General features: G+C 43.6%; 1 protein-coding gene across 1 annotated transcript; it reads left to right on the top strand.

The window, feature by feature from the left end:
• Positions 1-37345: 37345 nt before the first annotated feature.
• LOC126198908 (myrosinase 1-like) lies at positions 37346-122499 on the top strand. The gene is made up of 11 exons (XM_049935535.1): positions 37346-37517; positions 63991-64124; positions 77279-77413; positions 81204-81326; positions 81396-81579; positions 92141-92235; positions 92481-92628; positions 97621-97739; positions 114560-114694; positions 114781-114887; positions 122274-122499. Exons 1-11 carry the CDS (start codon positions 37382-37384, stop codon positions 122392-122394), a joined length of 1437 nt encoding a protein of 478 aa, XP_049791492.1. The 5' UTR covers positions 37346-37381; the 3' UTR covers positions 122395-122499.
• The last annotated feature ends 21680 nt before the right edge of the window (positions 122500-144179 follow it).

Here is a 144179-nt window from a genome sequence, read left to right as displayed (position 1 = left end):
TAAGAATATCGTCAACATAAGAAGTAATATTGTCACGAAGATAAACAGGTAAGATTTCGTTTAAACTACGAATGAATGCTGCTGAAGATACAGTAAGTCCAAACGGTAATTTCCGAAACTGGTAACAGTTACCAAAGGCTAAAAAGGCAGTATATTTTCTACAATCAGGGTGGAGTTCTATTTGCCAAAAACTTGTGCGCATATCAGTCGTGGATAAAACTTTAATTCCTTGGAAATGTTGAAGAAGTTCATCTAAATTTTGTGGACGGTCAGTTTCAGGAATGATGATATTATTTATCTGTCTGGAATCCAGAACCAAACAAATTGACCCATCCTTTTTAAGAACGACGTGTAATGGGCTGGTATAAGGGCTGACTGCTGGCTTAATAATGCCTTGATCTAACATGTATTGAAGTTCACTCTTAACCTTGTCTCTGTAAGCCAAAGGAATAGCGTACGTTTCCCCCCGAAATGGTGTGTGTTCTTTTACTTTAAATAAATATTGTAAGCCTTGTATAGTTCCTGTGTGATGATAAATACTGTAGCATGTGAAGTCAAAATTTGGTGCAGTTCTTCTCTTGCAACGTCATCTGGCACTTCAGCTTTCTTAACCTTTTCATTAATTAATTCTTCGCTATTAATTATATCATCCATCGCGTCTCTGTATCTATTGTCGTTGTCATGAATGAACACATTGTCGTCATAATGCTCAACGAAAACATCAGAAGTAAGAAACCTTGAACATTTTGTATCTGATTCAGATCTTGTTAAACACTCGAAAAATTTCAAACATTTCGGCATTCCGGCAACAGTCAAATTCAAACTTCCTTCTTTAAAGTTCAAAATTGCCTTATGTGTGTTAAGAAATTCCATACCTAATATAATTTGTGTACTGAGTAATGGAACAATAATAAAATTAGCAGAAAATTCGTATCCTTGACAAATGAAATTTAGGTTGGTCTGTTGTTTGACTTCCACTCTTTTTCCAGAAATAGCTCCTCGAATTGTAGTTTTAGAAATAGGTAACACAGGACAAGCAATAGTTCTTACACATATACGAAAAACTGATTCACTAATGACGTTCAATGGGCTCCCAGAATCTAAAACGGCAGTGAACTTATTCTTACCCACACATACTTCAATAACAGGATTTAAAAATGCGTCTACATTATTTTCCTTTTCGTCTAGCAAAATGTCTCTCATGTCTTCCAGGCGTACGTAGTGTAAAGTCGTAGTGTCATTACTTTCTGAACCGTCTATATTGCTGCCAGAAGCCGAAGCTACAAGTCATTGTCGATTGCTTGCGTCACGTCTTTGAATGTTCACGTCATTTCGCGGATCAATTTCTACTATTTCCACTTGTCTCTCTGAATTTCTGTCACGCGGAGGATGCCAATTAGGTCCTTCCTGTCTGTTAGATGCAAATTCTTGGTTGTGTCTGTTATTAAAATTTCTATTTTCCTGTTTGTCTGCATGACTACTTCTTGTGTAATTTCGACTGTCACTTCTGAAATTATTGTTGTATCTACTACCCTGGTTATTTCTGTAGTAAGAATTTCTATTATTGTATGAATAATTTCTGTCTTGATGATACCGATTACTGTTTCCGTATGATTGATCATTCCGGTAGGAATTACCGTTATTATAATTGTCTGTGTAATTTCTGTTAGAACGTCTGTTATTGTCATAAGGCTGATATCTATTGTCCTGTCTGTTACGTCTGTCATTCTCAAAGTTACCCATATAACGCCCGTTCCGATCACTATCCCTTTTCTCTGAAAATCGATTGTAATTACTGTTACTGAAAAAATTACAAGAAGTCCCGTCGTCGTTGTCATACTCAAGTTCTTGTAGCAAAGTCTTAAAAGTCTCAATGTCGTCTTTACATCTTCCAGCTAAAGCAATTTGTCTTATGGATTGTGGCAGCTTAGTTAAACAAATGCGAATTAATTCAGTCGGGCTATAAGGGTTGGACAGGAACTGATTCTTTCGAATCATTTCTTCAAAGTATTCTGCCGGCGTGCGGAACTCAGACTGTTTAAAATTACGCTGCATAATAAGACTACGTTTAACTCTGTCTTGCGTGTTTTCGGACCAATATGCCGATAGAAATGCATGATAAAAATCATTCAGATTATTACAATCTCTAATGAGTGCGCGCATCCGCGTCGCCGGTTCGTTTTCTAAATATCCACACATAAATTCCAGTTTGTGACTTAGTGGCCAATTTGGTGGAAGTGCGTACATAAATTGATCTAACCATGAACATGGATGTACGTCATTCTTAGAATTGCGAAAGATCTTAAATTTCCGAACAGTCAAAAAGTGTTTGAGAAGTTTTCGCCTCGTGGCGACAAAGACCTACCGCGTCTGTCCCAGTCCCAATGTCTATTATTGTCAATTTCGCGCGCTGGCGCTCTCTTGTTGCATCCCGTAAATGAAACAAATTACTTTCTTCAAACCCCTCTGCTATCTGTGATTCTAAATTTCTTTTGCTGTCTTTTCCTACGATTTCGCCTTCAATTTGTTTGACTTGCTTTTGTAATGCCTCAAATTCCCTTTTAACGCGTTCATTAAATTTTCCCTGATTTTCAACATGCTTATTTATGTTCTGGTACTCTTCGGTTTCTGCAAATGGTAATGGAGCTGTATCATCCGAATCTCTGTCCCAATTTAAACTAAGACTTGTCAATTTATCTGAAATCTCCTCAACTCTTTCCGATAAATCACCTATTTGTTCTTTCTGTTTATTTACGTCTTCTGTAAGTGTCGCGACTCGGGTTTCAGTATTGACACATTTGGTAGTTAACTGTTCATATTGTTGTGTTAGATAATTTATTCTGTCATTTGGTACGGATTCCTCGATTCTCTCAAATATTTCCTCCTTATCGTGTGCACGTTGTAAATTTAACTCTGAAAATTTTTGTACTATCACGCGATCTCTTTCTTCCTGTTCTCTATCCTGTTCCTTTTGTCTAATTTCTATCGAAATTAATCTATTATTGTGAGCATTCAAAATCGGTTGTACCTCTTCTCTGATTTCTTTCTTTAATTCATCTTTCATATTTTTGAAACATGTCCCTCCCTATTCGTGAGTCTAACCGTGTTTCCATTGTTACCATCTCAGTTCTAGTTGTTCCCATTTGTGAGTCCAACCGTGTTTCCATTGTTCCCATATCAGTTTTAATTTCAGATCGTAACTGTGATCCCACATTTAATATAGCACTCATCAACCGCTCCATAGTAACTGGTTCGAAATTCTTTTCGCCCCTAACATTTCCCGCAAAACCAGTTTCCTTCGTCATAGCTGTAAAGCTATCTGTGTTCGATACTATTGCAGAATCTTCTGTCGTTAATCTCGTATTCTAAAATTTTTTGATTGTGAAAGGTTTTGAAATGGTTCCGGACTATTTTCCCTGCTTATTAAATTATTTTCTACTTCATTATTCATCATACTGTTCTACTGTGTTGGCGAATTCGCCATGTCAACAATTTCGTCATTCTGACTATCCATCATTTTTGCCTTTTTCATCGATCGCGTAATCATTTACAAAACATACAAACTCGTCACTATACGAAAATTACACAAAATGACACTTTATCACCAACAATATCATTCACACGAAATGCTTCCCTCAAACACGATTAACGAACAATTGAAATCTTCATAATTGCACAAAATTGTCAGACCTGTATACAAGACATCAAAAATTAAATTCTGCCAAAATACCATTAAAAGAATGACAATTACCAAATCTACACATGCAATATAAACTACAATTACTAAACTACAAATTACTACAACAATACTACTGTCTGCTATTTTTACAATCAGAAGAATTCCAAGGGACGATCCGAAGCAGCGGTCGCCACGTGCATGGGGGCTTAATTATAAAAAAAAGAATGCAAATAATTTTAATTTTCAGTCGCTGTCTGTCCGATTACGAAGTCTCGTAAACGGTTGGCCCTGACTAGTATTTGTACGCAATCTGACTGCATAGAACAACAACAAAGAATGAAATGAAATTTCCGTTAACACAATTAATTAATTAAGTCCCCAGCAGCTATAAAACGAACGAAACAACAAGCACAAGTGTAGCTGTTCTGTGTGTGGAAGTGTGATTCAACGTACACATCTGGCATGGTTCTTCCTCAATAAGACAAGATATTTTGAACACCATTTATACTGAAGTAATTAAAAAAATAGAACTACTATAATTGCGTAAGGAAACCAGAATTACACTCTAATACAAGAACACAAGCCAGATGCTTTGTTGACTGAACCTGTGATGAAGGATTATTTTAGACATTGAAATAATGAAAAAAAAGGAATTTTTTTACCTTCATATATATTGACGAAAAGCACTCTGATCATTACAATATCTCCATTCGAACAACATCTGCTGTCTAGCCCATCAAACAACTGCATAAAACATGGAACAAGCACTCCCTACTACAACATCTCAACACCGACTCTCTACCACCACATCTCAACAAGCACTCTCTACTACAACTTCTCGACAAGAACTGCCTACTACGACTTCTCGATAAGCACTGCCAGTGGAGGCGGCGGAATAATACTCTCTGGCGCGATCTCTGGCGCGATCTCTGGCGCTGTGGCTCAGTGTAGCCACCTTTCAATGCAAAACGAGGATAATGGAATGTAGTCGAATGAAATCGGGCGATGCTGCGGGAATTAGATTAGGAAATGAGACGCTTCAAGTAGTAAATGAGTTTTGCTATTTGGGGAGCAAAATAACTGATGGTGGTCGAAGTAGAGAGAATATAAAATGTAGACTGGCAATGGCAAGCAAAGCGTTTCTGAAGAAGAGAAATTTGTTCACATCGAGTATAGGTTTAAGTGTCAGGAAGTCGTTTCTGAAAGTATTTGTCAGGAGTGTAGGCATGTATTGAAGTGAAACGTGGACGATAAATAGTTTAGACAAGAAGAGAATAGAAGCTTTCGAAATGTGGCGCTACAGAAGAATGCTGAAGATTAGATGGGTAGATCACATAACTAATGAGGAGGTATTGAATAGAACTGGAAAGGAGAGAAATTTGTGGCACAACTTAACTAGAAGAAGGGATCGGTTGGTAGGGCATATTCTGAGGCATCAAGGGATCACCAATTTAGTATTGGAGGGCAGCGTGGAGGGTAAAAATCGTAGAGGGAGACCAAGAGATGAATACACTAAACAAATTCAGAAGGATGTAGGTTGCAGTAGGTACTGGGAGATGAAGAAGCTTGCATTGGATAGAGTAGCATGGAGAGCTGCATCAAACCAGTCTCTGGACTGAAGACCACAACAACAAACAACTTCTTTTCTGACTTCATAGTTTTAACAAGTTCTTTCCCGTTGTCGGATTTGACAAATTTAGCAAATTCAGTACGTTTCATGTGGTAGTTAAAAATCACAAATAGTTCGGCTTTCACCATTTCCGCCTTCAGTCTGTTACTTTCGTAGCTCCAGATATTTAGGATCATACTGAAAATCCGCTCTACAAACGCACTGGACGTTGGCACTACTAGCGTGAGTTGGACAACTTTCAGCAAATTGTGTGCTTTGTATCTCTTAAAAAATGACATCCTTTTGTTTGAAATGTTTGAGTCTGGTAAGCCCTTAATGAATGGCAAGACGTCATTCAGTGTACATTCCAGAAAATAGTTCATTACCATTTATATTTATGTTGAAATTCTCTATAAGTTTCATTATGTTCTGCATTTTAAGGGGCCCTTCAAGAATTGACTAGAAGCCAATCTTTACTGAAGTCAAACCATTTTTCTAGATATTCCAGAATCCAAGTATAGACTTGCTGAGTTTCTCTGAGAAATTTTGCTTGTTCATATTGCCCACATTTTTTTCAGCTATTGTAATACCTTGAATCTGAACAAATTCTTTCTTCATTTATTAATGATTTCTGTTCGCAACTCCAGGAATACTGAATATATTTCAGTTATCTGCATATAATCACTTTCCAGGTGTTTTATGGCTGTATTAAATAAATGCATAATTTCTTCTTCTTTCTTCTTTTGCTTGTGCCTTCGTCCCACGGTTTTGCAGCGTCGGCATGGTTAGGGCAGGATTTGGCAAGGTTAATTTAAGGGGTGGCCGGATGACCTTCCTGTCACCATCCCGTACCCCCTGGGACCGAATTAGTGTACCCCAGCTGTCTGCATCACGTGTAATCCATGGAATAGTGCGAATATGGTCAGATGTCTGCGAGTCGTGTAACTGGGGCGGGATGTGGGGACCAGCCGAATATTCACCTAGTGGGATTTGGAAAACCGCCTAAAAGCCACAGACAGGCCGGCCGGCACACCAGCCTTCGTTGTTAATCCGCCGGGCGGATTCATCTGGGGCCGGCACACCTACTCGAGTTCAGGAAGTAGTGCATTAGCGCTCTTGGCTAACCTGGTGGGTAAATAAATGCATGATATTGTGGACAAATTAAATGTAAATCTCTGGGAGTGTTACTTCAACGTCCACTTCACTGTCGTTCTCATGGGCTATGAATGTCCAAATAAGTTTGGCGCATTATCCTCACTCTGGCTTCGAATTGCCAGTCCTGGAGCAATCTATCTACACCAGAAAAAAAGAGTCAAAAAGCGTGTGGGAACATGCCAGAGTAGTGTGGAGTATTCTGACTGCAGGAACTCAAAAACGTTCTTCATTTCAGTCACCTTCTCTGCCCTTGAAGAAAACTCATTAAATAAACATCGTATGACAGTAGTTTTAGTCCACATTTCGCAGTATTGTACAGTATTTGCACGTGACAATGTCCTGCAATAAGATGTGGTGCTTCACACATTTTTTCAATGGGACTGGTTTTGCCCGTAATTGACGGAACAGTTGTCTGCACCATAAGCAACTAGCTGTGATTCTGAAAGACCAGTCTTAATGATGCTCTCTTTAAGCTTCTTGGCCATAGAGTTGATGATTCGCCAGTATCTCCGTAACAGTCTGTAACAGCTGAAGTCGTTCTCATTTCTTGGTCTAAGTGCCGGATAGTAACTGGAAATAATTTCATATATCCTTTATATGAAGCATCACATGCAATCGAGAATGGAGCTGTACCAACTTTTTCCAGATTTACTGCAGAGAATGTGGAGCCAATAGATTCTCTACTATAGCTTCAGCTTTAGTCCGTCTACGCGAAAAATGGACGATGATTTCGAATCTTAAAACAAAAAGTGAGATAAGAGAGCATTTCCACAGTATTGTGAAAGGTAACTGTGATGATGTTTGACTACATGATATGTTAATATTAGTTCCGTTGCTGACGCTTTCTTTTCCTGTCTCGTTCCCGCCGGTACGAAATACCTTTGACAGTGGAGTTTCTTAACACATCCTGCACATTATCGATAGCAGTCTTGGTAGAGGCATGATGCTTTACTGCATTATATTTCACTGCTAAGTTGCACTGCATGTTTTACAATATCCAGTATATTAATCTTGTTTCGAAAGACACCCCGAAAAGTCTGTTTCTTGTAGCTACTTGTCATTGACACTCACGGCGCTGTTTTTTGTCCTGTTGCATTTGACAAGCTCACTTTAATACGATGTTGTGTACGTACACTTATCACTCAGTCACTACACTGCCGTTCTTAAACACTTCAATTTTAAACCGAACGCATGTCGTGTGCGGTTTACCCAATACCGCCATGACAAAAAACTTCGCTACTTGATGTGCAACAATGGATATACTTTGCGCTTTCATTTATTCGAAAGCGGTTGTCCTTTCAGAATTGTATTTGTCCTGTGAAGACGCGCCAGGCCTCAGTGCCACACACACACACACACACACACACACACACAGACGGCGCTCTACCGCATTCCAACCCTGTCCTTCGTGCATACAGCAGCCATGTTCTGGAAAATGCGGAAGGACATGTTCACACCAATCAGTACACGTGAGCACATAAAACAAAGATCCCTCTTCGACAGGCCCAGTTGAGGAGACTTTTGGGACATTGAGGTGCCCTGGCTCCCCTCCAGTTCACTGTTGCTGAGGTGGTCCGCACTTCCTTGATATCCCGGTGCAGACCGCGGATGGCACAACGAACGTCTTTGTGGTCGTACTTGGAAGTTTTCTCTTCGTGGTACCAGTCGAGACGCAGGTGGTCGCCGGCAACCTGTGCATCGACGACGTGGGCAACGTCGCCTTTCACCACCACGATGTCCGGCCTCTGGATTCCTCGAGGTGTCCGGAAATGGGGCTCAATGAAGGTGTTGAATCCCTTCTGCACCATCCCCCACATGATGTACTTGACGACAGCGTCAGGTCTCTTCACGCGGGAGCCATGGGTCCTGCTGCAGCTCTGACAACGTGGTTGGCGGTCTCCGCAGCGTTGCATCCTGCTCTGCATCTCTTCTCCACTTCCTGGCCACGACTACAGTGGGCCTTGGATAGTAGGGCATTAATCTGTGCGCGTATGCAGTTGATGTAGTCGTGACTGGAAAGGAATCGGTAGGTGTCGGCGACCCACTGATGCTGGCCAGATGTTGCAGCCGAAGACAATAGCGCCACACCATCGTACCATACAAGGAGTCGCGCCGCCCACATGTCTGCTACCTTCCTCATCGTCATCAGCACGCGTCCCTCCCACAGAAGCTGTTTCTCTAGGGCGCCAATCTCCTGCTGCAGTTCTCCCCAGCCTTCATCGTCCGCTGGTGGTAGCATCTGCTGCAGTGTCCGGGAGTGGCTTCATCGTAAGATGGGACTACCCATCTTTCAGATGGAATGCCAAGGAGCGCATGTGAGATGGTGGCATGGAAGTAGCTGACTGGGGTGTCTGCCGAGAGTTGAAGCCAGCTCTACACTGCAGCTCGCACACAGTTGTCGGTGGCCTTTAGAAGAGCCAGGCGTGTGCGACTAAGTGCGAGGCAGTGGTAGAGGCCTGGGAGAATGACACTGGAGAGTGCATAAAGCCAGTGCTGCGGCTTCAATGGCCCTCCGCAGACGATGTCGAGCTGCTTCTGGAGGTGGCACCTCAAGTTGCACCACCGTGCCGATGAAAACTGCAGGCTGAGGAGCCGGAATGTCTCCCCCACACGCATTGCTGGCATGGTGGTGTTGCTGGCTTTGAAGGTTGTTCTGTCGTCCACCTTCACCTTCTTTTCACGGCCGGACGCCACGAGCGTGAGTGACCGATACTTAACACCCTTTACCTGCAATCGCAGATGGCCCACGGTTGTGACTGCCGAGGCGATGAATATCTGCAATCCTCCCGGCGTCGAGGCAAACAGCGAGACGTCGTCTGGGAAGGCCGCCTCGTTGGTCTGGCGCCTGAGGACATGGGCGCCGATATGAGGGAAAGTTGGCGAAGGACGAGGTCGAGGGCATAACTGAAGAGGAGGGGAGAGAGAGAGTCGCTGCGCGACCTTACTATCGCTGACGGGCCTGCTATCACCGTCTGCCTGTCATCATAGTAGCGCAGGATGTAGCGAAGGAATTCATCCGATAAACCATGAGCTCTTATCACAGGGTCTAGAGCTTCATAGTCAAGGGAGTCGAATGCCTCCGACACATCTAGCGACGTCACGTAGACAGACCGTCAGGAAACAGTCGAGTCGGCAAGCATCAGGTCGAGGAGGAAGGTATTTTCCAGTATAATATCCCGAGGGATGAATGCCTGCTGACGATTGCTATTGCTCTGAGTATGACGTCCTACGAATGTTTTGTATTATATGTGATGTTTTGTATTGTATGTGATTCTGAATGAGAGAAGATTTAATAACAGTATTAAGTATTTTTATTGAAGTGAAGTGGAGCCAAGTTGGAAGGACTTTCCTTCGTATTTTGTATCATCTGGAGAGGCACTGGTGTTCCCTGGAGTCGGCTGCCTGCATCTACAATTGAAATGTAGGAGAGGAAGTCCAGGGTCATATTTTTGCAAGATTAACAAGAAAGAGAAGATTTCAGAAGACAACAAATATAAATAAAATATATATTGTGATGGACGTAGAAAACAAGAAGTGACACAAGGTAAAGTGACTGAAGAATAGCACAATTTCGTACACACAGAATATTTAATAATAATGCAATTGTACTATCCTTTAATTTTTCCATTTTAATTATATATATATCCATTTTTTATTATTATACTACAACAGTAGCCTAATATTTCACTTAATTTCATAACAATCTCAGTTTGGAATTATACTGCACTTCAGTTTGGTCTAATATAGTCCTTTTTATGTTAAGAATCAACATTCTTAGTTCATATTACAATTAATTTCCACTTAACAATCCTTTTATTTTCTTAGTTGTACTTTGTGGCCATATTCAGATCCACCCAATTGTTGTATAATCGAATAAGAGGCGTTTAATTACGAAATTTCAGATATACATTGATAAAAACGGGTAGCCATGAATGGACTTTTACGGTAAATAATTCATCCTTTTTTTTCACGATGGTGTTATAGGTATTTAAGGGATAACAGTTATACACCGCAAGATAGGCTTTCTGAGAAATTCTGACATTCAGTTTCCCTTCATTTGAAACATTGGGTTTCCTTCAATTCGATACAAAAGTTAACTGTCCATTGATGGTGATCATTTTGGACGTAATGGAATGGGAGATCAGTTTACCTGATGAGGGTTTTATTGCTGATTTAGAATAATGGCCCGGATGGCAGACATATATGTGCTCATTTTATCTTTTTTTTAAAGTCTGTCCCACCTCACACAGGTAACACCAATTGTAAGTATCTACAGCTGGACGAATTGTCTGGCTTAACAGTAACAGACTGTATACACCAAGTTAACTCGTGAATCAATCTATCATTCAGTGAAGACCGTATCAAAATCCCTGCAATAGGTACTGAGATTAGCTTCACATACTGACAGAAAAAAGGAGCGGGAGACTTTAATTCGTCACAGTTCAGATAATTTGCGCTGGCTGAAAATGACTTACAAGTTCGTGGCGCCCTCCGTCGGTAATGCTGGAATTCAATATGGTGTTGGCCCACCCTTAGCTCTGATGGCAGCTTCCACTCTCGCAGGCATACGTTCAATCAGGTGCTGGAAGGTTTCTTGGGGAATGGCAGCCCATTCTTCACGGAGCGATGCACTAAGGCGAGGTATCGATGTCGGTCGGTGAGGCCTGGCACGAAGTCGGCGTTCAAAAACATCCCAAAGGTGTTCTGTAGGATTAAGATCAGGACTCTAGGCAGGCCAGTCCATAACAGGGATGTATTGTCGTGTAACCACTCTGCCACAGGCCGTGCATTATCAAAAGGTGTTCAAAGATGCAATCGCCACCCACGAATTGCTCTACAAAAGGGGGAAGCAAGAAAGTGCTTAAAACATCAGTGTAGGCCTGTGTTGTGATAGTACTACGCAAAAGAACAAGGGGTGCAAGCCCCCTTCATGAAAAACAAGAACACACCATAACACCACCGTCTCCGAATTTTACTGTTGACTCTACACACGCTGGCAGATGACGTTCACCTGGCATTCGCCATACCCACACCCTTCCATCGGATCACAACATTGTGTACCGTAATTCGTCAATCCACACAACGTTGTTCCACTGTTCAGTCGTCCAATGTTTACGCTCCTTACATCAAGCGAGGCGTCGTTTGGCATTTACCAGCATGATGTGTGGCTTATGAGCAGCCGCTCGACCATGAAATTCAAGTTTTCTCACCTCCCGCCTAACTGTCATATTACTTGCAGTGAATCCTGATGCAGTTTGGAATTCCTGTGTGATGGTCTGGGTAGATGTCTGCCTATTACATATTACGATTCTCTTCAACTGCCGGCTGTCTGTCAGTCAACAGACGAGGTCGGCCTGTAAGCTTTTGTGCTGTACGTGTTCCTTCATGTTTTCACTTCACTATCATATCGGAAACAGTGGACCTAGGGATGTTTAGGAGTGTGGAAATCTCGTGTACAGACGTATGACACAAATGACACTCAGTCGCCTGACCACGTTCGAAGTCCGTGAGTTCCGCGGAGCCCCCCATTCTACTCTCTCACGATGTCTAATGACTACTGAGGTCTATGATGTGGAGTATCTGGCAGCAGGTGGCAGCACAATGCACCTAATATGAAAAACCTATGTTTTGGGGGGTGTCCGGATACTTTTGATCACATAGTGTATAAACATAAACCTTCCTCGTGAATCACTCTATCCGTTAATGAAAATTGTATCAAAATTCAGTACAGTAATTCCTTAGATCAGCCTTCATGTACAGACAGAAAAACGTGATGGAGGACTTCGATTTATAATATGTACAGATTTTGGTCGAGCTTCACTGATCTCTGGAGTAGCGGCGACTGTTTACTGCTTTTCTCGTCAGGTACCGCCTTGTCTGTAGCTGACCAGCTTGTAGTACCCATCGTTCCCACGAGATGTCACTCCAGGTGCCAATTAAATAGGGAACAATAACAATACTTATATTACACACTCGTCATTATTATAATTATAAATTATATACCAAACCTTGCACGTGAATCAGTCGAACTATTAATGAAAAATAGAATGAAAATTTCACTCTGCAGCGGAGTGTGCACTGATATGAAACTTCCTGGCGCACTAAAACTGTGTGCCGGACCAAGACTCGAACTCGGGACCTTTGCCTTTCGTGGGCAAGTGCTCTACCAATTGAGCTACCCCAGCAGCACTCACGACCCGCCCTCCGCCAGGAAGTTTCGTATCAGGCACACTCCGCTGCAGAGAGAAAATTTCATACTGGAAACTTACCCCGGGCTGTGGCAAAGCCATGTCCCCTCAATATCCTTTCTTCCAGGAGTGCTTGTTCTGCAAGGTTCGCAGGAGAGGTTCTGTGAAGTTTGGAAGGTAGGAGACGAGGTATTGGCGGAATTAAAGCTGTGGGGAGGGGTATTGAGTCGTGCTTGGGTAACTCAGTAGGTAGAGCACTTGCCCGGCTAAAGGCAAAGTGCCCGAGTTAGAGTCTCGGTGCGGCACACAGATTTAATCTGCTAGGAAGTTTCAATGAAAAATATGTCAAAATCCGAACAGCAGTTCCTGAGATTAGCCTTCAGATACACACAAAAAAGCTGGCAGGGGACTTTAATTTATATACGGTCCAGTCACGTTACAGTGACCATCGCGTATGTTCGACGTCAACGTGCTATAACCACTCACAGACGGCAGGTGGCAGCTCTAGCAGTGGGTGGTATGTAAAGCATGTCAGAGGGACACAGAAAACAGTGCAGCTGTCGTAATGCGGAAATGGAGCGATTTATCTGACATCGAAAACGGCGTAATAACTGGCTTTTGGGGTAAGGGTAGAAGGATTTACGAAATAGCTAGTCTTGTAAACTATTCGCTTGCCGCCGTGGTTAAAGGATACCGTGCATGGCAAAATGGTGCTATCCAAAAGCTGCGGGTAGACGACTGTGGTGCACCACAGGCGACAGCTGACATGCGTGAATGACGGCTGTGGAGACGTGTACAGGCGAATGGACGTGCAACTGTTGCGCAGCTGACTGCCCAAATGAGCCAAGGGGCTGCCAACTGTGTCTCCTTCTCCTCAACAGCTGTTCAGCGAACGTGGTTTATGCCGCCATGCTGACAGCTGTTCATCGGCGACAAAGACTGCAATTTGCACACCAGGACCGCTGCTGGACGTCCACTGAGTGGCGACAGGTGGCCTTTTCAGATGAACCACGTTTTATGCTTCTTCAGACAGAAAGCAAACACCATGCAATAATCGTTGGAAGGGTCGAGGCAGGAAAAGGAGCGTTATGTTCTGCGGAATGTTTTGGTCGCATTCTCTGCGTGGTCTCGTCATTCTGAAAGGCACAATGGATCAACACAAGTATGAATCTATCCTTAGGCACCATGACCGTGCAGATTGGTTTACCTCTAGACCAGGGATTCCCAACCTTTTCAGCAGGTGGACCCCTTCTTCAGTCGAAAATCCATGTCGGACCCCTAATCAGTCAAGAGCACAGTAACTTTAAATTTCAGAGCGAAACCCATGGGAACTGAAAGCTTCTTAATGCAAGTTCCACGTTCCCAATGACCCCCCCCCCCTCGAAGTATCAATAGTCTTTGGTTTAGAGATGAATGAAAACAATTTGAAGGTCAAAAATCGACTTATGAAATAGGTAGTGCACTGACAAAGCATGTTTAACATTTAATGATGCCTGGGGCCGCATACGTGCCAGCGAGCGCTGTGATTGGTCGACAAAGCTCGCTCCGCGCATGCGTAAAAGGTTTCAGCGCATCTACCGCCGTGAGCCGACGCACAAACGACCCCCGTATTGTTGCGAAACAGTCGATCAGAGAAGCCGCATTCTCCGGCACTAAGCTGTGTATGCGTTCTCACTTAGGAACCGCAAAGGCTGCTTGGGAATACGACCTGAAGTAAAATTACACATGTTTTTCACACGAAAAAAAAAATAGTGATGAATTTGATTTTCACATTTTTATTCAATAATTTTACTCATTATTTTGCACGATTTGGTGAAGGGTGGCCGCGGACCCCCTAGAAAGAGCCGGCGGACCCCTAAGGGGTCCGCGGACCACACGTTGGGAAGCCCTGCTCTAGACGATGGTATGTAGCAGGAGGACAGTCTAATGTGTCACACTGCTCGCAGTGTACGTGGGTAATTCGAAGTACACCGGGATGAGTTCGCCGTAGTCTCCTGGCCGCCAAACTCTGCGGATTTAAAATCCAGTTGAGAATCTGTGCGACCATCTCAGTAGGACTGTTCACGCAATGGATCTTCAACCGAGGAATCCAGGCGCACTGGAGTTGGCATGGCTCCACATCCCTGCCGGTACCTTCCAGAACATCATTGACACTTTTCCGGCACGTTTCGCATCGGTCCGTGCTGCAAAAGGTGATTATTGAGTCTTTTGAAAATCAAATGGTTCAAATAGCTCTGAGCAGTATGGGGCTTAACTTCTTGGGTCATCAGTCCCCTAGAACTTAGAACTAGTTAAACCTAACTAACCTAAGGACATCACACACATCCATGCCCGAGGCAGGATTCGAACCTGCGACCGTAGCGGGCGCGCGGCTCCATACTGTAGCGCCTAGAACCGCTCGGCCACTCCGGCCGGCGAGTCTTTTGACAAGTGGTCACATTAACGCCACTGGACAATGAAATATGTTGCACCGATATAGCGGATTCTTTGTGTTTAACTATGTGAATGTGTGTATGTGTGTGTGCATGTGTCTGTGTGTGTGCATGTGTCTGTCTGTGTTTGTGTGTGCGCGTGTGTGTGTATGTTGCGTCTGAGTGTGCGTTGTGTTTTGACCTGTTTTGTGAAAGTGACGTTGATATTTTGTGATCCGAATATATTACTTATTTTGTAGGAGAGTTTACCAACGAGTGGTATGCAAGAACTGGGCTTCTTTCCGAAGTTATGAGCACCAGCTGCTTTTTTTTTTTTTTAATTGAAACTGTCTACAAGTGTGTCAGCATATGAATGAAAAGATGCTAGTGGCTCTGGTAATGCCCCCCCTCCCCCCCCCCCCCCCCATCAAGAAAAGTTCTGTTCACAGAATTGTAGACTTCAGTTGACGCCTCATTGACAAATTCTCTGCTCTTAAGAAGAGAGAGATAGATTCTTTTGCACAAAGCTTCAGCAAAAGATAATTGTATTTCCTTATAATATTTATTTTGCTACTAATTTTTACGCAATTTGTGTTTGTTACTTCCAACTTTGTAGTCCATCTAGCACTGAAGATGTTCCAGGAAGCGCCACTGGTTGGACAAAGACAGTGAGGTACTACCCTCACGAAACCACTATGTGTAAAGCATTTAATGTCCATGATCAGGTTCACTGTCACTTCACTTTCCTTTTCCATCCTAAAGAATATGATAAATGTAATTTTTGTGGCAAACAATTGCAAAAACCTATGGATTACTTACCTCTGCGTATGGACTATTATTTAAAATCTTTTCTATTATACACTAGGCCATATTAAGACTAGAATAAAAAGGATAATTCCGTAATGATACACGGTTTAAAAAGGGCAACGCCTAATGTAGTCTCTGTTTGAGTGAATATGTGTTCAATCGAGCTTTAAATTCGCTACGCTTCTGATTAGTTTAGGCTCTATCTCAGATAAAACAACTGAAGTTAATCTTTAGCTTTTGAAAGTGAGCACTTTACTCGTAAGCACTTTGTTACGCTTATCTGTGATTCGTCACAACTGTATCTCATCTATTGGGCGTCAGAGGTAGATATCAGCTGGAAATACCTCGTTCTTGATAAGAACATTCACGCTTCCACACTTGAGGTGGTACTAGGATTGTCGCGTTCCATTACGTCTGTTCATGGCTTTCACATCAAAACGAAAAATAGAAAAATTGTCAATCAGATTCAAAACTCATACTTTGGTGTGTTCTTCTTCGCACCTGTACATACACTCCTGGAAATTGAAATAAGAACACCGTGAATTCATTGTCCCAGGAAGGGGAAACTTTATTGACACATTCCTGGGGTCAGATACATCACATGATCACACTGACAGAACCACAGGCACATAGACACAGGCAACAGAGCATGCACAATGTCGGCACTAGTACAGTGTATATCCACCTTTCGCAGCAATGCAGGCTGCTATTCTCCCATGGAGACGATCGTAGAGATGCTGGATGTAGTCCTGTGGAACGGCTTGCCATGCCATTTCCACCTGGCGCCTCAGTTGGACCAGCGTTCGTGCTGGACGTGCAGACCGCGTGAGACGACGCTTCATCCAGTCCCAAACATGCTCAATGGGGGACAGATCCGGAAATCTTGCTGGCCAGGGTAGTTAACTTACACCTTCTAGAGCACGTTGGTGGCACGGGATACATGCGGACGTGCATTGTCCTGTTGGAACAGCAAGTTCCCTTGCCGGTCTAGGAATGGTAGAACGATGGGTTCGATGACGGTTTGGATGTACCGTGCACTATTCAGTGTCCCCTCGACGATCACCAGTGGTGTACGGCCAGTGTAGGAGATCGCTCCCCACACCATGATGCCGGGTGTTGGCCCTCTGTGCCTCGGTCGTATGCAGTCCTGATTGTGGCGCTCACCTGCACGGCGCCAAACACGCATACGACCATCATTGGCACCAAGGCAGAAGCGACTCTCATCGCTGAAGACGACACGTCTCCATTCGTCCCTCCATTCACGCCTGTCGCGACACCACTGGAGGCGGGCTGCACGATGTTGGGGCGTGAGCGTAAGACGGCCTAACGGTGTGCGGGACCGTAGCCCAGCTTCATGGAGACGGTTGCGAATGGTCCTCGCCGATACCCCAGGAGCAACAGTGTCCCTAATTTGCTGGGAAGTGGCGGTGCGGTCCCCTACGGCACTGCGTAGGATCCTACGGTCTTGGCGTGCATCCGTGCGTCGCTGCGGTCCGGTCCCAGGTCGACGGGCACGTGCACCTTCCGCCGACCACTGGCGACAACATCGATGTACTGTGGAGACCTCACGCCCCACGTGTTGAGCAATTCGGCGGTACGTCCACCCGGCCTCCCGCATGCCCACTATACGCCCTCGCTCAAAGTCCGTCAACTGCACATACGGTTCACGTCCACGCTGTCGCGGCATGCTACCAGTGTTAAAGACTGCGATGGAGCTCCGTATGCCACGGCAAACTGGCTGACACTGACGGCGGCGGTGCACAAATGCTGCGCAGCTAGCGCCATTCGACGGCCAACACCGCGGTTCCTGGTGTGTCCGCTGTGCCGTGCGTGTGATCATTGCTTGTACAGCCCTCTCGCAGTGTCCGGAGCAAGTATGGTGGGTCTGACACACCGGTGTCAATGTGTTCTTTTTTCCATTTCCAGGAGTGTATAATTGACTTGACCTTTATTACTACACTCATGTTCAGGAAAAACAGAAAACCTTCAACGACTGGAGATAGGCGTTCACATTTACAGAATATGTTCATAATTATGTTCCACAGAAATGATAAACTTATGTCACCTCGGTTCAGCATGTGTCCTGCTGCCTAGTAGGCAAATGGCTCACCATGGGCCCTGATAATTTGTTCCACGCATAATTTGTTCCACGCTCGTACAAGGCACGAATAGGGTCTGTGGTAAAGCCATTCACGCTGCATTCGCCTCGTTCCAAAGTTCATCTGTGGTTCCCAGCACTGCGCCGGTCGATTCACCATACCCCACACATTTTCGATAGGTGGAAAGTCTGTTGATACGGCGGGGCAGGGCAAAAGGCTGACATCCTGTGACACCAAGAAGGCACGTGTTCGTGCAGCAACATGTGGTCGCGCATTGTCTTGCTGAAAAATGGCGTCTGGTGTGCTGTGCATAAAGGATATGGCTTCGGGTTGCAGGATGTCATTCACGTAGGTCATACTGGTCACAATACCCTGGACACGCACCAATTGTGATTTATGGTTGTACCCAATAGCACCCCGTACCCTAAGGCCTCGAGTTGGCACTGTATGTCTTGTGTGAATGCAGTCACTGTGATGCCACTCCCCCTGTCTGCGGCGAACCAAAAGGTAGCTATCATTTCCAAACAAGCAGAACGTGGATTCGTCCTAAAACACTATCTGATACCATTACTGTCCCAGTGACGTCGTTCCATGCACCATTACCGTCTAGCACGTTTCTGCACTTTCGTCAAAGGTAGACTGAGAAGTGGACGACGCGCACGTAACCCATGCCGTAATAAATGGCGACGGATTGTCACCCTTAGTAGTGTACGATGTGTTACACTGTTCCTCTGTTGCGCCAGAGCCAAGGAGGACGCATATCTGTTCTGCAATGCCACTCGGATGAGGTGTCGATCTTCTCGGGGGGGGGGGGGGGGGGGTCTGGGTGATGCCACCTGACCCATCTCGTCGTGTTCTACGACCGGCCGTGAACCATTCTGTACACACCTGTTGCGCTGCCGAAACACTTCCTCCCAGACCAACAATTTCCCGGATGGATGCATCAAATTCTCTCATGTCAATAATGTACCCTCTTTCAAACTAACTGAGTTGATGGTTCGAATGGCTCTGAGCACTATGGGACTCAACTTCTGAGGTCATAAGTCCCCTAGAACTTAGAACTACTTGAACCTAACCAACCTAAGAACATCACACACATCCATGCCCGAGGCAGGATTCGACCCTGCGACCGTAGCGGTCTCGCGGTTCCAGACTGTAGCGCCTAGAACCGCATGGCACTTGATGGTTCGGTTCGTGCATATGTCTGCGAGGCATGCTGCATATCTGCTCGAGTCACACTGATTCATTTCCTTCGGTTTATAGCGACAACGAGAGCCGCATGCACATTTTACTGGTAGGTGGTGTTGTGGCGCAATATCGATGTTGACCTTGAACCCGCTGGTCGACATGGTTCAAATGCTAATCATTTCTGCAGAACATACGAATGTACGTGTCCTGTGAATTTAAACGTCCTGTCTCTAGTCGTTCAAGGTGTTCTGTTTTTTCTGAACATGAGCGTATTTGTAACTTCCTCATTCTTGACTTCCTTCACGGTTTTAGGCACACGCCAATATACGAGGGCGGTTCAGAAAGTAACCTCCGATTGGTCACAGTGCGGGTTGTGGGGGGAGTAGAGACGCCATCTGTGCGTTCTCGCACTCAACAGGTCAGTCGGCATCAAGCCGTGGTCTAGTGACCGTCGTACCTGCGCTAGTTTAGTTTTTGTGGCAGTTTGAAATGTGTGCTGCAATAGAAAACCCCGCCAAATGTGAAGTGCGTGCTGTCATAAGGTTTTTTACAGCCAAAGGATATTCTGCAGCAGCTATTCATCGTGAGCTTTGTGCCGTGTACGGACCAAGAGTTATGAGTGAAGGAGTTGTCCGTGAATGGGTACGTTTATTTAAAAGTGGACGAGAAAACGTTCATGATGAAGAGAGGAGTGGTAGACCATCATTGGTGACTGACGAACTCGTTCAGACAGTTGATGCAAAAGTTCGTGAAAATCGACGTTTCTCAATGTCGGAGTTGTCTACTGGTTTTCCACAGATTTCTAAGACTCTCTTGTACGAGATAGTGACAGCAAGATTGGGTTACCGTAAGTTCTGTGCACGATGGGTGCCCAAAATTCTTACCGACCACCACAAAACTTAAAGAATGGCCTCTGCATTAGACTTTCTGTCACGTTATGAGGACGAAGGAGAACCATTGTTAAACAGAATCGTGACCGGTGACGAAACCTGGATTAAGTACGTGAACCCTGAGACAAAAGAACAATCAAAGATGTGGGCACATTCAAATTCGCCTACCAAACCAAGAAAAGCCTCGCAAGATTTTTCTGCCAGAAAACTGATGGCAACGGTGTTTTGGGATGCCAAAGGGGTGTTGTTGGTTGAATTCATGGAACGTGGTACGACCATTAATCAAGACGTGTACTGTGAAACAATAAAAAAGTTACGACGGGCTATACAGAACAAACGCCGTGGTATGCTGACTTCCGGTATCGTTTTTTTGCACGATAACGCCCGTCCTCACTCTGCTCGCAGAACAACGGCCCTTCTTGAGTCCTTACAGCCCAGACTTGGCGCCAAGTGATTATCACCTCTTCATGCATTTGAAGAAATGGCTCGGGTCACAGCGGTTTGATGACGACGAAGAGCTCAAAGATGCGGTCACAGGCTGGCTCCAGGCACAAGCGGGTGATTTTTATGCAGAAGGAATTTCAAAGCTTGTGAAGAGATACGATAAGTGCCTCAATCGCTATGGAGACTATGTAGAAAAATAGTGCAAAGATGTAGTTGTAAGATGTATATATTAAAATATTTTTATTTAATTTGGTGTATTTTTTTAAATCAACCGGAGGTTACTTTCTGAACGGCCCTCGTATACCAGACAGGTTCCTCTCAGAGCAAGCTGATAAAATAGTTCCATATTTAGCAATTATGTACAACCACTCGCTCACAGAAAGATCCGTACCTAAAGACTGCAAAATTGCTCAAGTCACACCAATACCCAAAAAGGGAAGTAGGAGTAATCCGCTGAATTACAGGCCTAAATCACTAACGTCGATCTGCAGTAGGGTTTTGGAACATATACTGTATCCGAACGTTATGAAGTACCTCGAAGAAAATGATTTATTGACATATATTCAGCACGGATTCAGAAAATATCGTTCTTATGAAACACAACTAGCTCTTTATACTCATGAAGTAATAAGTGCTATCGACAGGGCATGTCAAATTGATTCCATATTTTTAGATTTCCAGAAGGATTTCAACACTGTTCCTCACAAGCGTCTTCTAACCAAACTGCATGCCTACGGAGTATCGCCTCAGTTGTGGGACTGAATTCGTGATTTCCTGTCAGAAAGGTCACAGTTCGTAGTAATAGACGGAAAGCATCGAGTAACGACATAGGAGACAATCTGAGTAGCCGTCTTAGATTGTTTGCAGGTGATGCTGTAATTTACCGTCTTGTAAAGTCATCAGATGATCGAAACGACTTGCAAAATGATTTAGATAAGATATCTGTGTGGTGCGAAAAGTGGCAATTGACCCTGAATAAGGAAAAGTGCGAAGTTATTCACATGAGTACTAAAAGAAACCAGCTAAATTTCGATAACGCGATAAGTCACACAAATCTGGGGCTGTAAATTCAACTAAACACTTAGGGATTACAATTACAGATAACCTAAATTGAAACGATCACATAGATAATATTGTGGGTAGAGCAAACCAAAGACTGCGATTCATTGGCAGTACACTTGGAAGGTGCAACAGGTCTTCCAAAGAGACTGCTTACACTACGCTTGTCCGCCCTATTCTGGAGTAGTGCTGTGCGGAGTGGGATCCGCATCAGGTGGGACTGACGGATGACATCGAAAAAGTACAAAGAAGGGCAGCTCGTTTTGTATTATCGCGAAATAGGGGAGATAGTGCCACAGACATGATACGGGAATTGGAATGGCAATCATTAAAACAAAGGCATTTTTCGTTGCGACGGGATCTTCTCATGAAATTTCAATCACCAGTTCTCTCCTCCGATTGCGAAAACTTTATGTTGGCACCCACCTACGTAGGGAGAAATGATCATCACGACAAAATAAGAGAAATCAGGGCTCGCACAGAAAAATTTAAGTGCTCGTTTTTCCCGTGTGCCGTTCGAGAGTGGAACGGTAGAGAGGCAGCATGAAGGTGGTTCGTTGAACCCTCTGCCAGGCACTTTATTGTGAATAGCAGAGTAATCACGTAGATGTAGATGAAGTATCGGTCGAACATACCTTTGTAAGCGCGAAGTTACTTTTATGCCTGAAGATTTCTCTCCATTAAGAATGGTGTGCTGTGTTCTGTTTGCTAGGAACACTTCAGCGGGTGGTTAAAGTACCTGAGGATTCTTCCAACGAATATCAGTCTGCGATTAAGCGAGAGAAGTGGCACAGTGGTCACCACACTGGACTGGTATCCGGGAGGACGACGGTTCAACCCGCGTGCGACCATCTTGCTTAAGAGAGGTTTTCCGTGATTATCCTAAATCGCTTCAGGTAATGCCGGAATGGTTCATTTGAAACGGCACGGCTGACATCCTTCCCCATCCTTCCCTAATCCGATGGACCGATGACCTCACAGTTTGGTCCCCTCCCCCAAATTAACCAACCAATCAACCAACTTGCCATTAGTCTCATGTGATCGTTCCACTTTAAATCACTCCGTATGCGTAGTTCCAAATATTTAATTGATGTGACTACTTCCACTGATTGGTTGGCAGCCGTGTAATCATAAAGTAATGGAACTTTCCATCTGTTTATGCAATACGTTACATTTATACACGTTGACGATCAACTGACAATTTCTGCACCCAGAGTTAACCCTCTTGGGGTCTTCCTGGATTTTGCTACACTTTTGTAGCGATATTACTTCTCTGTACACAACAGCATCGTCCCCAAGAGCGTCATGGAACTCCGAAATCTATCCACGGGATCAGTTATGCCTATTATGAAAAGAATGGTCCCGTAACACTCCCTCGGGGTACGCCTGTAGTTACTTTAATGTCCTAAGATTTCTCTCCATTAAGAGCGAAATGCTGTGTTCGGTTGGCTAGGAACATTCCAGTCCAATCTCTGATACGCCCCGTATGCTCGTTTTTCTATTTTTTTTTTTCGTAGAGCGACAGTGTGGAACTGTATTGAACGCCTTCAGGAAGTCGAGGAACACGGTACCTACCTGAACACCTGTATCTACTGCCCCCTGGGTCTCATGGACGAGCAGATTGAACTGGATTAAACACGATCGCTGTTCGCGCAGTCTATGTTGATTCCTACAGATGAGATATCAAGGAATAATATTAAAGTTGAGCAATGTAATGATTGGCACTTAATGTGTGTAGTACCACAGTTAATATAATTTGTGCGAAATTCCCAATATTAATGCAAACGTTATCGTTTTAACATTCCAGCAGGGAAAAGAGTAACAAATTTGGTTTGAAATACTTTGTGCGCGACCGCCTCTGTAGCCGAATGGCAATTCCCGCTTCGTGAATCGGGCGAGTAGGTTTTCTTAGTTCCGCCAGCTGCGGGGCGAAGTTTTGATAAATCCACGTGGCATGTGCAGCCCGGCTCTTCAGAGGTAAACGACTGCTTGGTGGACAAGATTAAGATTTTTACAGATCAGGTGCATACTGCATACTTTGATTCCGAATTATAAATATTTTTTGTTAAATGTCTTGGCCCGCTTCAGGTTGACAGGATACTACACACATAAAAAAAAGTTTTGCGTCACCCCGGTTCCCAGAACTCCTGAAGATAGACCTCGTAGATATTTCAACACAGGCACAGTCCCTTTGAATGTTCAGAGATGCCACTAAACCCGCCCAAAGCCGTAAAGAACCATGCACGAGGAGCGCCTGTTAGACGGAGCGGGTCCGACAGCCGATCAGTTCCAGTCATTCCACCAGTAAGGAGGTACACAGCTCGTGTTGTCTGTAGTTCAGCCATACCTAAACGGTCAATACCGCGGTTCGATCGCGTCCGCATTGTTACTATGTGCCAGGAAGGTTCTCAACAAGGGAAGTGTCCAGGCGTCTCGGAGTGAACCAAAGAGATGCTGTTCGGGCATGGAGGAGATACAGAGAGACAGGAATTGTCGATGACACGCCTCTCTCAGGCCGCCCAAGGGCTACTACTGCAGTGGATGTCCGCTACCTAAGGATTATGGTTCGGAGGAACCCTGACAGCAACGCTACCATGATGAATAATGCTATTCGTGCAGCCACAGGACGTCGTGTTACGACACAAATTGTACGCAATAGGGTGCATGATGCACAACTTCACTCCAGACGTCCATGGCGAGGTCCATATTTGCAACCACGACACCATGTAGTGCGGTACAGATTGGCCCAGCAACATGCCGAATGGATCGCTAAGGATTAGCATCACGTTGTCTTCAATTATGAGTGTCGCATGTGCCTTCAACCAGACAATCGTTGCAGACGTGTTTGGAGGCAACCCGCTCAGGCTGAACGCCTTAGACACACTGTCCAGCGAGTGAAGCAAGGTCGAGGTTCCTGCTGTTTTGGGGTGGCATTATGTGTGGCCGACGTACGCCGCTGGTGGTCATGGAAGGCGCTGTAATGTCTGTACGATACGTGAATGCCACCCTCCGACCGATAGTGCAATCATATCGGCAGCATATTGGCGAGGCATTCTTCTTCATAGACGACAATTCGCGCCCCCATCGTGCACATCTTGTGAATGACTTCCTTCAGGATAACGACATCGCTCGACTATAGTGGCGAGCATGTTCTCCAGAAATGAACCCTATCGAACATGCCTGGGGTAGATTGAAAAGGGCTGTTTATAGAAAACGTGACCCACCAACCACTCTGAGGGATCTACGCCGAATCGCCGTAGAGGAGTGGGACAATCTGGGCCAACAGTGCCTAGATGAACTTGTGGGTAGTATGCCACGACGAATATAGGCATGCATCAATGCAAGAAGACGTGCTACTGGGTATTAGAGATACCGGTGTGTACAGCAATCTGAACCACCACCTCTGAAGGTCTCGCAGTATGGTGATACAACATGGAAAGTGTGATTTTCAGGAGCAATAAAAATGGCGGAAATGATGTTTATGTTGATCTCTGTTCTAATTTTCTGTACAGGTCCCGGAACACTCAGAACAGAGGCGATGCAAAGCTTTTTTTATGTGTGTATTATGACACTGTTCTCATGTTCCCTTTACTCATCGTGATGGTTCGACTAGCATGGTTCTTTTGGCGAATGCAGTAGTTGCCTATACAAATATTTGGATTCTTGATCTTCCTCCCGACGTAGCTGACAGTTTTCTGACTTTCATTTTGCTCCCTTGTGTGGATAAATGACATATTTAAAGAGTACGATAGTGTACCCAGTACATTTTACAAGTCTATAGTGGTGTTCGGTCAGCAGACATGGTGATTAAAAAATATTCTATCTCACTTGCAAGTATGTCGTTATCAGGTTAATATTACTTATGCCGGCCGGGAAGGAACCTGCTTCATTTGTATTCTGAGAGATCAACCTCCGTATCAATTGTCCGTCGTGTGGTCGTATTAAAACCTACTTACAAACAGCGTAAAAATTTGACTTTAGTGGATCGTCTTCCAGGGGATTCCATAGCTGAGCCAAACCCGCTTACTGAGGGTCGAAGTGGGTCTTTCAGGAGTAATGCTCATGATTTTCCCCCGCTGCCCATCCGTAGGGCCATGAACCCCGTACTTCCGCGGTGCCACCCCGTTTATTCAAAACAAGCGTCGCAGAAAGCAGGACGACGAAGTAGTTGATGAGCCTTTTCCTTTGGCTCGCCCTTTGTATAGCACTCCAGCGAAGAACCATCTCCTCCGGAACGTTTGGTCACGAGGACGCTGCGGGTGCTTCTGTAGCAGATCAGATGATACTGACGAGTCACCTGGCGATTCTCCCGTCATCGAGGCCACCCCGTCGGCGCCGCCTGTTAACAAATCTGTTGCAGGCTCCCACTTGTCTCCTCTGGCTCTATCGGATACCTTTTCTGCTGTCTCAAATGGTTCAAATGGCTCTGAGCACTACGGGACTTAACATCAATGGTCATCAGTCCCCTAGAACTTAGAACTACTTAAACCTAACTAACCTAAGGACATCGCACAACACCCAGTCATCACGAGGCACAGAAATCTGTTGTCTCATCTTCCCAAATTACTTTTGCGCCTTCTGTCGCGGCCTCCACGTCACAAGCTCTTGATGAGCATAACTTGATGAATTCCCAGGGGAGGGACGACCCTGCCGTTGCTATACAAATCTCCATACGCGAGTCCCTGTCAGTCGACGAGTGGGTGCGGAGGTCTCTCCTTATCTCTCTGGAACGGATTTTCTGCTTGACTCACCCAAACAACCGCATGATGTAGTGACAGTTCCGAGGAGCCACAGTAAACAACGTATTCACCTTGAGAGAGTCGCATCTGGGAAGAAGAAAAAACAGTTGGAAGACGGGGCAGACGCTGACACTTCTTCTCCCTCTGTTTTGTCCATTGATTCCGCCATGGATACTGGAATGTAGCTCTGTTAGATGATGGTTTCGTAATTTTGAAGTTTTTGTTCCAGTTCAATTGTCTGTGCAAGAATATACTTTTCTCACTTTGAATGTTAACAGGACTGGTTCTGAACTCCGGTTCACCGCTTTGAGACAGTTTATATATGAATCTGGTGCAGACCTGTTTTTACAGAAAGTGTTATTTGACTAGTTTTCAATCCCTGGGTTGGTTCAAATGGTTCAAATGGCTCTGAGCACTATGGGACTTAACATCTTAGGTCATCAGTCCACTAGAACTTAGATCTACTTAACTCTAACTAACCTAAGGACATCACACACATCCATGTCCGAGGCAGGATTCGAACCTGCGACCGTAGCGGTCGCATGGTTCCAGACTGAAGCGCCTAGAACTGCTCGGCCACGCCGGCCGGCTCCCTGGGTTGTCGACCTTTTTTAATGCGGCTTCCGAACTTTCTTCAGACAATGCTTGTTTCATAGGGAAGGTATTCCATTACGAGATTTCGAAGTTCTCGATGATGGAAGGGGTATAGGATGCACCTTTTGTGATCTCACTTTGCTTCTTCTCTATGCCCCTTCTGGCTCTGGTCGTTCTATGGAACGTTTCTACAAAGAGGAAGTAATTTACCCACTTCGTAAATACCCTCCGAATATTTTACTGGGTGATGATTTAAATTGTTTCCAGCCGGCAGTTTTAGTACAGAACTCGATGACATGGTGCGCTCCTTGCGCTTACGTGACGCATGGGTTTGTCGGTATCCTGCACTTGTCCGATACAGTTATTTTAATGTCACCTCTAGTAGTCGACATTATCGCGTTTACCTTTCTGATTCCTTGTGCGGGTAGCTTTCGGACGTTGACGTGAAACTCGCCTGTTTTAGTGATCATTGTACCGTAGCTCTCACGTTTAATTATGTGCAGCAGCCGTTCCGTTCTTCCTTTTACAAGATTGACTGACTTCACTATACCATCTTATCCGTATGCGGGCATGTAGGAGACGCCTACTTCGACCTACCACTAGGAATGAAAATTCACAGCGATCTTGTGATTATCAACCAGTCAGCATCTTACCCACTATATCAAAAAGCCCTGGAAAATATCGCATTTTTCATGACCAAATTATTGAATTCTTACGCGAATCCAGCTTCAGCTTACATGACATATACCAGTCCGACTTTCGTTAACACCATAACACGAACACATTACTAACCAATGTAACCGATGATCTGTTGTTGACAACCGTAAAGTGAGTATTGACTCTACTAGACTTCAGAGACGTGTTTAATATCGTCAGTTTAGACGAACCGCTGATAAAAATATGACAGCTAAAGTTTTTAGATAGTTCCTGAGGTGGTTCGAAACCTACCTGAGAAACACACACCAGTATGTTGTTTGTAGCATTGAAAAGCTGTCTTGGAAGCATATTCCCTCAGGGGTGCCACAGAGGTCAATAGTGGGCCCATTCATGATCACATGAGCGAAAAAGACATAAAATCGGTAAAATTAGGAACCGATGGAAAGTAAGTATACCGTAAATTCGAGAAACCACGACAAATTCGGGAGAATTGAGGGGAACGAGAGGATACTTATATGTCTGCTTGGTGCAGAAAAATTGTTGCACATGGAAACGAAATTGTGACAGCAAGAGAAATACGACAAAAAGTCAACATGCAACCACTGGGAACCAAGGAACCAGTAATTTTTCATGGACAGCGAAGGGAAGAGTGGAACAGATTGTTTATCGTTGATGACCACCAATTTTAGAGTAATAAATTTAAATATTAAGTTATTGGCAACTACCTTATAGATTTTTATAAAGTGGTCGAACATGTGACTACGATAAACTTTATGTCCTCCTTAGCTGAAGAGCATTGTATTGCCAGCTTGCGGCTGCAATACGCAACTACCGAATCGATCACATGTTTGACCATGTGCAAGACAGTTTAAGTGTTTTAAACTCTAACAAACAGTATTTACAAATTGTTTCTCTGTACTCTCTACCAGTCACAATCATGCGGTCTCGGCTAACAAATACAGAACAGTTGTTCCATTGTTCGTAACACCATTCTGCAGTATTCGTACTGAGGTAATAGGAATGCACGCAAGTTGACTGCTGTCTTGGATGTTTCCCTGGAAAAGAGAACCGATCTCCTCTAAACTGACATGGATCTGCGTTAAAGGTCGATAGCAAGTAGATGGAGTAATCTGCTGAGAGGGGTTGTAAAGATTTGGGGTTTAATGGTAGACTGATACTGCATTCAAGATAGATAGAGATGTTGTGGTACGTCATTTATCGCACATTTAACCATTTTTTCCTTTGTTCTCTCGGGGTATATCAGTTGTGTAGTATCATCCGCGTTCGATTCGTATACAACTGCATGTTCTGTTCGTGACTTAGAGCGTTATTTACCTGCAGTCCTTAACAGGAACTCCTCCCCCTACCCCGGCTATACCACAGTCAGCAGAGGACTTCCAGTGCATGTGTGATGCATTATGTTCACCAAACCAACGGAAAATCTATTTCGCACCCTCCTCTAGACGAACGAAGATTAAGCGAAGTACTTCATTTTCCTGTCACATCTTGGACATAAACTGCGTCTTCAGTTTCATAACTGCAGCGGTTTTAAGTCAGTGACAAAGGTGTTTGAGGTACTGCAATCCCTGTGTATACATTTGCTTGACAGATGATGTCTGTGAAAGCGACTGTGTTCTGTTCCCGGAGTTAATGCAACACGGCGTGTAATTTCAAATGTCAAACACTGCTGCTATACACGTGAGTATTTTCTCATAAGATGTCGTTGTTTTATGCACCTTTCCTTTGCCAACGATCATTTTATAGGACTGACGCAAACGTAGGGTGATTTCTGAATCGTAATTGGATGTGGACAGTGAGCGCTATACACCTCCGGAAAGCTATACAGTACATATCACAAGGAATCTATGTTCTTTTTCCTTTGGTGTAGAAGGTAGTGGTTTTATCATCTTAGAGTTTCTCGCCGTAGTGAGTAGGATAGAAAGCTTGCAGGATTAATGCATGTCAAGTGTTGGAAATATATTTCCTGCATTGGAGTATTAAAAACATTGCATTCCACACGACTAATATATCGGAAACTACACTGCTTTAACATTATAGCATGTTTAAGTACAGAACCATGTAGCCTTAGGAGTGTGTGTTTATGTTCTACAATCATTTTTCTCTTTCCAGTATCTTCTTGGTATGGAATCCAAACACTACAACAATACTACAGAATTGATAACACAAGTGATTTACGCAAAATGTTTCAAGCTCTTACATCTGGAGCTCCATCATGCGTAAACCTTTCGTTTCTTCTTATTTTTAACTGTCTGTTATACCGCCACAATACTCTCAGATGTATCAGGCTCATATCTACTATACACCAAAAAGGAGTGCTAACCTTCTCAGCATGCATGCATGTAGAGAGATCGTGTGTAATTGGATGGGTGACGTAAGATTGGTACGGAACAGTCTTCGCAATATGGCAGTAACAGTACTGGAATGAGAATACTGGTGTATATCACTTGCATCAGTCGGTTGTGCCAGTTTGGAAAACGTGTTATGCTCTTTCCAAAAGTAAAATATCGAACTGTATGTTTACGTGGAACTCAGTTCGTTCAGTTCCTACACAAGACGTTGAATGTAACGTGTATAGTGCCCTCCTAATTCTGGTCAGTTCCAAATTAAATCGGAGACAATGTTGCAGGGTGGGTTGGTTAAAGACAGAGGAACTGTTACAAGATGCATATAGAGACAATTTAGAGGTTTGCTCAGGATCCACGAATGCGAGAATACTTTGTGACTCCTATCCACATAAGGAAAGATGGGTAACCATAATGAAATCTCACCGAATTTTCGGTAAAGGACAGTAGCTTTTGCATCTCCTCTCCGCTATTTCCTACACTAAGAATCAATATTTGTGTCATGTGATGTAGGCGGTGTAACAGTGTTCGTGATCCGTCCACATGCATATAAACCTCACACAGAAACGGAGGGGGTGGTTTAGCAATGATACAGAAACTGAGAATCATGCTGCAATGTCACTGGCTGATAGCATAATGAGACTGACTTGATGAGACATTTTGTTGACTTGACAGGTCGTCGAGAATGGTGGTTTGGAACTCAAGTAATTGGGTAAAATGTGTTTCAATTACTGAAAACGTGGTAAAATTGCGAAATTTGATGGGAAAACACGTAAAATTGAGGTACATACGTAAAAAATGTGAATTATTGAGGGTACTTACATGCTCACCTGAGTGTATGAAAATCAGTCCATTTCTCCACTGGCATTATTTACAACTGGTTCATAATATCCGTGCTCTGTGCGTATAAGTCTCTCAGGATACACATTTGATTATGCATTTGATTATGCGTTTGATTATGCATTTGATTACGCATTTGATTATACATTTTAAGCCATAAAAATGAAAGACAGAGTGGTCAAAGATTTGGAGTTATGATGACCACCACGTAGGACACCAAAACAGTGATCATATACCTGATTGTTCAAATGGTTCAAATGGCTCTGAGCACTATGCGACTTAACTTCTGAGGTCATCAGTCGCCTAGAACTTAGAACTAATTAAACCTAACTAACCTAAGGACATCACACACATCCATGCCCGAGGCAGGATTCGAACCTGCAACCGTAGCGGTCGCTCGGCTCCAGACTGTAGCGCCTAGAACCGCACGGCCACTCCGGCCGGCACCTGATTGTATTATGCATTGCCAATATGAGTAATCAATGCTCTTGGTCTCTTTGAAAATGTATCACTGAGACATCTGATACAACATCACTGTGGGAGATGGGTTTAAATGTAGAGGTCGTCATCTTTTGAGAGCTATTTGGAAACACTCCACAACACAGCAAACTCTCCCATACGTTGCGATGTCTTCCACATTTTAGTCGGTAAGAAACGCCTCTGTCTTTTACTTCAACCATCCTGTATGTTGTGGGAGCAGCTTACCTTACCCCATGCGATGTCCAGCTTTCTGTGAGAGCCAACGGAACGAAACATGTTAATGTCAGTTTAGCAGCTGACATGTACCTCAAAGTCGTAGTAGAAAAAACAAAATGTATGATGGTATACAAAGATTTAGTCATGCACTGCTTGGATGTGTTATAGTGAAAAAAAGTATTAAACCACTTATGAAACAACAACACAGGAATCCTCCATTGTGACTGATAGTCTGTGGGATTTGGTCTTCCCCCAGTACAGGTGACAAAACTTTACACAGGTCTGTGGAAGCGACTCTGATCACTTACTACCTGCTCCAGTGGACCGGTACATGTATGTTCAATGGGATCACCACATAAGCTTTGAATCAACACGTGGACAGTATTTGTTTTTGATATATCAGAAGAGAGAGTCACAGTTAAGTCTTATCAAGTTCCCTACAAGGTGAAATTAGTGAAGTTTTTATGGTTTGTAGTTTTACTCTGTTGGTTGTTATAAAAATAAAGATGAGACAGAGAGAGAGAGAGAGAGAGAGAGAGAGAGAGAGAGAGAGAGAGAGAGAGAGAGACTGAGCAAACACTGTACTGTCAATGAAGACTCTGACATCATTGCACTGTAGTAATCATAAGAATATGATAAAGGAGATTAGGATATGAACAGGGAGATATTTGTAGACATTCAGTATCCATGAACTGTAGGTGTTATGCTTCTGAATTTCTTTGTGATGTCTGCATTTACTCTGAATGGTTGTGGATTTCCTTCTGTGCATTAGTGTGCTATTTTTCTCATTGTGATAGCTCCCTACCTGTCAGCCTTCTAACTAATGAAACAGTACTATCGAAACATGATGAGGTTTCAAGAGAATTATCAGAGGTCTGCGACTTGGTGGCGGGACATCTCTTACTCATCGAAATCAGGTGGATTCAAATACTATATACCGCAAACTGGAAGATTCGTGAGAATATAGTAGGTAAGTTATACTCTGACGAAAAAAGAGTTAATAGGTGAGCTCTATACCACTTCTAAGTGTTGTGGGCAACCGTATTACAACCTCTGATGTATGGCTCGTGTCCTGACTGCAATGAGACAATTAGGGGCTAATACGAAGATTTTTCCTGAGAGGCAATCAGCAGCAGAATTTCTGTCATTTGTTTTCTCGATAAATAAGACAAGATTCTTCCATGAGTTTTGTGTGCCTGTAAATGGATGGAGAGACGTCCATGTAGACTCAGTTTACATTTATAACTATGTGCTTACTTTGCAAGCCATCGTATGGTGTGTGGCGGAGGGTACCCTGTAATTTCCTTCTCTATTCCACTTGCAAAGAGAGCGGGGGAAAAAGACTTCTATATGCCTCCATATGAGCTCTAATTTCTGGTATCTTATCTTAGTGGTCCTTACGCGAAATGTACGTTATCAGCAGTAGAAACGTTCTGCAGTCAGCTTCAAATGTCAGTTCCCAGTTACCACCACACAAAATGACTCTCATGATCAATTTAATTAATTCTTCAGTCAATTTGATATCAATTATGTGCCGCTGGGTGGGTGAAAGCGAGGGCGTGAGTATCACAGATATGATTCGAGAGTTGGAGCGGTAAACAGGCGTTTTTTCGTTGCAACAAAATCTTTTAACGAAATTTCAATTTCCCACCAACACAGGGAGAGATGACCATAGCAATAAAATTGCTATATTACCGAATATATAAAATGACACATAGTATAAACTTGATATCTACAATTCCTCTGTGCTGCTACCCTAAGGGAATTCATGGGTGACTTTTGAGAGAGTTCGAAAGCGAGGGGGCATCGTATGGCAGAGGTAGAGCATGCTCTTAACACTTCATTATAATCCAAACAGGAATTTAATATTATATTCTTATGGTGCTGGATGTAGCAGACATTAAGCTGATAAGAAGAGATATTTTTTGACATCTTGGGTTGTCGGGTGTTCTGCCGGATTCCCTAGGGAACACCTAGAACCACAGCGGACGGAAAAGGGAGCAGCAACGCTCCAGCAGGTCGCAGGGAATGGGCGCGGACCACAGAGGAAGCGCCTGCAGCCGTTGGTGGAGGGGGAAGGCTATAGGCATAAATACTGGACCAGGTCCACTCGAGGAGCAGTCTCAAGTCGCACCTGATGAAGGTTACGAGCTACGTGACCGAAATATCGTGCAAGTACGACACTGATATGCAGCAGAACACCCGACAACCCAAGATGTCATTAGATCGCCGGCAAAGCCTGAAGAGTTACAGAGTTATTTTTTACCTGATGAAAGAATACTTAGAGGAAATATAACCTTATGTCATACTGTTGTATAGGATTGTCACAACAAGTACCAACACTTAAGTAATATGTAAACGTCTGTATGCTTCGATTTCTTCTTTCTTCGAAAATAACTCACATAGAAGGGAAGAATCTACATTTTGCCTGAAAACTTTGAGGTGTATGGACAACAACATCCCTGAAACTTCCTGGCAGATTAAAACCGCATGCCGCACTGAGACTGGAACTTGTGACCTTTGCCTTTTGCAGGCAAGTGCTCTATTGACTGAACTACCCGAGCATGACTCACGACCTGTCCTCGCAGCTGTACTTTCGCCAGTACCTCGTCTCCTACCTTCAAAACTTCACAGAAGCTCTCCTGCAAAACTTGCAGAACTAGCAGTCTTGGAAAAAAGAATATTGCGAAGACATGGTGTAGCCACAGCCTGGGGGATGTTTCCAGAATGAAATTTTCACTCTGCGGTGGAGCGTGTGCTGATATGAAAGTCAAATTCAGGACCTTCATATCAGCGCACACTCCGCTGCAGAGTGAACACTTCCTTCTGGAAACATAACTCAGGCTGAGGCTAAGACATGTCCCTGCAATATCCTTTCTTCCAGGAGTGATGGTTCTGCAGTTTCGCAAGAGAGCTTCTGTGAAGTTTGGAACGTGGGGTACAAGTCCTGGTGGAAGTAAAGCTGCGAGGACTGGTGTTTGGGTAGCTCAGTAGGTAGAGCACTTGTCAACGAAAGGAAAAGTTCCCGATTTTGAGTCTCGGCCCAGCAAGCAGTTTTAATCTGCCAGAAAGTTTCATATCAGTGCACACTCCACTGCAGAGCGAAAATTCCATTTTGGGAGCAACATCCCTGTTTCAGACTGTATAAAGTGGATTTTTTAAAATAGGGAAGTCTACATTAGGGGTGGAATTGCAATTAAAATGATACATCCAGGCTTCACCCGTTTGTGTCACAGCATCTATGGCCAGCAGCCGACTGGAAGCAATGGCTTAGCAGCCACTTGAAAGGAAGTGGAGATGGTTTCCCAGGTATCAAATATCAATGGACGCCATCTTCTGCTCCACAGTCACTGGACTGTCCAAGTGGTGACACTTAAGGCAGTCTCTGGGTTGCTGAATAGCAAACTACTGCTCGGTATGTGTTTGGTTGACTTCATGATAGCATGGGTTACAGGCAACGCACTGAGGAGGGTGCTTGTGTTCTCAAACATCCCTACATACAAGACTACCAATGTATTATTAATATTATTATTATGTAGCATTCTGCCTAGTGGCTGGTCCATGTCTTCACAGGGAGAATTTCTGATTCCACTGTTCCCTGTCTTCAGCTTCTTCCTTCAGTCTGTTGTATCTCCTTCCATCTTTCATGTCGTCCAGATGTTGAATTCTTATTCTTCCTCGTCCTGCGTTTCCTCTGAGTTTCCCTTCGAGGACATCATGTATGAGTCCCTCGTGTCTAAGTACAATTCCAATCCAGTTGGACTTTCTCTGAAGAACTGTACGCAGAATACTTCTCTTCTCTCCTACTCTTCGCAGTACATCGTCATTTTTTATGCGATCTGTCCACTTGATCTTTTCTATTCTCCTCCAGCACCACATTTCAAAGCTCTCTAAGTATTTTTTCTCCTTCTTTCTCATGGTCCATGTCTCTGCTCCATACAGTGCAATGCTCCAAATGTAGCACTTTATCAGTTTTTTCCTCAATGCCAAACTCACTTTGCTGGTAAGCAGAGTTCTCTTCTTGTTGAAAGCAGCTTTGGCCATGGCGATTCTTGCTCGAATTTCGTTGGTGCAATGGCATCCTTTGTGATGAAACTTCCCAGTCTGATATCGCATGTGGTAAAGATCGTTGCAAGAATACTAAATAGACGGTTGGAAAACAAAATTGAAGAAGTGATGGGAGAAGACCAGTTTGGCTTCAGGAAAGGAAAAGGGACCAGAGACGCCGTTGGCATGATGAGGATATTGCCAGAGAGAGTTTTGGCCGTTAACGAAGAAGTTTGCGCTTGTTTTATAGACTGGCAGAAGGCCTTCGACAGAGTCAATTGGAATATATTGATGAACATCCTTAAGGAAATAGGAATCAACTGGAGAGATCGGAGACTAATAAGGAACTTGTACCTCGGACAAAGGGTAAAGGTACGAGTGAACTATGGAGAAACGAACAATGTGGAAATAGGAAGGGGAGTGAGACAAGGATGTTGTCTGTCGCCAAGTCTCTTCAACCTGTATGGAGAAATGCTGGCGAGAGAAGCGCTGAAAGGATGCGGAAACTTCAAAGTAGGAGGACGTCTCATCAACACCATCAAGTATGCAGACGACCTGGTAGTGTTCGCCAAAAATCAGAGACAGCTGCAACACATGATGAACAATTTGGTGGAAACGGGAAGAAAATACGACATGGAAATCAACATTGAAAAATCAAAAGTGATGCGCATATCAAAACGTGAGAAACACTTGAAGATAACTGTTGACAATTGGGAACCAATGTATGGTGAGTGTTTTTGAAATTTAATTAGCTGATTTGCCTTCTTCTGTCTATACATGTGAGGACTGATCATGTCACTCTTTGTGGTGTGATCACCAGTCAGTAGTTCCCACCAATGTCGCTTGGAGCGCTGTTATCCGTCGCTAGTTGTCTGTGGGCCTGGGCACAAGGCCTCCAGACACTATGGGAAGCAGATGTGTTGTCGTGACTGTTACAATAAAGTGCAGTATGGGAGTTATTTTTTTAGCACTGTGCATCTGCTTGGAGTTGTTAGCACATGCATGTTTTATAGAGTCTATCTGCAGTATACGTGATGGTGGTTTTTTTTTTTAAGATTTGTGGAATCATTAGGTCTTTATTAGCGATGTTTTTTATGATATGCTACACCCGCCACCAATATGTAGCACTGTAACCAGAGTAGTACACCATATCTGATGTTTGTATCAGCAGAACGCTAGTGCTTCCTACCACATCTTATCTGTCTTTATTACCACGCAAAGGGATGCTGTAACCTGACACTTCGTTCATGGATTAGCATGACTTCTAGTGTGTGCATCAAAACTCGTGTGCGGGTCTCTCTCCCGGCCTGTTGAGATATGTGAGGCGAATGACGTGGCTGCGCTTCCCAGTTTAACATGAATTGTGAAACAGTGTGTATAAAGGGAAAAAATTTACTGTTGTATAGTTCGCTACAGCATACCCGGTATTACTTCTGTTTCCTATAATTGTATCCGACCAGAACATCAGATTGGAATCTGCTAGACAATAAATCATCGATCTATTGGCGTATCGGACATTCCACAGGCACATACGTTATCGATTAAGAGATAGCGCCAATCAAAAGGTGCCAAAGTCATGGATAACGACATTCACCTATTCGCTGATATCTCATAAGAACAGAGACCGCGACGTGTTTCTCAAGATCCTCGTCTACGAAATCTATTGTGTTTTTGACATGAAAGACAGTAATGCTAATGGAAAATCATCATATACAGTGTAATCTCCTTCTCCTTTCATTGTCCTAGCAACTATACGCAATGTCACGAAAATGTTCATTACGTAAATCTAATCAAAATCTTTCATTAATTGGAGTGCTGGCAGATTACGAGAAGTAAACACCACGTTATCTTCCTGAAGCACGAATTCAGTGCGACGGCCATCGGTCCCACCTGAGTTCGCAACTGCTTCCCTGACAATGTTGGTGCATGTGCTCTTCGCAGCCGTTTTAGCTGTGGGTTCTGCACAGACTCCAGCTAACACGTTTCCGGATGGATTTCTTTTCGGTTGCGCAACAGCTGCCTACCAGGTAGAAGGGGCATGGAACGAGGATGGTAAGTTAATATTAACGGAACATGTCCACACACTACTACTAACATAGGGGTGGATGAAGACTAACGTGAGAAGTACAATCTCAGCAACTGACTGAATAGGTCCTTAAACACTCTTTTGCATTGTGATCATTGGTAGGTGAGAACGAATGTGAAACCCATACAGACTGCAACTGACAGTATTTGCTTGAATTTTAATTTTATTTGCTATTGGCTCTGAGCACTATGGGACTCAACTGCTGAGGTCATTAGTCCCCTAGAACTTAGAACTAGTTAAACCGAACTAACCTAAGGACATCACAAACATCCATGCCCGAGGCAGGATTCGAACCTGCGACCGTAGCGGTCTTGCGGTTCCAGACTGCAGCGCCTTTAACCGCACGGCCACTTCGGCCGGCTTTTATTTGCTATTATTGGCGAGTGTGAGAACACATTTTCAGGCACTGACGGCACATTCCTGATGTTTCATCTTTACTCATTAAGTATAGGCTAATACAAGAACACGATTATAGCAGCTACTTACGTTACTGACTTTTTCCCTTCACTACCACATTCCAAGGAACATATTCGAAACCGCTGACTAAACACGAGGTCTATTCGGAAGGTAAGGTCCGATCGGTCGCAAAATGGAAACCACCGTGAAAATCAAAAATGTTTTATTTGCAACAATTAGCTATCCCTTCCAGCTGCTTCTGTATAAAGTCGCCGCTCCGATTTAAACATTTGCCGCAGCGTTGTACCAACTTTCCAATACCCTCGTCGTAGAAGGAAGTCGCCTGTGCTTCCTGCCAATTCTCTACGCTGGTGTACAGCTCGTTGTCTGTGCCAGAACGTTGTGATCATAACTAGGGGTTGATAGTTCCTGTGAATTATTATGGGTGGAGGTTATACTCAAAACCGAGCTAGGTTAATAATTGGCTCCTTTTACCGACCTCCCGATTCAGCAGCATTAGTGGCAGAACAACTGAAAGAAAATCTGGAATACATTTCACATAAATTTCCTCAGCATGTTATAGTCTTAGGTGGAGATTGCAAAATGGCTCTGAGGACTATGGGACTTAACATCTGATGTCATCAGTCCCCTAGAACTTAGAACTACTTAAACCTAACTAACCTAAGGACATCACATACATCCATGCCCGAGGCAGGATTTGAACCTGCGACAGTGGCGGTCGCGCGGTTCCAGACTGAAGCGCCTAGAACCGCTCGGCCACACCGGCCGGCTGGAGATTTCAATTTACCAGATATAGACTGGGACACTCAGATGTTTAGGATGGGTGGTAGGGACAGAGCATCGACTGGCATTATACTGAGTGCACTATCCGTAAATTACCTCGAGCAATTAAACAGAGAACCGACTCGTGGAGATAACATCTTGGACCTACTGATAACAAACAGACCCGAACTTTTCGACTCTGTAAGCGCAGAACAGGGAATCAGTGATCATAAGGCCGTTGCAGCATCCCTGAATATGGAAGTAAGTAGGAATATAAAGAAAAGGGAGGAAGGTTTATCTGTTTAGCAAGAGTAATAGGAGGGAGATTTCAGACTTCCTAACAGATCAAAACGAAAATTTCTGTTCCGACACTGACAATGTTGAGTGTTTATGGAAAAAGTTCAAGGCAATAGTAAAATGCGTTTTAGACAGGTACGTGCCGAGTAAAACTGTGAGGGACGGGAAAAACCCACCGTGGTTCAACAACAAAGTTAGGAAACTACTGCGAAAGCAAAGAGAGCTTCACTGCAAATTTAAACACAGCCAAAACCTCTCAGACAAACAGAAGCTAAACGATGTCAAAGTTCGCGTAAGGGGGGCTATGCGTGAAGCGTTCAGTGAATTCGAAAGTAAAATTCTATGTACCGACTTGACAGAAAATCCTAGGAAGTTCTGGTCGTACGATAAATCAGTAAGTGGATGGAAACAACATATCCAGACACTCTGGGATGATAATGGCATTGAAACAGAGAATGACAAGCGTAAAGTTGAAATACTAAACACCTTTTTCCAAAGCTGTTTCACAGAGGAAGACCGCACTGTAGTTCCTTCTGTACATCCTCGCACGAACGTAAAAATGACTGACATCGAAATAAGTGTCCAAGGAATAGAAAAGCAACTGGAATCACTCAACAGAGGAAAGTCCACTGGAACTGACGGGATACCAATTGGATTCTACATAGAGTACGCGAAAGAACTCGCCCCCTTCTAACAGCCGTGTACCGCAAGTCTCTAGAGGAACGGAAGGTTCCAAATGATTGGAAAGAGCACAGGTAGTCCCAGTTTTCAAGAAGGGTCGTTGAGCAAATGCGTAAAACTATAGGACTATAGTTGTATAATTTTAGAACATGTTTTTTGCTCGCGTATCATGTCATTTCTGGAAACCCAGAATCTACTCTGTAGGAATCAACATGGATTCCGGAAACAGTGATCGTGTGAGACCCAACTCGCTTTATTTGTTCATGAGACCCAGAAAATATTCGATACAGGCTCCCAGGTAGAAGCCATTTTCCTTGACTTCCGGAAGGCGTTCGATACATTTCCGCACTGTCGCCTGATAAACAAAGGAAGAGCCTACGGAATATCAGACCAGCTGTGTGGCTGGATTGAAGAGTTTTTAGCAAACAGAACGCAGCATGTTGTTCTCAGCGGAGAGACGTCTACAGACGATAAAGTAACCTCAGGCGTGCCACAGGGGAGTGTTATGGGACCATTGATTTTCACAATATATATAAATGACCTAGTAGATAGTGTCGGAAGTTCCATGCGGCTTTTCGCGGATGATGCTGTAGTATACAGAGAAGTTGCAGCATTAGAAAATTGCAGCGAAATGCAGGAAGATCTGCAGCGGATAGGCACTTGGTACGTGGAGTGGCAACTGACCCTGAACATAGACAAATGTAATGTATTGCGAATAGATAGAAAGAAGGATCCTTTACTGTATGATTATATGATAGCGGAACAAACACTGGTAGCAGTTACTTCTGTAAAATATCTGGGAGTATGCGTGCGGAACGATTTGAAGTGGAATGATCATATAAAATTAATTGTTGGTAAGGCGGGTGCCAGGTTGAGATTCATTGGGAGAGTGCTTAGAAAATGTAGTCCATCAACAAAGGAGATGGCTTACAAAACACTCGTTCGACCTATACTTGAGTATTGCTCATGAGTGTGGGATCCGCACCAGGTCGGGTTGACAGAGGAGATAGAGAAGATCCAAAGAAGAGCGGCGCGTTTCGTCACAGGATTATTTGGTAAGGGTGATAGCGTTACGGAGATGTTTAGCAAACTCAAGTGGCAGACTATGCAAGAGAGGCGCTCTGCATCGCGGTGTAGCTTGCTGTCCAGGGCCGGCCGCGTTGGCCTAGCGGTTCTAGGCCCTTCAGTCCGGAACCGCGCCACTGCTACGGTCGCAGGTTCGAATCCTGCCTCGGGCATGGATGTGTGTGATGTCCTTAGGTTAGTTAGGTAGTTCTAAGTTCCAGGGGACTGATGACCTCTGATGTTAAGTCCCATAGTGCTCAGAGCCATTTGAACCATTTTTTGCTGTCCAGGTTTCCAGAGGGTACGTTTCTGGATGAGGTATCGAACATATTGCTTCCCCCTACTTATACCTCCCGAGGAGATCACGAATGTAAAATTAGAGAGATTCGAGCACGCACGGAGGCTTTCAGACAGTCGTTCTTTCCGCGAACCATTCGCGACTGGAACAGGAAAGTAATGTAATGACAGTGGCACATAAAGTGCCCTCCGCCACACACCGTTGGGTGGCTTGCGGAGTATGAATGTAGATGTAGATGTAGATGTAGGGGTTCACGTGAGCAGAGATGAAACTCAGGGAGAGTCAATTGCGGGCTCCATTATGGTTGATCAAACACTTCCCATCGAAAACGCTGCAGGAGCATCTGCATTGCCCCTTCAGAGTGGGGCCGAGAATTGTCATGCAGAAGGAAACTTGAAACCTCTCCTTTGTATGTAAAGAATGACAGTGCTGGAAAAACTCTTACGTTATTTATTTCAAACAGCTGAACAAAACTCAACGTACTCAGCCAGTTTTCTCTTTACTTATTCTGATCATCACTAAACTGACACACAATATTTTAGCGCAACGCAATCTGACTTTCAGTAACCCCTACAAATGAATGGCCCTGACTAACAATAACATATACCTTTCATGAATAGATCAGCGAGAGCCAATACTGCCAGCTTATTAAAAATTTCTAATTACTGAAGGCACTAACTACTGATAGGCATATTTAGCAAATGAAAGATTTTGATAGAGAACAAACAATGTATTTACCTTAATAGCGTTCAAAAGTCAGACATCCAATTAAACAAATTTCCTTTTTCTGACGGACACACGCCCAGATAGTCTGCTCATAGTAACCTCTCAAAACTCTGGCCTCTCTCTCCCCACATCCACCACCGCTGGCGGCGCACCTCCAACTGCCCAACGCTACGCGCTGTTCACATCCATCTGCCCAACATTAGCGAATATTCCAACAATGAGACCAACCAGCCACAGACTGCACACAGCACAGTCAGAGATTTTCACACATAGCGCTACGTGGCGTTACCAACATAAAACCCTAAACAGCCTACTTACATTGTGTTCTTGACGCTCTGTCGCATGTCCATAGACTTGATGTAGGTGCCAGACAATGGAGAAAATTTTGGTATAAGGGGCAGTCAGACGAGAACGAGACAGATAACAAACTAGCTAAACTGTTTATTATTTCGAAAATAATCGCCATAACTGTTGGTACATTTTTCAATTTGAGACAGACGGTCAGTGCCTTCATGGAAAAATGTTTGTGGTTGCCTAAGGTACCACGATTGTACCCAGGTGTGCACCTTCTCCTCCGAAGCAAATCGACGGCCACGAACGTCTTTCTTTAGGGCTCCAAAAATATGAAATAGCTTAGGGAGAAATCGGGTCTGCATGGAGAATCTATAAGGGTTTCCCAGCGAAACTACTGTAGCATAGTCGAAGCAGCCTTAGCAACATGTGGACGCGGCTATAAGAGGCGGCTTTCCGAAAGTACAGCTTTTAAACTTGCGCCTGCACCGGTTGTTTGTCACTCGCTGCGGTCCACTGGAGCCAGCCGGCCGCTGTGGTCGAGCGGTTCTAGGCGCTTCAGTCCGGAACCGCGCTGCTGCTACGGTCGCAAGTAAGTATCCTGCCACGGGCATCGATGTGTGTCATGTCCTTAGGTTAGTTAGGTTTAAGTAGTTCTAAGTCTAGGGGGCTGATGATCTCAGATGTTAAGTCCCATAGTGCTTAGAGCCATTTTGAACCACTAGAGCCACTTAAGGCTCAAGCGCGAAGTGCCCTACTGTGCAGTGGAGTGACAACCATAGCCCTCCTGTTCGCGAGATGCTGAAGACGAGGGAAGAGGAGGGGGAAGTGGTCACTTCTGCCATAAGTGTTTTGAAATCTTATTTGAGAACAGCCATGTAAGTCTATGCTAAAAATACTAGAAAAATACCAACCAATATGAGTACGTAATGTGTCAACCTGACACACACACATACGCTATATTACAGGCATTTTCGTGTTCACATTCTGCAGCTATATACAGGGTGTTACAAAAAGGTACGGCCAAACTTTCAGGAAACATTCCTCACACACAAATAAAGAAAAGATGTTATGTGCACATGTGTCCGGAAACGCTTAATTTCCATGTTAGAGCTCATTTTAGTTTCGTCAGTATGTACTGTACTTCCTCGATTCACCGCCAGTTGGGCCAATTGAAGGAAGGTAATGTTGACTTCGGTGCTTGTGTTGAAATGCGACTCATTGCTCTGCAGTACTAGCATCAAGCACATCAGTACGTAGCATCAACAGGTTAGTGTTCATCACGAACGTGGTTTTGCAGTCAGTGCAATATTTACAAATGCGGAGTTGGCAGATGCCCATTTGATGTATGGATTAGCACAGGGCAATAGCCGTGGCGCGGTACTTTTGTATCGAGACAGATTTCCAGAACGAAGGTGTCCCGACAGGAAGACGTTCGAAGCAATTGATCGGCGTCTTAGGGAGCACGGAACATTCCAGCCTATGACTCACGACCGAGGACACCTGCAATGGACGAGGCAATTCTTCGTGCAGTTGACGATAACCCTAATGTCAGCGTCAGAGAAGTTGCTTCTGTACAAGGTATCGTTGACCACGTCCCTGTATGGAGAGCGCTACGGGAGAACCAGTTGTTTCCGTACAATGTACAGCGTGTGCAGGCACTATCAGCAGCTGATTGGCCTCCATGGGTACACTTCTGCGGATGGTTCATCCAACAATGTGTCAATCCTCATTTCAGTGCAGATGTTCTCTTTACGGATGAGGCTTCATTCCAACGTGATCAAATTGTAAATTTTCACAATCAACATGTGTGGGCTGACAAGAATCCGCACGCAATTGTGCAATCAAATCCCGTCATCAACACAGATTTTCTGTGAACGTTTGGGCAGGCATTGTTGGTGATGTCTTGATTGGGCCCCATGTTCTTCCACCTACGCTCAATGGAGCACGTTATCATGATTTCATACGGGATACTCTACCTGTGCTGCTAGAACTTGTGCCTTTACAAGTACGATACAACACGTGGTTCATGTACGATGGAGCTCCTGCACATTTCAGTCGAAGTGTTCGTGCGCTTCTCAACAACAGATTCGGTGACCGATGGATTGGTAGAGGCGGACCAATTCCATGGCCTCCACGCTCTCCTGACCTCAACCCTCTTGACTTTCATTTATGGGCGCATTTGAAAGCTCTTGTCTACGCAACCCCGGTACCAAATGTAGAGACTCTTCGTGCTCGTATTGTGGACGGCTGTGATACAATACGCCATTCTCCAGAAAGCTCTTGTCTACGCAACCCCGGTACCAAATGTAGAGACTCTTCGTGCTCGTATTGTGGACGGCTGTGATACAATACGCCATTTTCCAGGGCTGCATCAGCGCATCAGGGATTCCATGCGACGGAGTGTGGATGCATGTATCCTCGCTAACGGAGGACATTTTGAACATTTCCTGTAACAAAGTGTTTGAAGTCACGCTGGTACGTTCTGTTGCTGTGTGTTTCCATTCCATGATTAATGTGATTTGAAGAGAAGTAATAAAATGAGCTCTAACATGGAAAGTAAGCGTTTCCGGACACATGTCCACATAACATATTTTCTTTCTTTGTGTGTGAGGAATGTTTCCTGAAAGTTGGGCCGTACCTTTTTGTAACACCCTGTATATGCCTCAAAATCAGAATTAATGAACCTAATGAGATGAAGAACAATTATGAAATGAAGTTAATGATTTTCAATTTACAATTTAATCATGGCAAACACGTTGAAGAATAGTCCATCTGCTGGAAATGTACTTCATTAAAAAAAAAAAAAAACGCGCACAACAGCGATGTTAATAAATAACGAACTGTAGCACTGTGCAATACAGTATTTCACACGATAGCTTATTTAGTGCAGAGTTTGCAAGAAGCTGGTGTTTCGTGAACTATCCATCGGCCCTACGAGTGGTTCCTGGGCTGATAATATAATTTGTTCTTTTCCCTAGCAAGCCAGATCAAGCGCTGCAGGGAGCTCACATGAAACTAGCAAATCATCTTAGTGAACTAACTGTGCGCATACAGAGAACGCCTTCTCTCTTGTAAGAATTGATAGTTGCCGTAATCGCTAGTTTTTGATGAAAGAACCCGTTGCAGTCAGTGTAAAAAGGTTCCCCTCCCAGTTACCAAACGAAATTCATAGATCTGGCAAGACACAATTTATGCAATAAATTAGTTGTTTGAGTGACACAAAAGTGAATTAATACCGAATAGCACAGTGTCGCCACAGATGAAGTCACTGGACAATTAGTATCCGAATGTCGGTCGCTAAAAATATGGTACTACATTAAAGTTCATAGATTGATAATATTTTGAGTACAAAAACAAAAAAGAGGGCAAAACCCACAATTCGAATATTAGGGAAAAGAAAGTCATCTACATTTAGCATCAATATCTGGGGGGGTCCCGGGTTCGATTCCCGGCGGGGTCAGGGATTTTTCCTGCCTCGAGGTGACTGGGTGTTGTTGTGTCGTCTTCATCATCATCATTCATCCCCATTACGGTCGGAGGAAGGCAATGGCAAACCACCTCCACTAGGTCCTTGCCTAGTACGGCGGTGCGGGTCTCCCGCATCGTTCCCCTACGCTCCGTCACGGAGTATGGGACTTCATCATCTACATCATCATTTTCGCGGCTATCTCCGCCCTTTATTAATAACGTGAGTGACAAGCAGAGAGAGGGAATAAGAATGCTCGTGCTGCGCTCTGAACTTGCGCAGTGCTTAGATACTAGAAATCCCCGTGAGTTTAAGCGTTCTAATAAAAAGATCCGTCCCCAAACTATTCCACGCTTCGGTACCAGTCTCTTGCGTTGCATTTCCGTCTTACCACCGTCGGATTGCGTACGTGGCGACCGACGATGCGGCTCTGAGCATTTTTTAGGCGTGAGCAGGACTGCCCCTACAGCGGCGCTGCTTGTAGACTCAGCGCTCCGTCGCAGCAGATGCCGTTCCGAGAGAAAAACTATAAGACACAAAACTCAAATGGCCACGTCACTTGCCGTCCCAGAATGGGCAACCTAAAGTTCATAACACTTTGTGTAAACGTGACGTCATTTTGACGTCACCCATTGTATCGAAGACGGAAAAAAGCTGTCTGTCGACTTCCATCATCGTTCGGTTCACAGCAGAAGGGTCGAACATGACGTTCAAAACAATAACGTTCACCTCAAGGAGAGGGAACTGGGGAATACGCTTTTTCTTTACTGCTGGATACGTTAACGTCGGGAGGACAACGGTTCAATCCCGCGTCCGGCTATCCTGATTTAGTTTTTCCGTCATTTCCCTAAATCGCTCCAGGCAAATGCCGGGATGGCTCCTTCGAAAGGGCTCGGCCGACTTCCCTCCCCGTTCTTCCCTAATCCGATGAGACCGATGACCTCGCTGTCTGGTCTCCTCCCCCAAAGCAACCAACCAACCATTAACCTCGAAGTTACGTCGTTTATAACGGTAATGTGTTCATGTACACTAGACTGTGGATAAGGGATAAACAAAATTTTGTTGGCAAGAATTAACTATGAAACTTACTGATAACGTACTTTTTCTGTTACGGAAAGTAAGACGAATTACTGATTTACAAGACAGAAAGAAAAGCTGAAACCAGCCAGCACTGAATCTAATAATGCGTATATTCAACAGTATTCAACAAGGTATCTCAACAAAATAAGCTTACTTTTAGAAACTGTGAAAAGCAGTTTCACGAGATGGTTTGTAATTAAAAAGGATGGGTAGCCATTCCAGCAGACGAATTAAACCAGTAACTTATTTATGTCCAACGAATAAATGCTGTTTCAAAACAGTAGAACGTTGAGGATCTCTCGGTAACGCGTCGATATTGGTAAAATTCGTTGTAAGAAAATTACGAAAAACGTCTTAATGGTGGCTGAAGACGTGCTTTAATTGAAGACATTTTTGTCTGTCAAGGGAGTGTCCTAATAGAATTAGCTGGTAAATTTTCTTTGATACTTTATAGACGGCTGAGACTAAGTTGCCTTTCAGTTCTTTTGCAAACGTGTCAGGCTTTTCTGGATTTTTTATTCTGAGTGGTAGTTTGTTTTACCAGATGGTCAACTTGTTTTAAATATTTAGTCGCATTTGTACGTTTTATGTTTAATTTATAAGTTATTGACAATAATAGTTCATTCTGAGAGAGAGACTATTATATTTACATAACATCAAATATTACAGAACGTACTTCTATTAACTAAATAAGATGGTCCCAGAACATTTTAGGAACGCGAAAATAAAAAAAAAACTGTTTATATATGACAGGATACGAACGAGCTGCAAAGCTACACTACACTCCGACACTCAACGCTAATGACCATTACACTACGATGAACCAGCGAACTTTTGTTTCCTGTGCTGTAACTTACAACTAATGAAGGCTTTAACGGCCAATACGTCATTATGTGACGTTTAATATAACAAATTATGCCAAAAAAGACGTGTTTTTATAAAATCTTCAATGCTCCATTGTCCTGGAACGGCATATTTACATAACACGATACAAAACTACGGTATCCAAAATAATGTTGCCCAATGAGCCACCATCGAATGTTAACAAAATCTGTAAGACCGTGTGGCGTCAAAGTGGCGTCTTGTGAACTGTAGATCACCCTCCCAGAATAAGAGTGGCCAGACCTCGCCTATCTGTCTTCCCATCTAAACTTAGAGCAGTGCTCACGTCTCTCCCTCGCGGCCAATCCTAGGCCAGCCCCGAAACGCTCTTCTAGTTACAGCAAATTGTAATGAACTTTTGCCTCCCACCAGAATGGTAACTGTGAACCAAGCAGTCAGCAACCGGCCGGCTGGCTCGATTCCTACGCTATGGCGGGCGTTCGCCCTGGTCGTAAGATTTTTGGAAACAGGAACGGGAAATTTTAAATGTGTACGTTCGCACGGAAGGCTCTGAGTCTGTATCCCCCAGAGTATTCGCGAGACATTATTTCGACTACCGAGCGGTGTTCCGCTGCCTTCGAGCAGAATGTTTGCTCTTCAGGTCAGCTGCCACCCACTCCACTCTTGCTCTGGCTAATGGGAATGGCTCGCCCTCGCCCTGCACCTCTGCTCAGGTACACTATTGTGTGGACCGAATTTCGTGGAAACTGGGACCACAGGACCACTTTTGTTTCCCCAATAAGCGGCTTAGCCATGGTCTCTTCGTGTCTGGCGCGGAGGTCGCCTGCCGAAAGGATGTTATGAAGGTCCACCTGTGTCATACCCACGAGAAACGCGAGTTCAGAGGATCCCACATGTAGCTCCAGAAACCGCTCTCACATGCAGAAATGTTAGATAGAAAAAGAATATAGTACTGAAAACATAGAGGAGTTTGTAATCAGGATAAAACTAACTACAGCACACTTCGAATATTAAAATAATTCACGTTTCATGTTATCATTAAAACTGGAATGCAAGACTGAATTTTTTTCACACGATGCGGTTCTAAGTTAATTGGAAAAAATGAGGAAAAGGCCAAGACTAGGTCAACGACTCAAAAGTCTAACGTCTTCTAATTGTTTTTAGTAAAAGTGAATTTCAACACAGATATATAATTTCACAGATTTAGCAGCACTTTTATCAGATAGCGTTTACGTAAGCATACCACTTGCATTGTTCAGGATTACAGTACAGACACACACGATGTTAAAGAATAGGATTGGTTGGTTGCTTGGTTGATTTGGGGGAGGGGACCAAACAGCGAGGTAATCGGTGCCTTCGGATTAGGGAAGGAGGGGAAAGGAAGTCGGTCGTGTCCTTTCAAAGGAACTATCCCAGCCTTTGCCTGAAGCGATATAAGGAAATCACGGAAAACCTGAATCAGGACGACCGGACGCGGGTTTGAGCCGCTGTCCTCCCTAATACGAGTCCATTGTGCTAACCACTGGGCCACATCGCTCGGTCAAAGAATAGAAAACCAATCCAGTATAATTCACAATATAAAACCCCTTAACACAGGTTAGACCGCAACGGCGGCAACCACATTGCAGTACTTTTGCATCCGTCTCAGAACTGTTGCATTGCTCTTGAGTTTTGTGTTGTCTGTTACGGTAACTGTATGTTACAGGATTCTGCAATGTTTAAGAGAAACAAAAGTAATACTCAAATATTCTTGTGCAGTGTGGAGCAGACGACATGCTGTTGATCAAAACATCTATGTAACAAAAAATATTAGCCATCTGAAGATGTGCATGGTAGCCCGAAACCGGTTAAGGTACTAAAATAAAAAATTTAAAAAGTATATGTGGCTGGTTGCGTCATTCAGCAACTGTCATTAACGGCCGCGGAGTTCACAAGATCCAACATGGATATCAAAAGTAATTCGGATTACATATCGAATATATGTGGGATGCTTTGGGACTGGCGACAAAAACAACAAGTAGGAAATGTTTCTGAACTACCTCTGAAATTTTGTCAGGTTTTTGTCGGGTTCACCAACTACATTGCAAATTTCATTTCTACAGAAGGGGATAACATCAACGCGATCAATCCAACGATACTGACTCTGATGCCTGGCGTCCTTAAATGGAGATGGTATTAGGCTTTTAACGTGCTCTCAGCCGTATGACCATACCACCCACTCAACCCCACTTTCATTCCTCCCGCCCACGACTCCCCATCCGGCGGTCAGCTTGCCAACAGCCGAAAATTACATCACAGCAGTACACAATACTCAATTATCGAATCTCTCCCTGACCAAAGAGCGCTGAGTTATAATATTTCGATTAAAGTTCTAATACAACTTTGAAATTAATTTCTGCCTCAAGGCAGGCTGCACAGTGTAATTGGATTTTAGTGAGGGTAAAGCCTCTAGCAAAATGAAGTCCGCAGTTATCGACCTAGAGTCAGAAAGGAAAGGCTATAACATGGAATGTCTGTAGGGAAACACGTCGATACGAAGTCTAAAAGCAGTTAACTGTGTGGCAACAGTTACACTTTCGCGGCGAGATGTATTGCCGTTTAATCACTACACAACTAAATTATATGGGAAGCTCTTACACTAAGGCTTGTTTAAAATGTCTGTAAATGGTGGTCCTGCGGCTACATTTTATATTATGTGGACTGTTTTGGTTGCAAGCTAGGCAACAACCTGAAAAGGAGTTATATGTAGTGCGCTGTTTAGCAAAAGTATCACATGCACCTACAGAAGGTAGTACTAGTCATAACTAGAAGAAATATTACTCTAATTATATGTCTGGGATATGCCCCCCCCCCCCCCCTGTCCTCTCGTTTCCATCTGTCTGTTACGTAGAAGAAGACACTATAGGCAGTGATGCATTTGTTTACCACACATCCTGACGCATCCTTCAGCAGTGAATCATCCAATCTTTCGGATACAGCTAACTTCATTCGGATTGAGTCACATGCGTAGATCATATGCTGCTGTAGAATCTGGACATTGTAGATGGGTTGGGTATACACCATTGCCTCTGAATACCCTCAAAGCTAGAAATCCAAAGTATTCAGGTCTTGTGAACGGGCAGGCCACGCCACTGGATCTCCTCGACCAACTATTCGCCGTGAAACGTTGCGGTGACCTGTTGTCGCACTATGCCACTATACGCAGAAAATGGGGAGATGCCCCGTCGTTCATAGAAAACCGTCGTTGTCTTTCTGCAAGGGCAAGGTACTCTCGTAAGGCTGATAATTCATCTCGCAGAAATCCTATTAATCAGTCTGATAAAATGCATGGCCTATGAGCGTGTCGCAGATTCCTGCCCATACACTGATTCTGAAGCGATCCTTATGTCTCACATCCCTGACTGCTGGGGGATTTGCATGTGTCCACACATGCGTATTGTGGTATTTTACTATGCTGTCTCTTGTGGATCCTGCTTACACCAGCAAAAACTACATATTACTTGTCATAAAGCATCCCCAGAAACATTACCGTTGCCGAGCTACTGACAAAAGAAGGTTGCCAATCAGCGAGAGCGTAGCTGCTGTTTATATTAGTTCAAGGAATATAAGAGGTTTTTTTTCAAGGTTTCATCGGCTGCGAAATGAAAATGAGAGTAAAAATCAAAAATGTTTTATTTGCAACATTTAGCTACACCTACCAGCTACTTCTGTTCATAGTCACCACTTCGACTTGCATCGACATCTACAACTATATCGATACCCCGCAAGCAACAGTATGGTGCGTGACGGAGGCTACCCTGTACCACTGCTAGTAATATTCTTTCCTGTTCCACTCGCAAACAGAGCGAGGGAAAAACGACTGTGTCCATGCCTCCGTATGAGCCCTAATTTCTCATATCTTATCTTCATGGTCCTTACGCACAATGTATGTTGGCAGTAGTAGAATCGTTCGGCAGTCAGCTTCAAATGCCTGTTCCGTAAATTTTCTCAATAGTGTTTCTCGAAAAGAACGTCACCCTCCCTCCAGGGATTCCCATTTGAGTTCCCGAAACATCTCTGTAACACTTACGTGTTGTTAGAACCTGTCGGTAAGAAACCTAGCAGACCGCCTCCGAATTTCTTCGATGTGTTCCTTCAGTCCGACCTGGTACCGATCCCAAACACTCGAGCAGTACTCAAGAACAGGTTGCATCAGAGTCCTATATGTGGTCTCCTTTGCAGGTGAACCACTCTTTCCTAAAATTCTCCCAATAAATCGAAGTCGACTATTCGCCTTTCCTACCACAGTTCTCACATGCTCGTTACATTTCATATCGCTTTGCAAAGTTACGCCCAGATATTTAAACAACTTAACTGTGTCAAGCAGGACACTAGTAATACTTGAAGCGAACATTACAGATTTGATCTTCCTACTCATCCGCATTAATTAACATTTTTCCACATTTAGGACTAGCTGCCATTCATCACACCAACTGGAAATTTAGTCTAAGTCATTATCGAGAGAGGTGGCGCTGTGGTTAGCACACTGGACTCTCATTCGGGAGGACGACGGTTCAATCCCGCGTCCGGCCATCCTGTTTTATGTTTTCCGTTATTTCCCTTAATCGCTCCAGGCAAATGCCGGGATGGTTCCTCTGAAAGGGCACGGCCGACTTCCTTCCCTGATCCGATGAGACCGATGACCTCGCAGTTTGGTCTCTTCCCACAAACAACCCAACCCTGTAAGTCATTTTGTATCTCCCTACAATTCACTCAATTTCGACACCTTACCGTGCACCGTAGCGTCATCAGCAAACAACCGCAGATTGCTGCCCACTCTGTTCGCCAAATGATTTATGTATACAGAGAATAACAGCAGTCCTATCACACTTCCCTGGGGGAGTCCTGACGATACGCTTTTATCTGATTATCTGATGAGCACTCGCAATCGAGGACAACATACTGGATTCTATTATTTACGAAGTCTTCGAGCCACTCACATATCTGTGAACTTATTCTATGTGCTCGTACCTTCGTTAGCAACCTGCAATGGGGCACCGTGCTAAACGCCTTCCGTAAATCTAGAAATATGGCATCTGCCTGTTGCCCTTCATCCATAGGCCGCAGTATACAGGGTGATTCAAAAACAATACCACAACTTTAGGAATTTAAAACTCTGCAACGACAAAAGGCAGAGCTAAGCACTATCTGTCGGCGAATTAAGGGAGCTATAAAGTTTCATTTAGTTGTACATTTTTTCGCTTGAGGCGCTGTTGACTAGGCGTCAGCGTCAGTTGATGTTAAGATGGCGACCGCTCAACAGAAAGCTTTTTGTGTTATTGAGTACGGCAGAAGTGAATCGACGACAGTTGTTCAGCGTGCATTTCGAACGAAGTATGGTGTTAAACCTCCTGATAGGTGGTGTATTAAACGTTGGTATAAACAGTTTACAGAGAATGGGTGTTTGTGCAAAGGGAAAAGTTCTGGACGGCCGAGAACGAGTGATGAAAATGTAGCACGCATCCAGCAAGCATTTGTTCGCAGCCCAGGAAAATCGACTCGCAGAGCTAGCAGAGAGCTGCAAATTCCACAATCAACTGTATGGAGAGTCCTACGAAAAAGGTTAGTTATGAAACCTTATCGTCTGAAATTGGTTCAAGCACTGTCTGCAGCTGATAAGATTAAAAGAATCGATTTCTGTGATTTTATCCTTGCTCAAATGGAAACAGATGAATCTTTCGTTTCAAAGATTGTGTTTAGTGATGAAGCAACTTTCCACACTAACGGGAAAGTCAACCGTCACAATGTCTGTATATGGGGCACTGAGAATCCGCGGGAAACAACTCAGTATGAACGTGACTCGCCTAAGGTGAACGTTTTCTGTGCCATTTCAGCCAATAAAGTTTTTGGTCCCTTTTTCTTCGAAGGTGCTACTGTAACTGGACTACAGTATCTGGAGATGATAGAGAATTGGCTGTTCCCTCAGCTCGAACAAGAAGCACAACAATTCATATTTCAGCAGGATGGAGCGCCACCACATTGGCACTTTTCTGTCCGTAACTACCTGAACGTCAACTACCCGAGGCGATGGATCGGCCGCCAGGCAGCCCGTGACAGAGCACTTCATCACTGGCCTCCAAGAAGCCCTGATCTTACCCCCTGCGATTTTTTCTTATGTGGGTATGTTAAGGATATGGTGTTTCAGCCACCTCTCCCAGCCACCATTGATGATTTGAAACGAGAAATAACAGCAGCTATCCAAACTGTTATGCCTGATATGCTACAGAGAGTGTGAAGCGAGTTGGAGTATCGGGTTGATATTGCTCGAGTGTCTGGAGGGGGCCATATTGAACATCTCTGAACTTGTTTTTGAGTGAAAAAAAACCTTTGTAAATACTCTTTGTAATGATGTATAACAGAAGGTTATATTATGTTTCTTTCATTAAATACACATTTTTAAAGTTGTGGTATTCTTTTTGAATCACCCTGTATAATGTGAAAAACTTTCCAATTTCCCTCGTCATAGTGGGCAGCAGCCACCTGTGCTTTCCGCCAATTCTCTACGCCGGTCTGCAGCTCGTCGTCTGTGCCAAAAATGCTGTCCCCATACCCTGCGGTTGATGTAATAAGAGGGACGAAAATCAGATGGAGCCAAATACAACTGCTGGAGTGTTATTGCAGCAGCTGCAGTGTGAGTTCGAGCATTGTCATGAAGGACAATACCTGTTAATTACATTCGTCTTCGCTTGGTCCGAATTTCCTTCGTAGAAGGTTTTCTCTTATCGTCTGACCCACTCGCTGAACAAGATCGGCAGCTGACGCTCCCTTCCTTCCCTGGCCGCCTACGTCATGAATGTCTGTAAGTCGTGCTTCAAAATTCCAGGACGATTTCCTCACTATGCTGTCAGCGCATGGCAGTTACGTTATGCGGGCTGCAAGAAGTCAGGGAGAACGCCTCAGCACGAAAAAATCTAATGACAGCACACGCTTCAGACTTGATGGGAGGTTCTGTTGTTTCAGGCATCTGTACGCACTCACTTTGCGCTCAGAACTGAAAACTGCCACGTGACGCGATCGACGGACATTCTAGAGACACTGTTCAATACATATCTGTGCGAAGCTTCGTCGAATTCTCGCTGCTGTTTTAATTTCACGACCGACTGGACCTTGAAAAGAAAAAAAAAATTGTCCTCTGTTCTAATCTGAACAGTTAAAGCCAAGCAAACAATAAACACCTATAGGAGGTTGGTTACGTTAGACACGATTTTTCTGTGATGGTCAAAGTGTTAAACTCGACCATTAAATCGACTCCGCTAGAAAACCCGCATTATTACTGATTTGTTAAAATAATAAGCCCCACTCTGGAGATATCACCTTAGTAAGGTCCTCGACGTGTGGTAATGTAAAACGTAATGTTAATAACGAAATCTAATACCAGAAAGAACGAATTTTTGCTGCTGTACGGAGTGCACGAATGACCTTTAATCATAACAAGTAGCTGAGTAACTCTACGCTAAGACTCAGATGAAAAAATAGCACATATATTTTCTCAAACCATACTTCTTACTTTAATTTATTAAGGGTTTTGGAACACATGCTGTGTTCGAATATTATGAAATACTTCAAAGAAAACTATTTGTTGATACATATCCAGCATGGATTAAGAAAATAACATTCTTCTGGAACACTACTGCCTCTATATTCACATGAAATAACGAGTGCTATCGGCACGGGATATCAAGTTGATTCCACATTTGTAGGTTTCCAAAAGGCTTCTCAAATTATTCCCTCAAGTGTCTTCTAGTGTCTGAGTGCGTCTAATCATTTCAGTTGTGCGACTATGTGCGTGATTTTCTTCAAGAAAGGCCACAGTTCGTGGTTACCGACGGTAATTCATGGAATGAATCGCTTGTGAAATCTGGGGTTCCTCTACGAAGTGTCATAGGTCCTCTATCATTTAGACAACATGAGCATCCCTCGTAGATTGCTTGCAGATGATAATGTTGGTTACCATCTAGGCAACTCGTCAGAAGATCAGTACAAATTACAAAATGATTTACATACGATATATGCATGGAATAAAAAGTGGCAGTTGAACATGAACAATAAAAAGTGAGAAGACCTACATGTGAGTACTAAAAAAATCCGTTAAATTTCGGTTGAACGATAAATCAAATAAATTTAAAAATTGTCGGTTCAACTAAATACCTATGGATTAAAACTACGAATAATTTAAACTGGAGCCATCACACAGAAAATGTTGGGGAGAAGGCGAACCAAAGACTGCGTTTTGTTGGCAGAACACTTGCAAGATGCAACAGATCCACTAAAGACACTGGACTGCCTACACTAGGCTTGTCCGTCCTCTTCCGGAGTAGTGCTGCGCTGTGTGCGATCCTTACCAGACAGGACAATGAAAAAGTTCAAAGAAGGACAGCCCTGTTTTGTGTAATCGCAAAATACGGGGGATAGTGTCATGGATACGATATGCGAGTTTGGGCGACAATCATTAAAACAAAGGCGTTTTCCATTGCGGCGAGTTCTTTTTGGGAAATTCAATCACCAACTTTCTCCTCCGAATGTGAAAATATGTTGAATACCACCTACATAGGAGAAAACGATCGTCGTGATAAATAGGAGAAATAAGAGTTCGCGGGGAAAATTTAGGCGCTTGTTTCTCCAGCGCGCTATTCGAGAATGGAAGGTCGAGAAATAGTGTGAAAGAAGTTTTATGAACCCTCTGCCATGTACTTAGGTGTGAATTGCAGAATAGTCATGTAGATGTAGGTGTAGGCGTAATGGTCGAAATTTATTCCTCAAATATCGATACAAAGTTGATCTTGAAAAAAAAATGATAGGCAAATGCTCTCAAAAATATCTGCTATGCAGCGTACTACCGTTGCGCCTTCAAGAGATCTTGCGACTACCCCCTCTCGGTTATTGACCTCGGCGAGCTCGTCGCTGATTGGCAGTCGTTTTGTGGTTGTAGGTTCACAACCGTGCATTTCCGACCTATGGCTACCCGCTACTGGGCAATTTTTCTATATTGGACTTCCCTAGCCTGCTACTACCTTGATTCGATTACGTCGTCTTGCCCGTCTTCTCTCATCTCTTGAAATCCAACAATGAAATTTCCTCAGCCTGTATTCGCCTGGTTACCCGTCGTCTTCATGTGTATTCCATGTTCATTATTTATAATTACATCGTCCTTACCGATCTTTTCCCTGATTAATTTGTTTGTTTCCCTGTCTCTTCTAGTAAATCTCGACTTGAATCTTTTCATCATCTGAGAAACCTACATCACGCTAAACGAAGAGCTGTTGGTAAACATTTTGTTAAAATTAACTCGGAAAATTTCCCAACATTTATGAATATCAGGCAAAGTAGCAATTCGTACTAATTTCTCCTTTTGATAACTTCGAGCAAAGCTTGCAAATGGCTCATTGTGCTATTTTCATTTCTAACTTGTTATTATTAAGTTGTTATTATTGTTGTTGACGCAGCACTCCACGCTATTCTATCATGTGTAAACTTTTGCACTCAGCATAACTAGTGCCACCTACATCCATGTCATCCATTTGAATCCGCTCCTTGCGTTTGAGCCTAGACCTTCCTCTACAATTTTAATGCTCACCCTCACACAAAAACATCACACCTTTCCCCAAACTGACGATTCCTTGATGCTTCAGGATGCGTCCAGTTCACCGATCTCTTCATTTAATCGTATTGTGACATAACTGTCTTTTTTTTCAATTCGCTTCAATACCTCCTCATTAATTATTCTCCCTGTGCATCTAATCCTCAACATTCTTCCATAGCAACACATTTGCAAAGCTTCTACTCTTTTTTTGTCTGGACTGTTTTCTGTGGATATTTAATTTCCGTACGAGGCTACACTCCAGACAAATGGTTTAAGAAAAGACTTACTATCGTCTACATTTGAACTCAGTGTCAACAGATTTTTGTTTTTCATATACGCTTTTCCCGTCTGCCTTTTGTACCTCTCCGCTGTCGAAATAACAAAAGTCATCTACACTTGTAGTATCTCATTTTATAATTCAATTCCCTCCGCATCAACTGTTTTAACTCGTCTACATTCCATCATCCTTATTTTAATTTTGTTGATGTCCATCTTGTAACCGTTTCTGAAGACGCTATCGATTCCATTCAACTACTCTTCCAAATACTTTTTCGCCTCTGAGAGAATTACAAGTCATCGGCAACCTTCAAAGCTTTATTTCTCCTCAACTTGAATTCCCTTTCCAAATTTGTCCTTGATGATTTTCATAGCTTGCTCAACAAGCAGGACAAGGAAGGGCACTAAGTTAAAATTTTGCCAAGTAATGTCTACCTCTATCCTGATAAATGGAAGCGAGTCTTGGACAAGAAAGACAAAAGAAGATTACAGTCAGTTGAAATGGAATTTCTGAGGAAAGCTAAAGAATGTACCCTCAGGTATCAAATAAAAACAACATTATAAGAGAAAAAGTTAATATACACTGTAAGAGAAAAGAAAACGACACACCACGAGGAAATTGTCCGTATAGGACGGAAATCGATAGACGTGATTTACATGTACAGACAAACAAATGATAACAATTTCAGAAAAAAATGGATGATTTAGTCAAATTGAGCAAATCAGTAACGTGTTGGTCCAACTCTGGCCCTTACGCAAGCAGTTATTTGGCTAGGCATTGATTGACAGAGTTTTGAATATCTTCCTGAAGGATATCAAGCCAAATTCTGTCCAACTGCCCGTTACATGGTCAAAATCCCGAGCTAGTTAGAGGACACTGCCCATAATGTTTGCAACTGCTCCTCTTAAGATGTATTGGAAATGTTCATTCATGAAATTCGTGCTCCGACCAACTAGCGGTTGGTACATTACATTAAAATATCTGTTCGGCTGCACTGTGTTCACGCCGAGTGCGTATCAATGATACCGACCAGTTCAAATAATTATGTGCTCCCCGACGTGTACGAGCACAGCCACTCGTAGTTCCACACCAATGGCTATCCTTGTACTCGTACTAATTGTGTCTGTACGGTAATAGTTTATCCCCTAAAGCTTTCAGTTTACCTAAGCTTAATAGTTCGAATCTGTACAATAACTTTCTAACGCGGCAAAGAACATTTATGCATGCTGCGCTCTGTTACTTGATCTATGTCGTCGCGCAAATAAATATTTCATAAACAAACAATATTAAATGGGTTGAAAGAAATGTCACACGGTAAATCCACTTTATGCTGGTTTATTCTATACTATCATTATATTAAGGAAGTAACTTTTCTCTGAGCTGGGTGGAATTAGTTACGTAAGTTTCAGTCAAAGAGTTTCTAACAAGATCCAGATTTCATTTGCTACTTTAACGAAACTTCAGTACTTTCTCACAATTCAATACCATTGTTCACTTCCTATGTTGGTGAATTGCTAACAGTCTATTACTTTTGGGCAGAGTTCAGTCTTCCCTGTATGATAATCAATTTAAGACAAGTTCGGATCTTTTCCTCTCTTGGCTTTACGTAATGATATACTCAAGGTTGCTGATCTACCAATTGCAAGTTTAATGATTCCTAGCAGATGGCAAAATTTCCGAAAATGCACAAAAACAGGCTCTTCGCGCCCACGTACAAGAACACACGTTGAGATACGACCTGGTCCAGCAGGCGCTAGCAGATTAACAATGTAGGATTTTTTCATTCTGTATTACGCAGTGTCCTCAAAGAGTACTCACAAGGAATATTCTTTGAGTTGCCTCGTTCTATTCCGTGAGCTATAAGTACACTACTTTGCGATCTACTATAATTTTAATTTGAAACTAATGGATTCTATTTCTTTTCTTTTCCTTTTCAAAACATTAAGTCACTTTATACTAGATATCTTTTCTATATACTTGCTACTATTGAAGTGACGCTATTTCAGTGGGACTTGATATTTGGATCTTGGCTTTTGGGACTCTTATTGGGCTTTGGGTACTATTTTATATTTTCAATTTTCCGTCCAAAGGAAGCGGCGTTACACGTTCCATACGTTCTCAATTGCGGAGTGATCCGGCGACCTTACTTGCCAAAGGAGGTTTTACACGAAGACAAGCAGTAGAAACTCTTGCGTGTGCCGGCGGTCATTTTCTTGGTGAAATGTTAACCCAGGATGGCTTGCTATGAGAGGTAACAAAATCGTCGACGTACTGCTGTACTGTAAAGCCGTCGGCACACGAACCGTGCATCCGAACGTTGAGCGTTGAGCGTGCCGAATTTCTGACGTCATAGCGTGGAATAGCACGTTCGGGAGTCTTTCCGAACGTGCAGAGCAATATCTGGCATGTCAGACATTCTGAGCGTGCATCTATCTGAGCGTTGACCAATGAGATGGCACAACGCCGCCTACGTGACACGCACGCCGTCTCTCTTCAGTACAGAGTTGTGAGGCGCCATATTAGCATTCATTTCAAGCCTATATGTATATATGCCGTTTCTGAGCACCAGCAAATTGAGAATCACTGGAAAACCCGTTGTTAACTGTGTGATTCGTTCCAATAAAATAATGAGAAACATGATACTCGTGGCAAAAGAATTATTGTAACTTGCGTATTATGAGAGTAGGCTATTTGAAGGCAGCGACACCCTGAAGATCCACCCAAAACGCATTGTTCTTGGTATAATTTGTTATAATTAAATTTCAATTAATAACATATCTACGATTAAGGTTTTCAGCAAGGAGTAACTTACAATGCTTACAAGTACATGTGTGTTGTTGGCTTAACGTAATGGATGGAATCACCGTCTTATAGTGAGTTGTTCATCGGGGCGGTAGTTAGCGTCTTGACACTTCGAAATTTTTTTTCCTAACATTCGCGTTTTTATTAGGTTCTGATACTTTATTATTAGTTTAATATAATTATATACTATAATATTTGAAGTTATGTAAATGTAAGTTTACCTTTTTTTGCGGAGTGACTGTTCGATTGGCTTAATCTTCTAGACAGCTTGCGCTACTTGTATAAAGACATTTTGCTCCTTTTTCTTTTACGCTTCGTAATTCACATGTTGCAAAGATTCTGCTACTGGTTAGGAACAGTGATCAACCCACCACAGGCTAAACCAAGAGCTGTTGGTAAACATTTTGTTAAAATTAACTCGGAAAATTTCCCAACATTTATGAATATCAGGCAAAGTAGCAATTCGTACTAATTTCTCCTTTTGATAACTTCGAGCAAAGCTTGCAAATGGCTCATTGTGCTATTTTCATTTCTAACTTGTTATTATTAAGTTGTTATTATTGTTGTTGACGCAGCACTCCACGCTATTCTATCATGTGTAAACTTTTGCACTCAGCATAACTAGTGCCACCTACATCCATGTCATCCATTTGAATCCGCTCCTTGCGTTTGAGCCTAGACCTTCCTCTACAATTTTAATGCTCACCCTCACACAAAAACATCACACCTTTCCCCAAACTGACGATTCCTTGATGCTTCAGGATGCGTCCAGTTCACCGATCTCTTCATTTAATCGTATTGTGACATAACTGTCTTTTTTTTCAATTCGCTTCAATACCTCCTCATTAATTATTCTCCCTGTGCATCTAATCCTCAACATTCTTCCATAGCAACACATTTGCAAAGCTTCTACTCTTTTTTTGACCTTGGGGTTTTACTAAAACGTGAGAATGATGAAATAATAAACATTATTTATTATTCTTATGCGGAGAAGTATTCCAAATTTGTACCGCACTGTTTGTAATAGAACTTTCATAAGCCTGTATCCTTATAGACTGGACATGGTACTTACCTTTTCGTGGACGATGGAGGAAATGTGCGTTCTAATAGAGCTAACATGGGAATTTTACGCGGGCCCGTTGAGTAACAGTGTGATTTACGAACTAGAAACATCCCTCAACTGCCGCTGGAGTGCGTTGCGATCGCGTATACCACGTCAGGGGCCAACGTACCGTATGCACAAGTCGCATCGTTCCTGAGCGTTCAGCTGCACGTTGAACTTGGCACGCTCAACGTTAACGTTCGACAACACGGTCCGTGTGCAGACGGCTTTAGGGTGCGGAGGATGACATCCGAAGAGGTCCTGCTATGAAAAGAAACGGCACCCCAGACCATCACTCCGCTTCCCGTGCCCGGGTTCCCGGGTTCGATTCCCGGCGGGGTCAGGGATTTTCTCTGCCTCGTGATGACTGGGTGTTGTGTGATTTCCTTAGGTTAGTTAGGTTTAAGTAGTTATAAGTTCTAGGGGACTGATGACCATAGATGTTAAGTCCCATAGTGCTCAGAGCCATTTGAACCATTTTGAACCATCACTCCTGGTTAATGGCTGTGTGGAGGGCGACACTCAGGCCGGTATCCAACCGTTGTTTGGGGCGTCTCCGTACACGTCCTCGGCCTGGAATCTCATTGACTGGAGAAGAACCGTCTTCAGCGATAAGTCCCGCTTCGAACCGAGCCCAGACAACCACCGAGGCGTGTCAGGAGACTCTCCGAATAGTTGTGGGATTCCAGCCTGACTTTCGCCTGCCACACAGCTTGACAACCAACAGTGATGGTGTGGGGTGCCATTTCTTTTCATAACAGGAGCCATTTGGTTGTCATCTGAGACATTATTACAGTATTGCGGCACGTCTACGATAGTCTAAGCTCCGTTTTGTTGCCGTTCATGACAAGCCACCTTAGGCTTACATTTCAACAAGATCATGTCCGCCTGCACATGGCAAGGGTTTCTATTGCTTTTCTTCATGTTTATCAACCTATGCCATGGTCAGTAAGGTCACCGGATCTCTCTCAACAGAGGAAGTATGGAATATGTGGGCAGGGCCCTCCAACTACCTCAGGATTTTGGCGATCTAACGCGCCATCACACAGCATTTGGCACGACATCCCTCAGGAGGACATCGAGCAACTCTGTTAATCGATACCAAGGCGAATAACCGTTTGCTTAAGGGTGAGAGGTGGAACAACGCTTTATTGACTTGCTCAATTTGTGAAGCTCTTTCGCTTGAATAAATCATCCAATTTTTCTGAAACTTTAATCATGTGTTTGTCAGTACATGAACATCACATGTACCGATTTTAATATCATTCGGATAATTTCTCCGTGGTGCGTCGTTTCTTTTTTGGCATAGAGAATATATTGTGTAAATATAGAGCAAGGATGCATAAAATGAAAGCAATATACCAATACAATGGGGGAAGGCAGATTAACTAAACAAGTAATTAATTTTGAACCGAAAGGAAAGAAAGATGTAGAACAATCAAGGAACACGTGACTTCAGTAAAGACAGAACATGAAGTAAGTCCACCCCATGAAGGAAGAAGAAGACTGGATATTCCAGTGTCGACTGCTGATGTAATTTTTGTTTTTATTTCTCCATACTTGCATTTGACCAGAATTTATTGGCCTATAGTTTACACCATAATGCCAGGTCATACTTACATAAAATAAGTTGGTCATGTTAGAGTATTTGTTTGCTTGCACGCACACACACACTGTAGACAGAACACCACATGATTACAGATACACCAACACTGTTTAGTCATTGAAAAATTCGAATGGTGTAGAACACTTTTATGCAGCCGTTGTCAGTGATGTGCTGGTTTTAGATGTAGATATTTACGTCAACACTGAATCTGCACATCGCGTGGAAAAGTCTATGATCCTGTGTTGCTTATCAAGCCTCAAGGTTAATTAATGCAGCATATTCTGTCAAATTCCTTTACTTGATGCTGTAACCTACTTCTTTAATAGCTGATGCATTCCAGCTGAGATGTTCTTCTCATTTTCTTTCTTGTACCTGGAAGATTTGCTGTTTGCGTGAGTATCTTTCTTAAGTAATTGCCCTCTTCGTTTATATTTGTATAGCCTACGTTTTCAAAGACGTTGAATCTGCCACTTGATTTAATCTGGTTTAAATAAATTCTAGTACTCAACATTCAGTTACTTCGTTTCTAACTTGTTATCAATTTTACCCTCTATCTTGCGAGATTATATAGTCACTTGCAATTCGAAAATGTGTTGGCGTCGTCACAATCTGTACAATTTCTTTATTGTTTGGTAAACCTTAGTCAGCTTCATTTTTGCTCCTTTTTTCCTCACCAGATTTCTTTTCTTTTCTTTTTTCTAGTTGAAAAATGTGCTAAGGAGATATAAGTAGTTCTTCTCGGCAAGTTCTACTAAAGTATGATCTCTGTCATTCTGGTATCGCGCAGTGTTTATTTTCTCTTCTGTGACATCATGAAACGACAATAATGGATAACGGCATCTCCTCTGGCAGCAAAAAAGATTTGTTATTAAAAAATAAAATATTACTTTTTTTATTACTTGCACATAGGGAACTTCATATGGACCAGATTGTGTTATAATAGTATTCAAAATTCCTTATTTCACACTGCTAATTTTTTAACACTCCTCTTATCTCGACTAATTTGAAGCAACTTAGCATTTTTTCAGTCTTTCTATCCATGCACTTTACATATCAAAAACTGTCTAGTAATACCATGTCAAATGTGGTTTGTGTCATTTACAGGCAAAGGCGAGAGTATCTGGGACCACATGCTGCACGAACATCCAGAATATGGAAACAATGGAGACAATGGAGATGTGACGTGCGACTCTTATCACAAATACAAGGAGGATGTACAAATGCTGAAAGCCATCAATGTGAGTGAATTAAAATGACGTTATGTGCCTTGTTTTGATGCGAAGTAAGAATCAGCGACAAGGTGATTTGATTTTTCTGGACGAAAGGATACAACAAATCACAACCATTAGCATTACGCGATATGGCATTGGTAAATCGGCTGATTTGTTTTTACTGTAGTACTTGGAGTCCCGTGGTTTACGGACAGTCTGCTTTCCGCAGTGCTGCGGCGAGGACGTCTTGTTTACGTCCCGTCCGCGCGGTCGCGAGTGCCCGTAGTTGTTTACTACTGCGTTGTCGCTAGTTTAGAGTCCATCACTACCGACGCAACATGGCACATTCATATAGACAAACCACCATCGAGATCAGTTTTCAACCCGATCATGCACGACCGCGAGCTTTTGAAGTGGAACGTTTTCTACGTGACGACGTTAAAATTGAACCGCGAGACATCATTGGTATCCATCTCTCTATCACGAGCAGTGTTGTCTACGTCAAGTTAGTAAGTGACGAGGTGTGCAACAAAATCATGCGCGCACATGCGAACCATCTTAAATTCAAACATTCTGATGGCCATATTGGGGCGGTCTCTATCGATCACGCGGGGCTTGGCCTCCGTACGATTCGCGTCTTCGAACTCCCATTCGAAGTACCACCGGACGTAGTCACCGCGGCTTTCCAGCCGTACGGCAGAGTGGTCAGCCATATGGCCGAAAAATGGACCACCTTTACAAAATGGCTCTGAGCACTATGGGACTTAACTGCTGTGGTCATCAGTCCCCAAGAACTCAGAACTACTTAAACCTAACTAACCTAAGGACATCACACACATCCATGCCCGAGGCAGGATTCGAACCTGCGACCGTAGCGGTCACGCGGTTCCAGACGGTAGCGCCTAGAACCGCACGGCCACTCCGGCCGGCGGAACCACCTTTACAACGTACCCCGTTCTTAACGGGGTAAGACAGATCAAAATTGAACTGACCAAACATGTACCGTCATATCTTGTCATCGGCGGATGTAGGGCGATCATTATGTATGACGGGCAGCCACGCACTTGCTCTGGTCGTGGCCAAGAAGGGCACGTCCGGTCGGATTGTCTCCGACGACGGCTTACTCAAATCCCGACAGGTGAATCTATGACTCCAACGGTGACGACCCTTCCTCTCAATTACGCCGAAGTTGCACGGGCAGCAACCCTTTCTGATGCTGAGCACATTAGTCCGATAGCCGCCCCTGATAGCGAGACCATGATGGATTCTGCAGTACAGGATCCGGCCTCTACAACGGCGCCCCCACCTGAAGATAATCATCGACCGACCTTGCAAGAAGGCGTGGATGACAGGATGGACATCGACCCACGGGTTGTGCCGACAGCGGCTTTTCTTCCAGACATGGGAGCAGCTGAAGAAATCCACCCACATTCGGATATTGAAACACACGTCCGTAAACAGCGTTCCCCACGAAAACACAAGAGGCGGCGGCGTGCTCCATCTGACGAGTGTTTGCAGCGATCGTCTGATATGGACTGTGGACACTCCGACGACGGTACCGGCGGTACAGAGGCCGCTGTAACATCAAACTCAACAGATCGCCGTGGTGACGGCTTCAGCCCCTCAGACCCCACAGAACAGCAGGATCACAAGCAGACAGCCGCTGCCGATTCCCAGCTAGTAGAGCCGATGGAGTCAGCGTCGAGTGCCACAGCAGCCACTAACAGCCACCAACAGCCGATGGTATTTCGTGGCGACTGGAAGGACGACTGTGAGGAAAACTCCTTGCCCATCGTGTCGGACTACACGCGGGGGAATTTACCCCACCAGTGTTGATCCTTTCCCGCCATCAGATACAGTGACGAGACAGCCTTACAAGGATATTGATGGCCAACACGGGTGCTATGGATAGACCTCAAACATATCGCGTTGAAACTATAAACATCAACACTATACGGACGCGCGCTAAGTTATCCTGGCTTCAGGATATGTTGAACTCTGCTTTCATCGATATGGCCCTTCTCCAAGAAGTGTACGTCGACGACTTCCCAGACATGTTCGGTTACGATGCTTGCGTCTCTCCAGCTTCCCCTACAGGCAGCGGTGTCGCTGTACTTCTTCGGGAAGGGATAGTGGCGGACGATATGCTGTTTCTGCCTGGGGCAAGAGGAATGGCACTCACAGTACTGGGTGTCCGCCTTATCAATATCTACGCACCTTCCGGGACGGACAAGCGTCGCGAACGTTCACGATTCTTTGCGGAAGACGTCGCCCCGCTCTTCCAAGGCCGCCACGACCATCTGGTGTTTGGAGGCGGTTACAATTGCGTACTGGCGCCCAGAGCTCAACTCCCACGACATAATCCGTGCCCGGAACTCGAGACCTGCAGATGGTGGACACTTGGGAACACCTTCACGGCCACCGACTGGGATTCACACACTTCACGAGTCACTCTTCCAGACGTATCGACCGGATTTATGTGTCCCGCTCTCTCGCCGCTGGAACGCAGGACGCGGAACTGTGGCCTGCAGCCTTCTCGGACCACTCAGATTACATTTGTGCTGTCACTCTGCGGCGGCAACAAGTGTGGAGAAGCCGCAGCCCGTGGAAATTAAACATCGCTCACCTGTCGTACCCGGATTGCCGCCAAGCCGTTGAGGATACGTGGCATTCGTGTGAAAATCGCCTCCGTGCATATCCCACAACGATCCGCTGGTGGTTGGACTGCGCCAAACCGGCACTGAGGAGAACGTTGATAACGTACGGTCGCGACCACGCTGCTTGGCGTAGACATACACTCGACTTATACTTCAGGGTACTGCGCGACTGCGATGCTATGGCGCCGTCTCCGGTACGGCAAACGGCGGTACACCGTGCTAAGGCTCAGATCATCGCTCATATGCGACGCCACCTAGAGGGGGTAGTCATCCGCTCGAGGACGCAGGATCGGATACCGAGCGAACGCCCGTCGATGTTCCACGTCCTTCGTGAACGTAAACGACGCCAACGAGCGCTGATACGCTTCATCGACACGGAGGACTGTCGTCGCCTCACCACGCAACAAGACATAAACACAGCGTTCTACGATCATTATTCCCAACTCTATTCCACTCAGAACCCTGATCCGACAGCACTGGAGGACGTCTCTCAGACGATTTACGGCACCGTCACCCCGGCAATGAAAGCGGCCTTGAAGGAAGAAATTACAGAACAAGAAGTGATCGACGCCATTAGAAAAGGAGCTGTCAACAAGTCTCCGGGTCCTGATGGCCTCCCCTTGGAATTTTACCGGACTTTTCAATATTTATTAGCCTTCCGATGGACGGACATCTGTCGCGAACTACTGTCCCCGGAAGTTCCGCTCCCTGCGGCCCTTGTGGAAGGGATGATTATTCCTATTCACTAACCGTCTGGTGGCTCACGACTGCAGGACTACCGCCCGTTGACGCTATTGAACTGCGACTTTAAGATCTTTTCTCGACTGTTGGCGGCGCGGATACACCAGACCTTACGAAATGTTATTTCACCCGATCAAACGTCATTAGGAGGCGACAATAATATTCAAACAGCACTCAGTGAATATCGTGACTTGATCTCACTGGCGAGGGCATGTCGTCTGAAGGGTGCACTGGCGGCAATCGATTTTAGTCAAGCTTTCGACCGAGTGGACCACGACTATTTGGAAGCGGTCCTCCAACATGTGCGGTACCCACAGCCATTCGCCACTGTCGTCATGCGACTACTCCGTGGCGCGACGTCCAAGGTGATCGTCAACGGCCGACCTACGCAGCCCCTCACCATTTCTCGATCGATACGCCAAGTCTGCCCTCTGTCCACTTTACTTTACGCTGTGGCCATGGAACCACTACTCTGCGGCCTGCGCCAACGACTAACGGGTATGATGTTACGAGGCCAAACTTTCCGATGTGAAGCACACGCTGACGACCTGGTGATTGTCATCCGAACGGCGACGACACCGCTAGCGCACTGAATTGGATAGCGAAATGTAGCATGGCCACTGGTAGTCGTATCAACGTCGCAAAATCGGTGGCGATGAACATCGGGGTCGGATTGTCTGAGAACAGTGTCACCCCCTTACAGCTCAGAGATAGTTTGAAATGTCTCGGCATTGATTTTACAGACGATATACGACGAACCGCTGCTCACAACTTTCGACGGCTTTTACGAAATGTTCGGACTGGAATTGCCAACAACCGCCTACGAGCCCTGGACATCGTCCAAAGGACCCAGTATGTCAGCACACATTTAGCGTCACACATTCTGCACATCGCCCAGATATTACCTATACCGGTGATGTTAGCTCGCCGTATACTTGCGGCTTTTGGGTCCTTCGTGAGTTCAGGAATGCTTTTCAAGATCAAATATGAGACTCTCACCCTTCCCCCGGATCGGGGAGGGCTTGGCCTTTATCACGTTTATGACAGAGCGGTCGCCCTATTTGTGAGCACATTAGTCAAACTATGGCACCGCCGTCCGGACAGTCTGACCAGTTTGTTAATAGAAGAACTAACACCGCCCTCCCTGTTGCCGCCTGTGCCGATACACCACGTCCCCTCCTCGCTCTTCTACATCAGTGTCTTTTACCTCGAACTCAGTTACGTTCGACTTGCCTTACCAGCGACTCAACTGGCGACGGCAAAGACGGTTTATCGGGTCCTGCAACGTGGACGACCAGATAACGTCGTGGAGAGGAAGCACCCGAACGTCAACTGGCGAGTAGTGTGGAGGACAATTCCCCACGTAAAACTGGACACTGACGTCACGGCGATGTGGTATATCACTGTCAACGGTAAGCAGGTGACCAGATCAAGGCTACATGCGATCCACATGGTAGACTCACCCACATGCACGAGCTGTGGCGTTCAAGACAACGATGAACTCCGTCTTAGCTGTGGCGAGTCTGCGGCAGTGTGGCACTTAGTGAGGCAAATGTCAGCGTACTTCCTTCGAGTAACGCCGAAGCATATCGACCCCAAGACTATCTTATTGCCGGATGAGACGTATTACCCACGCACTAAAACTAATGCAATCACGTGGTTTCGTGGATATGCAGTGCATTATTTGTTTCAAGACGGCACTAAGTTCACTTTAGACTTTTGGAACTATTTGCAGGAACGACATTGCAAGATCCCAAAGTATCGATAATATTTTTCCAATTATTTGTGGAGTGCCTTCCACGACCCTCCACGTAGCTGGAACATTACGGGTAAGAGAAGCTAAAATTACAAGACGATGGTAGAACACTACAAGGTACAACGTGGGATCTACCTTGGTCATTACGAGAAGTCATACCTGAATGATACAGCAGATGGAGAGTTTTGTCGTGAACCCTCACACTCTGTAGCAGTATTTGCCCCATTTCCTCTTTTTGTCCCCGGTGCGAAAAGGTCTTTGCAGTTTTTGTTTCGCAACCGGTGCAAGATGTAGCACTGGTTAATGGTGGTATGGATTCCACCCCTCGGTTTTGTTTCATGGTTTCCTTAGGCCCGCACTTTGCTCTCTTTCTTTATGCCTTTTTCTACAACTGTTAGTATGTTTTTAGTTACGTGCGTCCCCAACTCGATGCAACGAGTGCAATTACTAGTTTTCAGTTCCTTACTGTTAAAAAAATAAAAAATAAAACTAAATAAATGAATAAATAAAAACATTCACAATAAAAAAACACGCGGAAGGTCCCCGGTTGGACCCCGGGCGGAAACATTACTAAAAAAAAAAGAAACAAAAAAAAGGGGTAACGTCTTTGACACTTAATCAAAACGTCCTTTGCCAAGGGTTGAAACCCACCACCGCTTAAATTTTGATTGATAATCAGCGTTAGCGGCCAAAGCTCCCTCATTCTGACAACGGCCTTGCCAAAGAGGGCAGAGTAGATGACAGAGGTCCAGGGCACTCTTTTGTCCTTGCGGTAGGAAACAGCCCTAAAGGCGGAAGAATCTGCAATGATCAACAGCAAGAGGATACAGAAGCCGATGGAAACAACTGCAGTAAAGACACATATCATGTATCCACAGGAGATGTGGCCTTTAATTGAAACAGTGTCATGATGCTTTCTCCATTCCCAAAAGATTCGCCGGTCGGTGTGGCCGAGAGGTTCTAGGCGCTTTAGTCTGGAACCGCGCGACCGCTACGGTCGCAGGTTCGAATCCTACCTTGGGAATGTATGTATGTGATGTCCTTAGGCTAGTTAGGTTTAAGTAGTTCTAAGTTCGCAACGCTGCAGTAAAATGCAACGGCAAAAATCTACACAATTCCGGCGACCGGACGCTCAAATGCCTCCCGGCCCACAAGAAGGCAAACGATTCAGAAGCGGAATTACTCCACGAAGATGGTGAGAGTGTGCCACTTCAATATAGAAGGCTACACAAGGACGAAAGGAGAAATCCTTGAAAAAATTGTAACAAGAGAAAGAGTAAGTGTCGTACTCTTGCAGGAGACACACCTGACCAGGATTCACCAATGTGGGATACTCAGGACACGACAAACATGGTATGGCGACCCTGGTGAAAAATGAGCTTCTAGGAAACCTCGAGAACAATGTGGAATCGGTTCCACACGCAATAGGCATTAAACTGGAAGATATGACAATCTACAATGTCTACAAACCACCTTCACAGCAATGGCCTATAGGAATCTTACCGCAGGCTAATCATCCAGCAATCTATGCCGGCGACTTTAATTCCCAGCACACCAGATGGGGATATCAGAGATCCACTCCGGAAGGCGTTGGACTAAGTGACTGGGCTGACAACCGGGACCTACACCTCCTGTTTGATCCCAAGGACAGAGCGTCCTTCAATTCAAAAGTATGGGGCACAAAGACGACACCTGACCTGACCTTTGTCACACGCGGCGCAACGGGCGTACCAATGCAAGCTACAAGAAGAGTCCTCGAAGCTTTCCCACGGAGCCAACACCTCCCGATTATTGTGGAGATCGGCCTTTCCATCCCAATCATAAAGAACCCCCCGATTCCACGGTGGAATCTGAGAAAAGCAGACTGGGGGAAATATAAATTTTTTATTGACAAGACAATAAATCGAATACGACCAAGTCCAGAGAACTACCAAAGGTTTGTAAACCTGATATATAAAGGGGCCCTAAAGGCTATCCGCCGAGGGGCCCGGAGGGAATACATTCCTTGCTGGTCAGAGGAGTGTGAGTCATTGTTAGAGCAGTATGAGAGGAGTGGGGAGGGCGAGACTGCAGAACGACTGATCAGCACTATGAACGAGGAACGTAGGAACAGCTGGAAGATGGCAATGGAGAATCTGGACTTTACCCATTCTAGCAGGAAGAGCTGGGGTCTACTACGGAAACTGGGTGGTGCCACAACACCACGAAGATCGGCCGCGGGTGTGGGCCCATCCGAAATAGCGACTGCCATGAAACAGACCTCCAAAATACGCCTGAAGACTGAGGAGAAGAAAAGGATCTCCAGGAACCTAACCAAGGAATTAGCCAATAATCCAACTAATCTAGATATTGTCAAAGCAGTAGACGTCGAGGAGATTACCCAGGCCCTAACACTAATGAAAACAGGGAAAGCAGCCGGACCCGACGAAATCCTCCCAGAATTTCTGAGGGAGCTGGGACCCATTGGGAGGAAATGGTTGGCCAAGCTCTTCACGGAAAGCATTAAATCATGTGCACTCCCGAAGTTATGGAAAGAAGCTAAGGTAATAGCGGTACTGAAACCAGGGAAGGATGGAGATAATCCGAAGAACTATAGACCGATCTCACTGCTTTGTACCTCTTACAAACTATTTGAGAGAATATTACTGGCCAGACTAGCACCATACATTGAGGCGAACCTCCCGGACTATCAAGCAGGGTTCCGTGTGGGAAGGAACTGCTGTGAACAAGTTTTGTCCCTTACAACATATATAGAGAAAGGCTATCAGAACAAGCTGAAAACGGGCCTGGTATTAATAGATCTTACATCATCCTATGACACTGTCTGGACCGAAGGACTACTGCTCAAGCTTACTCGAATTATCAAATGCAATCAGACGTACACATTACTAAAAAATATGCTGACAGGCAGGAAGATCAAGGTCTATCTCCATGGAAAGAGCAGCAAAAGCATGGTCATAAACAATGGCCTGCCGCAGGGGTCAGCCTTGGCGCCGACCATTTTTAATTTATACATATCTGATATGCCGAGCACCAGGTCGCGTAAATTTGCGTATGCGGATGATCTGGCCATCGTATACCAAAGCAAAAATTTCGAAGATCTTGAAAAAACATTGAATGCGGACCTTGAAGCACTGAACACCTACTACCTTAAGTGGCATTTGCATCCCAACCCCAATTAAACGACCAGTACCATAATGCACCTTAATAACAGAGCTTCAAACAGGAAACTACAGCTTTCCCTGAATGACCGGCATATCAGACATGAAGATAAGCCCAAATATCTGGGAGTAAAATTAGACCGTACACTAACGTTTAGCTCCCATCTGGAAGACACCAAACAGAAATTAAAATCTCGAAATGCCATTATGTCTAAACTGGCCGGAACATCATGGGGGTGCGGAGCTAAGGACGTCAGCATTAGCCCTCGTGTACAGCGTGGCTGAATATTGTTCACCAGTCTGGGCGAAAAGTGCGCATGTAAATAAAGTAGACACCCAGTTGAAAGAGGCGATGAGAATTATCTCAGGCACACTTAGCGCTACCCCATGTGACTGGCTCCCAGTCCTTGCCAACATAGAACCCCCTGATATAAGGCGCTCCATGGCGACCTCAAGAATATATAGGAAGATCGTACACAATCCAGAACTCCCTATACACCAAGACTTATCACCCATCAACAGGCTAAAATCTAGGTCCCCCTTTTGGAAGATTGGCAGGGAATTACAGGACTTCGACCCAAAGCTAGCCTGGGGGGAATCATGGAGCAAAGCGACACACAAGAACCAAAAGCTTATCGATGACCCCAGCAAGAAGATAAATGGTTTTGATCTCCCTCGGAAGCTCTGGGTTGCCTTAAATCGCCTTAGAACAAACGTGAGAAGATGCAAACATCTAATGAATAAGTGGGGACTTGCGGAGAGTCCCGTGTGTGAATGTGGTGAAATCCAGACAATGGACCACCTACTGGTGTGTGAAGTGGTAGGATATAGTGGTGAACTGAAGGACATACATTAATTGCCTGACCTAGCCATAGATTGGCTCAAAACTGTAAGTAGCATTGAGTAGTGTTGTAATTTCCTGGTGGATTGTAATGACACTGTAATATTTGCCTTGTATATGCCTAACGAATAAATAAATAAGTTCTAAGTTCAAGGGGACTGATGACAGATGTTAAGTCCCATAGTGCTCAGAGCCATTTGAACCATTTGAACCAAAAGATTCAGGAATAGTCCCCTTTCGGGTCTGCCAAGGGGACTGCCAAGGAGAGGTGACCATGAGACAAAGACTGAATAACCGACGAAAGGATAACGTTCTACGAGTCGGGGCATGGAATGTCAGAAGCTTGAACGCGGTAGGGAAGCTAGAAAATCTGAAAAGGGAAATGCAAAGGCTCAATCTAAACATAGTAGGTGAAATGGAAAGAAACAAGGATTTCTAGTCAGATGGGAATAAGGTAATATCAACAGCAGCAGAAAATGGTATAACGGAATTAGGAAGGTAATGCTAAGAATGTGTTGCAGTAAACAGTTCAGTGACAGGGTTGTTCTGGTCAGAATCAATAGCAAACCAACACCAACAACGATAGTTAAGGTACACATGCGGACGTCTCAAGCTGAAGATGAAAAGATGGAGAAACTATATGAGGATATTGAAAGGGTAATACAGTACATAAAGGGAGATGAAAATCTAATAGTCATGGGTAACTGGGCTGCAGTTGTAGGGGAAGGAGCAGAAGAAAAGGTTACAGGAGAATGGGGTTAGTAATGAGAGAGGAGAAAGACTAATTGAATTCTGTAACAAATGTCAGCTAGTAACAGCGAATACTCTGTAATAAATTTCAGCTAGTAATAGCGAATACTCTGTTCGAGAATCACAAGAGGAGGAGGTATACTTGGAAAAGCCTGGGTGAGATGGATGGATCTCAGTTAGATTACATCAAGGTCAGACAGAGATTGCGAAATCAGATACTGGATGGTAAGGCGTACCTAGAAGCAGATATCGACTCAGATCACAATGAAGTAGCGATGAAGAACAGGCTGAAGTTGAAGAGATTATTCAGGAAGAATCAATAAGCAAGGAAGTGGGATACAAAAGTAAACGCGGAAAGTTCTCTAAGGCTATAGATGAAGCAATAAAGAATAGCTCGGTAGGCAGGGCAGTTGAAGAGGAATTGACGTCTAAAAAGGGAAATCACAGAAGTTGGAAAGAAAAACGTAGGTACAAAGAAGGTAAATGCGAAGAAACCATGGGTAACAGAAGAAATACTGCAACTGATCGATGAAAGAAGGAAGTTCAAAAATGTTCAGGGAAGTTCAGGAAACAGAAATACAAGTCGCTGAAGAATGAAATAAATAGGAAGTGCAGGGGAGCTAAGACGAAATGTTTGCATGAAAAATGTGAAGAAATCGAAAAATAAATGTTGGTAACGTTAAGAGTGCAACGGGAATTCCACTGTTAAATGCAGAGGAGAGAGCGGCTAGGTGGAAAGAGTAGATTGAAGACCTCTATGAGGGGGAAGATTTGTTTGATGTGATAGAAGAAGAAGCAGGAGACGATTTAGAAGAAATACGGGATTCAGTATTAGAATCAGAACTAAAAGAGCTTTGCAGGACTCAAGATCAAATAAGGCAGAAGGTATAGATAACATTCCATCAGAATTTCAAAAATCATTGAGGGAAGTGGCAACAAGAAGACTATTCGGATTGGTGTGAGGGAATTCTGACGTTGCAGTTGAAAATGGAAGCAAGACTAAAGAAAAATCAGAACACGTTTATAGGATTTGTTGACCTGGAAAATGCGTTCGACGATATAAAATGGTGCAAGACGTTCGAAATGCTGAGAAAAATAGGGATAAGCTATAGGGAGAAACGGGTCATATGCAATATGTACAAGAGCCTAGAGGGAATAACAAGAGTGGACGACCAAGAACGAAGCGCTCGTATTGAAAAGAGTGTAAGACACGGATGTAGTCTTCCCCTCTACTGGTCAATCTGTACATCGAAGAAGCAGGAAATAAAAGAAATGTTCAGGAGCGCAACTAAAATTGAAGGCGAAACGATCTTAATAATAAGAGTCGCTGGTAACGTTGCTACCCTGAGTGAAACTGAAGAAGAATTACATGATATGCTGAACGGAATGAACAATGTATTGAGTACAGAATATGGATTGCCAGTAAAACGAAGGAAGACGGAAGTAATGAGAAATAGTGGAAATCAGAACAGCGCGAACTTAACATCAGGATTGATGTTCACGAAGCAGATGGAGTTAAGGAATTCTGCTACATTGGCAGCAAAATAACCAGTGACGGACGGAGCAAGGAGGACATCATAAGCAGACTGGCACTGACAAGAAGGGCAATCTTGGCTAAGAGAAGTTTACTAGTGTCAAACGTAGCACTAAATTTGAGGAAGAAATTCCTGGGAATGTACGTCTGGAGCACAGCATTGTATGGTAGTGAAACATGGCCTGTGGGAAAACCGGAACAGAGGAGAATCGGAGTATCTGACATGTGATGCTACAGACGAATGTTGAAAATTAGGTGGACTGATAAGGTAAGGAATGAGGAGTTTCTGCGCAGAATCGGCGAGAAAAGGAATATGTAGAAAACACAGACAAGGAGAAAATACGGGATGACAGGCCATCTGTTAAGACATCAGGGAGTGACTTTCGTGGTACTAGAGGGAGCTGTAGAGGGCATAAACTGTAGAGGAAGACAGAGATTGTAATACATCCAGCAAATAATTGAAGACGTAGGTTGCAAATGCTACTTTGAAATGCAGAGGTTGGCACAGGAGAGGAATATGTGGCAGGCTGCATCAACCCAGTCAGAAGGCTGATGACTCACAAAAGATAAAAGATATGGTATCCATTAAATTTCCACGCGAGGACACACAAGTAACACAAAATAATCATTGTATTGTATGTTAACCGGGGGCCCAGAAACGACGGAGAGGCTCCGTCCCCGCCGCAGCCGCAGTGGTCCACAACCGCACGACGACTACTGCAGTCCACTCCTCCGCCGCCCCACCCCTCTTTCAGGGTTATTGTGGGGTTCGGCCTCCGGTGGACCCCCCCCCCCCCCCCCCCAGGGAACGTCTCACACCAGACGAGTGTAACCCCTATGTTTGCGTGGTAGAGTAATGGTGGTGTACGCTTACGTGGAAAACTTGTTTGTCTGCAATTGCCAACATAGTGTAGCTGAAGCGGAATAAGGGGAACCAGCCCGCATTCGCCGAGGCAGATGGAAAACCGCCTAAAAACCATCCACAGACTCGCCGGCTCACTCGGACCTCGACACAAGTCCGCCGGGCGGATTCGTGCCGGGGACCAGGCGCTCCTTCCCAATCCGGAAAGCCGTGCTGGAATGGCTAATAGTCATAATTCGATATGAATCTTTTTAAAGGACTTCACGGTGACCTTAACTATAAAAATCACTTTATTTACAAATCCCTCGATTGCCGTTTCAGTCTCTGGGACCATTTTCAAGTGGAAAAATTTCGCTCTTTATCGTAAAGACTGAAATTACAATCGTAGAAGAATGTTAGGGCGACAATCAAGACCCAAAAAATGTTATGAAAAAGGATTAGTGTGTATTTAATCCGTTCTACTGAAACGATGTCGTCTGCTAGATTGTGGATCAAAAATTTCTCCCTACACTTAGCACTAGCTAGGCGTAATGGAAGCGAACATAATTTTTTTTTTCTATGAACATTGCGATTATTTCCAAATAATTTACGCAACAAATGATTTGTTCTTACACAGTTTTTTATTGTATTTAATTATTATTTTTAACATATTTGAAACTTCTATATGAACTACATTTTAAGCTACCTTTTCTGTACAGCGACACACAACAACATACGCCACCAATAATTAAGTTGATTTTATTAATGCTGAAGTTGAATTTGTATTTTTAAGAAAATGTGGTATTGATCGGTTTGAAGTCTGGAATGTTTAATGTTATGACTGGGGTGTGATGTTTGTATAGCTAATTTTTCCTTAGCTGCGATTTTTTTCTCCCTCAGGCAGACGTGTACCGCTTTTCCATCTCCTGGTCTCGCATTCTGCCCACTGGAGACATCGACGTCATCAATCAACCAGGCATCGACTACTACAACAACCTCATCAATGAGTTGCTGGACAACGGGATCCAGCCTGTGGTAAGGAAGGGTGTCATCACATCAACTCCAATCAGAAGGCGATAAATGTCTCACGCTTCTGTTATTTACTGAAAATGGTCTAGATGAGACGAAGGTACAGCTTGAAATGAAAGTTTAGTCGCGGCAAGTATCCTGCCATATTTTAAATATTTGACGCACCTACTTGGGAAACGGACATGTTGATTCTATGCCACGGGTTGGCCTGAGGATAGTACTGTGTACCGAAAGCGTTAGCCAGTAGGCCAAATACGAGGGTTATTCGGAAAGTAAGGAACGATCGGTCGCGAAAGGGAAACGACAGTGAAAATCCAATGAAGTTTTGCACAGGTGTGTTGGGCAGTGTCTCTAGTGTGCCTGTCGATCGCATTAAGTCGTTCTTTTTAGTTCTGAGCACACAGGGAGCACATAAAGATACCTAGAACAATAGTGTCTCCCGACAAGTACGAGGGTGTGGTGAGAAATTTCGCCTGAATCTATGCAGCCAACATTACATAACCGTCGTGCGTTTTCTTCTTCAAGACAATTCTCAGCCGCATTCTGCAGGGGCTATGAAGATGTTCCTGCATCGTTTTCAATTGCAAACGTGTGATTACCCACAATACAGCCCGTAGTTGTCTCCCTCTGAGTTTCATCTCTGCTCACATGAATCGCTGGCTACGAAGACAATATTTTGGCACAGACAACGAGCTGTAGGCCAGTGTAGAGAATTGGCGGAATGCATTGGCGGCTGCCTTCTATAACGGGGGTATTGGAAAGTTGGTTCAACGCTACGACAAACGTCTAAGTCGGATCGGCGACTATGGAGATAAGTAGCTGGAAGTTGTAGCTAACTGTTGCAAATAAAACAGTTTTGATTTTCACTGTGGTTTCCATTTCGCGACCTGTCGTTCCTTACTTTACGAATAGCACTCATAAATACATTCCGACTATAGACTAAAAGAAATATTATTCTAAAACGAATACCGCACAAGACTAACTTCGGACTCCTGTATCTAGAGAGCACGTAAAATTCACTTTAAAAATAATTTTGTTTGTAACGAGATACAAAACGACACTGTCCGTGGATACTGGGCTTCGCATGAAAGATGTGATAAGCGGTATTTGCTTGGGCTGACTCCAGCTAACATTGCAAAAACGAAATTGCAAATATCTGTGGAAACACCAAAGAAAAAGTGGCTGACAACCCGCAGGAGAGACACTCAGTATACACGCTCTAAGAACAAAAAAGAAAGACCCACAACAAAGGAATTATCCCAATCAGATGGAAATCACGAGATGTGAAGCATATGTACAGATAAAGAAACGATTACAATTGCAGAAAAATTGGGTTATTTATTCAAGAGAAAGAGCTTGACAAATTGAGCAGGTCTCAGTTCAATAAGGTATTGGTCCACCTCATCACTTGCTTTGGTCCTTTGTCCCACTGCCACACGGGGGTCGGCCTTGTTACTATGGAAGTTTCAGAGGGTGGCCGGCTGCCCTTCCTGTGTCGCCACCCCCATCATGCGTGTGGCCCGACTTGGAGTTCTGACGGGCGATCGGTTGTATTGGCCGCATTAAGTGATAGACTCGGATTTAGGCTCTACGGCTACTGGCTGGCAGCCAGGTTTTACGCCTAAGACTGTACGTTATTTCTACACTACTTGGATGTTTCAGCTATGTGATTCAGTTGTCTAAATGAACTAGTTTCATTATACATTCGTTCCTCACTCACCTTTGGTAAATTTAAAAGTAAGGGTGAAAGCATTAAGGGTAGGATGGGAATTCCACCACTAAACGCAGAAGAAAGAGCAGATATGTGGAAAGAGTACATTGAGACGGAGAACTGTTTGATCATGTGATAGAAGGTGAAATTGGAGTCTATATGGAAAAGAAAGGGGATCCAGTATTAGAGTCAGAATTTAAAAGAGCTTTCGAAGACTTCCAAATGTGACAGATAACATGCCGTCGGAATTTCTGAAGTCATTGGGGTTGTGGCAACGAAACGACTGTTCTAGTTGGTGTATAGAATTTGGGACAGGCGACATAGTATCAAACTGTCGGAAAAACATCAGCCACACAATTCCAGAGATAACAACTAATGGACATTCTGCTTAACAGTCATGCATTCAAGTTGCTGCCAAGAATAATATACAGAAGAATGGAAAAGAATGTTGAGGATTCGTTAGATGATGATCGGTTTTGCTTTATGAAAGGTAAAGGCACCAAAGACGTAATTCTGGTATTGCGGTTGATTATGAAAGCAAGAATGAAGAAAAATCAAGACACGTACATAGGATTTGTCGACTTGCAAAAAGCGTAAAGTGCTGCAAGATGCTCGAAATTCTGAGTAGAGAGGTGTAAGCTATCGGGAAAGACGGGTAATATACGAGATGTACAAGAACCAGGAGGGAACAATAAGACTGGAAGTGCTCGGATTAAAAAGGGTAGAGAGGCAATCTATCACCCCTAGTGTGCAATCTATACATCGAAGACGCAATGACGGAACTAAAAGTAGGTTTGAGAGTGGGATTAAAATGCAAAGGATATCAATGATAAGACTCGATGATGACGTTGCTATCTTCAGTGAAGGTCAAGGAGAATTACAGAATCTGTTGAATGGAATGAACAGTCTGATGAGTACAGAATATGCATTGAAAATAAATCGAAGAAAGACGAAAGTAATGAGACTTAGCAGACATGAGAACAGCGAGATGCATAACTTAATATCAAATTTGGCGCTGACAAAGTAGACGAAATTAAGGAATTCGACTACCTTGGAAGCAAAATAAAATATGACGAGCGAAGGAAACAGGACGTAAAAAGTAGACTAGCACAGGCAAAATGGGCATTGCTGGCCAAGAGAAGTATACTAGTATCAAACGTGGGTCTAATGTGAGAAAGAAGCTTCTGGGAATATACGTTTGGAGTACTGCATTGTATGGCAGTGAATTAAGGACTATGAGAAAATCGGAATAGAATAGAATCATTTGAGATGTGGTCTTCAGAAGAATGTTGAAAATTAGGTGGACTGATAAAGTAAGGAATGTGGAGGTTCTCCACAGAACTTCCGAAAAAAGGAACATATCTAAAACACCGAGGGTTAGAGACAAGATGATAGAACATTTGTTACGACGTCAGTGAATAACCTCCGTGGGTCTAGAGGGAGCTGTAGAAGGTAAAAATGATAGAGGAAGACCGAGATTGGAATACATTTAATCAATATTTGAAGACGTAGGTAGCAAGCGCTACTCTGCAATGAAGAGGTTGGTGCAGGAGAGGAATTCGCAACAGACCAATCAGAAGAGTGACGAATAAAATACCTACACAATATATGTGACAGGCTGCTCCTACTGTAAATATGAATGGTACAACGGAACAGCTGTAGTAACTGATTATTTTATGATTTTAGGTTACTGCTCGTAACACAAACAGATGTAATATCATTTGGTTCAGTATAATAGTAGCTAACGTAAGTTTGTTTCGTAATAGTTACTATTGACATTATGTTTTTTGCGAAGGTGACGCTAATGTTACGTTTCCTGTATCTAGGGGCCTGATGAAAATGGCTTGACCACCATAACCACTGAAAATTAAATAAGTGAAAAAACAGACAGACAGCTGACGGTGTTATTCAGAGGTTCATACAGCAGCTGTTAATTGTTTTGAGCTCAGTCGCCACGCAGATTGCTCATAATCAGACACTTGTCAGTTACTGTGGATTTTTGTGGCACAGTGTTACAAGTGCGAGCTGCACAAGCTTGATAAGTGTCATCAGATGCTAACCACAAATATGATTTTTATGGTGCAGGTGACGATGTACCACTGGGATCTACCACAAGCGCTTCAGTACCTCGGTGGCTGGCCCAATGGGCTGATCGCCGACTACTTCGTGGAGTACGCCAGAGTTCTCTTCGACAACTTCGGGGACAGGGTGAGTGAAGGTGGCGATAGCCGCCCAACAAAGCCGCCGCAGCTCGGCTGACGGTGCGCGTTTCCGCAGGTGAAGTGGTGGATAACGTTCAACGAGCCGGGTGTCTTCGTCTCGGGCTACGCTGAGGTGGGCACCGCGGCGCCGTCGCAGCCCGCCCCCGGCATCGGCGACTACCTGGCCATCCACACGCTGCTGAGGGCGCACGGCCGCGTCTACCGCCTGTACGACCAGCAGTACCGGGCCACACAGAACGGTCAGTACCATAGCACAGCCACTGCAACGCCAGGCGCACATAGGGGCGTACGCAAAGCAAAGTGAAGAGCCTTACACACACATCAATTCATCGACCGACCGGCTGACAAGTTATGCGTGTTAAGCCGTCGGCACACGGACCGTGCATCCGAACGTTGAGCGTTGAGCGTGCCGAGTTTCTGACGTCATAGCGTGGAATAGCACGTTCTGGAGTCTTTCCGAACGTGCAGAGCAATATCTGGCATGTCAGATATTCTGAGTGTGCGTCTGAGCGTTGACCAATGAGATGGCACAACGCCGCCTACGTCACACGCACGCCGTCTCCCTTCAGTACAGAGTTGTAAGGCGCCATATTGGCATTCATTTCAAGCCTATATGAATATATGCCGTTTCTGAGCACCAGCAAATTGAGAATCACTGGAAAACCCGTTGTTAACTGTGTGATTCTTTCCAATAAAATAATGAGAAACAAAATATTCGTGGCAAAAGAATTATTGTTGGTTGGTTGGTTGTTTTGGGGAAGGAGACAAGACAGCGAGGTCATCGGTCTCATCGGATTACGGAAGGACGGGGAAGGAAGTCGGCCGTGCCCTTTGAAAGCACCCATCCCGGCATCTGCTTGAAGCGATTTAGGGAAATCACGGAAAACCTAAATCAGGATGGCCAGATGCGTGATTGAAGCGTCGTCCTCCCGAAAAGAATTATTGTAAATTGCGTGTTATGAGAGTAGGCTATTTTAAGGCAACGACACACTGAAGATCCACCCAAAACACATTGTTCTTGGTCAATTTGTTATAATTAAATTTCAATTAGTAACATAGCTATGACTAAGGTTTTCAGCAAGGGGTAGAATAAGATAAACATTATTTCATCATCCCCACATTTTGGTAAAACCCCAAGGTCAGTCCTACTTGTGTGGTGTTGGTTTAGCGTAATGGATAGTGTCACTGTCCTGAGTTGGGGCGGTAGTTCGCGTCTTGCCACTTCCAATATTTTTCCTAACATTCGCGTTTTTATTCGTTTCTGATACTTTATTATTAGTTTAATATAAGTATATACTATAATATTTGATGTTATGTAAATATAGGTTCACCTTTTTTTGAGGGGTGACTTCGTTCGATTGGCTTAATCTTCAGGACAGCTTGCGCTACTTGTATAAAGATATTTTGCTCCTTTTTCTTTTACGCTTCGTAATTCATATGTTGCAAAGATTCTGCTACTGGGTAGGAAAGTAAGACTGACCTTGGGGTTTTACCGAAATGTGGGAATGATGAAATAATGTTTATCTTTGTGGAGTCACCGCCAGACACCACACTTGCTAGGTGGTAGCCTTTAAATCGGCCGCGGTCCGTTAGTATACGTCGGACCCGCGTGTCGCCACTATCAGAGATTGCAGGCCGAGCGCCGCCACACGGCAGGTCTAGAGAGACTTCCTAGCACTCGCCCCAGTTGTACAACCGACTTTGCTAGCGATGGTTCACTGACAAAATACGCTCTCATTTGCCGAGACGATAGTTAGCATAGCCTTCAGCTACGTCATTTGCTACGACCTAGCAAGGCGCCATGTTCAGTTACTATTGATATTGTAAATAATGTACAGACAAGAGCTACGTTCAACATTAATGCATTAAAGTTAAGTATTCCACCAGCTACATCCTTTTTTTCTAGTCTAAATTCCTTGTCCTGTTCCAGACCTCACGCCAGCCTGCGTGAGCTAAAACGCGTGCCTTTCGGCTTCCTCTCGAATTCCTGGGTTGGCTCTCCTGCCAATCCACAACAATCTTATGCGGAGAAGTATTCCAAATTTGTACCGCACTGTTTGTAATGGAACTTTTACAAACCTGCGTTCTTATTGAGAGGACATGGTACTTTCCTTTTCGTGGACGATGGAGGATATGTGCGTTTTAATAGAGCTAAAGTGGGAATTTTACGCGCGCCCGTTGAGTAAACAGTGTGATTTACGAACTAGAAACATCCCTCAACTGCCGCTCGAGTACGTGGCGATCGCGTATACCACGTCAGGGTCCACGTACCGCATGCACAAGTCGCATCGTTCCTGAGCGTTCAGCAGCACGTTGAACTTGGCACGCTCAACGTTAACGTTCGACAGCACGGTCCATGTGCCGACGGCTTTAGGCTTGTTGGCCGACTGACCGGCCGGTTTTTCTTGTCGATCAGTCGGTTGGGCAACGCCCATCGGTCAGAGCCCTGTCGGAAGCCAATGCAGAGGAACGTGCGGCTTTCTCTCGGCCTTATTTTGGCCTTGTTAATTCTAAAACAAATTTCAGTTTTGGTGTCTGTATGATGCTGAGTGGCATCTCATAGAACATTACCTCAATGCATGTAAGATAAACACTTTGCATACAGCGATAGGAACAGGGCGGCGCCATGTGGCCAGGTAGCAGTTCCTGTCCAGGAATTGACTGACATGAATATCAGTACTTCCATGTCATGACAACTGGCCACATGCACCAAGGCCATTCCCATAATCCTGATATCATCTTGTCGTTGCCCTGTGTGTACGCCATTGTGTATGCGACACTACCGCTATCCGCATATGTACATATGGCTATCCCATGACTTTTGTCACCTCAGTCTTATTACAACATCCTCTCAGTTTTCGGGAATTGTCGTTACTCCATACCATAATACTTTTGATAATAATCGTAGGCGTACTGAGTCAAATACTTTTCGGAAATCGCGAAATACTGCTTCTACCTCACTGTCTTGATCCATGGCTTTCAGGATGTCATGTGAGAAAAATGCGATTTGTGTTCCACATTATCTGTGTTTTCTAGATCCATGCTGATTGACATGGAGGAGATCGTTCTGTTCAAGATACCTTATTATGTCTGAGCTCAGAGTAAGTTCTAGGATTCTACAACAAATGGATGTCAAGGATATTTGACGGCAGTTTTGTGTATCACTTCTGCTACTCTCCTTGTACAACAGATCTGACCTGTGCTTTCTTCCAACTACTGGGCACAGTTTTTTCCGAGGGATCTACGACAGGTAGCCCCACTCATACTATGAGTGCACTTTAGCACAAACACCTTGTGCATTTTCCACCTCTGTAACTACTTCAGAATCTTTGTTGGGTGCTACACCTACATTCATGCGTTTAGAACCGGTATGTGTTGACAAATAACAGTACTCCTGCAGGACTTAGCTGAGACTCGAGTTCTGGCAGCTGCTGCCGCTGTGGTACGGCATAATCGAAAAACACCGGATCCAAAACTTCGGGAAGACATGTTATCTAGAGTGACTGTTGTTGCTGTTGTCGGTACTGTTGAGGCGTTAGTGTGTTGTAGGACACTGGAAGTCCTCAGCCAGCACTGGATCAGTGGTTCATTGCTGCTGCTGCGGCTTTTGCATAGTCGAACGACACCAGGTCACGCAGAGATAATGAGGCCAGAGGTTTCAGCCGTTATGTGTGCAATGTCTGTGTGTCCTCGTCTGTAACAATAGTAACAAAGCCCTAAGTATAACGACACTCACACACAATGGTAATAAATGTGGTGTCACCACCAGACACCACACTTGCTAGGTGGTAGCCTTTAAATCGGCCGGGGTCCGTTAGTATACGTCGGACCCGCGTGTCGCCACTATCAGTGATAGCAGACCGAGCGCCGCCACACGGCAGGTCTAGTCTAGAGACTCCCTAGCACTCGCCCCAGTTGTACAGCCGACTTTGCTAGCGATGGTTCACTATCTACATACGTTCTCAATTGCAGAGACAACAGTTTAGCATAGCCTTCAGCTACGTCATTTGCTACGACCTAGCAAGGCGCCATATTCAGTTACTATAATGTATTCTGAACAGATAATATTGTGAATCCTGTACCGTCAAGAGCGACGTTCATCATTAATGCATTAAAGTTAAGTATCAAACTAATTACGTCCGCTTTCTGAATTCTAATTCCTTGTCATGTTCCAGACCTCACGTCAGTATAGTTCTTCCCTCCTCACGCCAGCCTACGTGAGCTAAGACGCGTGCATTTCGGCCTCCTCTCGTAACACGGTATTGGCTCTTCTGCCAACACAACAACAACAACAACAACAACAATAATAATAATAATAATAATTTGAGACTGATTGACAAAATACTGTACTTACTGATAGCCTTCTCCTTTCCACCTGATGGCTGCTGTTGATGGCACTTCTTGCTGGACAGCAATCAAATCACAAAAAAATTGTTCGAAGAGTGTGGAGCTGAACTTGCACGCCATTGACTGAGAGGGGCACAAGGACGCGGAGGGGGGGGGCGGAGAGGGGGAGGGGGAGGGACGCTGGGGTTGGGGATAGATTTGGGGCGGGAGGCTCGGGGTGGGTGTGGCCTTTACAGGGCAAAGACACGATGATGTCAGGATTCTGGGAACAGCCTGGGTGCACGTGGCCGGATGTGATAATAGGAAAGTGCTTATGCATATGTCATTGAATTCCTGGCCAACACACACACACACACACACACACACACACACACATACACACACAAATATCAGAACCTCTGGTGGTTGCCTAGGAAAGCATTTACTGTTGAAGATGGCCGACTATGCTAGAATATAAGCCCACCCGGTTAGCCGTGCGGTCTAATGCACTGCTTTCCGGGCGGGAAGGCGTGCCGATCCCCGGCACGAATGCGCCCGGCGGATTAGTGTCGAGGTCCGCTGTGCCGGCCAGTCTGTGGGTGGTTTTTAAGGCGGTTTTCCATCTGTGCGGGCATGTTCCGCTTATTCCACCTCAGTTACACTATGTCGGCGATTGCTGCGCAAACACTATCTCCACGTACGTGTACACCATCATTACTCTGCCACGCAAACATTTGGGGTTACACTCGTCTGGTGTGAGACGTTCCCGGCGGAGTCCACTGGGGGCCGAACCGCACAATAACCCTGGGTCGGTGTGGGGCGGCGGTGGGGTGAGTGGACTGCTGTATCCTGTTGTGGGGTTATGAATCACTAAGGTCTATGGCGGAGACGAAGCGTCTCTGTCGTTTCTAGGTCCCCAGTTCACTACAATACAATACAATGCTAGAATATTCGTAGCTTCTGAGAACTGTCTGTAGATAGCAGCACACCCAAGTCACTTATTGTAGATGAGTACCTGGACTTCTCGCAAGGAACACAATTTACAACGGACAATCAATCTACATTTTATAAGAAAGCCATGCTTTATCATCGGTCATGATGTGAGGAAAGAACTCCTCTCCATCCCACCTGAATTGTCGATAAAGTCATGCAGAGATGTTTCCAGGCCGTGTTGTGTGCAACTTTCGAAATTTCTAGTACTTGTTTTTCATCCAGTTTAGTCAAATTCAATTTCAGTCCCTTCGACTACATCCTCGTACTTACAGTGAGGCCACGCAGAAAGAAAAGAATGGGAAGCAACGTGATAACACACACGCCACCAATATTACAATTTTCAGACTTTTACCTCAATGAAATCGTGATTTGCAGCTAGGAAATATGGCAGACGGCACCTAACTGCCTTCATTAAAATGATGCACTTCCATCACTGGAACTTCTCAAGTCACCTTCACAGAATGGGCCCGGAAACTCCCAGAATATTTCGTGCGACTCAACTAAAATAGTTGACTTAAATGGTCTATTCCTTTCGTGTGTGTGATGTCGAAACTATCAAGTTCCTCTGTGGAGGACGATGGGAAAAATGGAGCACAAATTTTTCATTAGTATTACCACTATACCTACACCAGAAAATGCAACAATTAATTCAATCAACATGGGTTTTTTAAGAGATTGTAACCTGCATTTATAATCGAATGCCTCTTAGACGGAGAATTTTTGTACTGTTGGTCTACAGTGCAGTAGCTACATATTGTGCAATCGTTATCGTATGAGATCCAGCGTGTAACTAGAAGAATAGGTAAAATTATAATTTCAGATTAAGTTAATGTATTTTTACTGTTCTTCTTTACCTTTCTTCTTCAATAATCTGAAAGAATTATATTTGTTGTCAGTTACTATAATGTATTAAAGTGACTTGTTATACCTGTTATATGTTGTGTATGTCCTTACTCACGTCCTTTAATCATCGGATGTATCATATTTGTAATACTGAACTATCTGCACGATACGTACGCCATATACCAATAAATTAAAAGAAAAAAATTTGCAGCGTTCTGAAGCAGACGTATAAGAGTGACTCAGAGCAGAGCTCCTTCCCATCAGCTCCAGTGACTTTTTGCTACTTGATTTTTCAGTTACTGGGAAAAACTTCTTTTGCTCAAAAGGTCTGCGGGTATCTGTGGTTGTAATGGAACATGTTGTTGTGGTCTTCAGTCCAGAGACTGGTTTGATGCAGCTCTCCATGCTACTCTATCCTGTGCAAGCTTCTTCATCTCCCAGTACCTACGGCAACCTACATCCTTCTGAATCTGTTTAGTGTATTCATCTCTTGGTCTCCCTCTACGATTTTTACCCTCCACACTGCCCTCCAATACTAAATTGGTGATCCCTTGATGCCTCAGAATATGTCCTACCAACCGATCCCTTCTTCTAGTCAAGTTGTGCCACAAATTTATCTTCTCCCCAATTCTACTCAGTACCTCCTCATTAGTTACGTGATCTACCCATCTAATCTTCAGCATCCTTCTGTAGCACCACATTTCGAAAGCTTCTATTCTCTTTTTGTCTAAACTATTTATCGTCCACGTTTCACTTCCATGCATGGCTACATTCCATATAAATACTTTCAGAAATGACTTCCTGACACTTAAATCTATACTCGATGTGAACAAATTTCTCTTCTTCAGAAACGCCTTCCTTGCCATTGCCAGTCTACATTTTATATCTCCTCTACTCCGACCATCCTCAGTTATTTTGCTCCCCAAATAGCAAAACACATTTACTGCTTGTTGTGTACATAGTTCCGCGTAGTCAGCGCGTACACAACTTTCCCCCTAGAGCGCGCCCCGCTAAGCACAACAGCGCAGGCGCAGCGCTCGTCCATCTCCGCACTACGAGATGGCACTGCCTTAGAGACGGACCAAATTATGCTTCCGCCGATCCGCGTATTAATATGTAACGCAGCCAATAAGATTTCTGCTAACGTAGAACCTTTTCTCCTCGCGGATCACACTCGCGCAGTGATAGCTGAACGCGCGAGGTATTATAACGAGTGTACAGACCTCCGATTAGTCAGTCTGCATTTGTCTGCACCAGTCTGCATTAGTCTGTACCAGTCTATAGTCAAGTTTCAGTCAGCACCTAAGAAGATTATCATATTCCTGTACATAGCCATGAAGATAAATGTATAGACACTTTGTCAAGTATCAGAGATATGTGAGAATAAGATTAACGTACCAAGACCAAAGGAACTTCAGATTGTCAATTGTAAGTAGCATCCAGAATCAAGTTATGTAATGTTTATGCTTGTTATTATTTTAATAAATGTGTGTGAAATTTAATCAAGTTCTGTTTAAAGTTGGTCGCCGTCAGTCTGCTACTCTAAGCGTGCAAGTGGCATTTCTATCGTCTGACCTAACGGCAGAAGATAAACACTCCACGAAAAGACCACGAGACATATTGCTGACACTCGCCTACTTCGATAGAGCGACAAGTCAAATAATCTGATGGTGTGTGTACTGAAGGTCTTACAGTATGCACACAACACTACTTAATTCGACTACATTCCATTATCCCTGTTTTGCTTTTGTTGATGTTCATCTTATATCCTCCTTTCAAGACACTGTCCATTCCGTTCAGCTGCTCTTCCAGGTCCTGTGCTGTCTCCGACAGAATTACAATGTCATCGGCGAACCTCAAAGTTTTAATTTCTTCTCAATGGATTTTAATTCCTACTCTTTGAAATTTTTGGACGGGTCGGATTATATATTCGGTCCCTACAAAAAAGGTGGAAATTCTGTGTCCATATTTTTCCACTGCTTTTGGACGAGTCGGATTATGTATTCGGTCCCTACAAAGTAGGTGGAAATTCTGTGTCCATATTTTTCCACTGCTTTCCTATAAACATATTCAGCTGAAATTCCATCCCGATAGGTATCCTCATATTGACATTTTTATGAATAGTTCTTTCTGCAGTTTTTAGTTATAATTTCCTGCTGATGTCTGCATGCGTTACGCGCTTGGTGGAAGGACAAACTCCGTGATTATGAAATAACATTCGAAAAGAGACTCTAGCATTTCCGATTTAATTTAATTTTTGTCGCTTTGAGTTCTAATGCCGTAACCGAGAGTCTGGGGAGTAATTACTGTACCAGTCACAGTCTTTACGCACAGGCCTATGTGTGAAGTACGTGAGACACATTTTTAAATAAGGGCGCCATAATTATTGTCTTATGAGCTCTCGAAACGTGACTATAAATTCCTTAGACACAATTTAGTGACATCTAGATTCACAGGCAATAACAGAGCCACACTAATTGAGAGATTAACTTCCTTACGACCCACCTACATCATAGCATTTTTCTCATGTTTTATGTTCTATAGATAAAATGAACAATTTCATTGTAGTCACTGCTAACGTTCTGCCTGTTTCTGAGCTACGACCTAATAATTTTGATTTTGTTGTAAAGAGATCTTCCCTTGAGAGTGAATTCTGGAAAAAATCTTCAGCTGTGAACTGGACACGACGGGTATTGGACGTGTTAAGCGTGCTTAGCTCTGATTTTGTAGCTATCTGAATTGACAGGATCTCTTCGAAAGCGGAGAACGTACCTGGAAGGACATCATTACATGTCTGTCCCCGGTAGCTGTGTGGTCAGCGCGACGGAATGTCAGTCGTAAGTGCCCGGGTTCGATTCCCGGCTGGGTCGGAGATTTTCTCCGCTAGGGGACTGGGTGTTGTGTTGTGTTGTTCTAATCATCGTAATTTTATCCCCATCGAAGCGCAAGTCGCCGAAGGGGTGTCAAATCGAAGGACTTGCACCCGGCGAATGGTCTAACCAACTGGAGGCCCTAGTCACGCGACATCTACTATATCATTACATTTTGGAATTGCTAACAGTTATTCTGATGGGACCATTTTTTCCCAGAATGCGTGAAATAGTTCCACTAGTTTCCTCCCAAACAAAGCACGTTTGAATGTAGTTGCTACCGCTGATCAAAAACTTCGAATAGCAAAGCTGTACCTCTATGCAAGACCAAAATACACTGTCCAGTCACATTAATGCGACCACATGTCCAAAGCCTGAATAACCAGCTTCTGCAGTGCGGATCGCTGCGAGAAGCGTACGGAGAGCGTCAGTGAGGTTCTGGAAGGTGAAGCCGTGCCCACTCCATTGAGACGGTCAGCTGCTCTACGTTTCTCGGTTGAGAATTCATGGTACGTACAGCCCGAGCGAGGTGATCCCACAGATTCTCGATTGGATTTAAACCCGGGCAGTTTGGCAGCCAGGGGAGCACAGTAAATCGTCCTGGTGCTCTTCGAACCATGCCGTAAACTGCGAGCAGTGTGACACGTTGCATTTTCCTGCTTGTAGATGCCTTTCTGCCGAGGAAAAACGAACTGCCTATAGGGGTGGACATGGTCCCCAAGGACAGATGCATGCCTGCGTTGATCCATTGTGCCTTCCAGAATGAAGAGATCACCAACGCAACGCTACGAAAACATTCCCCAGTCCATAACGCTCCCTACTCCGTCCTGGACCCTTCCGGCGATTGTTGCAGCCTATTTGCTTCCAGACCTTTCACCTACACGCTAACGGCCATCTGTCTGATGGTTCGTAAAATGGGATTCATCTGAAAAGGCCACCTGCCGCACTCAGTGGACGTCCATTTTTCGGTACTGGCGTGCTAATTCCAGGTTCGTCGCCGGTGAAAAGCAGTCAGCATGGATGTATGAATCAGGCGCTTGCTACCGAGGCCCATATGCAGCAACGTTCGCTAAGGGGTGCAGAGACATTGTTGGCAGCAGCTTGGTTCAAAATCGTTAAAATGGTTCTAAGCACTATGGGACTTAACATCTGAGGTCATCAGTCCCCTACAACTTAGAACTACTTAAACCTAATTAACCTAAGGACATCACACACATCCATGCCCGAGGCAGGAGTCGAACCTGCGACCGTAGCAGCAGCGCGGTTCCAGACTTAAGCCCCTAGAACCGCTCGGCCACAGCGGCCGGTAGCTTGGTTCATCTGGACGGTCAGTTGTTCAACGGCTGCACGTCTTTTCAACCGTAAACATTTCAACAGCCGTCGTTTACGCTCATGCTGCACCACAGTTGCACCTACGCCTGTTTTGGATAGCGTCATTTTGCCATGCAAGGTGTTCTTTAAACACGGTGGAATGCAAACAGTTTACAAACTTCGCCGTTTCGGAAATGATTCCACCCCTGGCCCGAAAGCCATTAAGACAGCAGCTGCACTGTTTTCCGCCTCCCCCCAACATTCTTTATACGCCCTCCACTGCCAGTGCTGCCCTCTGTTCACTGTGGGTGGTTATTGTGCGTTGACGTCGAACGCAGGAGTAGTTCACATTAACGTGACTGGACGGTGTATTTTAATAGTAGACTCTTGTTTTCATCCTGGTACAGACATTATGATTGCTGGAGAATGTCGTTAATTTACTCATATTACGTTTCAGGCAGTGTTGGAATCACGCTTAACATTCAGAACATAGAACCAGCTAGTAATTCTACTGAGGACTTAGAGGCAGTCGACAGATACATGCAGTTTGAAGTAAGTATAGTGTGAAGGTTGTTTTACGACCTTTATGCTCTCAACTATTGGTTAGAGTATAGATGGAATCATTAAAAATGGACTCTTATTATTACAGAACCACGTACATATGGCTAAACACAAACAGTTTTCTGCATCTTAGTCAATATCATGCAAATAAAATGGCATCCATACTAAATTATCAATCCCTTAATCATTAAGTTTGGTGGTTGTGACGATAACAAGTAACATTTGCTTTTCTGTAGGATGGAATCTTCGCACATCCGATCTTCAGTGAAGATGGGGATTATCCGGCAGTTGTCCGACAGAGGGTAGACGCCAATAGCGAAGCGGAGGGCAGACCCCGCTCAAGGCTACCAACTTTTACACAGGAAGAGATCGAGTACCTTAGAGGTGAGTACTGTAGCTAACCAACAATTCAACACTGACTCATTATTTCATTACGAAAAACACTTTCGTAGTTTAGTCGTGTACTGACATAATTGCTTTAAAAGTGTTATAAATTAATGGATAAGATCATGAACTACACTACTGGCCATAAAAATTGCTACTCCAAGAAGAAATCCAGATGATAAACGAGTATTCATTGGACAAATATACTATACTAGAACTGACAAGTGATTACATTTTCACGCAGTTTGGGTGCATAGATCCTGAGAAATCAGTACCCAGAACAACCACCTCTGGCCGTAATAACGGCCTTGATACGCCTGGGCATTGAGTCAAACACAGCTTGGATGGCGTGTACAGGTACAGCTACCCATGCAGCTTCAACACGATACCACAGTTCATCAAGAGTAGTGACTGGCGTATTGTGACGAGCCAGTTGCTCGGCCACCATTCACCAGACTTTTCAATTGGTGAGAGATCTGGAGAATGTGCTGGCCAGGGCAGCAGTCGAACATTTTCTGTACCCAGAAAGGCCCGTACAGGACCTGCAACATGCGGTCGTGCATTATCCTGCTGAAATGTGGGGTTTCGATGGGATCGAATGAAGGGTAGAGCCACGGGTCGTAACACATCTGAAATGTAACGTCCACTGTTCAAAGTGTCGTCAATGCGAACAAGAGGTGACCGACACGTGTAACCAATGGCACCCCATACCATCACGCCGGGTGATACGCCAGTATGGCGATGACGAATACACGCTTCACCGCGATGTCGCCAAACACGGATGCGACCATCATGATGCTGTAAACAGAACCTGGATTAATCCGAAAAAATGACGTTTTGCCATTCGTGCACACAGGTTCGTCGTTGAGTACACCAACGCAGGCGCTCCTGTCTGTGGTGCAGCGTCAAGGGTAACCGCAGCCATGGTCTCCGATCTGATATTCAATGCTGTTGCAAACGTCGTCGAACTGTTCGTGCAGCGACTGATAACCATAGGTGTTTAGTCCCATAGTGTTCAGAGCCATCTGTTCGTGCAGATGGTTGTTGTCTTGCAAACGTCCCCATCTGTTGACCCAGGGATCGAGACGTGGCTGCACGATCCGTTACAGCCATGCGGATAAGATGCCTGTCATCTCGACTGCTAGTGATACGAGGCCGTTGGGATCCAGCACGGCGTTCCGTATTACCCTCCTGAACTCACCGATTCCATATTCTGCTAACAGTCATTGGATCTCGACCAACGCGAGCAGCAATGTCGCGATACGATGAACCGCAATCGCGATAGGCTACAATCCGACCTTCATCAAAGTCGGAAACGTGATGGTACGCATTTCTCCTCCTCACACGAGGCATCACAACAACGTTTCACCAGGCAACGCCGGTCAACTGCTGTTTGTGTATGAGAAATCGGTTGGAAACTTTCGTCATGTCAGCACGTTGTAGGTGTCGCCACCGGCGCCAACCTTGTGTGAATGCTCTGAAAAGCTAATCATTTGCATATCACAGCATCTTCTTCCTGTCGGTTAAATTTCGTATCTGTAGCACTTCATCTTCGTGGCGTAGCAATTTTAATGGCCTGTAGTGTATAAACACAAATAAGTCAAGCTGTCTTGATCGTGATTTGTCGACCTATTGTGGGAGGAAGCCCTTTTTTCGATAAGTGTATTGTTTTATCTCAGCTTCGTAGGAGGTACCACGTTTTAACATGGTGTCCATCTAAGGGTATATTGTAGGAAATACTGAGATTCATTCGAAGCATCTTATGGAAATGTAATTCATCCACTGAAGGAGTGGATTACAAAACACTTTTTCGACTGATTGTTGAATATTGCTCAATAGTCTGGGGCCCTAACCAGAGTGGATTAACAGAACAGATAGGGAAGATCGAACGAAGACGGTGAAACGTTAATCCTCTCAAATGGCGCTTGCCGACTGCCCACCTGTGCTAAGAGAACGAAACGGCAGCCGGCCAGTGGTACACGATGTCCCAAGCACCGATCAGTTTCGGGGCCCAGTCCTAACCTCCGCTTTGACGCCCTAACGAAACCGCCTTGGCCACAGTTCGGCCGTTAGACCAGGAAATACATACAGACTCACTGCGGAAGAAAGCCTTACCAAAGAAACGGAAAGGGTACTTCCGCAGTCTTCATTCCTGCCCCATATACAAATCAAGTAAGACATTATACACGCATTACTCTATCGAAAACAGAAACTCTGCGTATCACGTCGTGGAATTAATTCAAGTTCTTAATGAAAATGAAACGCCAGGCTGGCTACAGCCGGACGCTTTTCACTTGAAAGGACAATAAACTGTGACAGATGAAGCAGACTAGCACAGGCAAAAACTGTCTTCCTGGACAACAGAAATCTACTAGTATCAAACATCGTCCTTAATTTGAGAAGAAATTTCTGAGAATGAATGTTTGGAGCGCAGCATTTTATGGTAGTGAAACAATGGACTGTGGGAAACCGAAAAAGAAGAAAACCGAAGCGTCTGAGATGTGGTGCTACAGAAGAATGTTGAAAATTAGGTGGAATGATAGGACACGTGTAAAGACATCATAGAATAGGCACCGTGGTACTAAAGGAAGATGTAAGAGGGTAAAAACTGGAGAGGTAGACAGAAGCTGGAATACACACAACGAATATCTGAGGACGCTGGGTACAATTGCAGCTCTGAGATGGAGAGTTTGGCACAGGAGAGGAATTCGTTGCGGGCCGCATCAACCCAGACAGAACACTGATGACGCAAGAAAAAAAGATTCAACACTTAATTCAAACGCCTTACTCGCTATGTAAGGATAATCAACCGCTTAGACAACCGCTTACTACCATGAAACAAAGGGAAGAAATCCCATGTGCGGCGTCTACCTCGGAATCTTGTAAATTCTACTTTTATGTTTTAATATCGTAGCTTTTTGTGGATTGTGCCAACGTTATCCTGACACTGAACGAAAAAGCGCCTGAGAACACAACTTTTCCTCTTACAGCTTTAGAAGGAGATCCGGGCGCGAAAGGAGACTAGCTCTGCCCCTCCAACAGATAGTGCAACAACCTTTTTATTCGCTAAGATTGGCAGCGAGCCGATATTCAGCACCAAAGTCTCGGTCTTCCATCTTCAGAACTAGGGACCCAATGTATCAAAGAGCATAACAACGAGGACTGTGAGGGAATGACATCATATCAACGGTTTAAGAGGGGCGACGGGATTCGATCCACACCTGGTCACTCTTGTATAAAATGCGCTAATACATAACGCTTAGGGCTAAATAAACAAGGAAAGAAGTACACCGCTTGTGTGCTGCATACGTCTCACAAATATTACATGAAAGTATACGAGGTGCTATCCAAAATTTTCGGGACTGGTGCTGCCATCTGTTGCAAAACCTTACCTTTGGACTAATGGTCACCATCACCCTCGAAGTAGTTCCCATCTGCACATACACAATGGTCCCAGCGCTTCTGCCACTGGTCAAACTTTTTCAGGAAGTCCTGTTCTTTGAGGGTGTTTATCACCGCCAGCGATGCTTCGTAAATCCTCTCTGGAGTGTCGAACCGACGGCCTTTCAACTTGAGTTTCAGTTTTGGGAATAGCGCGAAGTCGCATGGCGCCAAATCTGGCGAGTGCAGTGGGTGAGGTACAACCGCCATGTTGTTTTTTGCCAAAAAGGTCCTGGCGCGTTGTCGTGATGCAGCAGCCAGTTCTCTTGACGCCAAAGTTAGGGCCGTCACCGCCGCACGTTTTCACGGAGCCATCACAAAACGTCACAGCAGTACGCGGAATTCGCTGTTTGGTTGGGTGGGATGAATTCTTTGTGCACAATTCCCTAGGTATCAAAGAAAATGATGATCATGCTCTTCAATTTGCTCTTCACCTATCTCGTTTTTTTGTGTCATGGAGAGTCCAGGCTCTTTGACTGGGACGATTGTTGCTTTGTCTCTGGGTCATAACCGTAAATCCAGCTCTCGTCGCCGGTGATAACCCATGACAAGAAGGTTGGATCATCAGATACGGTCTGACGAAGGTCTGCGCACACTTCAACACGCTGTGCCTTCTGATCGGTAGTCAAGATCCTTGGCACAAATTTTGTGGCGACACAATGCATGCCCAATTCATCAGTCAACATTCGTTCACATGTCCCATAACCAATACCCACTTCATCCGCAAGGTCTTGAATGGTTCGACGTCGATCCACACGAACCAATTGTTGAAGTTTGGCAACAGTGTCTGGCGTTGTGCGGCTAACGGGCCTTCCAGTGTGAGCATCATCTTCGACATCTGTACGGCCGACCCTGAACCGAGCATGCCACTCAAACACACATGTATGGCTCATGCTCTGTCCCCTAAACACTTGTTGAATCATTGCAAGGGTCTCTGTAACATTTTTCCTGAGATTCGCACAGAATTTGATACACACGCGCTGTTCTGTTCGCGGATCCATCATAAAATCGCCACACACCAAACACAGAGTATTATGGAAATAACTGTGGACACGATCAGCCGGCCTGTGTGGCCGAGCGGTTCTAGGCGCTTCAGTCTGGAACCGCGTGACCGCTACGGTCGCAGGTTCGAATCCTGCCTCGGGCATGGATGTGCATGATGTTCTTAGGTTAGTTAGGTTTAAGTAGTTCTAAGTTCTAGGGGACTGATGACCTCAGAAGTTAAGTCCCATAGTGCTCAGAGCCATTTGAACCATTTGACACGCAACACGTCCTCCCAGTTGAATGCCACTCACCACACTCACTCATCAATTATGCAGCTCTCGCCACCTAGCAGTGCAAATATCTACTACTCGTATTTTCCAGATGGCAGCACCAGTCCCGAAAATTTTGGATTCTACCTCGTAATCTCTCGCGTTTCTTGGAGCTACTCTGGTTGTTTATCGTGATCTGCTGTTCGTGCTAAGTACTTAAAATGGTAGGGTAAATGTTCTGTTGCATTGACTCTGGAGAGATAATCTATAAACCTTACGTTCTTTTTTTTTATTTTAGGGTCTGCTGACTTCTTCGGACTGAATCACTACAGGACGTACTATGCAGCGGCCGGAGAGACAGGGCCAGTCCCTTCAAAGAGGCGAGACTCTGGAGCGTACACCACAAGCAGCGACGAGGTTAGTTTACGGGCTGTTTGAGAAGCGTTTGACACAAACAATTCGTCCTCACTGTGATCTTTTTGTTTAAACAGGTTTCAAATTTCTTTTGCCGTGTACGTAATATCTGTGTTTACAAAATGATAAACTGCGATTTAAGAGCATATTGAGTGGGCCTTAATACAAGGCTTGAACAAACGATTTTACCGTAAGAAACTTCCAGGCAGATTAAAACTGTGTGCCGGACCGAGACTCGAACTCGGGACCTTTTCCTTTCGCGGGCAGCGGAGAGCTTTGCGAAGTTTGGAAGGTAGGAGACGAGATACTGGCAGAAATAAAGCTGTGAGGAAGGGGCGCGAGTCGTGCTTGGGTAGCTCAGATGGTAGAACACTTGCCTGCGAAAAGCAAAGGTCCTGAGTTCGAGTCTCAGTCCAGCACACAGTTTTAATCTGTCAGGAAGTTTCATATCAGTGCACACTCCGCTGCGGAGTGAAAATCTCATTCTGGATTTTCCCGTAAGTTTCTTTCCATTGTTATACACGGTTTCCATTTAGAATACAAACTGTTGCGAAACTTTTCTGTGTACATTCGGTCGGCTTGTGTCTGAAAGTTCCTGTAGCGGTTAGTTCTCCTTCTTCGCCAGTCATGCACAGTAATAGATACACTACACCGAGGACTTATCACGGACGGATTATGCAATGTTTTTTAGGGAACTGCCACCAACATCGAAGAGGTGGGCAAATGTTTGTTATAACACCTGAGGTGTTGACGTACACGTGCCTCAAATGCCTTTATCGTTTACGACTTTCACCGATCTGAAATATTCATTCCAGATCTTTGATTCCGTATTTTATAATGCTCAGTTTAGGAGCATCTACCATACATAAAATTTTGACCCTAAATGTGTGAGACACCCTGGGTGTTATTTCATATCTCATCCACTGCACTCCTTTAGACCTCGGCGAAAACTGCATTTACATTATGTCTCGCAACTAATCACAGCGGGATCTTTAATTTATAATGTCATAGTAAACAGTGATTTATCCGATTAACAACCAAACAGTGTGGCAGATCGAATACGTCCATGTTGAATAACAATAAATCTTCCTTCATTTTCTTGTCCACTTCAGCCACACGGCTGCTGAACTAATTACACCCTAGTCTGCGTCTTACTCTAATCCCCTCTGCGTTTAAGACGAGGTTAAAGCTTTATTTGATCCTCCTCTCTCGGCTTATATCACCTGTTTTCTTTCTGTCCAACGGGGGACCAATATCTCTGTCACAGTATAAACTATGTATGCTCTGCCCATCCCTTTCTATTTGTTTTCTTACTTTCATCTCATCTACTCTTCTTACCCTATAATCCTCGCTCTTCGTCTTATCAGTCAGCTTCTTCTCCATAGCAATTCCTTCTGTACTGTTGATATACGATTCTGTTAGAATTCATTAGTCACATTTGAGAAGAACATAATGCGCAAATTTCTTAATACAATGTTAACAAAACTGCCATTTCTCAAACTCCATATAGTCATTACTACGTAAAAATATATTGATATTATGATCATTTTTATAGTAATTATTATTAACATAAATTATTATGTGCCATACAAATTGTAAGGATGTAGGCTGCAGTAGGTACTGGGAGATGAAGAGGCTTGCACAGGATGGAGTAGCATGGAGAGCTGCATCAAAAAAGTCTCAGGACTGAAGACCACAACAACAACATACAAATTGTAATGTTGCCCCACTAAGGATGTCTGCTTAGGTACCAGAGATGCTCTCAAGGACCTAATCTTGTTAATCTTGCTAGATGAAATAAATGCATGCAGATAAATAAATAAACAATTAGTTACGATGCAAAAAGAGACAGCCAGAGTTGCCATTAAATGGATGTTTATTTAGTAGGTGACCGGCCATTCTCAAATGAATCAATGTCTGCCAAGTAAAATGTCCGTCAAAACAGCAGTAAACAAAGTGCTTATATGTACGTACAGTCCCAACTAACGTTCGTTAAAGAACGTTGGTTGGGACCGTACGCATATGTAGGCACTTTCTTTACCGCTACTTTGATTGACCTTTTGCTTGACAAACATTGGCTTGATTGAGAATGGACGTAGCTCGAAGCTGGTCACCGGCTAAATAAACAGCCCGAAACCACCCACCGACTAAATAAACATCCGTTTTAGTTGCAACTCTGGATGTCTCTTTTTGCATCACAATCTAAAAATGAGTTGCTTTCGCACTATACCTAGCAAGCTGGAGCTATGCAAATAATTAATTGAACTGTCAAGATACATTCTAGGAAGAATGTTTTATCTGCCACAACTGGATTTCAAACCATGCTGCGAACGACGAGTGCTGTGTCAGATATAGTGCAAGACGGGTCAGTCACGCTGCGACTTATGTGCAATGACATATCACGACTAAAAAAAAAAAAAAATAAATAAATAAATTTTTTTTGGTGAGCTGGTCCGTTGTTGGGTCACCATTGGAAAATTGTTTTCCAAAAGTTTCAGAGACTCCAGAGTTTCTTGAAGATGAATTTTGTCCCGGTCGACCAGCAACGTCAGTGACCCAAGAAAACGTTAATGCTCTGAGAAAATAGTTGAATGTGATCCTTGTTGTTATATTGAAGGGACTACATTGGATCTACTGCGACACAGACTATTGTGCACGATCATTTAGGCCTAACCAAGAGACGTGAAAGTTGGGTGGCACATTCGCCGACAGAAGTTCAGAACCACACAAGAATGGATTGCTGTCGTCATATGCTTGAAAAATTCGACTAAGAGCGGTCCAAAGACACAATATTGTCACAGGCGATGAAACATGGAAAGACCATTATGAGCAGGATACGAAGAGGCGCTCTTCAGTACGTGCTTTCCGAGTGAAGAACTCCCCGATGAAATTTCGGAGGAGCTCTGAAAAGAAGACGGTGGCGACTTTCTCCACTAAGAGGGGTCATATTTGACCTGTATCCTTGGACACGCGTGGCACAGTCAATGCTGAGTGGTATGCGACTGAATATCTGCCGGAAGTCTTCGGCACACAGAGGTCGCAGAACCCAGAGACGAAGAGTGGGCACCTTCTTCTGCATCACGACAATGTCTCCGCACTCACGAAAGCCATAACAATGAACTTCCCGGAGCAGTAAAAGTACGTTTGTTACTGTATCTACTCTATTCACTTCACCTGGCCCCCTGCGACTTCTTCCTGTTCCAAAAGACGAAGAAAAAAATGATGGGTAATGTTGTTCATCCGATGAAGAGGCTGTCGCGACTAAAACAGTGCTCCAAGTAACTTCCGTACAGAAGCTTGACTCAGGTGTCTTCGAAGGATGGAAACATGAATAAGTGCTCGTCGAAAATATTTTGAAAAATTGTAACAGTTATATTGCAAATGAATTTTTTCTCAATGTCCGAAAGAACAGATACACTCTTAGTATATATGTAGCTAAGGCTCATCGGCCACTTGACCATATTCTTCTTCTGTGCGAATACACAAACAGTGCCCGAACTCTTACGGGAATCGGCAACGCGCCGCGAGTAATGAGTATAATGGGAGGGGGCACTACGAATATAGTGCGGGAAAATACGTTGAGAATGTGGGTTTCGCGGGAGGCGTGCCAGAGACAAATCCCTGTAGGCGCGCTATCCTCTGTGTCCCCGGTGGATGAGATGGATAGAGCGTCTGCCATGTAAGCAGGAGATCCCGGGTTCGAGTCCCGGTCGGGGCACACATTTTCATCTGTCCCCGTTGACGCATGTCAACGCCTGTAAGCAGCTAGTGGTGTTCATTTCATTGTAATTTCATTCTAACGAGCTGCATGGTCACCGATGGTATCTGTTCTTTCGGACATGTCCGAAAGAACAGATACCATCTTAGTATATACTTAGTATATAAAAACCGTTATGTCGTGCTCGGCTCTGATCACCAGTAACGGGGACTGGAATAGTACATCAACTACAGTCTACCAACTGTAGATTGATTGATCTGCTCCATAGGCCTGATGGAAGGCTTCAGCCAGTAGTTTGTTTTTGATTGCAGCCATGTTACCTAGCTAACAGCTGTCTGCTGTGTTCTTGTTTTGTACTTAACTGGTCTCAGAAATATTTATTCTACAAGTGTTGCGGTTAGGATCCTTTTTAAGCACGGCAATACCTAAGACAGTTTCAGTTACAATTGCGAACAACATGTTAGCGATCTTTACGCCTGCGCGTGACTTCCGCTTTCGCGGAGGCATGAAGCACCGTTAAGGTGCCTGCACTGTGGGAGGGATGCATGTATTACACTTCACAAAATGGACATCGATAACATTCAAGAAATCTTCAAAGCAAACCATTAACTTGCACCACGAACACCGAATCATAAATGGCGAGCCACAGTGATCACAGAGGTTCACACCAGTAAGATCGAAGGCGAACTCCTTGGGGGTTACAAACGGTGCACGACGTTCAGCTAGGTATCGGCTCTTAAAGAGTGCATATGGAATCATATTGGTGTAACGGGGTGATGAGAAGTGATGGAATGTGATGGCATGCAACCGAATGCGAAGCAGTCTGTCGTGGAGCTTATCGTGAGAAGAAAAACATCCAGAGGCTGAATTTGTCCAGGGGCTCCAGGTGGTACGAACTGTTTTCGGGAGTGATAGTTTTCTCTAAAGGAGTATCATTTTTATACGCAAACCAGGAATCAAGCAAAAGCAAGTTATTTTGACTCGCTATTGGCCAGAACGAGTGCTCATACCATAGCTATAGTTCTCTTACGCCCATTTTTCCACTCTCGCTTGCTTTGACGTTCATATTCCCTTCTGCCCTTGCAGTATCACCACACGAGACAGAATCGTAGGGGGCATAGCACCTCTAACTTCTCGCAGCGCATTAAATAACTTTCTAGTCAATTTACCATCCAGATTAACAGTCGGCATAATTCTATATGACTGCTGTAAGGCATTGATTTTAGTTAATCTTGATACAACTCTCTTAGTACCTCTGGTTTCCAGGGTTCCTTTCATACGCATTCCCGCTTCAAATCCCGATTGGTCTGAGTTGAAATCAAGTTCCTTACTGGATGATCGAATTAGTTAGTTTATCTCATCTAAAAATTTTCGGGCCGATTCTGAAGTTTTCTGCGCATCGTCAAGTTGACGCTTTGTTTGGAATTTCATTACCTTACGTCTTCCAATTCTGTAGCACTGTTAGAAATTACGCAACCATCCACTGCTTCCCTGGAAATCACTGTAATCCATGTCGCGTGCAATTTGATGTGTATGATAAATAAAAGAAAGATTTAAGCGTGGAATTAAAATTCAAGGCGAAAGGAAATCAATAACAAGATTCGTTGATGACTTTGCTATCCTCAGTGAAAGTGAAGAAGAATTATAGGATCTGCTGAATGAAATGAACTGTCTAATCAGTACAGAATGTGGATTGAGAGTAAATCCAAGATAGACGAAAGTAATGAGAAGTGGTAGAAATAAGAGATGCGAGAAACTTAACATCAGGATTGGTGATCACGAAGGAGATGAAGTTAAGGAATTCTGCTACCTAGGCAGCAAAATAAACCATGACGGACGGAGCAAGGAGGACAAAAAAAGCAGACTAGACCGGTAAAAAGGGCATTCCTGGCCAAGAGAAGTCTATTAGCGTCAAACATAGGACTTAAATTGAGAAAGAAAATTCTAAAAATGTATTTTTGGAGCACAGCATTGTATGGTAGTAAAACAAGGACTGCGGGAGAACCAAAAAAGAAGGGAATCGAAGCGTTTGAGATGAAGAATGTTGAAAATTAGGTGGACCGTTAAGGTAAGAAATGACGAGGTTTTCCAGAGAATCGGCGAGGAAAGGAACAAAAAGAATTTGTGGAAAGCACTGACAAGGAGAAGGTACAGGATGGCAGGGCATCTGTTAAGACATCACGGGATAACTTCCATGGTATTAGAAGAAGCTATAGAGGATAAAAACTGTAGAGGAAAGCAGAGATTGGAATATATCCAGCAAATAATTGTGAACGTAGGACGCAACTGCTATTGTGAGATGAAGAGGTTGGCACGGGAGAGGAAATAAGTGCGCCTTCTTCTCTCTTTAACATACGTACTTTTTCTTATGTACTACACGGTCATATCGCTGTGGACTTATTAGAAGTCATAATTATTTTTTTTACTATGGTGCAGATGATCTTCCTGGCACATAATTTTGGCTCCCAATCCGACATGGATGACGAACTACATGGCTCGATATCTGTTACACCGTTTCACTTGTTAAGCACATATCGTTATTATTTACTCCTCATAAGCACTGTTCGCACAGTAGATATAATACATCATTTGCCATTTCTTTCTCACTGCGAAATTCCTTGGGTTTCTTTCTGACGAAATGTCAACTTCGGTAACTGTTGTTGTAGATGTAATGCAATATAATGCCCTGTTTTGTGTCACCATCACTAGCACTATAGCACTGTTGTGAGTTACTCGTCGACCAAGCAGCGCCCGCATCTCGTGGTCGTGCGGTAGCGTTCTCGCTTCCCACGCCCGGGTTCCCGGGTTCGATTCCCGGCGGGGTCAGGGATTTTCTCTGCCTCGTGATGGCTGGGTGTTGTGTGCTGTCCTTAGGTTAGTTAGGTTTAAGTAGTTCTAAGTTCTAGGGGACTTATGACCACAGCAGTTGAGTCCCATAGTGCTCAGAGCCATTTTTTTTGACTAAGCAGCTCAATTACTCTCTGTAGCCTCTTGCTGTTCTCTCTCTCTCTCACACACACAACGAATACCTCCAAGCGCGCCCCTGTTGCCATCAGTAGCCAATGTCGTGGTTGCATGGTAGACAATATGTGGGGCGCCAAACGCCGCAAACATCATTCGTCTTTTGCGACCTCGCACTGATTGGGTTCTTTGTCAAATCACCAGCAACGATTATCTAACAAGTCGTGAACTCGAATATTACAACATCACGGTCCAGTGTGGGCTTTAACCATCGTATGACTCCGAAACTTGGTAGATATTCTAATGCGTTAATGCGGAACCGATTTACGCTTTCTGGACGAGCAACATGAGGATGCGCCCCATCTTGCAAGAAAACAGTGGTTTCCACACGCTATGCATTTCAAAAGCAAGAGTCACATACCGTACAAGGTCTCTATAGCGTGCAGACATTACGGTACACCTGACAGGTCCTGTTTTGGCCACCAGCTGCAAATGTGGTACTGTGAATGCAAGACAGACTTACAGGAGTATTTCCGTATGTAATGGATGATGAATGGGACTTGGGCAGAAAAGGTCAAACAAATGAGAAAGGCATAATGTTGATGTTATTATTAACTGTCACTTAGACAATTTGTTCAGTATGAGCACCGGAGGCCTCGACGAGATGCTGTATCCGTAAAACGACGTGATAACAGTTGCTTACAGCATTTCCGGTGGAATATAACAAGGGAACCTCCCCATCGCACCCCCCTCAGATTTAGTTATAAGTTAGCACAGTGGATAGGCCTTGAAAAACTGAACACAGATCAATCGAGAAAACAGGAAGAAGTTGTGTGGAACTATGAAAAAAATATGCAAAATATACAAACTGAGTAGTCCATGGGCATGATAGGCAACATTGAGGAGCGTGTGAGCATAGGAGCGCCGTGGTCCCGTGGTTAGAGTGAGCAGCTGCGGAACGAGGGGTGCTTGGTTCAAGTCTTCCCTCGAGTGAAAATTTTAATTTTTTTATTTTCGCGAAGTTGTGATCTGTCCGTTCGTTCACTGACTTCTCTGTTCACTGTAATAAGTTTAGTGTCTGTGTTTTGCTATCGCACCGCAAAACCGTGCGATTAGTAGACGAAAGGACGTGCCTCTCCAATGGGAACCGAAAACATTTGATCGCGAGGTCATAGGTCAACCGATTCCTCCACAGGAAAACACGTCTGATATATTCTATACGACACTGGTGACGGCATGTGCGTCACATGACAGGAATATGTTGTCGACCCACCTAGCTTGCACACTTGGCGAATGGGTAAAAAGATTCTTCTACCTTGCCTGATTTAGGTTTTCTTGTGTATGTGATCATCACTCCCAAAAAGTGATGAAAACATAAGAGTTTGTCAGATAATAATTGTCTGAAAATAAAAAATTAAACTTTTCTCTCGAGGGAAGACTTGAACCAAGGACCTCTCGCTCCGCAGCTGCTCACGCTAACCACGGGACCACGGCGCTCCTGAGCTCAGACTGCCGTTGAAGTTGCCTATCTTGCCATGGACTACTCAGTATGTATATTTTGCTTATTTTTTTCATAGTTCCACACAACTTCTTCCTGTTTTCTCGATTGATCTGTGTTCAGTTTTTCAAGGCCTATCCACTGTGCCAACTTATAACCAAATCTGAGGGGGGTGCGATGGGGAGGTTCCCTTGTAAGAAACCTATTCCTGTATACTGGCCTTTAAATCAGGTAGAAACGGAACGTGTCCCCGGTTAACGCGTTCTTTTAGATATTCCCACAGCCAAAAGTCACTTGGATACAGATCAGGTGTTCTTGCAGGCCACGCATCTGGGAAACCTCTGGAGATAATACATTCGTGGAAGATGTATTAAGCAGATCTTTCTGGACGAGCGACATGAGGTGGCGCCCCATCTTGCATGAAAACAGTGGTTTCCACACAGCTATGCATTTCAAAAGCAAGAGTCACATGCCGTACAAGGTCTCTATAGCGTGCAGACATTACGGTACACCTGACAGGTCCTCTGCACGTATTATGTTCGAAGACGAACGATCCGAGAATAAAAGTGCTTGTGAATTCACACCACACAGTCACATACGTCAAGTGCAATGACTGTTCATGCACAACACATTGTTTAACAGTACCCCAAATTCGGCAGTTTTGCGTATTCACTGCACCCTGTAGTGTACAGTGTGCTTCATCACTCCACTGAATATTGCCGGCCATATCCCATAAGTTGGTCCATACCAGAAACCGCAGAACAAATTCAGAATATTGCTTCGGATTCGTGCTGTTGATCATGGGTCTATGGCGCTACAGTCATGAACTGTGCGGCTGGTCCCGGCGGAGGTTCGAGTCTTCCCTCGGGCATGGGTGTGTGTGTGTTGGTCCTTAGGATAATTTAGGTTAAGTAGTGTGTAAGCTTAGGGACTGATGACCTTAACAGTTAAGTCCCATAAGATTTCACACACATTTGGACATTTTTTTCATGGGGTGAACAATTCTCGTGACACTGCACGAGCACTACCATTGCCTGGGGTGACTGCTGCATGGTCAGTTACAGCAATAGCAATCTCGTCAATAACTTCTATTAGGATAGCACTCCTTCCTCTTCCAGATGCCACACCAAGCTCACCTGTGTTTTCAGATTTCATTATCATCTTCTTTAAGCCATTTAATGACATCGATCCCCTCAACGCAACACTGTAACTGCTGCCGTTTGCATAAAAGAGCGGACGCCTCTCTTCGCAATACCCACATTGTTCACTCACGTTATAGCTTGTCAAACAGTAGCGTGGATGTCATACCGTAATACAGACAGTGTACAGCGTCACAGTTGAACCTGATGGCCGCTCTTTAGTTTGTTTTCTAGTGTAAATCCGTTCCGCATTAATGCATTGGCATATGTACTGTCTTCCGCTGTCATACGATAATTACAGGCTACGAAGGTCCTCCATGAATAGCTGCACTTGAGTTACAAAATGGTTCAAATGACTCTGAGCACTATGGGACTTAACATCTGAGGTCATCAGTCCCCTAGAACTGAGAACTACTTAAACCTAACTAACCTAAGGACATCACGCACATCTATGTCCGAGGCAGGATTCGAACCTGCGACCGTAGCGGTCGCGCGGTTCCAGACTGATGCGACTAGAACCGCTCGGCCACAACGGCCGGCACTTGAGTTACAACCACCCCGGTATTAACTTGTTGTACACTAATTTTTATTTTAGAGATGATTATAGAAGATTATTACAGTCACTACCAGTTTTGACCATGAATTGCACAATGGGAAAGAACAAAAAGTTAACAAGAAAATTTTAAAAGTTTTAAAATGTTTGCCATTTCTAATCGTGACACAAGCTAAAAATCAAAATCTATGCAGCTTATATACGAAAGTAACATGCTGCCTATGTCTTTCGGGTGTAACGCTGTGGAATATAGTTGTGAAAATTCACAATAAACGGTCAGTTCAAAAAGTTTCGAAACTGGATTAATAAAGATAGAGAAAAGTTAAGATGGTGATTTTAATGCTTCAGGTGTTCTACATCGTCTTCCTCCACTTGAGTACAATGCACAGAACGTTCATACAACCACGAAAACTGCCAGAAGAGTCCTTCTTTGGGATGTTGTTCAACTCCTACGTCACAATCACACCTTCTTCGGTCTTGGCGAACTACCAGAGACTCGCTCTGGAATACGTCGTCTTGTGGCAGATTCGTATTCATAACACCAAGTCTTATCGCCCGTGATGATTTTTTCCAGAACAAAATTGTCGACTTTTTTTTTCGCGGAAGGCGTCCATGCGTCATTGTTTTCGTTCGGGAATCAATGTCTGTAGAACAAATTTCCCGCATACATATCTCTCCTTCCAAACATTGATCCTTTGTGATTTGTGGCACAACAACATTGTCACATTACGGCGGCACATCGACTAATTAAACCGAGCGAGGTGGCGCAGTGGTTAGCATACTGGACTCGTATTCGGGGGGATGACGGTTCAACCCCGCGTCCGGCCATCCTGATTTAGGTTTTCCGTGATTTCCCTAAATTGCTTCAGGAAAATGTCGGGATGGTTCCTTTGAAAGGGAACGGCCGACTTCCGTCCCCATCCTTCCCTAATCTGATGGGACCGATGACCTCGCAGTTTGGTCTCCTCCCCAAAACCAACCAACCAAACATCCACTATTTAACACAGCCTGCCCAGAACTGACATTTGTTGTTTACAGCTGTTAGTTCAAGCTGCCACCGTAATTACTGCACTAACTTCGCTAATACGTCCGGAAAAATCAATCTTGGAAAGTTTTGGATGGATGGTCTATGTTGGCATTTCATTTCATTCACCTTATGAAATATGAAGAAGTTGCGTCCCTTTACTAATATCGCGAAATATATTAACTAAAAGATTAAAACAGCGATAAGCCCCAAATCTTTATTTAAAGATTTGCTACCGCCGGTTCCGAATTTATAAAATTGAAGTTCAGATGGTTTTCACATACAAATGCCAAAGTTTCATATCGACAAATATTCGTGGCGTACTGTCGTGGAAAAAGTCGTTATACCGTTGAACGATGGAAGTGTCAGTTGTGAAAATCGCGGTCTATTTAAACTAAAGGTTATCATCTCGAGCACACTTTATAAACTGCACGGAGGTCAGCAGATGTTTATTAAGGTCCGCAAGTGCGGTAGACTTTACAGAAGCAACGTCACTGTATGCATAGCACCAGTATACAGATATTCACTTGCGATGATTTTTATCTTTCAAGAGCTTTATCCGTGTCACACCAGTCACGTCCCTAACAAACTGCAGTACGAGGCTCCAACACAGCACGAGAAAACCTTTTGACGATTGTATACAGGGTGGTCCACTGATAGTGACCGGGCCAAATATCTCACGAAATAAGCATCAAACGAAAAAACTACAAAGAACGAAATTCGTCTAGCTTGAAGGGGGAAACCAGACAGCGCTATGGCCGGCCCGCTAGATGGCACTGCCATAGGTCAAACGGATATCAACTGCTTTTTTTAAAAATAGGAACCCCATTTTTATTACATATTCGTGTAGTACGTAAAGAAATATGAATGTGTTAGTTGGACCACTTTTTCCGCTTTGTGATAGATGGCGCTGTAATAGTCACAAACGTATAAATGCGTGATATCACGAAATATTCCGCCAGTGCGGACGGTATTTGCTTCGTGATACATTACCCGTGTTGAAGTGGACCGTTTACCAATTGCGGAAAAGGTCGATATCGTGTTGATGTATGGCTATTGCGATAAAAATGCCCAACGGGCGTGTGCTATGTATGCTGCTCGGTATCCTGGACGACATCATCCAAGTGTCCGGACCGTTCGCCGGATAGTTACGTTATTTAAGGAAACAGGAAGTGTTCAGCCACATGTGAAACGTCAACAAATGATGATGCCCAAGTAGGTGTTTTAGCTGCTGTCGCGGCTAATCCGCACATCAGTAACAGACAAATTGCACGAGAATCGGGAATCTCAAAATCGTCGGAGTTGAGAATGCTGCATCAACATCGATTGCACACGTACCATATTTCTATGCATCAGGAATTGCATGGCGACGACTTTGAACGTCGTGTACAGTTCTGCCACTGGGCACAAGAGAAATTACGGGACGATGACAAATTTTTTGCACGCGTTCTATTTAGCGACGAAGCGTCATTCACCAACAGCGGTAACGTAAATCAGCTTAATATGCACTATTGGGCAACGGAAAATCCACGATGGCTGCGACAAGTGGAACAGCACCGACCTTGGCGGGTTAATGTATGGTGCGGCATTATGGGAGAAAGTATAATTGGCCCCATTTTATCGATGGCAATCTAAATGGTGCAACGTATGCTGATTTCCTACGTAACGTTCTACCGATGTTACTACAAGATGTTTCACTGCATGACAGAATGGAGACGTACTTCCAACATGATGGATGTCCGGCACATAGCTCGCGTGCGGTTGAAGCGGTTTTGAATAGCATATTTCATAACCGGTGGATTGGACGTCGAAGCACCATATCATGGCCCGCACGTTCACCGGATCTGACGTCCCCGGATTTCTTTCTGTGGGGAAAGGTGAAGGATATTTGCTACCGTGATCCACCGACAACGTCTGACAACATGCGTCAGCGCATTGTCAATGCATATGCGAACATTACGGAAGGCGAACCACTCGCTGTTGAGAGGAATGTCGTTACACGTATTGCCAAATGCACTGAGCTTGACGGACATCATTTTGAGCATTTATTGCATTAATGTGGTATTTACAGGTAATCACGCTGTAACAGCATGTCTTCTCAGAAATGATAAGTTCACAACGGTACATGTATCACATTGGAACAACCGAAATAAAATGTTCAAACGTACCTACGTTCTGTATTTTAATTTAAAAAACCTACCTGTTACCAACTGTTCGTCTAAAATCGTGAGCCATATGCTTGTGACTATTACAGCGCCATCTATCAAAAAGCGCAAAAAGTGGTCCAACTAAAACATTCATATTTTGTTACGTACTACACGAATATGTAATAAAAAATGGGGGTTCCTATTTTAAAAAACGCAGTTGATATCCATTTGATCTATGGCAGCGCCATCTAGCGCGTCAACCATAGCGCCATCTGGTTTCCCCCTTCATGCTAGACAATTTTGGTTCTTTGTAGTTTTTTCGTTTGACGCTTATTTCGTGAGATATTTGGCCTGGTCACGATCAATGGACCACCCTGTATAGGGTAACTGTAGAGATAATGAACGATATACGGTCGCCATATGAAAAGTATCTGTATAGATTACAAGGAGTATCTGTGAAAATCATGAACTGAATCTATTAAAATTCCGCGAACAATAAATGATTTTAATTTACCACACGGAGGCTAAGGCACTCTCATCAAATGAGAGTGTGCGTTCTGTTCTCAGTCAGGTAATCGATCTGTTCACAGGGAATGTAGTTTATATAATTGAAATTTTACTTAACAAGCTATTAAATAAATAGGCTTGGATGAATTGTATAATTCATAATAAGGGGCAATAATAATAAGGGACAAGCGCTGTAGAACGTATCCTGTGAAGCAGATATTGAGATATGTGAGATAAAACATTAATAGTGAAATTTAATTTAAGCTAGATTTAACATTTATTTTACGTAATCAAATTAGAAAAGCGCCACACATTTATATAAAAACATAACAGTGGTTGATCCTGCTTTAAATAACCATGTGAGTTCAGCAAATAATCAGATACATTGCCTGATAGGCTTGTAAATTATTAGGATCTCTTAAAATAGGAATCATTTAATGGTAAAGGAATCACACTCGCACTTCAGATTCATAGTAACACCACACAATAGATAGAAAAGGACCTAGAAGAACTACAACATGCACCACAAACACATCTAGTCGGCGAAAGGTTTGCTCCACAGGCCTAACGCAAAGTACGGGACGTCGAACTGAATGCCCTATAAGCGTAGAATAAGAACAGAAAACCGACTTGCTGAAATCTCGTTCGTTTTTCAGACACATGACCCTAGCCACAAAAAGTCAGACCAAGAAAAAATATAAAAATTCCGAAAAGTCATTTAATGTGTGGGAGGAACTACCCACATAAGTAAATCATAGCGAAGTTATTGCAAGATGAAACAGATTCCGAGACATGAAGGTTCCTCAAAACAACGACGAACACATTGGCTTGAGTAAACGAAGGCATACGCTCTAATGGATGGAAATTACGGACTACCGACGAAACTAACGAAGCAGAAGAAGAAATAATGTAAGAAACACAAACATACGCACTTTCACACTGGGAGGAACGAATTCTAATTGAGACTATGCAGAGTACGCACACCACGGGCCACATTTATGAGTTCTGGTTGAATAAAGTAACTGTACTAGTAAAATCGAACAATTACAAAAAATCATATCACTTTCCATTCCGAATGAAATATTCTGCACCATTATAAAGGTCTGAAGCTAGAAAAAAATGCATTAAAACTTCGTCTAGGCTGAAACTTAAAGAGACTGAGTTACTATACTCACAACTGCAAATTCCTAGGACCGAGAGTACAGCACCCTGACCAAATTGGGGTCCCCACACACAGGTAGTGGAAGTCGTCAGAGAACACCCTTACCGCACCTTAAGCACAATAGCGCTTCGACCACAAGGGAACAAAACCTCTTTGCTACTTTCCATTCTTGTTACCAAAGATGGCTGAGCTGCTCCAGTAGCAGACAAGAAGCTTACCCGCCATCAAACATTACGAAAACTCAATCTACAAGGGGAGTTACAAAGTAAAGGGAGTTTTGCAGTTTTTCGCCGTAGGGCTTGGTCACACTGCTGGCATCCAGAGCTGATGTATTGTCGTCTACAACAATTCTATAGAACGTGTCACTCTTATTCCAGCATTAGTCGTTGTATTGTAGCAACCTGTGAAACATGGCAGCGCCATTGTCGATCTGCACCAAAGAGGAAATGAGGGAAGCGTTTTTGTTTGGTGCTGATCCTGCAGAAATAATTCTTCGAATGCAAGCGCAGTTTATTTCGAAGCAGGGTCTACGAATGGATAGAGCGCTTCAAATAGGGAAGAACTTCTGTATGTGAAGAGGAAAGGTCGGGCATGCCATCGACGTCAACAACTGAGGACAATTTGGAAGTCGTTAAGGGTATGGTGATGGGAAACAGACGAATCATAGTGAACGGAATGGTCAATACTTTACATATCAGTCATAGTTCAGCGTATTCCATCTTGGACGACAGGCTGTATTTTCGGAAAGTGTGTGCAAGGTGGGTACCGAAAGAATTATCAGAGCAGCATAAGGTGCAAAGGCTGGACATCACTCGTAAACATTTGGCCCATTATCATCACGAGGGAGATTGATTTTTACAGCAAGTCATCACTGTAGACGAAACATGGGTGCATTATCACGAACTGGAAAGTAAGGTTGCGAATATGGTTTGGAAGCATCCATCATCATCACAAGTTAAGAAATTTAAACGTCGACCTTCAGCTTGTGGGATTGTGCTAACACTACTCTGGGATATGGAAGGTGTGGTAGCCGTTCATTTCATTTCACCCCAAGAAGTGAAACTGTGAACAGTGAGAACTACTATGACGTGTTGTGAACTAAAGTAGAACCTGCAATCACATCCAAATGTCACGGAAAACTGTATAAAGATATCCTGCAGCAAGGTGACGCTCGGCCACATCCTGCCAAACGGACGGCCGAAACAATACGGGAGTCAAGACACCTGCCGTACAGTCAGATCTGGCTCCAAGCGGTTTCCATATGTTTGGACCATTGTTTGGGCCACTGAAGTAAGAGCCCAGGGGAAGAAGATTTGCAACCGATGCAGAAGTTATTAATGCGGTGCAAAACTGATTACAGGTGCAACCAAAAAACCCTTTTTCTATGGAATAAAAAAACTTGTGAAACATTCTACAGAAGTGTGTTGAAGTGCAGGGAAGTTATGTAGAAGAATAATGTATGTTTCAGTTTTCTATCATTAGAAAAAAATTTCTCTTCTCAAAAGTCCCTTTACTTTTTCAATTACCCTCGTATATACGAATTCTTTCACTCTGTCGTGTAAGATGGTAGGGATGGAAAAGAAGCATGTTGGTACCATACGAGTATAAATACATTGTAATCACTTGTGGGAAAGGTATAGGAAGCACAAATGCGTAATAAATCAACACACGGATATAAAATAGACATAAAATATGCATGAATTCAGAGAATTCATGCGGATTTGGCTGATTTGAGCATACTCAGTTGCCGATTATTTCTGCTGGCATGTTTAATGAATGCACCGGAAGTATAACATGGTAAAGGACATGCGAAATGATGTTAAATTTTATTTAAACATTATGAAGAGGCTAATATGGAGACCCTTCAATAGTTTGTCCAAATCCGAAACTAGTAACTGAACCTTCAACATCTTTAAATAAAGATTTGGGACAAAAGTTGTCGCTGGGTGCCGTTTTGACAACCCGTAGCTATTTTTATAATCTCATCTCTTTTATGACAAATTAATGCTTGGTACTGCGTTGATGTCTTACGACTACTGGGTTTATATTGAATGAAGTTAATCTTTGGCTGAATCGCGTATCTCGTTTAATCAAATAACTCTGCTTTTCTGCAGAACAATCCCGCAGGCTTGCGGAAAATACTGAACTGGATAACTGCAGAGTATCCGGGTTACCCTATCTTCGTGACGGAGAACGGCTATGGCGACTCTGGAGGCCTGAATGACACGGGCAGGGTGGAGTACCTGACTGTAAGTACAAGTCCGCAAGAGGTTGCTGAATGTCACGTGTAGATATTGTTGCTGTTCCGTAACACATTCGTATTACCCTGCTGTAGAACTACCTGAGCGCGCTGCTGGAAGCGATCAACACTGACGGAGTGGAGGTACTCGGCTACACCATGTGGACCCTCATGGACAACATGGAATGGACCAGCGGCTTCTCGTAAGTTGCTTTCGGCTTAATTAAGCTGCTTGATTATGTCTAGAAATCTAGCAGGAGATTGAAATGAAGCAGAAGTAGATGTATTCACTGATCAGGTAAACATTATTGTCTAAGTGAAATGAAAAACTTTTGAACGAGAAAACTGTAAGTGCTGTTTCCGTGGTGGTAACTCTGAAATTTCGATATCACTTCGAAAATGAGTCTCCTGCATGGCATGTTAGTAACGTAAGTTCATTGGCTGGTCGTTAAGTACATTTAGTAATAACATCCAGTATATTATTTCGTTCTTCTCTTGGTGACTGTGACGCTTATTTACCTAAAAGATTTTAACCTTGTCTTAAGGCTTCTATTGTTAAGCAGACATGCCAAACCTGCATTGTTGCACTGCGAATCTGCGCCTATAAATCTGGAGTGAAATTTAAATGTTTGCCATGAAGTAATGACACCAATTACGAAAAATTTAGTTAATATGGTTTTCTATTTACTTTTTTGCAATTATTCAGTTAAATGTTGTATACAGTATCGTAATTGCTTACAATGGCGGTTGGCTTTCTTAAAGTCTCGCTTCCAACCAATGAGAGAGAGATTCATGTTTACATCAACTTCACCTGCCTTCTTATTCTTACTCCTTGGGTGACCAAATGAAACTGAGATGGCAACAAATATATATCCTAAAGAGAGTTTCTAATCTGTAGCCAGAAGTCAAGATGAAGAAATGTAAACGTTACTGTGAGTCTAAACGGATCAGTTTAAGCCACGGCAGGGGGAATTTTTTTTATGACACACAGAACCTCACAGAAAGAGTTATAATTATCATGTTTCTTTCACTCTTTGCATGCATTGTACAATTGACAGTTACTCTCTTTCACACTTCCTAAGTATTACACAATTCCTCACAACTTCGAGTTCTCAGATTCTACAGTAAAATCTTTTTCAAGTAACCTGAATAGTACCAGGTTTGAATTCTCAGACAGTATCTATGCACCCTGAAACGGACCACGTCGTCGATAGCAGTCACTTCCCATCAACCTGTACATGTTCCTAGGCAGGCTCCTTCCATGCAGTGATTGCTGGAGGATCGAGGTGAAGAGCCGACATCCATTCGCCAAACGTGTTCAGTGTGTAACGTCTCTGGCAAAGGTGCTGGTCACGAACGTGTTGTTCCTTATCATTCTACATTCACCGAAAGAAAAAAAAAACGCTCCTAGAACAAGAGGAAGGAGCGAAACGAAACTTCAAGGATTGAGAAGTTTCGTGGATTAATCAAGTTAAATATACAACGAAATTGGCGGTTTGAGCGCACTGCTGGTTACTTATCTGTAAGATGTTGGGATACCTTGGGCCTGGGTACATTCACTGTTTCACGTGAGAAGAGTGTCGTACAACTGTCGTGTCTTCGCCTGAGGTAAGGTGGGCCACAACGTATCTGGCCATCGATATCATGGAAATTGGCATAGGGATTGAATCGATGTCTCAGTGAATTCCACATGTGCTCTAATGCCGACAAATCGTGGAATCTTGCTGCCCAAGGGGGTACCTCAAAATCATACTGGCATTTCATAGAGACACGTGCAATGGGTAGGCAATTTTTGTCCTACTGAAAGATTATACGAGAATATTGTCTTATGACAAGTAACACATGAGGCCGGTCACAAGCGTCTCTGCCTTCAGAGCTTCTGTGCCTTTAGCCCCTACCAGGGGTGATCTGAAGTGCAACTGAAGGCTCCCCCCCAACATAACGTTAGCGGTCCCTCCAAGACATTAACAGAATGTGACATTTTACGTCGTCCCGCCAAAGTCCCAGGCAACAGCCACCGGAAACAGTGGAGAACCGAGATTAATCGCTGAAAATGATGCGTCGGCACTCGACAACAGGCTACGCTTTCCGAGTATGGCACCAGAAGCAGTCATCTGTCCTGTGGTGTGAATGGCAGCCAATATCTGGGACACTGATTCAGCAACCCGGCTCCGACTAGTCTCCAACGAATCGTTCATGATGAGACAGTGTGTTATAATGAGTCCATGACTTGTGTCCAGATCGCAGTCGTAAATGCAAATGAGTTACAATGTGCTTGGCATACAGTAGAACGATACTTCCTTGCTGTGGTCAAACTTGTTCGACCAGAATCTTGACAACGTGCTTGATTGTCCTCCTCCATTCAGTTCAACGTTGTTTGATTGTGACATCTGAATGCCCCACAAGGCTGGATAATCCACGATTCGTTAAGTCAACAGCATGCAGACATTTTTGAACCTGTCAGGTTTTGGTAACATTGTCTCACACGAGCACGCAGCGTTCTCCATTGTTCTTCAGTGTGCTCACCAACGGTCTGACGCAGCACATGCCAATTACATAACTTGTATGGTTTGGTAAAATGGTCACGTGGTGATAACGGTAAAGCACTCTGGTGGTCATCGTAACCGTGAGACGCCACAGCAACTCTAACCATTTACATACCCACTGCATCTACATCAGAATGTTCATCAATATGGGATCCTTACGAGGTACGACTGGTTGGGAGGGGCGGGGGGGGGGGGAGGAGGGGGGAAGGCAGAGGTAGAAAATACAACGAAAAGTGGGGCGCGTGCTTCCATGTGTTTAACTTTTGTTGTCAGTCAGTGACTGAAGGTACTGCATGCGGCTGAGCACTGCCATGCTGAACGGTAGAGTAAGGAATTGTTTGAACGACAGAAAGTATCTTAGGCGATAAAACATTTGTCACGTATCAATTGCTATTGTGACTATTCTCAAATCACAGGAATCGAGTTTGCATAATGGACGCTTGTCCGGTAAGCAGCCCAGTAGTCCTTCAATTCACATCTCAACTCTCAACAAAGACAAATCTGGACGCAGCAGTACAGCTCAAATTTCCAAAACTGAACAGATCTCCACGATCCACTGGAATCTCTATCAGATTCTATTCAGATTTTAGGGTCGGACTAGCCCCTCTTTTAACAACACCTTTTATCACTCTAACTAAAAAGTGTGCCCAGTATTTGGACAAAGCATAGACCACTCCATATACAAGGAAGGTACCAGAAATGATTTACAAAACCATCGTCCAATATCCTTGACGTCCATTTAGCGTTGGATCTTAGATCATATGGCGTATCAAACAAAATGTTTGACTGGAGTGAAGATTTCTTGGTAGGGAGGACACAGCACGTAATTCTGGATGGCGAGTGTATGTGACCTATCGCGACCGCGATATTGCTGTCCCTGTCCGTTGGGATCTCATGACTTTCAAGTGAATAAGGAATAGATGGAGTGAAGAGGACCATACTCAATGCCAGGAGGAATTTCAATAGCCCAACATGTCTATCAGCCGGGAGGACAGACATATTGTTCACTCTGTTGTGCAGCTCGAGCCAGCAAACTGGAGTGAATCAAGTACTGCTTGTCCATGATAACTTGACGATTTTACTGGTGCAGCCAGAAGTGGGGAACATCGACACTAGTTGAAACTTATTCATTTACCTCCGAGTGCTGCCACCGCTACACTGTCCCTAGACGCCAAGTATTAATGCGCAAATTATTACCGATTACGGGGTCAGGACTACGGCAATCAGCCGAAGCTGCCTACCCCTCTCCGCTCCTCTGTCCTCAGCAGTCATAATGTAGGGGTAAGGTTGCCATACTGCAAATCCTGAAAGCCATTGCGCAAATTGTCAGCGTATCGTGGACAAACCGCATCCACACGGACTATGTGACGATGTTAGGAGCACCGTGGACTGTCAGGAAGGCGACCACTGTTGCTGCTTTCCTTGACGCAGCGCCCGACGCCATCACTGGATTCAGGAGTGGCACCACGCCGTCCTTCCAGGCGCGTCGTATTCTGTATACAGTATCACGATGGACTTACTCCTGTGCGGCTGCTCTGAGGAGTAAGATCTTTGCTAGATGCATTAGTTATTTAATCAAATGAATCTATGTTGTTCCAGAGACTGTTTCAAGTCTCGAACATTTATGATGTATTTATGCAGACTGAAGTGACGGATGGCAAATAGAAGTGAGCATATGGTATCGTTGGCCGGGAGGCCCCTGCCAAGTGCAAGTCTTATTTCATTTGACGCCACAATGAGCGACTTGCGCGCCGGTGATGAGGATGAAAAGATGATGAGGACAACACAACACCCAGTCCCCCAGCGGATAAAATATCCAACCTGGCCGGGAATCGAACCCGGGCCCGCTTGCATGAGAGGTGAGCACGTTACCACCCAACTAAGCAGGCGGACGTGACGAATGAAAATTTGTAACAAGGATTAGATGCGAACTTGGACTGCCTCCTCACTAGGCAGATATGCTAACCGCTACGCTACCTGGGCTCAGTTGCTCTGCACAACTGCGTGGACTACTCTAGCATGCCTCCCTCCTCAATCCAAATTGCCATTCATGCCTCAGTCCATTTGGCATTTCCCCAAAATCAAATATCATTGCAGAGTCTCTCCAGCTATTTGGTACAGCACCTAAGCACTGAGCGAAACAGGGGGACCCTGCATGAAACCCAGGCATAGGTGCTTTAATCAAATGAAACTATATGGTGTTTCAAGTCCCAAACATCTATGATGCGTTTATGCAGACTGAAGTGACGAATGAAAATTTGTACTAAGACCAGGATTCGTACATGAAACTCCTAATCACTAGGCAGCTGTGCTAACCACTACGCCACCCTTGTACTTAAGCCTGCGTTTGAGGCAGGATCCCCCCTTTCGTTCGATGCCTAGGTGTTATTCTAGTACAGTTGGACAGTCTCTGCAATGCTGTTTGAGTATAAAGGGAATACCAAATGGGCTGAGGCATGAATTGGAATTGGATTGAGGAGAGAGTGTTCTGGAATAGTCCATGCAGATGTGCAAAGCCTCTGTACCAGGGTGGCGTATTGGCTAGCACGTTTGCCTAGTGAGGAGGAGACCCGGGATCGAATCCTGGCGGTCGTACAAATTTCCATTCGGCGCTTCAGTCTTCATACGTTACGTACTGTAATACAACCAAGCACCTGGCATGAAAGTATTGGGTCCATTAGGTACTCAAAGTGAACACCTCTGGTGCACGGGACTGGTGAGTGCGCCCTTTCTTTGAAGCCTTCGTGACGGTGACGTTCAACAAGATCACAAAAAACTGCATGTTATCTGTGCTGTCTCGATCTGCCTCGGAACAGATGGTGTCGCAAATGATGCTGTGGTCCCCTGAAAACATTTGGTTATCGACTGCCAAGAGTTTGAGACACTACCAATCGCTGGACACTATGATCGATTAACTCTGGCGCAGACTTGAAGCAGCATGGAATGACATAGCCGTATCTCTCATCCAAGCTCTATTCGAGTCGATGACCAGTCGGATTAGAGCCATTGTTCGTGCCAGAGGTGGCAACATTGTGTACTAAATTTCAGACCCAGAATATCCCCAAACGTTCTACAAGTTTAATCATGTATTCTTCCTACTATACTGCATACGCACAATAAGTAAAATTTCATTCTTTTCTATACTTCCTGGTGTTCAGATTTTAATGTCTACCATTGTATTGTCGAATTGTGCGTCCCGCTCTGCAATACTGCTGTTGGAAAGATGTGTCCTGCCAGGACGACATGTTCTCAGACCCTCTGCTTAGAGGTCACTGAAAAGTCAGAGTGGAAGACTGTTGTAGCACGGCGACAGCCTTTACTATTAAGTTATCACTGATGTTTTCCCTTGCAGCGACACAACTATTTTACAATGCACGAGGGGCATTAAATAAGTAATGCGACACATTTTTTTCCCTGAAAGCAGGATGGTATTATTCAGGATTCCAATACGCCATATTGTGCCCCACTCTTTTGGCTACAAAATCATTTTTTGCAACATTATCTCCGTTCAATGTGACGGCCCTGCGCTACCTTACTGGAAAGGCCTATATGCCCGCATGGTACCACTCTAATGGCTGACGTCAAAGCTGCATCAATAACCTCCCCTTCGCCCACGCACTGCTTCCCGCGGGAAGTATCGTTCATTGGGCCAAACAGATGGCAGTCGGAAGGTGCGAGATCTGGGCTGTAGGGTGGATGGTGAAGAACAGTCCAATGAAGATTTGTAAGCTCCTCTCGGGTGCGCAGACCTACGTGAGACTTTGCGTCGTCATGGAGGAGAAGTTCACTTGCATTTTTGTGGTATGTACACGCTGAAGCCGCCTTTTCAATTCCTTGAGGGTACCACAATACACTTCAGAGCTGATCGTTGCACCATGAGGGAGGACATCAAACAGAATAACCTCTTCAAAGTCCGGGAAGACCTCGCCATGACTTCACTGGCTGAGGGCGTGGCTTTGAACTTTTTTCTTTGGAGGAGAGGTGGTGTGGCGCCAATACATGGACTGCCGTTTTGTTTCCGGTTTGAAGCGATGAAGCCATGTACATCACCTGTGACGATGTTCACGTTTAGCCTCGTGATGCGCAAGTAATTCCGCACAGGTGGTTCTTCGTTGCTCTTTATGGTCTTCTGTTAGGCGCGAGGAATCCAGCGGGCTCACAGCTCTGAGTGCCCGAGCTGGTGGACGAGTGTGTCAGCACTACCAACAGAGATGTCAAGTTGAGCAACGATGTGTGTGACTGTGATCCGTCGATCACCGCGAATGAGAGTGTCCGCACGTTCCAACATTGGAGGAATCTCAGCTGTGTGCGGCCAGCTGGCACGCGGGAGATCGGACAGGTTTGTGCGACTTTATTGCGATGATGGCAGACGCTTCGCCCAACCTCAATGCCTTTGTTCAATGCCAGGTCTCCGTAAACATTCTTAAGGTGCTTATAACGTCTGAGATGCTCTGGTTTTTCGCCAAAAGAAACTCATTGACACCGAGCGAGGTGGCGCAGTGGTTAGCACACTGGACTCGCATTCGGGAGGACGACGGTTCAATCCCGCGTCCGTTCATCCTGATTTAAGTTTTCTGTGATTTCCCTAAATCGTTCCAGGCAAATGCCGGGATGGTTCCTCTGAAAGGACACGGCCGACTTCCTTCCCCGTCCTTCCCTAATCCGATGAGACCGATGACGTCGATGTTTGGTCTCTTCCTCCAAAACAACCTCCCAACCCCAACTCATTGACAGCTCTCTGCTTGGTACGCACCTCCGTTACAAACGCCATTTTAAAGGCTATGTATAGCCCACCTCGGATGTCATTAAACTAAAGGGGCTGAAGCGGGAATATTCCACTATGTCCCACAACAAGTTCCGCATTTTCAACCTAAATTGGCCGAATGCTGTTTTGCTTATTGAACGCCCCTCGCATGTAGTGTTGAAAGACTCTGTGGCTTATAGTGTGCTGGAGTTATTTTTGTGGATATTATAGTAGCTGCTTTATTGTGAATAGAACTATAGATGCACTAGATACCGACTTGTGATATTTTTTATTCACAGGATCAAGATGGGATTGTACGAAGTCGACTTCGACAGTGTGAATAAAACCAGAACGCCGAGGCTGTCAGCGTACGCCATGTCAGATATTTTCGGGAGCAAACAGTTGCCAGTCTTGAACTAATAATGGAGTGTGTCGCAGTGCACATAACAGCATAAATAAGACCCGAGTTGTTTATCACTGTATGGTGTATTGAAATAAAAAACTAGATGGCCCGCCTGAAACAAATATCGTTACTGTGTTGTTCAAATGTGTTTCACATTACACGTTCAGTAAACTTACCTGTCACTGTACTCCGTAGTGTACTGAGTAATACGCCAAGCAATCGAACAACGGTTATAGCTTCAGTGGCCGCATATATAGTCAACAATTTCTTGCACGGAAAATTCACTGTTCGGTATTTTTAACTGAGGGGTGTTATTTTTCCTGAACGATGGGGTGCGGCTTAAATGGACAAGGTAACTCAGTTTCGTTAACAATTTAACAATCTCATTATTTGTGACAAAATACGGTTTCTAACACTTCGTTTGCCGGCCGGAGTGGCCGAGCGGTTCTAGGCGCTTCAGTCTGGAACCGCGCGACCGCTACGGTCGCAGGTTCGAATCCTGCCTCGAGCATAGAAGTGTGTGATGTCCTTAGTTTAGTTAGGTTTAAGTAGTTCTAAGTTCTAGGGGACTGATGACCTCAGACGTTAAGTCCCATAGTGCTCAGAGCCATACACTTAATTTAAACCTAAAATTCAACAGTTCTTTTGCGGAATCTTACAGGTCTCATCGTCAACATTTTGAGTGGACAAGGATGTAAGTGAAATGTTATGTGATTTCAGATTTGGACACTTGAACCACTATTTTGCCACACTAAGCTTTGAGAAAAGTGGTGTTCTGTCACGAGAAGTAGACCCTGTCATGAAAATGAGAAATAACATAAACGATGCTGGTGTTAACGGAACTAATTTGTGATCTACAAGTTTCTGTTTAGAAGAAGCTACGATTTTATCAATATCAGTGAGATACTAAATAGTTGATTATTGTCTGTTGGCTTCTGTCTCGCGTTATTCGGTCGACGTTTGTTAGCTGGTGGTAGAATAGGAGGGCGAAACTTTGACGGTGGCAGCCATTCGTACGGGCGAATTATCGGAAAAATCGTCAAACAAACGTCGGTCGAAGAACCCGAGACAGAAGCCAACATACGTCAACAAGTGACCATGAAACCCTCAATAATTTTGTAGATATCAAATATATTAAATAGTTACATGTTATCCTATTCCTGATGCACCTGTATGGAACTAATATTTTTCAGCCGTTGGGATTTTATCTTTGTTGCTGATACCTGTTCTCTCAGTGTACTTCCTTCCTTTCTTCTTCATTGCTCCTTCGGATGTTCTATTCTGACGTCTCAATGATACTTCGAGATCCTGTTGTCTTGATGAGTCCATTAACTTTAGTACTTTCGAATCTTTTGCGCTCTTTTTCAAACAGAAATTATAGACTTCCAGGCTCACTAGCGGATGAATATGGTATGGGTGAGGCTGCAGATAATTCTGCCTCCTGGATGTGGAACTCTATCCTCTTTTCTTTGGTACAGTCCCAGGGTCCCGTAGCACATTAATAGATCTTTCAGTTAAGAAGTTAATCCTCGATTTTTCAGTGCCAGGCTCACAATATTGCTGAAGTTTCTGTTCTCTCTGACTTCGATTTGAAGTGACAGACACACTATGGGCTTCTGGGATGATACTACTAACGGACTTCAGAAACAAAGTTACATATTATTACGGCTAGGCAAGTAGCTGTTATTAAATGCAGCACATGGCACCATTATCTGAGACAGACACCTAGTAACAAGAACAAGAATTTTGTGCGCAGTTCGCGCCCGCGCTGTTAATTTTTAGCGAAGACCTCAGGATAAAATCAAAACGAAGGTTTGGTATTAACATCTAGTTTAATTCTCAATCTCTTTAAATACAGTGGTTACACACACTAATGAAATAGTTACAGCACAGATAAATCAAAAGTTTGGACTGTCGCTGGGCGCTGTATGCCCGATGGGCCAGCTGCGTAATCGCTTTGTACCGTTTTTCATTTCCTTTTCTATGCTGCCGCAGCTCTCGCATTCGTTCGCAACTCGAATATTCATGTTTTCTGGTTTCCTTTTGACGCGAGCTTTCCTTTCATTTTTTGTAATTTTCAGTTTACACCGATTTACACTTATATTCAGACGAATATTTATACCGTTTCATTTTTGCTCCTAGTAGTGTTTCTCAAGCTCTTTACAAAGACGTCCTAGCTAAACTTGTTCCCACGGTACACCAGTTTTTAGCACGGAGGTGTAATAAGGCGAGTTGTCATGACGTCACATACTTGATGACGACGTCCGCCATGTCAGTTCCCCGAAATATTAGCTTCTAGTGGACGTGCTTTGATTAAAAAAAAAAAAAAAAAACAGCTTTCGTCATTTATGGCTGTATTAATCATTCTGATTATAGCATAAGGTGAAAACGAATCACATTTCATTCGTAAGTCAAGTCGCTCAAGCGATATTTTCTTTTATATAGACGAATTTTGGTTGCGCTGTTTACTTTTACTGTAGTCGTTTTATTTCTGTCATATGACTTTAGATTTCCTACGATTCCAATTCGAAAAGCTCTAAGGTGAACGCTATGAAAAGGAAACCGATCAAACGTAGCAAAATATGTTATCAGCATTTTTGGGGAGGAGGACATAGACCGAACAACAGTTTCGTCTGTCCGTATTAAGGAAAATGCTGAATTACGAAAGCAGCCTTTTCACATCACATACTTATCTCCATCGTTATTCGACAGGTGTAACAGGAAGGGAGTTACATTAACGAGGCGAGATGCGCCGTATTACTGGATCAAATATGCATTTACGACCGGAAAAAGTCTGAAAATGCCCTCCTGACGCTGAGTTATTCACGTAAGCATTTTAACGTTTTCTGTACAAAACAGTTATTGCGTGAACACGACAGAAATTAAGAACAAGAAGCAATCTGCTAACGTTTTGTGGCATCTATAATTGGTTGCGCCGGAGTCAAAGCAACTTACAGCGTTAATCCGTAGCGCCATCTCTCCTTATTACATCTCCACGAACTTTACACAAAGCTAAATCGTAAGAATCACGCGCATGCGCCTATGCTGGTACGATGACGTCACAAGCGAAGCAAATACTGCACGACAGACACGTACAGATTGCAGATCCGCCTCCAGCAGCTAATACGACTCCGGAGGACACCTCTGCTCCTGACGAAGAAATCCGTGACCAACATGACATTTATATACACGATTGATCGTGGAATAGATTCCGTTGCCAACATCATGGAGGAACACAGTCTATCTCTAATGAGGTCCTGCCAGTAATACCAACCTTCGAATCCCAATCAGATGATGCAAAAGACGGAACTGGTCACTGCCAGTCAGGGACCCATCCCGAAAGGACAATGTACCGATCAACGCTTTCAGGTTGTGAAACCAAAACTAAGTGGACTCATGCAAAAAAAAAAAAAAAAAAAAAACAATTCCGATTCCAACATCTAACAAGTTCGGCCACCTGCAGGCGGAGAATGACATAACGTCAGAGCAAACTAAAATCAATGCCCAGTAAACAATCACCCCGAACACGACGAAGCCAAATGAACGAATACCTATGGTATCTCCTATCACGATTCAGTACACCGGGATATACCTAAAAATCAGTACTGAACTCAAAAAGCGCATCGAGGGACCGATCAAGGCAAACATTAAAGGAGACTCGGTCAAATACCACTCTGATACTATGGACGATCAAAGGATTGATTTAAAATACTTTCAAATGAACAAAATCCCCTTTTACATGCGTCAGACTCCCACTGATTGTGTTAATATACAGTGCGGCGCGCGAAAAACCAGCCCTGAATACAAACTGCTAGCCGCACGAATTGTAGCTTGCCACTATCAAATACAACAACAAATAGATAAACAAGTAATAATATATGATAAAGACGTAACAAACAAGCTAATGCAAAAGTATATATCAACTGAACTGATGATGTATCTTACATTACATTAGGCGCTGAAAATGACCTTGTGCTTCGGTGAAAATAACTTTCTTGTGCTTCAATGCACTTTTGCGCGCGCTCTAGCACGTTAATACGCATATACTTTGCGTAACTCTGCCGCATCAATTCTAAAAATTTCATTACGAATATTGACTTTCAAGTCTTCTAACGTTATCGAGTTATTTACGTACACTTTTCCCTTTAGACTGCACCACAGATAAGTCACAAGGGCGGCCACAATCCTTTGCTGACAATCCTTTCTTCTGTGAATCTTCCATAAATTCATGTGATTGATTCGCGTGAATGTGACAGGTTGCCCCACACCACACACTGCTTTTTCCACCGTGGAGAGGTTATTCACTAATCTTGTAGGTATTGTTCGTTGACCAGTATCTGATGTTCTCCCACAAACAGTACATGCCCTGTCAGATGGAACTACGCTTTATCACACATGAAATATAGCAGCGGATGCAACATTCCAATCTCAATGGTTTGACATAGCCACGTACAGAAATTCACGCCTTTTGCTTTATCGTTTTCCTTCACTTATTGGACACATGTCATGTTGCAGGGCTTCATCCCTATATGTTGTAAAACACAAGATCTACATGAAACGTTCACTTGTTGCGACGATTTACGTGTCCACTTCTTTGGACTCTGGACCATTCGTGCTCGATTATCCGCGATCACAACAAGTGTACGAACGGACGGGGCTCGATTTTTTTTTTCCAGCTAACCCTGCAGTACGCCACTTTTGTCACCAAATCCCGCATACTACTCTTTACTGGTATGGAAACTTCTTTGGAATAATGTTCCGCGTTTCCTTAAATGATTCTTTCTTGAAGAGAATACATCTCGCTGAGATATTGACTTTCCACGTTTTAACCAAGTCGCAACGGCTTTCGTACTGATATAACAAAATGGATGACGACTGGCGGGCGACAATGAGTAGTCTAGTACTCGTGGCCGGTTTATCGTGCGCCACGGTGTATAATAAAATAGTTACCGGCAGAAATCCCGGAACAAGACGTGGGGCGCGAATACAACAGCTAGGATTTTCACGAGTCAACGTGTCCAATTCAAAACTGCAGATGAGAAAAGAAACAAACTAATACTACGACTTGGGCACTGCGTGTCACTACCGCCTGGGCCATAAAGTGAATCGATGTACGACATAAACCACATATGCGACACAAAGATGACTGTGGAGACGTATCGTAACGAAGAGGGTCCTCAGCAGTGAAAACGCTGTCAAAAATTCTTTTACATGGCAAAATATTGCACGCTCTTGGCAAGCTGTGACAGATGTCCAGGACATCACGTCTCTCAAAACTGTCCACTACTCTGTGGTCAGTACTAGAAATGTGCAAATTGCGATCAAGCACATCCTGCCTCACGGAGGCACTGTAACGCATTCCAGAAAACCCTACACACATATAATGCCCAACAGACAATCCGAAATCGAGGGACTTGGACGCAGCCTGTTCCCAAGCGTCGATTATCAACAGCCAGCTGCAATTTCTGTCTTTGAACAGACCAACAACATCTGCAGCTCAACAAAATACCCCAGACTCAAACGACAGAGGCTGGCCGACGACAAATAAGCAACAAAACGCGTCGATCCTCACCAAACATCGCACTCGGCCTTCGACTATTCTGAAACTGTGAAGGTCATTTGTGGCTTAAACTCATTCGTTACCTCTTTGAGGTAAAGAAACGTATGGGTGACTATTTCATCAAATATGATCGTCCTGTTTGAGGGTGTAATGCCATTCTGTTGCCCTCACAGTGGCCTGTAGGCCTCTTCGAAAAGACAGCCTTCCATTTTGTATCTGGAACTCAAGTGGCATCTGAAGTAAGCAGACCGAATTAAATGACGTTTTAACTAGACGTACGAGGCCTATTGGGAAAGTAAGGTCCGATTTGGCGCGAAATGGAAACCACTGCGAAAATCCGATGGAATTCTGCACAAATGTCTTGGGCAGTGTCTTTAATGTGCCTGTCGATCGCTTCACGTCGCTCTTTTCAGTTCAGAGCGCAAAGTGATCACGTAGAAATGCCTAAATCAACAGTGTCTCCCGCCAAGTATGTGGATCCAGTGAGAGATTTCGCCTGAAGCTATGCTGCCCACGTAACATAATGTCATGCGTTTCTTTCTCCAAGACAGCTCTCAGCCGCATTCTACAGGGGCAATGGAGATGCTCCTACAACGTTTCCGATGGGAAGTGTTTGATCGCCCACAATACTGCCCTTAATTGGCTCCCTCTGACGCTCATCTCTGCTCACATGAACCCCTGGCTACGAAGACAACATTTTGGCACAAACAACGAAAGGCAGACCTGCGTAGAGAATTGTCAGAAAGCGTAGGCGGCTGACTTCTGTGACGAGGGTACTGGAAATGTTGTACAACGGTGGTTCGAAAAGTTCTCGGAATCACCACCAGAGGTCAGCGCTAGCACGAGTTGTTCACGTGATATTCATTGGACTGTTGCATGTAAACAAGTGTCATGTCAATGCTTTTGGAAGAGATCTGTGGCAGTGACGTAGCTCTGTCGTTGTTCCTGCGTAGTGATTTGCGAAGATGGATAAACTCGAGGTTCGAGCAGTGATTAAGTACGTCGTAAAGGCAGTAATGAAAGCAAAGGACATTCATGCCGATTTCCGGAATACACTAGGGGACTATGCACCTTCATATTCAACTGTTGCACAGTGGACAAATGAATTTAAATTTGGTCGGGGGAGCTTAGATGATGATCCTCGCAGAGGTCGGCCAAGATGTGTCACTAATCCAGAAATCATTGCAAAAGTGCACAAAATGGTCATGGAGGATCGCCGATTGAAAGTGCGTGAAATTGCTCACGCTTGCCAGATGTCATCTGAAGGGCATATTACATTTTAACTGAAGGATTAGAAATGAAAAAATTATCTGCTAGATGGGTGCCGCGACTCTTGACACTTGATCAAAAACGCGTGAGAATGAACATATTGGAACAATGTTTGGCCCGTTTTAGGAGAAATGAACAAGATTTTTTGCGCCGGTTTGAAACCGTGGATGAATCATGGGCGCAATACTATACCCCTGAGACAAAACAACAGGCAGAACAGTATAAACATGCTGATTCTCCGCCACCAAAGAAAGCAAAGACTATTCCTTCGGCGGGAAAAGTCATGGCATCAGTTGTCTGGGATGCGAAGGGGATTCTGTTCGCACATTATCTCCCCACTGGGCAAACAATCACTGGAGAATATTATGCTAACTTACTGGACAAATTGCAACAAAAGAGGCCAGGTTTAGCAAGGAAGAAAGTCATCTGCCATCAAGACGATGCGCGCCCCCAGACATGTGCCGTCGCCATAGCAAAACTACACGAACTGAGGTATGAATTGTTGCCACACCCGCCTTATTCACCTACTTCAGACTTCTATCTCTTTCCAAAACTGAAAAATTATCTTGGTGGAGGAAGATTCACTTCAAACGAAGAATTGATAGCTGGAGTTGAAACTATTTTGCAGGCCATTAGGAAACCCATTTTCGAGATGGGACCAAGGCACTGGAACATCGTTGGAGCAAGTGCATTAATCTACAAGGAGACTATACTGAAAAACAAAAAAACTTTCAGTGATGTAAGTACTTTTTTCCTAATTTGTTCCGAGAACTTTTCAAACCACCCTCGTACAACGCTACGACAAATGTCAAGTCGGGGCGGCGACTTTTTAGAGAGGTAGATGGAATTTGTGGCTAGCTGCTGCGAATAAAAAATTTCTGATTTTCACTGTGATTTCCATTTCGTGACTGATCGGACCTTACTTTACGAACAGCCCTCGTAAGTTGATGTTCTCCTCGGTTCAAAAACGCACTTCACGACAGACGCCAATACTTTTAAGTTACGAAACACGGTCGGTTATCGAACAGAACCCATAAAATATAAATGGTGGCGGAACGGCTCTCTACATAAATCAGCACGTTACCCACTGCCACGAGACGCTACATCCTATTGCAAGTCTCCAAGCCACCACCACCACAACAATGGAAACGGCTCGTGGCAAAATAACGTCAATAGCGGCATACCTCGGCCTTTCAGTTCTGTGGAAGAGGCCGACGCATGTTCCATGGAGCTCGCGAAGGAACACGTCACATGAGGTCAGCCTCCCTGCACTGTGTAATATCCCCCTTCCTTCCTGATTCCATCTAGTGTCCACATTAAATAATGTCCAGTCCAAGTAATTAATAAGTAAACTCTTTTATGAAGATTGTGAGGAGTGAAGGTTACAATAAACTTTCAAGTTTACTTAGCTTGTCATGTTGAGATGGCTCCAATTCTTCTTGTCTAGGAGTCTGATTCTTGAAGCTGAAGATCTCACATCAGGTCCTCACGGATGTTTGAACTAAATAATTTGAAGATTGTTGTTGCAGCATTTTCTACGTAAATATATTTTCTCACATTTTAGTATATCATACAGAATTTTCAATTTTCACATTAACAAATCCGAAATTACATTTTTCTCATAAAAATACGTCCGATCACATCAGAGGCAAGCTTACGACTCCCACACACTGCGGAAATACGTAACAATATTACAAAGGGTTTACAATTTTTCTTAACAAATGAATTTCTACTAGTTCCGTTACATTATTACTTTCGATTATTGTTTTATAAATGAATCCAGAAAGAAACATAGTAAACAGTACAGGATTGCGCAATTAATAATAGAAATTTTAAGTGTGCCAATATTTCGTAATTTCAAATGTTTCTAAAAAAATAGTTTTATCTGTACATTCAGAACTAGTACTTATGGGTTATAGCATCGAAACTAAAAAATTTTATAAAGTAATTCCTTTTCATAAATTTTAGCTTGAAGTATAACATAGTGTGTATAAAACTATATGAAAGTTTTCAGAAAGGCAACGAAGATAATACTGACCTGTCCAAGATTCGAATATTGATATCGACAACTACTGTTGAGGAAAAGTAATCCTATGAGGAAAAGTAATCCTAAAGGAGCGTGTCCCGTGACAAACTCGAAGAGCGGTTTCAAATAATTGCTGTCGGGCCAGCCAACCCTACACACATAGCGGTGAACAGCAACCATTTACCAGGTGTCTTAGACATCGTCCTTACGAAGGACCTTAGAATTTATCCATAGCTTACGACAGTGAATGATCCAACTTCGGATCGCAACCATATTATGAGAATGACAACTAGTGCGATTGGATCCACAGCACTCGCCCAAGAAAACAGTAACAAACTGCAATCAGCACATTTCGTTTCTAAATAGTAATGTAAGGCGACTATCGAGTTAAACACCATGGACCAGATAGATGAAGCCATCGCAGCCCTACCTGGGAAAATCTAGAATGCCTTCACATTGTAATCCGTCACACAACGATTCGAAACCGAGACCATGATGATTTCTCACCGCTTCTGAAGGATTTAAACCCCTCAAAAATAGAGCCCGAAAGTGGTGGCAACTTTTCGAAACGCCGCTGATAAACGTGAAATCCGGAGGCTCAGCGGAGAACTTCATAGACGCGCCATAGAACGGCATTTTGAACGGTGGGAGGACTGTATGGAGTAATTCCTCCTCCAGATCAAGGAAGACTGGAATCTTATACGGAATTTAAGGGAACCCAAGTCTCCATACACAGCCCTGCAGCGTCCAGGAGGAATAATTCACGCTGGCCGGGGTGGCCGAGCGGTTCTAGGCGCTACAGTCTGGAACCGCGCGACCGCTACGGTCGCAGGTTCGAATCCTGCCTCGGGCAAGGATGTGTGTGATGTCCTTAGGTTAGTTAGGTTTAAGTAGTTCTAAATTCTAGGGGACTGATGACCTCAGATGTTAAGTCCCATAGTGCTCAGAGCCATTTGAACCATTTTTGAATAATTCACGATCGGCTCCACAACGATGAACTTTTTGCCGAAACAACGAGGTTCTGTACACCCTCGAGCTTCCACAAATTCACGGCTGCGAAGCGGCCGAAAGCGGAGTCCGAGAACGGGCAAAGGAGATAAGATTGGTTCAAATGGCTCTGATCACTATGGGACTTAACTGTTGAGGTCATCAGTCCCCTAGAACTTAGAACTACTTAAACCTAACTAACCTAAGGACATCACACACAGCCATGCCCGAGGCAGGATTCGAACCTGCGACCGCAGTGTTCGCGCGGTTCCAGACTGTAGCGCCTAGAACCGCTCGGCCACCCCGGCCGGCAAAGGAGATAAGAGACATGATTAGGCAAGTACATTGTTAACCACAAGAAAATAATTCTAAATTTAGACCTGAAACTAGCCCAGGGCCAAATAAACAACTCAAACGTCTTCCCAAGGAATCAATAGTCCTACTCACACGGATATTCAACAGCTGCATACTATGAGATTTTCTTCCGACCGCCTGGAAGACATCAAGAATTGTTCCTATCCCACAACCCGACAAGGATTCATGGCTACCTCAAAACCAAAGACTCTTACTCTTTTACCGCCATTGCCTAAAGTTTTCGAGGAGGTCATCCTTCTGAGAATAGGCAACCTCTCGATGTAGATGACACAATCCGCCCAGACCAATCTGCGTTTCAAACGACTTTTCCAGCAGAACTTCAATTGTTAGGAATATCAGAAAATATAGCACACCATATGAATAGGTCGAACTATACAATGGCGCTGTTCTTGGACATTCAAAAAGCATATGATAAGCTGTGGAACGATCGGTTTCCAACTCAACTGCATGGGACTGTCATCATACCTACATGTAATGTAAAACTTATGGACAGCTCCCTTAAAGAGAAGTTTTTATTTTTATTTTTATTAAACTGGAATCAAGCAACACTGGGATCGGTGCTTTCACTGTCCCTGTTCATGTTGAATGTAAACGAGCTTCCCGTTTTACCTCAGGTTGTTTCGGCCCAATTTTGGGCGACATGGCTCTCCTTGCAAGCAGCAGGACAGGAAGTGTGGCGATCCACTGAATGCAACAACTAGTACAGTCCGTGCAGAATATTGTGGTCAGTAGATGTGCAGACTGCTAGTCACACCTGGGGAGAGCGGTAGTGAGGGGCTGTGGGCAGGGAGATTGCCGAGCGCTGCAGGGGAAGTGCATTTCTAAACTGACGCCTATACTCGCATTTTTCTTTTTAATACTGAGCGGGGCTCCTCCGCATCCACAGTTGCATGGTGACCATGGAAAGATATCTGTCACCCCTACTTCAGTACGCATCTAAAATGGATTCCGCTGAAAATGCGGCGATTTATTTCCATCTGGCTTCTTGTAACTTTCAGAGAAGTGTCATGAGCGGCAAATATTGAGTAAAACCTACATATTTATCTTGTTGCCATGTTAAAATTTTGCTTCTTTTGTCAAATCACAGAGGAGTCTACACAGTCTGACCGCACTAAAATGTCGTCCAGATGCAGTTGTGGGAGAATTCTGAAACAGTGGTTCATTAAGTGGGGAACTAAGGAAAAGTAATGTCAGTTGCTTATGAAAAAGCACAGCTTCAGCACAAAATAAATATGTAACGTCTTCACTTATGTTGTTTCAAAACCCGTAGCATTTGTCGTTTCATCAGCTATCGACAGCGCGTAAAAATTACATTCTTTCATCCGAAAAGTGTGTAGTTAGTGGAATAACACGGTATATAATGAAGTACAATGATCATAAAGCAAAATGATCCCCTCTTTGCGTGCTATCATTTGCCAAAATCTTATTTCCATATCTCAAACAGTTCATGAAATATGAGGAAAGTTGTGGATATTTCAATCTGGCATTATCGCTGGTGCGGCACGATCGCAAATGATTGTGCTATGTCAGATCATTTTCTTCGAGAATGGTGGCAGACAGAGACCTCCACCCAGGAATAAAGAAAAATTTAATATATTAACTAAATTTCATACACAGCAACATCAAACGCAAAATCATAGCGACCCCTATCTTTCGTCTTCAAATTTGACGCAATGTCTTACTTCCACGTAAATGTCACAATAACTATGACCATTAACGAAATGATGGGCACATCATAATGAACTTGACATATAAAGCTACAATTAAAGGAAAAACGATTTTTTTACCGAATAGTTTCTGTAAAATGATTTGAGAAATATTGCAGGGCGTGCGCATCGATTCTGTCAGCGCCGACTAACAGAAAGGTGGCAGACAAACGGATGAACAAACGAATGAACTCGCCCAGCGCTTTGGATGAAAATTGGTCACTGCACATCGGTCACGGCATCCTGCGCGAGCTCTACTCGCAGAACAATAAGCAGTGAAAAACAAATAACTCTGAACGCAGATAAGACGAAAGCCGTAATCTTCAAACGGAAGAGGCCACAACTCAGAGATAGACTCCGATTCAGCAATACAGACATTGCTTAGTCTGACAAGGTTGAGCGACTCAGTGTCGCCATAGACAGGAAATTAACATAAAAATAGCACATACTGAGAAAAAGGGAAAACATGATGAAATTAATACATAAATTGCACCCCTTACTCGCAAGTACTAAGATGACTATCAGGACAAAATTACAGCTTTATAAGGCAATATTCCTCCAAGCAGTGTCGGTCGGATGTGCATCGCGGGGAAGAACATGTCCGTCCAATATACAAATACTCCAAACAATACAAAACTGATGCTTAGGATTATACTGAAAGCACCGCGTCGGTCAAGACTGGGGACAGACTTAGGGTTGCAATTCATCCAGGATCAAATTAAAGAGAAATTCTCCAAGAAGTAGACAATTTTAGCTAGCCACTAGTCATCTTGAATATACTGGCACAGCGGAATCGGAACGGTGACATACGATAAAGGTGCCGTGAGCTCTGACTGATAACCCAATAAGAAAAAATTACCCCGGCAGCCCTAAGGGCCACGAGACTAAAGACATGCCAAAACTATTAATAAAGTGCAATTAATCGAATACAGTCCACACCATAAGTCCAACGGCCGAAGGCATCAGTACTTCGAAAAAATAAAATTAAATAAATAAATAAAAAATAAAAAGATATTGCAAAACTGTGTGAAACTTATCTTATTCACTCAAACGAGACACTTCGCACTTATGCAAAACGGTGTGAAATTTGCACCAGTAATAAACATTTGTTAAGTATAAAAATATTGTTTTAAACACCAAATGAACAACAATTATGATAGAATTAATGGTGTTATTGAAAATACATGAATGGCACGTGTCTTTAGATATTATGGAATGCAAGAAAGCAGTTCTTGCGTTTATTTAATCGTAAGTTTACTTTGCACTTCTCACACATCGCCCTTTGCAGTTAGGGCGTTTGCTCATTTTTCTGTTCTCATTCCACAATGGCCAGCGATTAAAGGGATCTAGTCTTTGGAAGTAACGATGATCCCCTATAGTGAAGCCTGCTGATCTCTGCTGGATCTGTAGTAACTGGTACACCACGCTTTTTTGCCCCAATGCCTGTCTGGCCAAGAGTTGCAGCCAGTTCGATTCTAAACGTCTTACGGTTCAGTGGCATGTCTCCTGTTCTTTTTCCGGTGAGTACACTTCTGTAGAGAATCCACGAATTTATTGCAACCATATGAATCAGATGGAAAAATAAACCTAATTACCATCTTTGGAACTAATCTTTATATGACATTTTGAATAAAGATGAAGAAAATTGTACATCACAGCATTGTAAGTCAATTTTGAAGACTTTCTTTTTGTACCGATCGAACTTGATTCTTACGTGCAAGCTTGAATCCTGAAATTTTGTCTTATTGCAAATTTACTCGCTATAGAGCTACCTTAATATTTCAGAATGTAATCCGTTTATGCGTACTATTGAAAAAGCCGCACAAAATTACGTGTTTTTGTCTGATGAAAAGTAAAATACCGCAGACTTTATTTAGTGCAACAAAATCAACAAGGAGTACTTAAACAACATTTCAATAATTGTAAAATATATCCATACTAATATTATAAATGCAAAAGTAATTCTGTTCGGCTTTCGGGACTAAAGCGCTGAACCGGTTTTGATGAAATTTGGTATGAAAATAGCCTGAACGCTGACAAAGAACACTGGCTACTTTAGAAAGTGTGTAGTAGAAGATATTTATTGATTTGTAGACTATAACGCGAAATATGGAACAATAATTACGCTTTGAAAAAGGTATTTAAGCTTTGACTTCTGAACTTGATCGTATATGACACTATGCATTTATTGTTTGATATCCTCTATATATACGATTTAGCGTAATGAATACAGTACTTATACAATCATCAATGTTAAGTACGTTAAAACATGGACCTTATATATAAGAGCTTTGCAACAGTTGCTCGAAAGAAACGCGCTCCTAAAATAGCGTAAAACATCTCGGGTTATTTTATGAGCGTAAGATGGAGTCATAGGAGCAACGACGTACATGGCGTAATTTACTATTGAAAATTCATCCATAAAGTAATTTATAATGCACCTAATATGTCTACAGACATGACTAGCTCCTACATCAAATTCACAAGTGTCACTAATGTATCCAATATATAATGCTTCCGTTTTAACTACTTGAAAACGGCCTAAGGCCGAAATCGTACATGAAATAAAGAGAATGGCAGATGAAGGCATCACCAAAACTTTCAAAAAATTCATCGCAGCTGCAGATTCTATCGCGCTGACAATTATAGAATCCTCAATGTGTTTAATTCATACTTCTAACGTAGGCCACAAGCCCGTCGCATTTTAGCCACTGAGAGTGACGCGTCTCTTACAGCTTCTGAGACAGTTGAAGCCTCATACCGACGACAACGTCTTTTAAATGCTGTACGACAGACAGAGAGGCATAATGCTTTTAGACGTAGATGTGGGAGACTTTTAGTGAGGCTACATTTGATTACGATATGCAAGCGCAGCCGCGACTACCAGGCATAATCATGAGGGCAACTGACGTTATTGCACTTGTTATAAAATTCGCGCTACGCGGAGCTACAAACTATTTATTTTCATTCTTCGTCAGTTTAATGCTATTTAATAATTTTAGAAAGTCCACATTTTATTTTAGTACCGCACCATCACTTATCGTAACACAACTACTGTTTATCGTCAACAGATCGTGGACGTTTGAGATGTGTTGCTGATCTTTGATCACGGGGTCCCAGGTTCGATTCTCAGCCGATTCGGATTTCCTCCACTCGGGACTAGGTTTATGTGTGGTCCTCATCATTATTTCATCATCATCGACGCGCAAGTCGCCGAATTGGCGTAAAAAAAGATTTGCATCAAGCTGTCGGACTTCCCGAACACTGTCTCTCGGCCCATAACGCCATACGCACATTTCATTTCATTTTATTGATATGCGAGAGCAGCTGCGAGTAACAGCTAGTGCTATGTAACTTGGAGCCATGAAACCCGGTTTATACGTTCGGATCCGAGAGAACCCATCTCGTAGTATACGACAGAGAAAAGTCAGCTTGTCAGTTGAGGGTTAAGCCATGTATTCTTCATATGGCGTCACTCTACGTCGTCCATTTTCAAAATACGAGTATGACTCCATTACGTAACTCGAAGTAGCACAAGCAACTAGAAGAAAGCAGAATGAAGGAAACACTAATTTAGTATCATTCGAGTGTGGGTAGGAGTATTACCAACGCACTACTGCATATATGAAAAAAATTATTCATGTAGTGCTTACGGTGTTTATTAACAGAAATACAAATTGAACTGGACAGTTAACGTGTTCCTGATTGCAGCAATTATACGGAACCATATTCTGGGATAACTCGTCAAACCGAGCAAAAGATTTTAGCGTGAAAAAGCATGTAATAAGACTCATTTGCGGTGTAAATTCCAGAACATTATGTATAAACCTGTTTAAGGAACTTTGTATCATAACCACTGCTTCTCAGTATATTTAGTTTTTAATGAAATTTGTTGCAAGTAATATATGTCTATTGCCAATGAATTTCTGAGGAGGAAAATTTTCTCTTATTTTCTCTTATATATGCAGAATAAAAGAAGATCCACAAAAGCACACTTAATATTTAAACAATTTTAATTAAGAGGTCTGGGTGCGTATCTCTGAAGAAACAATTTTTAAATGAGAACCTGGTAGTGATCAACACAGACTGGCTCACACTTCTGCAAGGAAGAAATTAAAACAACAAAGTGAGGAAGCAGATTTGTTACTGCAAACACAATGTTTATTACCATCTGAGCACGTCTTTCTTAGGCAAGACCAACCAGCTGTCTCACCAGAATGAACACACAAATTTATATCCATTAACAGAAACAAGCACAACAGGGTACTTCATAGCCTTAGTTTCCCATGCCTCCAATGTTAAACCTGTGCTTCACAACTCCACCAGATAATAACCAATTGAATCCTGGCATTGGTCAACATAATTCCATATAATGCAGCCAATTTGCATTGACTTTAATTTTTGTAAACAATCACATGAATCATTTCTGATGGTGGACAATAAGTCAATGATATCTGTTTTAGCAGGGGAAGCTGAGGCCACATATACTCCATCATGCAGCATTTAAGAATGTGCTGACCAAATTCAACTTCAGTATATTCTGGTGATGCTCTGTGGAGAACCTCACTGTAGGTCTCGCCCCACCACAGGAGCCAGGTACCTCAAAACAGAGGCATCCCATTTGTCTTCCACTGGTGGTTGCAGTTCAGCTGCGTATTGTTATTGTGCTGCTGGTCACACGATTTGACGTCTGACACATTCTGTTGGTAGTTGAGGAGCTCACTGTCCTCTGCTGAAACCCAGATTCACTCCCTCTGGAACTGCTTATCTGCACCAAAACTTTGAAATATGCTGCATGTACTGACTGAGCAGGTGGCAACATCACAGAGATTGCATATGCAGCTTATCGATACAAGCTGAGACAACTTAACTTTTTCTACATCAAAACGGTCTTGCCTTAAGAATTTAGTAGTAATGGGCACAATATAAGCAGTGGGAATCAGTAATTGCAAGACATGTGCCATAAATCAACCTCTGTCTTCTACTGCTTTGGAGTCACAGACATTCACCATCCAGTTCGATGTGGAGCAACATGTGAAAGAAACGTATTGAATATCAGCTGTGCATCAATCAATGTGCAGCATTTAATGTTGATATGATTAATGTCTATTAACTAGCTGTCTGTTCACTGGATGGCCACTGTCAAACTGGTGCTAACTGAAAATTAGGCCATGTAGCTGCTGAACATTTTGTTTGATGCAGCTCCCTGAGTTCAAGTTGGTTTAATGCCAATGGCATTTGATTACTTCCCCTTGCCTGCCCCAGTCCTTTCCCAGCAACTATGTTTCTGAACTGCATGGATGTTATCATTTTGCTCATGAAACAAAACGCGCTCTGCTGAATCCTAACCAATACTTATTAGGAATAATCTTGCTGTCCAATTTACGAAACTAACTAGTAATTTGGAATTTTTCTCAGCTGTTCATCTTATGCAACATTTATCTTCATGAAGTGAAATTTCAAACTTTTACAGCATATTCAAGACAACCATACAATTTCACTGGCCAGATGTAATTGAAAATTTGCTGATGGATTGAAAATAACTGATCACTTTTGTGTGGGTAGCATCATTTTTTCAACTTTTCATAATTATTAGCACTTACAATCAGGTCAGCACAACCAAGAGTCTAGTGGCAGAATTACTCAGATAAATTGTTAAGCCATTGCATCAAAAGTTAATGAAAGACTGTCTAACACTCAGTAGTAGTCCTAGCATGTCACTAACCACATATCTAAATGTGGCAAATAAAACAGTTAATATTTACACTAAACCTCATAGTTTGTGCACATTACTGTCTTATAGTAATCCATCAGGTAAAAGCACACAGCAGTAATTTCACAACATTCAAAAATAGTGTACACAAATGACACTGACAGTCTAAGCTTCCAGCCAAACCCAACACATTTCAGTCAAAATATTCATTTGAATTACAGAAATCACTTGTTTTTAGAAACGGTATTACTGAGTTCTTGCAAGTACTGATATATGTATTTTTCCCAACAACTTGCACATAGCTATTATTTGAACAAATACCGGGAGCATACTCGACATAGATGTTACGTGCCTGTTAGCTCAACTGGGACTGGATGCAAACTGTTGATTTAGAGTAATGCCTAAATATTTAAAGACTAGCATGGTCATTTGAAAAATGACTTGGTTAACTTTAGCTACACAAAATCGACTATAAGTTTTGATTTATGATAAATGTGGTAATCTAAGAATTTAGAGATGTTTATGGAATCACTTTAAACATCTGCACTGGGAGTACCTTACTTATGAATACAAGCAACATATTGAAAATTATTGTAAATTATATAAAAATCTTATTTAATGACTCAATCAATTAATGAAGTATGTCATCTAGTGCAAAAAATTTAGGTTAACAAAAGTACAATGTCAAAGGTTCGACTCTAATAAGCACTGAGGCAAAGGTTACAATGAAAATGTAGCTGCCTCCAAAACAATATTAATTATCTCATAAATTAATTAGTTTCACAGAGTTTGGAATATGTTATTTAAAAGTTGAACTGCCGGCCTTTATCATCAATGGTGTCACTGTACTCAGAAATACATATTAGCTCACAATGTTTCTGTTATTACACCATGTGCTAGAATCATCAACTAGGCATAATTCTAATTAACCAATTTACCAGTAAAACTAAGTACACGATTAGAATCAAGACATCAAAAACATTACCTTCGATAATGAATCTAAATCAGAAACAATTAAGTGGACGTTTTGAAAAAATTTAACATCTCCCACATGTTCACTGTGTAGAAAATGTACAAAACCTGAGAAGTAGGCAGAGGAAAAAAGTTAATTATTAATAGAAGTTGAAATCATACCATATGCAATAATTCCAACTTGATATGCTGTGACCTTATGACCATAATACAAATAGTGTTTGAGCTGTGGCTGTACGAAACTTCTGTGAACCTTCTCTGGATTCCATCGTATCATCACCTCCAACAAAGTGGTTATGCAAACCTTCTCACAAAGCATGCAAAGTGCAATAATAACTTACTTCTTCTCAGTTTCATTGCATTTGGCCACATCCATAAATATGAAGTGAGGGCATATAATGCATGGAAAACAAAGTAATGTAAAGTGTAGCCTGCTGCCCCAGATGACTCGAACAGCCATCAGATAATATCTAAAATTGATGATAAGGAATATTCCCACCATGGAAAAAAATCCAGTTATCTTCACAGGAAGTACACTCCCCAACTTTATGTGACTCAACATGAAGAGGTGTGTAACTGGCATGGCAAACAGCAAGTAACTTTGTGTAAGGCTCTAAATAAATTGAAACACCAATTTCTCACTAATGTTTGCACTCTCCTTTCACCAGAAAATGTGGAAATGCATAAAATAATCACTGGCTTTTAAGAGATTGTAACAGATAGCTACTGAGTGATGTCATAAATTTGTTATAATCATCATTCATTATTCATTCAGGCATTTATTTGAGTTCTGTAGATACTATCAGGAAAGAGAAGCTTCAGGAATATGGAAAGAATCAAGGCACACATTAACAAAAGATAAAAAATGTACAGGAACTTGAGCTGTATACTGTAGTACCAATAACTAAACTATCACTATACTATATGGAGCTACTCATGCTTATCCCAGCTAAATCTAATAGTTATACTAAATAGCTACTGTTTGTCTCCTATTGGCAGCGTAACATTTACTTGATTACACTGATATTTATACATCTGTAGGTAATACGTAACCCTACTCACATTGCCTTACTACTTGCCTTTCATCTTTACAGTAAATACGTCTATTTGCCACATTGCTAACAGAATTTTTTAAGCCCTGAAGCTAGATGTGCTGGTAATTTGTAGCATGCATGATTAATGAGCTGTTTCTTTTTACTTTTCTTTTGAACTGGTTGGGATTCCTAATTTCTTGTTTTTTGTTAGAAAACATTTGCACTAAAGTACATAATCCTACTCTGATCATAAAAAATTAATTTTGTGTCTTTTGTTATGAATGTGTTGATCAAATTTCAGCTGAGGCTGTTTTTTATTATTAGTAACAAAACTCATTCAGTAATAAATGTATTGTGAATTGGGTGTAAGAATTTAAAAACCCTTTAAAAGCCTTCTGCAAGACATGTGATTATCTATTTTACACAATACTCATATAATTGAATAAACATTTTATTTAGTTTAGGCGTGCTGTCCCAGGAGATAATTCCATAAGACAACAGGAAAGCCAACATTCTTGTTCTTAGAGCAACAAGATGAAAGATGCTTTCAAGGGGAAAACACTGGACTGAGTTTTTCGATTAGTTTCCCTGCCCCCCCCCCCCCCCAACTACATTTCTCAAGGGGAAAACACACTGGGCTGAGTTTCTCGATTAGTTCCCCCCCCCCCCCCCCCCCCTCAACTCCATTTTAACTTTTTATCCAGCTGAACATAAAGGAATTTTACATACAGTATTTCATTTAGCTTTGTTGTTGTGGTTTTCAGCCTAATTATGGGTTTGATGCAACTCCCCGTGCTAGTCTATCCTGTACAAGCTTCTTCATCTCTACATAACTACTACAATCTACATCCATTTGAACTTGCTTACTGTATTCAAGCCCTGGTCTCACTCTGCAGTTTTGATTCCCCACACTTCCTTCCATTACTAAATTAACAATTCCCTGATATAACAATATGTCTTTTTTTAATAAATTTATGCCATAAATTTCACTTTTATCCATTTTAATTGAACATGTCCTCATTAGTTATTCGATCTATTTGTTTCCTTTAAACAGATGCTCTATATATTCCATCTAATTTTCAGTCTTCCCTTCTTTGCTTAGCATGGAATTGCCATATGAGTTCTTAATATCCATACAGATGTTTCTCTTTTATTCAGAAGTCTTCCTAATTTTCCTATAGGTGATATCTACACTGAAGCACCAAAGAAACTGGTATAGGCATTCATATTCAAATACCAAGATATGTAAACAGGCATAATACAGCACTGCAGTCAGCAATGCCTGTGTAAGACAGCAAGAGTCTGGCACAATTGTTAAATCAGTTACTGCTATTACAATAGCACATTATCAAAATTTAAGTGAATTTGAACATGGTGTTATAATCGGCACATGAGCGATGGGACACAGCATCTCCAAGGTAGCAAAGATGTGGGGATTTTCCCTTACGACCATTTCACAAGTGTACCGTGAATATCAGGAAATGTCCGACACTGCTGCAGCTGGTAAACGTTCCTGCAAGAATGGGACCAATGGTGACTGGAGAGAATTGTTCAGCGTGACAAAATTGCAATCCTTCCTGAAATTGCTGCAGATTTCAATATTGGGCCATTAACAAGTGTCAGTGTGCAAACCATTCAATGAAACATCATCAATATGGGCTTTTGGAGCTGAAGGCCCACTCGTGCACTCTTAAAAACTGCTCAGCACCAAGTTTTACGCCTTGTCTGGGCCTGTCAACAATGACATTGGACCGTTGATGACTGGAAACCTGTTGCCTCATCAGACGAGTCTCATTTCAAATGGTATCTTACAGATGGGCGTGTATGGGTATCGAGACAACCTCATGCATCCATAGACCTGCATGTGAGCAGGGGACTCTTCAAGCTGATGGAGGCTCTGTAATGGTGTGGGGCACGTGCAGTTTGAGTGATATGCAACCCCTAATAAATCTAGATATGACTCTAACAGGTGATACATATGTAAGCATCTTGTTTGATCACCTGCATCCATTCATGTCCATTTTGCATTCCGATGGACTTGGGCAATTCCAGCAGGACAGTTCAACACCCCACACATCCAGAATTGGTACAGAGTGGTTCCAGAAACACTCTTCTGAGTTTAAACACTTCCGCTGGCCACCAAACTCCCCAGACATGAAC

Source organism: Schistocerca nitens, chromosome 8 (genome assembly GCF_023898315.1).
Source record: "Schistocerca nitens isolate TAMUIC-IGC-003100 chromosome 8, iqSchNite1.1, whole genome shotgun sequence".
NCBI lineage: Eukaryota > Metazoa > Arthropoda > Insecta > Orthoptera > Acrididae > Schistocerca > Schistocerca nitens.
Note: the sequence above shows the minus strand (reverse complement) of the source record. Positions and strands in the feature narration are given on the sequence as shown.

Coding starts and splice junctions, on each gene's coding strand:
- LOC126198908 (XM_049935535.1), top strand. CDS start 37,382: ATGTTGGTGCATGTGCTCTTCGCAGCCGTTTTAGCTGTGGGTTCTGCA. Junction 77,414..81,203: donor ACAACGGGATCCAGCCTGTG/GTAAGGAAGGGT, acceptor TTTATGGTGCAG/GTGACGATGTACCACTGGGA. Junction 81,327..81,395: donor TCGACAACTTCGGGGACAGG/GTGAGTGAAGGT, acceptor GCGTTTCCGCAG/GTGAAGTGGTGGATAACGTT.